This window comes from Pectinophora gossypiella, chromosome 7 (assembly GCF_024362695.1).
Source record: "Pectinophora gossypiella chromosome 7, ilPecGoss1.1, whole genome shotgun sequence".
Classification (NCBI taxonomy): Eukaryota; Metazoa; Arthropoda; class Insecta; order Lepidoptera; family Gelechiidae; genus Pectinophora; species Pectinophora gossypiella.
Window position 1 is genome coordinate 17,256,287 of NC_065410.1, and position 144,179 is coordinate 17,400,465.

A 144,179-nucleotide genomic window follows, 5' to 3' on the forward strand; every position below is an offset into this window, starting at 1 on the left:
TTATCAACAAGACTGTTATTACTGAAATGTCTCTACTTTGTACAATGCAAATCAAAAAGTGACCCTGACGTCGAGGTCAGAGCTCCGATTGCTCGGAACTATGTTAACAGCTCCTTTATTATCGGTATGGCTATGACTCGTAAAACATTAGTGAGAGGATACTGCAATCAACAATCAACAACAGAATAGTCACAATATATATATTGCCAAGATCCACTGTATGGAATTTTCGGCCGCGTATAACTCATTGTCCCGGTAGCTAATAAGGCCAGCTGAGGTACAAGTTATCAGACGGCAACTTGCAACCACTTTTGATATGAAATTTTGACACGTTATTTCATGTACTTACTTATCTATTTTAACTTACGGTTCTGTAGGTAACCGTGAATTACACAGACTTTGACCGCATCGACACTTAACCAGTATCAACCAACGGTTTTTTTTTTCTGGAGCCTAATTAATTTCCCACTGCTGGCCAAAGGCCTCCCCCTTCTCTTTCCAACCCTCCCTGTCCCGGGCATCGTTCCGCCAGGTGTGCCGGAAGGCGTCCAGCTCGTGCCTCCGTCGTCGTGGTCTGCCTCGACGTCGACGACCTTGTGGGGATCAATCAGATGTAATTTTGGCCCAATTTTCCGGATGCAAACCAACCAACGCAATATACTAATAATAAAACTCGACTAGGTCCAGGAATAGGACTAGGCTAGACTGACTAGGTCGCGGGAAGCCGCTGGATGCGGGCAGCGCAGGACCGATCGTCGTGGAGATCCTTGGCGGAGGCCTATGCCCAACAGTGGGCGTCGTTCGGCTGATGATGATGAGGTCCAGGTACGAGAATCGTCAACCGGACAGCAAACGGCGATACGGTGGTCGCAATGAAACCAATCGTATCAACATACCTCCGATATAAAATTGGTCGTAAACGCGCGGTATGTGTCTATCTCGAGGCGACTAATATCAATTACTTCAAGTCGTTAGTGACGCTACAAAAGTGTCTAAAAGTACACTTACAATTGATTACAAGTATTTTTATTGATTTAATGTTTTTGAAATATTTCTCGGTGATCAGGTACTTTATTTTTAAATGCGTCGTGTCATGGGTGAGATACGCCTCGACACGCTTTCAAACCTTCACTGAAATCATGTGCTTAGGTATTACCTAACTCTAATTAATAGACATTTACTAAGTAAGTGTGTACCACCTTAGACCACATCGTCACTTATACCATCAGATGAACTTGTGAAACGCACTTTATAATTACCTATCAAATTCAGATACCTATACTTATATTTGATTACACCAAAAAACAATGGAACAAAAACAAAAGGCACCATCCTGAGAGGTCGGTTACCTGTGGCATGATATTTTATGTATTATAAGTATACTGTATTCTCGGTGACCAATCTCACCAAAAGCTCTAGTATTATCTCAATATCAGTTTTGAACACACTTTTCAACAGATTCCAGTAAATAAACATAATAAATATTATTAAATATTTATTGTGTTTTTTTTTTTGTGTGCCATTCTGTCATAAATCCAATTTTTTAAAAGTGATTTCCTTATGTGCTTGCCCATTGAGTGACTATATTAGAACTTTGATTCTGAGATTTCTGAGTGCATCAGGCATTAATAAAAGTTCTCAATCGATGGTCAATCCATCTTATAAGTAAGTGATTAGTAAAAGTAGACACCCAAAAGTTAGAGTTAGTTTAAGGTGGTTCCTCAACCGAGCACTTTCAAAGATGACCACATTTATCGTGTTGGGCGTCCCATGTCGCCACCGTTACCACCTTAATTTCTATTTTATGACTTCATAAACTCTATAAAAATATAGTTACAGGTGTGTTTGTATTGATATGTTGCAACAGAGGTTAGCCAAGCGATTGAGGCGATCGATAAGCGTCGCCTGTACTTTTATTACGTTCAAAAACACAATAAAACGCGTCGAACAAAGCGGGCGCGTATATAAAACGCAGAGACAGTGGGAAAGCATAGACTTGTGTATCGCAGTTAAAAATGTTATGGCGCCATCAATTTTAAAATGTCACCGTCGTTTTAGGGCACAGCTTTAATTTTTGACGTTTACGGCCTTCGACCCCAAATGCTCTGGCCTTTATAACGAGACAGGAGAGTCCAAATTGTCACACTTGTCCACGTCTCTCCTCTGACCATTGACGTGGGAGCTCGTTTGATGCCCACTCTACATAATTAATTTTGGCTAATTAACTGCAAATAAAACTACTAGAACTTGAGATAAGTTGTTCATGAGAAATAGTTACCTAAACCTGTCAACATCAGTCAAGCTTTATTTTTTGCAAGTTGAATTAGTAGATACCTAACTCGATAAGCATAAAGCTTGTTTAGCAAATATTTGCTAACAATTTTAGTTTTATTTGTGGCTAGAAAGTATACTTCTCGCTACTGAACGTAAACTTCCTTCGACATCAAAACAATAGAAGTAAAGTTGCTAGTCTTATTTATTATGTATCTCAATTATTCGCATCGTATTTACTTTCTAACACACTTCAGTTGAATATCAGTAGACCAGTTGCTGTGTTACTGAGGTCTACTTTCCGACCAAGCAGTTACTGCCATATGCGACAAACTTACAATAAGCGACATCAACAGAAAATCTAAATCCCCTCACCGTTTACCTTAAAATACAGGACACATAGATAGATAAAATCGTTATTACAATTTAAACATATTTTAAATGTAAGATTTAAATTTAAAATTGTAGGTACTACTACCTCAACACTACATATATTCTTCAAAAGCCACAGTTGCCTACTCATCACCACCAAATAACGCGCCACCATCTACCACCACCGTTTCACCACGGTATATAGCCCATCAACCACCCACAGGCGGTGGTGTAATAGTTACATCCCCATCGCAGTTGTTCGGTGTCAACCGTAATTTAAGCTTGTTGATATGAATTTTATGTCGGCAGTTAATAGTTTTATGTTCGGGAGCGGCTGAGCGATATCTGGCTTCTTTTTGTTATAAAATTATGATATTTTGGTGATCTGCCTTACAAGTAGTGTCAGATATTCACACTCCCAAAAGCCTCTATTTTCCACTACGAATAACTTTAACTAGCATTCGCAAACGAGTTTAGATTAAAACTACGTTTTTCCTCTTCTACTTATATGGTTATGGGTTCTATGTATTTCGTAGTCAAGTTGGAAGAAGTAATTGTAAATTGAGGAGGTAATAAAAACTATTATAATGTTGCCAGTAACAAACAGCAGTAATATGCAACAATATAGTTTAAGTTAACGAGCACTAACCTACCCCCATGCGCCGCGCGCCGCTGTGTCGATAACTATCTGCGAGCTAACGACTGTATTTGTATTATAATAAACACGTCTTGTAACAGCTGTATGATACATCTACTACAGCCCTTATAACGCTAGAGATAGTGGCGACAATGTGACGGTTGGTGTGGTGCAGTATGTTGGCAGCAGTAACAACCTAACAGGCGCCCCGCAGAGTTGCTTGCGCTAGTAATTTTGACGGACTCACCCTTACGGAGGCGTACTGCAGATGATCATTACACATTGTGACTTCGTTTTCGGTCGCTTTTTTGTTAGGAATTAAGTATATAGGTACTTTCATGTGTTCAACAGAAAGTTAGAATACAAGTAATTTGATTTTAGTAGTGAATTGTTTGATCTAGAGTATCGAGAGAATTGGGGGTTAAAAAGGCCACATCTAAGGAATTGGGTCGTGTACTAGGTTTAAGATAAATTATGAATTTCTGATTAAGTATAGATAATTAATATAATAAAGATAGATCTAAAACTAACGAAAAACACTTTTATTTCTCTATTTAAGTAACTTGTTTATGATCATAATTAAAGCACATAATAACGGGTTCTTACCGCGTTTACCCGAGTCTCCTCATATCCCCATTTAAACGCGGTAAGAACCCGTTATTATGTGCTTTAACTTTTTTATGAATTTTAATCAAGAAAAACGTAATAATAAGTCCGACATTTTATTACGTTTTTCTATGACGTCACAGTGTGCTTTTTCATACAAATTCCATAGTAATTTTGTGTTTGGCAAGAAGTAACTGATTTGACTTGTTGGAAACTAGCCTACATAAACTGCCTATATACGTCCCACTGCTGGGCACAGGCCTCCCCTCAATCAACCGGAGGGGGTATGGAGCATACTCCACCACGCTGCTCCACTGCGGGTTGGTGGAGACTAGCCTATTCATCTAAAAAAGCAATAAGTTTGGCTATTTGACATTTGTTTGCATTGCGCACTTACTTTTACATGCGCAAATTTCAAATTGCAATATTGCTTTTTTAGATGAATTGCTCCGTTGTGGTCTTTTTAACCCCCCTGAATTTACGAGTTGAGTGGGAAAACAGATATTTCGCTTCATCTTTTCATCATTAAATGCCTTCATGACGTAAAGGTCAAGTTCTTATATTATAAATTAATTAATCTATATGGCTACTTACAACATGTAATATTTTGAAACACGAATTTAAAAAATAATGTTGACTTTATTTCTTTTGGTTTTAAGTTAGCGTCTAATATAGCCAATGTAAGACGTAACTAATAATTTAAAAAACAGTAAGTAATTTGATTACGTTATTCCGCCCCTAAAGAACGCGGCGTGAAAATGTAAACGTCTCGATACGGAAGTTAAATTATGATTCATAGAAACGTAACGGTTTCTAGATGATACGTTGATAGTAAATATTAATGTAATTAAGGAATCACCCGGCCCGCGACGCTCGGTCGCTACGAATATTGTTTCGGTTGTAATAAAGTTATAAACAATAGTTTTTTTGTGAAGCAGGTGATAGGGCTAGGATATTAGGATGTTATAATATTAATGTTTTATTTTGGCAAGCGGAGTCAGGGCCCGCAGCGAGGGCGGGGGACGTGTGGCCCAAGATGGAAGTGGCGAGCTGTATCAACAAACCAATACAGCATTTTTTTGCCGAATTTTGTAATAATCGTGAGGAAACCCAATGTGGGTTTCTCTCCCGCGAAGTGCATTTTCGGAGGTATGTGACCTAGCCTGTATTGGGCTGTAAAAAGCCGGATCTGTCAAATCATCAGGTTAGGTAAGCTGACCCTGTGAAAATCGGGATAATGCTAGGGGGATGAATAATCGATAGAGGGATTGTAATATAGTGGACCATTATTTACGCGATCAAAGACATTGACCACCTCAAACGTATATCCATATCCAAGTTCATCGAACTCAAGACTTCGTATCAAAAATAACCGCAAGCTATTTTCTGGTTTACTGTGGCTCTGCCCGCCCCGTTAGAGATAACAGCAAGTTTCATGTACGTGTATGTACATACACAGCGTTCTTCCGGCGCAGACGTGAATACTATCTGGGAGAAATTTACAAAAAAACACAATAGACGGAAGAATAAGATAAGATATTAATGCATTGCTGATGTTATTACAGAGATCTTAAAAGTAGAGGAAAGTACAATCAGGAACCTTGTAAGGGCACTACAACATAGTCAACACAACAAAGTAGGTTTACGTCGTAAGGCATTGCGGTCTGTGAATATTAATTGGTTAACAACGTTATTTCTTCTTTCACAACCAGCCGCCCTAACCCGCTGTCAGCCGATACCCTGGCCCCTCGTGCTACACCCCGCGGGAGCCCGATGATCAATTACCCTGGAGCCAACCTGATGCCGACCACGTCATGACGTCAACAGGTGCGTGACGAGATGCATCGCATTCTACCGCGCACTTTGATATGAGACGTATGACAATAGGATTGGATGAACGTCTTATATTAATTATTATTATTCATATCTACTGACATAACATAAAGAGACAAATGATAATAAATGGCAGATGTATATGAAATAGAGGAATGTGTTATATAAGTTCGTCAATGGCCGAATGAATTATTTTAATAAATAATAACATAACAGCTCGGTGGCGCAGCGGTAAACGCGCTCGGTCTGCGATTTTTGAAGTTAAGCAACTTTCGCAAAGGCCGGTCATAGGATGGGTGACCACCAAAAAAAATTTCATCTCGAGCTCCTCCGTGCTTCGGAAGGCACGTTAAGCCGTTGGTCCCGGCTGCATTAGCAGTCGTTAATAACCATCAATCCGCACTGGCCCCGCGTGATGGTTTAAGGCCCGATCTCCCTATCTATCCATAGGGAAGGCCCGTGCCCCAGCAGTGGGGAGGTTAATGGGCTGATGATGATGATGAACATAACAGCATCACGCCTGTATCCCCGAAGGGGTAGGCACGAGGTGTACATAATACACCTACTCCTCGCCAACCGCCAGCTACGTATAAGTTCCACGTAATGGGGGGCGAACCTATTGCTGTTAATCGGGCACAAATCCTGGAAACCACATTATTTATGATACAAACATGAATTCAAACTCATGATAGTTACTTAACATAAGACAGGATATTGAAAAAATGTATGTAAGTTATCTATAAAATGCACGAAAAAGTCAAAATGTATATAAGTAGATATTTTGCGTTCATCAACACTCATCAATCAATCCATCAATGTAGATAGAGCCACTGAACTATTTCGCAATAAAGTTAAATCCATAAAAAGCAATTCACTCATTAAAAAAAACATTACTTTCGAACACAATAATTATTGGTTACAAATTATTTTTTACGTGTGTGAGTCATTAGATTCGCATTGGAATGTGATTTATGTGCGCGGGCGCCGAGATCCGATCGAAGCCGACCGGCCGATCGGCGCAGGTCGTGATTAGCCCAGCGTGTGCGCACAACAAATTGAGATGTCGGTAATTATTTATCCCAACGTCATTAGAAGGTTAAAAAGATCATGTTAGTAATCTCAAGTAATAAATAATTGACGGATTCAAAACATAGGTACTTACTCTTTTTTTTTACCCTTCGATGATGGAACCACTTGGTTTTTGTTTCTTTACACATGCTTCTATCAATGATTTGGAGTTTACAAATGTGATCACTATCTCAAGGCACTAAATTAAATGTCTCCTTTTTTATATGATACAGTTGACTCTACCATGCTTTTCTACTCTACCTATTCATACACGTAGGTACAATAATGTCTCGTATAGTGTAACTTCAATGACTCCACCAAGCAGCGCAACATAATCCTTAAACAAACAATTAATACCCAGTTATTTTGGAAAGTAACCTTTCACCATAACTGTATTAAACAATCGACGTTCAACTCTTTTAGTTGACAGTTTAGTTTAGTCATAAATAAACTATTTGTGAGTCACCATAAATTTAGTTTTACAATGTTTTCGTTCCAATTTGTCTAACAAAGCAGTTATTGTCTCAAATACGGAGTTTTTCTCTTCGAGAGAATTTCGCTCGCCCAATGTAGACCACTGGCTGCTACCTTACAATGACGTGTCACGCTTAGCTAAAGTCCCGTTTTACTCTAGGGGTTCTCGATATTCAAATACGACATGTATTGTTTCGTTTAGAGAGATACTTATATTCAATATTCAGTACGACAGATTTAAGTAAAGTATTCTTTATTATTTTATTTTTATATTTCTAGTTTTCTGTTATAAGTATACACATGTGAATAAAAGCCCTTAATATCTTTATGTTTTCGAACTAAATATTGATGTGTGTATTTTTTTATGTTGTAAATGTGTATGTGTGTGGTTTTACCTTTTTGGATATTTAAAAAACTTAGGCACGTACTGGACACAACTATTATAACGCAAATATATAAGTCTTTGGCGCAATCAGTCATGAGCTACTGCATTCCAGTTTGGGGTGGGGCGAATAGAACCAACTTCTTAGACCTAGAAAGGGCCCAGAGATGTCTTTTGAAGGTAATTCATTTTAAACCATTTAGGTATCCTACAGCATCTCTTTACCTACAATCAGATGTCCTCACAGTTAGGAAGTTGTTTATTATGTGTTCCATTCTCAGAGTGCATAAAACTCTTCAGTTTGATTCAAATTTACTGCAGAGACGAAGACATTACCAGGTAGCCCTCGAACCTGAAGTTAAAACTGTTTATGCTCAAAAACAATTTGCTAAGTTGTCCACTCATCTTTACAACTATATAAACAAGGAAACAAACATATATCCTAAAACGACACGTGACTGCAAAACTACCCTATACGGCTGGATCAAGAGTAAAACCTACGACGAGATTGAGGCAATGCTAAAGATAGGCGAGTAAGCTCATGTTTGTTTTATTTTATTTATTTTATTTAGGTAGGAAGGTAGTTGCTTACTATAGATTGCATAAAATATTAAGCATGGTCACACTCAAACAGTTGTTACCTTACTGGAATAATGTAAATTCACATTTACACTTACACTCTCAACACACTAATACTCTCTCTCTCTCTCACACACACACACACACATACACACACACACACACACACACACACACACACACACACACACACACACACACACACACACACACACACACACACACACATACATACACACACTAACACCACTAATATAGATCTTATAAGTTTACACACATACCCACTTGTTTTTAATGTTCCTCTTTTTCTTTTTCTTTTTTTTTATTATTGTTTTTATTTTTATTATTATCTTATTTTTCTTTATTGTTCATTTATTTTGTACTTCTTTATGTTTACTTCATTACCAATACCAATGTATCACATAGAAGAGCGGGGCTACTAACACAAGTAAATATTTGCTTAAAAGTTGTCCCAAACACGAGTATTGTATTGATTTTTGGTAAATAAATAAATTTTTGATTTTTGATTTTGATTTTTTTTTTTTTATTTTTACCTAAATAAACTTTTTTAATATAAGTATATTATTATAATTTTAAAACATTAATTGCCTACGATAAAATAAGAAGTAGCAGAAAAATAAATGACGTGTTCTAAACACTATTTAATTAGAGTATAATAATATGCCAATAGTTTCTTGTAACCTGAAGAGACTATAAAAAAACCCGTTTATTTTTGACTTCGCAGAGCGGAACCCCAAAACTATTTAATAGTCCTTCTTTAGTTGAACTAACACTCACAATAAACATTTCACGCGTTGTGTCCAGAATTTACAACGGTCGTATATTCTGTTCCTGCAGGTTTATGGTGCCCCTGAATGGTCACAGTCCACCATCACCGTCTCACAATACACTCCTTAATTTGTTTTGGTTATACTCATTGTTACATTGTGCACAAATATATTGTTTTGATTCCAGTTTTTGTTTCCAAATCTACGGGGGATTGTACACCAAATGGTGGCGTACAATGCTTGCAAATGTCTGTTAAATATATTTGTTTTTCTTTTGAGTTCTATGGAGGAATTAGAATATTTTTGCTTATTGAGTGCAAGATATGGACGACAATTTTAAATAGAAGTACAGAGTGATTTCTTAACTTTATATCATTTTGTTTTACACAAAATACTGCATTCAGTAAAAAACAGTTGAAGTTAGGCTTCTATAGCGAACTTTATACTTAGGATGACAATTAATTAACATACGTTTTCATAATATACAAGAAAAGCTCTATTAAACCTATCGTGGTGCAGAAAACAGTGTTTTGATCAAATAAGAACATACTTGTCATGACTAAAAAATCTTTTGTAAAAAAACCATTAAAAACGTATTTTATTATTGCTTTCTTTGAAAAGTTTAATCAATCTCTCAAGAGTTTATTGAAAAGGAAGACGCGATTATAAAAGTTTTATGACTGTACTATATTTACGTAAAATGTTATAAAGTGGTCCATTGACTACGTGTTGACCTGCCGTCCACACCGGCTCGTAAACTGTTGATTTTGTGAATAAAATCATAAAACCCATCCGCGGTGAGGGTTTATGGCCCTCCCTACAAATATACTGATCGATCTTAACGCTATTTCACTTAAAGTTGTCGTAAATCAATAAAGTTTTTTAAACTATTCGAGTTGACTTCTGAGTGGGTGACATTTAGTTTCATATAGGAAGAAATTTTCTTATTGAGACACTGAAAAACAGACACGAAAGTGGCGACTTTGTGTGATTGTAAATTTTTATAAAATTAAATATGTATTTTTGGTTACGGTACCTATTATTTCTATGGATTTTGATACCTGATATGAATAAATAAACAAATTAAAAAAACACTGAAAATACGCAAAAGTTACACCTAAAGTAAAGTATATTAATAATTCTCGGATATTTAATACAGAAAATCATATAAGTTGTAGCACAGATTAAGAACAGCCTTAAGAAGGCATCATTTGGCCCCTAAATGATAAGGAACATAAGGCCACACTTCCCTGGCCAGCCTCAGTAGACCTCAGCCCTTAAACCAGTGGCCAACACATTTTGTCAAGGAGTTAAAATACCATTAGGAACATTAAATAACTAACAACCATTATCTATATTGCTTCGTAATTGAAATAGTTACGAACTGAAATATTCGTAGATAAAGAAAGGAACCAACTACTGACATTTGAAAAAGTCCATTTTATTTTACGGCTGTAGGAGACATTAAAAATTTAATGGTGATCTATAAAACAGTAGAAGGCAAGTTTTATCTTGTTTAATGTGTAGTTTGATTTATCTGCGCTCGCGACGTGGTTTTTATTTCCCAGAAAATGGTATTAATTGGCCTCCCGTACGAAAATTAACTGCTAATCTAAATTGTATACTAAGTATACTAAATTAATTTTAAGTGTTTTATTGAATAGTAATAATGCCTTATTAAAGAAAATATTTGTTTAAAGTAGGTTATGTAAAAACCTATTTTATAACTATAATTTGTATCAACTTGTTTATAAGCTCCATTATTCTTTGTATAAAAGTAAGTAGATGCAGTTATGAATCATAAATAAAGTTACTGTGATAAAGGTTTCATAAAATCTTTTTATAAAAACTTACTTGTGATTATTTTAAATAATAATATTAGATTTTTCGATTTCATATTAGACAAGGATTTTATTACAAAATCTTTTGTAAATATTTACCTTTGTTCCTTTTGTCGTTCATTTTTAAATCTGCATAATCAATCACAGGATTCTAAATTCAAGTTGAAAGTTGTTCTAGGAAGGCGTGGCAAAGGCACATCGTTCCATTCAGCCGGCGCCTGCTGCGCGTTGTTCTAGCGCACAATGGCGTGCAGCAACAATGATCAGTGCGCATTAACTCCGCGCATGCCACTGTGCGGGGGACGGAAACAATAGTTAACATTTTATGACTTCTCTTGTGGTAAAAAATATCCGTGTAAATACTAATAAAGACAGAGGTCCCAGAGTAGTGGGACCGATAAGGCCAGAAAAGTTACCTGTCGATATGTGTGGGTTGTAAAGGCAATGCTGCCTAACGTGCCCTCCGAAGCACCTTCGGACAATCGGGTGATTTGACCATCCTGCAATGCCAAACTAGCGATCACAAATATTTTTTTTACCTACCTATTTGGTACCTATTTGCCCACAGAAATTAGAATTCCTCCAGATAGTGAGCCTAACGCTCTACGAGTGCCATCTCGGAAGCCGTTAAGTTGGTGAAATATAAAGATCACTCATTGCTTTGCTACCTATATAAAAAGCTTACAGTCGCATTTTTTTGACAATTAAGCCGGCCTCTCTCTCACCTATAAACTTATAAAGTGAATAGATTATGAAAAAGTAATATTCCACCAACTGCTTTAAGAGCAAAATATTATTCCACAAAGCTGTCCCACTGTGGATTGTTGATCGGTAGAGCTTTTTTTTTTCATAAAGCAAAAATGGAGGATTTATTAAATGTGAATGTTATATTCGTGGCGAAGAAAAAAATAATAATCACAGGTTGGTTTAGTCATTTTAAAAGCCTACCTAGTATGTAGTATGTATGTATGTATAGTATACCTAATTTACAAGTTGTCAGTGAACACAAACATTGTATAATAAAGTAACGGCACCCGTCCCAAGGTCGACGGGGTATTAGCAAACCGCGCAGTAGCTCCCAGAGCGTGATGGATCACGCGCAGCCTCGACAACGGTAAACAAGGGGCTCCGTCCCTGCCAGCGGGCGCTCCGCCCCGGGCCCGGACACGCGGGGCTTAAGACAATACCCCCGCGACAATAGCCCCAACCCCCCGCGGCCTACACAATGCGCAAGATTCACGGAACACGACTCATTGTCACACTTGCCATAATACCCACCATAATTTACGTCACTCCTACGCAACTCCCGATCGCAACAAAAACTACACTTGTTAATATTTTCCATAGCAATTTGATTAACCTTCTCTTAATTATATTCCCGCCGTCTGTCTTACCAAATGTCTCAATCGAATTGGAAAATAATAATAAATTGTATTCAAATTATATTTAATGTAGAACTTGAATATAAACACTATGATTTATATACAAGATGTGCTTTATTAGGATCGTTGGATTTGCATAATCTGTCCATATAGAGGTGTAATATTTTTATAATGAAATATACTTATACGAGTAGCGAAAACAGGCGATTAGGCGACTTTAAAATAGTAAAAAATGATGTATTGTTTTATTAAGTTTTTATAGCAACAGATGTAGTCATCGCGACAAAACGAATTTGTGACAGGAAGAAAGATTACGGCACTCTATCAAGGGATCTGACAACGGCTGGCATTCCTGCGAGTGTCCCGTCACGGCCCCGGTCGGGCCGGCCGCGGCGGCGACCGTGTAATGCCACCATAAAACAATAAACCTCCCGCGAGTGAGAGCACGCCCATTGTCTCGTTTATGAACGTACCCTCGGCCAACATGGCGCGAAATTTCACAAAAGCTCGCCAATCCACGCGTTTCATCGCAATCACTGACCAGAAAATTCATCATTTGTGAGTTGTTTACGATGAACACGCAGATTAACTTCTCATTTGTTCCTATTTACCGGGCTTTTTGAAATCAGCCATATGAAATGGGAACGGGCGAACGTTGATGATTAAATAAACGTAATTGACACGTAGGTCAAGCGGCGTGCTTTTGAAAGTCGGTCGACTATCAGATTAACACAAGAATAACGATCTTGAGCCTAATTGTTAGAGCGTAATCTCAAAGGAATAAATCAACCCGAATATCGGTGTTCAGCCGTTTATCTCGCAGGATCGATATACCGCGGCCGGTGACTAATGAATCGATAATAATCGACAATCCCACTAAACAGTTACACAACACTAACACATAATAATTTTGATGTATGGATACAGATAAATCTATTAGGAGTTGACATCTCCATCGCGCGGCGGCGCGAGCGCAGCGGCGGATCACACGCGCATTATTATTATTTTAATGTTATTATTCAAATTATAATAATCTCAGCGGCCATATTTATAGCGATCCAGTAATCCTTTCTGATATGCCGCTTATGACCAGAGCTGTTAAGGTTGGCGTACACTCGCTGAGTAAGCAACTTGGGGCTCCAAATCCAATCAACCATCAAACAGTACTTACATCACAAAATCTTATAATAGATTATTTTATTGCTACACACAGGTGTACCTTCATATTAGTAACCTTCTTAGTCAACATCTTTTTATTAGGCAACATTGCAACCATTTAAACTATTTTTTCTGTTGTTCTCTACTTTCATATTCATAAGCTATTGTAAACTAATTATAACTTAACCTTCGTTTACACAGGTCCTATAATAACCGGAGGTGTACACCCCCCCTGCGGAGGTGTAAATGCGTTGTGAAATAAGGCGGGGATATATCGGCGACAATTTATTTGAGGCTCGCTGCGACACTCCCGCGCAGGTCAGTTTCCTCCGCGCATTATAACACGTCTTTATTAAGACTCGAGGAGTAGGGCAACCTGTTGTGTTTTACAATAAGGTTGTTTTTAGCGAGTGCTTGCGTTATAGAGCAAGAGCTAATGATCACAATCAATACAATACAATACACTTTATTGCACATAAACGACAATTATAAGATATCAACAAAAGTATAATTGGCGGCCTTATCTATATAGCAATTTCTACCAGACAACTTTAAGGTGAAAGAAATTAATAAACATACATACATATGAAAATAATAAGAAACAATCTTGTCTTAAGTAAGGTGAAGACATGGCAGCCTGACCGTTCGTCCGACCGACCGACAGCTCAGCATTTCCACAGCATTATGACTTCAAACGTCAAAACCAGCAGGTAGCAGAAGTTACCTATCTACTGATGACATGATTGGCATGTCAGTGAGTCGATGTCTGTGACTCGCCGGGATGGTACAGTACCATGGACAATTCTAAGATACTATTATCGTTCCTGAACGACCATGCATGAAATTATGTTTAATTATGAAGGGGTGAGTTGTTCTTAGCTCTGTGTATAAAGTGGCAGACTGCGGTGCGTACGCGCAGCGTGCTGGGCAGTTGATTGCGGCCGAATAAATAACGCCGAGGTGTGCAGCTAATTTACTTGTCACGGCGCCCGCGCAGGCAACAGCGTTTATTTTTAAACAGCCAAGTCACAAGCGGTTTATAAAGCCGTAAACTCGAACGAGAAATTAATGTGGATGCATGGAAGGCCGCATTAAATACGACACGGTTGCAAATTATATTATAACTTCAATGTTCGCGGGGAACAGGATTGTCTCGTCGGAGGCCATATTGGGGGCTCAAAAACACTAGAGTTCATACTTGCCTTTGAGAACAGGTTGTTAAATGGATTCTTCTTATCGTGTGGATTGTGAGGTGGAATACCAACCTCATCAACCCTGGTGTCAGTGTTCTGATTGAGCCGCTAAAGGCCCCTGACTTGGCTCATGTAACGAATGTGTTAAATAGATTTATACATCCATTTTTTGTAACTCGCTGACTTAATGAAATTTTAAAAGCTTGCTTGGTTTTTACTTCTGGTTGAGGAACAAGAAAGAAACAAGAATACCAATTAAGTATATTAAGTTTGTCTCAATCCAGTAAGTAATAAATAATAATGTTTCACCGATGGTAGGCTTCAGGCATAGCAATGGCTTAGCCTAATTTGGCATGGGTGGTAACCAGCCGGTTACACGACGAAACTCGTGTTCCGATATGGTGTCTAGAGATTAGAGAAGCTACTGCTTCCGTGGTCCAGTGATTGAGCGTTAGGCTCACGATCTGGAGGCCCCGGGTTCGAATCCCGGTGGGGACATGTCACAAAAATCACTTTGTGATCCCTAGTTTGGTTAGGACATTACAGGCTGATCACCTGACTGTCCGAAAGTAAGAAGATCCGTGCTTCGGAAGGCACGTTAAGCCGTTGGTCCCGGTTACTACTTACTGCATGATTAAGTATGTAGTCGTTACATGAGCCATGTCAGGAGCCTTTGGCGGCTAAGTAATAACCCTGACACCAGGGTTGATGCGGTTGGTATTCCACCTCACAACCCACACGATAGAAGAAGAGAAGCTACTAGGGGAGAGAGGACCAGGCAGTTGTATTATGCATTGGTGTCGATATGTGTCGATTACAATACCAGGTTATAACAATCAACTAAGTTAGGCGTTACACAACTTACAACTGCAGTAATAAGTATTACATAGTACTTATTATTATGATATGACATAATGTTATTGTTATTATTATCATCTTTCAGACATTCGAATCAATATTTAAAATATATTAACCGGCCACCTGGTTAAACAATGCTAGCGTAGACTATGAAATGAAATACCTAACTATAAATAAATAAGCTTGATGTTTTATTGGATGTCGGAGGTGTCTGGGTATGAAAGGAGGCAGTGAGAGCGGTCGATTGTGCGGAGGAAGCAACCCGCAACCCGACCGCCGGCTTCCGGCGGCCGCCGGCTTGTCAAAGCAGCCGCAGGCCGCCGCCCCGCCCACGGCCGCGACCCGCGCCTTACAGCCGCTCAGCGCATCTGACAGAGCCCTTGCTTCTATACCAACAAAAGGCGAGTACAACCCTGTCTCTTTTTACTGCGCATACTTTTCACAGGTTAAGTAGGTATTATTATAAAGTAGACTAGACAGTGGTAGTGTAGAAATATGTAACAATTCGTCTTTCACTATTAACTATTTACTAGAAGTTAGATAATTTTAAATAATAATTGTCTTTATTGTCTTTTTAACATAATAACATAACATAGCGTCACGACTGTATCTTCAAAGGAGTAAGCAGTAGACACCTCCACCTCGCTAGCCGCCTATCTTTAGATAAAAATAACTAAAAAGACCTAGTATTTATATACTTAAAAAATAAAATAAAATAAAATAAGCCTTTATTGCTGTAACTTGCAGTATAAAAATTAATACTTATTTTTAAATATTTATATGGGGAACCGGTTTTTCTTTTACAGCTTGTCCTTCGACAAAGGCCTCCTCTAAGGATTTCCATTTCGTTCTGTCCTTTGCAGTGCGTGTCCACCCTGAACCAGCTATCTTCTTTATGTCGTCTTCCCATCGCTTGCTTTGTCTACCTTTGCTTCTTTTACTATCTCGCGGGTACCATTCTGTTACTATTCTCGTCCACTTCTCTTTTTCTTCCCTTAGCATGTGTCCTGCCCACCTCCATTTCAGCCGCTTATAGGTGGTATGTATGTTTTTAAATTTAGTTTTGTTTTTTATATTTTGTAATTTCACTTTATCTTTTATTTTTACTCCGACTACGCTCCTTTCTATACTATTTTGACATACTTGAATTTTTTTAGCTTGTTGTTCTGTTAGGGCCCATGTTTGAATTTATATACTTACTTATTCTATAAATGCGATACGATCCCGACGACCCGATTACTCTAGCCATAGAGGCGGCCAATCAGCTCGCGACCCACCACGATCGATTAATTCTTTCAAATATTCTTCCTCTCTGACGACTCCCTGAGCCAAGGTTCGCGCCCAACAGGGCACCCTCAGGCCTGTTGTCTTAAATTTTGTACCGGGTGAGAGCCCTCAGCGCTCTCCATTTGTCCGGCCAAGCAGTTAATACCATCTGCGGCAAATCTACAATAAGTCAAAAAAAAAATATCTATAAATGCGTTCACCCTCCCCTTACGCTTAAACAACCCTGTCTCCCCCCCTACCCGCACCTAATAAGATTAGGTTAATAGAACACTCGGCTCAAAACAAAGAGACACGATTTATCATTCGGTCAACATGTTCCATTTCAAAATTATAGTTCTCGTGGCCGCGTCGTTTATCATTGCCCATCCCGCGGCCGTACACCTGTCATAACGTTGGTTCCCAATTGGCGATTTGATTAAGACATTTCTTATGCCTGGCGGCGGGGGACTTAAGGAAAAAGCTACCCCTCCCAGTCTACTCAGGTTACACTGAAGGGTTACCCGACACCGCTCATTGTGCTCGACACTAATTGTCCTAAGTTCGTCTTTTCGGTACTTTTTGTTTACAAATTGAAGTGTTGTGTTGTCATTGATAATGAATGCTGAATGAACGGCTGAATGTGCGCTCACGGGTCTGTCAGTATGCTGGGAGCCAATAAAATATTTGCCAATAAAAACACGGCTCTTAGCAGCCTACATATAAGTTATACTTACATTAATTTATACATATACTTACGACTCTACTATTCATTAATTGTTGCATGCGTGATGCGATGTACACATTACATTTCAGCCATACTGATCGCAACGAGTAAATATTCTCCGGCTTTAAATGTTTATATGGAAAAAGTACGGATTTTGAAACATATCGTACTTAATAACATATTGGTGCCTAAAACTACAGTCACTAAGTAACTAAGGTAAGGTAAATAGGTATAGACTCTACTACAGGTTAGTTAGAGTCACTAATAAATTTACGTATAATACCAGATTTTTAATAAATCTCTCTCTTTTTTCTCTCGCAACGGCCTCTGTGGTTCAATGGTTGGGCGTTGGGCTTACGATCCGGAGGTCCCGTGTTCGATTCCCGGTGGAGACATATCACTCTGTGTTCACGCCAACGTGAACGCACCATAATATTGAAAAACGGCAACCCCGATGACGTTCCGGTCCCGGTCCCGGTCTTCTTTCAATTCACTCTCTACCTATCTCCGCGTCACGCACGTAACGACCAACTAACTATAACAATGTAACAATCGCGTACACGCACAAAAATGTAAGGAAACAATCCAGTAATAAACAATCCCCCTCAAGACGAAGGTTTCATTGAAGCAATCCTATCTACTAAACATCTACAACAAACAATAACCCCACGCCGGAGCTACTGCAGCGCCGACACTCTGTGATCACAATAATCACTCTGTGATCCCTAATTTAGTTAGCAATATTGAAGGCTGATCAACCGGTTGTCTGAAAGTAAGATGATTCGTGCTTAGGAGGTGACGTTACACAAGCAATGTCAGGGGCCTTTGGCGGCTCAATAGCAACTCTGACACCAGTGTTGATGAGATTGGCCATCTTAAGACACACGAAAGAAGAATAAATCTATGATACCATCCTGTTTCATCCTCGTTTTTTAAAACTTTCTGACAAGTTATTTGAAAAACGTTTCATGTTTTGGCCAAAAAAGCTAATGAGTGGTATCGTTGTGAAACAGTTGTACAAATAAGAGATCATGTTCCAGTAGACGGTGCACTCGATGCGCGCGCGCATGCTGCGGAGTTGCGCATGGCAACCAGATGCACTGTCTTGACGAGGAGTCATCACCTTGTTTGATTAGGTGTACTGCTGGTTATTGTTTTGTTCTCAATTTCCAGTTCAAGTATATTTTAAGTTTTTGAATTTTATTTTAAATAGATATAAACAATTACAAATAACTTATTAGGAAAAAAACTAGTACTTAGGATTACCTAAGGTGCTGCTTATAATCATGATTACATGATTATTACAAAACTAGCTTTTGCACGCGGCTTCTTTCGCGTTAAATTCTTGATATGAAACAGGGTTCCACTTTCCCAATGGACCAAAATTTAGGATCCTACCTTGAAAACTTCGAAAAGTTCCAATTTCACCCCCTCTTTGAAGGGGTTGGGAGCAAATTTCCATAAAAAAATGATGCACGATTTTTTTTTAGTCACAAATAGTCGCATACCAATTTTTAGCTTTCTACCTTGAAAATTGCGGAATGCTCCATACAAACTTCCACCCCTCAACTAACTAACTATCTCCAGTCAAAAAATCACGTCAATTCGTCGTTCCGTTTTGCCGTGAAAGACGGAGAAACAAACAGACACACACTTTCCTTTTTATAATATTAGTATGGAATAGTAGGTAGGTATGTAAGTGCTAGGTACTTAGGTACTTATTTTTTATTTAAGATTAAAACTACCTATAGACGTAGGTATATTATATGTCTCTTTTTTTTATATTATATATCTTAGTGCAAGACGGCCGGGTACACTAAGTAACTAGTAGTTTATCTCCGTAAGACTTGTAGTTCTTTGTGAAGTCATTCATCCTCTACTAGCTAGGTCTCTGTGGTCCAGTGGTTGAGCGTTGGACTCACGATGTGTGGTGGGGACATATCATAAAAATCACTTTGTGATCCTTAGTTTGGTTAGGACATTACAGGCTGATCACCTGATTGTCCGAAAGTCAGATGATCCGTGCTTCGTAAGCACGTTAAGCTTTTGGTCCCGGTTATTTACTGATGTAGGTGAGTAATCGTTACGTGAGTCATGTCAGGGGTTGATGAGGCTGGTATTCCACCTCGCAACCTACACGACAAGAAAAAGACTAGCTAGGTAAATGGCTAGACTTGTCTACTTCAGCTACTTCCACAGCATAATGTCTTACGGTATTTTGCTGTGGGGTCGAGCCGCTGATGTAGAAACTATTTTCATCATTCAAAAAAGAGCAGTTCGCGCTATTTATAAGCTGCGTTGTCGGGACTCTTTGAGGGAGCTGTTTAAAGAAATAAATATACTGACGGTCGCAAGTCAATATATATATGAAAACATTATGTAGGTATGTACGTAAAAACTTATCTCTCCTTCCGAGAAACTGTGAAAGGCATACTTACAATACAAGAAATAAACATAAAATTGCTATTCAAAATTCTAGATTAAGTAAATTAAATTCATCTTTTTTGGGGTTATGTATACGTTTTTACAATAAAATACCAGATAATATTTTAAATTTGTCAGAAAATAAATTTAAAGCTCACGTGAAGCTTACTTTATGTAAAAAAGCTTATTATAAGATTAATGACTACCTAAATGATAAAAATGTCTGGTATTGAATGTGTTCCTCTAGTTATTAAATAACTTGTAATGTATATCCTCATTGGTTTTTAAAAGATGTGTTGCTGTTGCAGTTTCTTGTCATTTCTTCTCCTCAGCCATAACACCTTGCGAAATGACGTAAATTCAAAAATGTTACATTGACCTTCAACAAGTTTATCCATGATAATTACGTTGAATAAATGATTCTGATTTCTGATTTCTGATTACAATATTCAAGAGTAATATTTTAGTATAAACATGTGGAAGTTGACAGTGTTGGTGGTGTGCCAGTAAAGAAATAAAGAGAGAAACGTGTACTATAGGGACACCAGAGTTACAAATATAAAATAAACACGGAATAACACTCGGAGGAGCAGGCGCGATGTTTGTGTAGGACCACTGAAATGTGAGATGCAACACAAAACATGGCTCTGAAAACAGTAGCCACAGTATCGCGTTACCAAACCACCTCTAGTTGACACAATGTGTGCTGTATCAGTATTTACGTGGGGCTTTTACAAGATTTTTTAAAATACGCAAATTTTTTTAGTGTTTTTGGGGCACAGCTGAAAATCGGCGTTGTGGCACTCCCTCAATGTCGGAGTGTCACAACATATTGCTGAGCTGACGTCCCTTGTTAGAAATAAGTTTGTAATTACTATGTTCACTCCAGCTGTGTAAAAATACCTACTTATATCTAAAATAAATGACTTCTATTCTATTCTTAGAGATGACGATGATGACTTTCGCTTATTCCATGCATGCTCGCCGGGAGTACCTACTCTTGACCTAGCCTTTTTTAAAACATCCTGGATTTGCGCGGTATACACCTAAGTAATTAATCATAAAAGAATCCATTCGAAGGGCACCGTCGTTCGATGCTTTTAAAGGACAAGTCAAGCAGCACTTTCTCAACTCTCTCTCCTCTTCTTTATAACATTTTTCTTCTTCTACTCCATTCTCCTTACATCTTCTTCTTTATAAAGTAGGTATCAAGTGGAAAATTCCACTTGATACTAACTCAAAATCGGTTCAATTTGTACAATACTTTTGATGATTTAAGATATGTTGGAGGATGTAACATTGCTTTGGCAAACCCATTATCGAAAAAGGCCAAAGCACTTTATAAATTGGTCAATATAGGCGTAAACTTAAGATAAATAATGTAATTTATTTTTAGTACTCATTTTTGTTGCCTTATAGAGCGACATAGTTTCTGTTTGTGACTAAGCTCTTAAATAAAGTTTAAAAAAAAAATTAACTCAAAATCATGGCCTGAATCACCCCCTCAAAGTTTTCGTTACGATGTCACTAACATCCTGTATAGTGTCTAGATTTCCGAAAAGCCTTAATGATATTATAATACAATAGGTAGGTAGGTACTTATGTATTTAGATTCATGCTCAATGAGTCAGCTGGTATCCTTAAAAGTTTATAACTGAGCTATATCTCCTATCTTACATAAATATTACTTACCAAGACTGCTTCAGCCAATTTTTTACAAAGAATAAGTACCTAATAAATTCCAATAGAAAGTTCTCACCTATTACGGAGCAACAAAAAGTCTTCTAATAGAAAAATGTAGTAAAGGGATCACTCAAGCCACGGCAACATCTGAGCCTAACAATGGCAGTTACAATGGCAGATGTCAACAAGTCAATCAGATTACTCTGGCCGGCTGGTCCCAGGTCGGCCGTGGGAATCCGGGAAGAATGGACGAGGCAAGTGTCCTTGAAAGGTGTACAAATCTTCCGCTCCACTGGAGATACGCAAAGACCGTGTGGACTGCATTTACAAGTGGTATGAGAAATTATTGTAGGTAGCTATAAGTGATTAAGTATCAATATAGTTTAGGTAGATAATAAATAATAAGTAGGCACCTAGGTAGGTATATTTCATGCCATACTCACCTACATAGAAGTAATGCATAGGTAATATAAATTAAAAAAATATACTTTTTATACAAGTAAGAAAGCAAATAAGTAACTTTAAGTTGTTTAGTTAAGTTTTTATTAGCTGTAATTTTTTTTTCTCTCTTACACTGAATTACACTTGTCTAAATTTTAATGTACTTATATGGTCGTAAGGCCCAAAGTCCTTTTAAAATCCAAATCCCATTGTTTAAATTGTGTCTGGAAATCCAGGCCTTACGAGGACATAAAACGTAAAAATAAAAACCTAACTTATTCTTATAATCGAATTGACAAGTACTAGTAACGTCATCTTGTAGCTAGTAGCGTCAAGTATGAAAGCGCCATCTAGTACACAATAGCGGATGTACCTCGTGGTTAAGCAAGTTAAAATATTCTTTATTATAGTTATTCGAAAAATTCAATAGATGGCGTTATAAGTCTCGTCAGAAATTATTTTCCAATTACAATATAATTACTAACGATCTTATTAGATAAACAATCCTTTTGGAAAAAGATGCAGTGCCTATAAAACTCACTACTGCAACCAACCCTTCGTCGATTGTCATGAGAAGTAGCGTATCCAGCCAGTAAGAGACAGATATTTTTTTTATTGTAAGGAGTGTTTACGTATATTCCTCAGTATTCCTAGATACAATCATAGGCATTCGATGTCACCAAAGCTTAAATAAATCATATTTTAAAAGATATCTTTATTATAGCTGGCCTGGGACGAGGGCACCGGCGCCCATGAACCTGAGGCCGCCGTCGACGGGCACGGTGGCGCCCGTGACGGCGGCGGCGCCGGCGCCGGCCAGGTGCGCGATCATGGCCGCCACGTCGGCGCCGACGCACGCGCGCCCCAGCGGGATCCCGCGCTCCGCCTGCCGCAGCCACTCGCGGTACTCCTCCTCTGTTATCCCCGTCATACGTTGTACCAAATTGGTGTCCTGTTGGTTAGATTATCAAACGTTAAGCTCACTCAAATCTCACAGGGATAAAGGGAAAAAGTGAAAATGAGACGTTGGTACAACCCAAACGACATTTAAGTAAGTAGGTACGTATTATGATTTCGTTACATCTTCCCATCTCGTTTCGTTTCAGCTATGATGCATAAGGTCCGAGAAAGTGGTCGGTTGACAGAGATTGAGGTGCAAAAGTTTTTTCAGCTTTTTAAATAGGTACTTACCACAGTACTTAACTAAACTAATGGAGGTACCTTCACTCAGCTAGTATGTCGTAAAGTTTTCCAGTTCCAACAAGAGGCTGATATGGAAGATTGAAGATGTAGGTAGCTAATTATCAAAATTGAACAGACTCACCACGACCCCAGGGCACACAGCGTTAACCCTGACACCTTTCGGCGCGAGCTCCAGCGCGATGAGGCGCGTGAAGTGACTTACTGCAGCCTGCGCACGGAAACAGACAAGTCATCTAACAAGTAGGTAAGTACAGTACTGACTACGTTTTTAAAGCACTAGGGCCACTGGTTGCTAATGGGCACTCACCGTACCTTAGTCCGGCGACAATAAGGACAAAATTAAATAAGAGCCGACAGCTTATGGAAGATATGGAAAAATTAAAGCAACAAAACAACCACATAAAAGTAAACTTGAAACCTCTTCATAAACTCACTTTAGAGTTCTACTCTCGAGAGTGGTGTTCTGATTGATAGATACATGTCATAAATATTTAGGTAGGTAATTTGGTTTTATTTAACGGGCAATAGTGACCTTGGACATGGCGTAGGGTAGCAGGCCGACGCAGGCGACCTCCGCGGCGGTGCTGGACACGTTGACGACGTTCCCGCGCGCGCGCACCAGCGCCGGCGCCAGCAGCCGCGTCAGGTTGTACACGGCGCGCACGTTCAGGGCGAACACGCGGTCGAATGTGGCCATGTCGGTCTTCTCGAGCGTGGTGCAACCCCCGATCCCCGCGTTGTTTACCAGGATGTCCAATCTACGAGTTGCGTAAGTTGGTATATGCGTGTGGTAACAAGCTTCATATCGGTGGTTTAGACCAACAACACAAGAAGTAAAAAAAAAACATTCACGGTAGAAGCTCTCACCTCCCAAATTTTGCCAGGGTGTCTTTAGCAGTCCGCTCGCAGCCTTCATCCGTAGACAAGTCTACATGTATCAGCAGCGGCTCGTGCCCGTAGGCGCGGCACTGGAGCCCTACTGCCTGCAGGGCGGAGGCGTCGGCGTCCCACGCCACGAGGGACAGCCGCGCTCCACGCGACGCAAACAGAAGCGCAGTCGCCTTCCCTATGCCCGCACTCGCTCCTGTTACCAGCACCACTTTGTCCGCAAACTCCCTCGCTACATCGCCACAAGCCGCCTCCATTTTAACTACGTATTATGCGGTAACACCTTTCAAATTGCCGTTCAAACTGTTTATAGGCGATCGAGTGACTTAAAACATTGCAACGAGTAATATGACAATTAAAAAATATTTATTAGTTATAATGTACCTACCTTGGTGAAATGATAAAACGTTATCTTTATCCAGGGTTACACACGGAGATAGTTTAATATTTAAAAATGTTATTGTTGGGACGGTATATTGTTATCTTATCAGTGTACAGAGTTGATGTTTTGTTAATAAAGTTGCTATTTACTTAACGACACTACAATGCTTGATGCACACGGAAAATAATAATTTTCGTAACTTTCTCATTGATTGATGCGATCCAGCCGATATCGGCTACGGCGACTGCTTCAACTCCGACGTTCATGTGTTCGCATGTGGCTTATATCCTTAATCCAACTCTCGGTTATAGTACTTAGGTACTAGTCTTTACCTTGTTTTCAATCACTACACTCACACAGTAGGTAGGTACAAAAGTACCTATTCATGACTGTTGACTAACTCTATCTTCAACAAGTAGGTAGTGGGGAAGTATCTGTCTAAGCATGCTGATAGAGTGAATCCTACTTATACAGCTTGTTGATAGTTATTGCATTGTTATCTCATTATCGTAAGTGGGTGAAAGCTGAAAGCGCTCTTAATTTGTCCGGCCAAGCAGTTAATGCCATTATGCGGGAAACAAGTAAATAACAAAATCGGTTTTCATATGATCACTTATATTTGAACGATAATATAAAAAATAAAACTTATAACTTATAAGTAAACATTACCATAGTTCAACCTACGAATGGAATAATAAATCTTCATATCTCTTGGAGGCCTGAGTGTTGCTTCGCGGACATTATAGCGCATTAAACATAGTTTGTTTAACATGGCAGCAATACAGAAAGATAGTGTACGGTCACGAGCATTAATATGTATGCACTTTGGTACCGTGTTACATTAACATTTTTGAGAAATTCTGTAAGTCTCACTAAATGTCAAATATGTTAGTGCGACAGAGTCCTAAAGTGGGTACATTATAATGCTCATGACTGTACCTAGGTCACAGCCTAGCTAGCGCTAAAGAGACATAATAGTAGCGGATTACCTGACATTATTCTGATACCTCACATTCTAACCACGATATAGTTAACGAAGTACAAGAGAGGGAGGTACTTGCGGAGCTCACTTCACCTGCTTCTTAACGAGATCAGTGGCTACAACGTTGAAGCGCAGCCCGCCGTCGACGGGCACGTTAACGCCCGTGACGAGCGCGCTCGCGTCGCTCGCCAGGTGCGCCACCATGGCCGCTACGTCGTGTCCTGCGCACGCGCGCCCCAGTGGTATGCCACGCTCAGACTGCTGCAGCCACGCCGCGTACTCCTCGTCCGTATAGCCTGTCAGCCTTTGGACGAATGTGCTCGCCTGAACAAGAAATGTAAAGTAAATATTCGTACGGTCGCGGTAAACGCTGGATGCGGGCAGCAGAGGATCGGTCATTGTGGCTAGCCTTGGTTTTTCCGGCTGATGATGATGATTCGTACTATTTACTGATGGGCACTTTTCAGACGGCTCACCTCTTAATAAAGCTCGGTGATACGCGGGTACACCACACATTTTGCGTTGGTTGTTCAGATCGGCCTGAACAGCCCATATACGTCCCACTGCTGGGCACAGGCCTCCTCTCATTCAACTGGACGGGGTATGGCGTATGGTCTACTTACAGTTAATCCCGGGCTGACAGTATTCACTCGGACACCTTTAGGTGCCAGCTCCAATGCTGTTAAGTTGGTGAAGTGATCCAGCGCTGCCTGCAAATCAAATAGGTACTTAGGCAGTTCGTAATACCGAAAATTGAGAAGTGATTATCGCCTGTTTAAGCCGCTTACCAACAACAATCAACCAGTCGCTTGACAATCATTCAGGAGTGCTTAGCTACAAACAGAACAAAATTTGGAGCAGATTTGTAGAAATCACGTACACATAGCATCATGCCTGTATCCCTGAAGGGGTAGGCAGAAGTCTATAGTACACTCCTCGCCAGCATTGGCATGCGTTTTTATTTGCGGCATTTGTATAAACCAAAATCTAGCCTTATTTTAGTATTACTCACCTTTGACATGCTATACGGCAAGCAGCCGACGTAAGTGGTAGAGCCGGCGATACTAGAGATGTTGACGACGTTGCCCCGCGTTGCCACCAGCGCCGGGGCAAGCAGCCGCGTCAGATTGTACACGGCGCGCACGTTCAGTGCAAACACTTGGTCAAATATCTCCATGTCAGTCTTCTCGAGTGTGGTCCGAGCCCCCACGCCCGCGTTGTTTACAAGCACGTCCAATCTGTGAAGTTACATACTTCAAACCCAACGTATAAACTATGTGCTTGAAAACGTGGGGATGGACGAACGACCATATCAGGCGTTATAAAATCATGATTCGGAGCTCTTGACTAGGTCGCCTAAGTTTCTTTTTTAATCCTCAGGCGTGCCACTGAATATCCAGTGGAAAACGAAAGCACTATTTGACCGGATTGCCTCAGAAAGCTGGCCAGAGGAAGCACTGAAGAAAGAGCCATGGATGAAATGTAGCCATGGATAAATGCTTTTGCCCAGCAGCGGGAGACTCCAGGCTAGACAGGACAAGCCTTAGAAGGTCACTATAATTACTATACTAGGTAATTAGGAAATCAGAATGAAGAAACAAACCTTCCGAAATGCTCAAGGGTGAGTTTCGCGACGTTCTCACAGCCAGCGTCGGTGGCCAGGTCCGCCACCAGGGGCAGCGCGTCCCGCCCGCTCGCCCGGCAGCGCTCCGCCACGGCCCGCAGCGCAGACTCATTGCGCCCCACCAGCGCCAACTTCGCGCCCCGTCGAGCAAACAACAAGGCGATCGCTTCCCCGATACCTGCGCTTGCGCCCGTCACTAATACCACTTTGCCTTCGAAGTCCATCGTAGCTGGTTTACTGGCCATATCGCTTATTAGTTAAATAAATAAAAAAAATCGCTTGTCAACAGAGGAACGCGAGTTGTCCGTTATCTCGCGCGATGTGGTGTGGGAACTTAACTACGATCGCCAAACGGTCTGTAGAACTCATATTCCGTTATCTGCAGCATACGTAGATACGTCTGGCATGCATGTAGGTATTGTGTTCAAACTACTTCAGTCATATAATAAGGTATCTTTGTTAAGTACCGATGGTCTATGTTCGAGTGCTAGTCTCGACGACACCTAACGGTAAGTGTTAGCTGTGCGAAGGTAAGCTTATCTTGGTGTCATAATAATTGGTGTAATTATATATTTTTTAAGAACTTCTAGGGCCCTGTGCAGTAGTTTCATGCGGATGAGACATTCGTTATGTAAAAATTTGACGATTCAAAGTGTAACTATGTTACCTATTGAATAAGGATATTTTTGAATTTAAATTGCCTCCGAAAAAGAGTCAAGAATAAATCTGTTACTTCGTATATAGTTACGTACGACGTTATACAGGCGATAAAAAAGTAAACCAATAATACAATTACATTTCGGGTAATATATTTGTAGTAAAAAAACTCACAAGGCAAATACATTATTACCATGTAATTTTAAATTAAATTCGTAACACTAGGGTACAGATATATTACAGGATAATTTTATAAACGGGCATGTTGGAGCCATGGACATTATTACGTAATTTACTTGATGTTTATCGTAACGCCACAGGCTGTTCTAGTTACCTAAATGTCACGTGACTTGCTATCGCCATACATTTTCATTTTATTTTTGTTCGGCTAACGTCTCGTGTGGCGCTACACAAATAATACAGGATGCTGCGTATCTCCGCGACATTACTAACGGTCATATCACATGAGATATCAATGAAAATAAGCGTCGACTAAATAAGTGTCACAAATTCTTCGCAACTTTTGTGTCAAATAGCAAATAGAGGAGCTGTATCACAAATAAAAAGTAAAATTCTGGATATCCGACACTCGACGATTACGTTCCGAAATAACTTGTGTCATGGCCAATAGCAAACTCTGCGACGACCGCGACGCCTCGTTCGAACAACTCAAGTTACAACAGCTATACCTCCTGACATTCGACTCAACCACCGGTTTTTAGCAGTCGTGTGATTCAAGAGCAGTGACTGAGTTTTGCAGAAGGTACAAGGCTAGGCTATGACATGAGGCGTGCGCAGAGCCGACGTAATTAATTTAATTATTCATCACTCATACTTACACATGAGATATTTAAAACATTGGAAAATTTTGTATCACATACACAGTTAATGAAGCAATTAGACTGACAAGTAATAATAAAATAGTGCTTCAATGGACTGAGAACATTTTATTCCAACTATTAATATAATAATTACTGATAAAGAAATTTTCCAATATTTTACATTGCCTGTGTAATGAATGGCACTCTATATGTATGATTAATTTTGCGAACAAATTGTATTTGCTTCGCTATTCTATTAGTGCTTAGTTTTTGACAATGATGTGACCTTACGCATATACAAAAATTTCATATAATCACTAATACTAAGTTTATAGCTATGTATTGAATTCAATAGTTACATTCAATATGATAGGCATATCAGGATACAAGTACAGGCACGGAGCAGTGTAGAGAATATACTCAAATTATGAGTTACTTGGTGCCTACATTTGCTAATATACATATTTGAATCAATTCCACTATGTAGTCTACATATAACAGTAATACAGACACCTTATACAATGTCATAGCGTATCAAAAACTAAAGAAACATAATATGCAACAGCTTTCTAGGCAAGAACATTAGAGTACACACATCTCAACTCAGGTTGCTTGTCACTTACAATGTACAGAATTCAAAATTACATATGAACACCAATGCAACCCAGAATCCATTAAAATACGATGTATAACTGGCTGCACTACTACTTTTGATATTAGTGTCTTCATTTATAGAGGCTTGGGTAGTACAAGTCCAAGATGTCATCTATCAATTCCCTTGCACAGCATGCTCAGAGTGACCAATGGAACAATTTACTCATAGTAAAATAAGATAATTGGAAACTAGTAGGACATTACACTTCCATACTATAGCTGTAATGTAAGTTACAGCACCTATTTTATCAGGTTCTGAGTTTTTATATTCTAGGCATTATTTTTCAACTGTAGTCTAAGAAAATTATCCACTTAATTGAATATTAGACCAAATAATTTGTGCAGTTTTTTTTAAAGAAACTATGTGAAATAATTATTTATTTATTTATTTATTATGGACAACTTATTCATTGAAGTGTAGTGATAAACATTCTAAAAGTCCTCGGGTGTAGGGGTGAGCCAGTAGTGGGGCCCCTCCCCCAAAAACTGAATGCCTTTAGACAGTTTTTTTTAAAATATTGAAATTGAAAACCTTGGGAATATCTTTTTTCCTAAAACTACGCGAACTGTTTGATCTGATTTTCTTAATTTTCCTAGTCTACTAATAAATTAACAGAAGAATTTCCTTTGTTTGAGTGCTTCACTACCTTCATCACTATCTGAGAAACATGCAGCAAACCCACTTTTTTCCCTTATGGATCTTTCCCTCTGTAAAGACATCCCACTTTGATCCATAGTCTTCTTTGCAAAGGACCTATAGTTATGTGACAAACGCGTATTCTTCTGCCTACTCTTGTCGCCCCGCAAGCTGGCCACATTAACAGTGTTCAGAGAGCTCACCTGTTCTGTGGAGTTACTGTAAACCATAACGGCATTGTCTGCTTGTCGCGGCGTGAGGGCTACGTTTCTACCACTTCTTGTTTTGGAAAGAAAAGAGTCCTTTGGATTCTCTTTTCGATCAGAATTGTTGAACTCAATAGTGATATTTGTCTTTCTTCTCTTGTTCACATTAGGTTTGCTTAACACCTTACAAGGACTGATCATGATGTCCTTCTCTGTGGAGTGGTTCTTGTGTCGCTTTGGATATCTCGAGTTACTCGTACTCCGTGATGGAAAGGAAATATCTGGGTCAGTTTTGCTAGTCTGTTTAGTGCTGTCCAAATTTACATTACTATCACTCTCCTTGGTTTTGGTACATTTTAAATCTACAAATTTAAGTAAAGATGTACTTTTATTCACTTTCACACACTTGTCATTCGATTTTGTTGTTATCAAATTAATAACATTTTGTGAGGAGTCTGTGCTACAATTAAGGACAGAATTGTTAGGAAGCTCAGCTGTGGCATTCACTGACTTATTTACACAAACCAACATTTTAGTGTCATTTTTCTGCAAGTCTTGTCGAGACTCCTTCACAAGATTCCTGCTGCTTTTACTCCTCAAGTTTCTATTAGATTTTATATTGGAGTGCAATTTGGTGGATCTAATGTAGTTAGCAGTGAAACCAGATACATCACTTAAATCTTCAAACTGACCATTTTGTGGGGTATTGATTTTTGATTTGTTGGCTAAATCTACATTATTTTTAACATTAATACTCCCATTTAGATCATGTATTCTAGTTGTAGACTTTTTTGATTTTTGCACTGTTTTCTGATTACTGTTTGTATGTGTGTGCACATTGCTATCATTCAAAGTGGTGAAATCGTAAGAAACATTTAATTGATCGTTTTTGCTACTGCTATGCTGTGCCCTTCTCAGGCTCCGTCTTAAAGGAGTTGATGTGACTACTTTATTTTTCTTGTGTAATGTTCGACCACTTTTATTTGCTTTTAACCTTTTAGGTTTATTCTGGATTGAAGAGTTTTTAATGTTAAAATCAATATCAGACTCAAGAGTCTCAGATTTGCAACTGCTCAGCACAGTGCGTTGTTTATTTTGAGAAGGTTCAAAATATAAATTCTGCTGCTTGTCCACAGAAGTACAATCTTCTTCTAATAGAGACAGCTTTCGCCGCTTCTTCTTGGGGGAAGGCACTTCTTCAGCAATACTCCTTTCACTGTTCAAAGTTTTCAAGTCCTGAATTGTTTCACTCTGTTTTTTAATGAGATTGTCATAATTCATAAGGCAAGGTGCCCTTTTCGTGTGCACCCAATAATTTATTTCATCCATGTTATTCATAAAGGGATCGGGAGGCGCACAGAGCGGGATGAAAGCACTGGGTGGGTGGTGAACAGCGAGTAGACGGTGGCAGCCTGGGAGCGCAGCAACCGCGCCACGCACTGTAGCGGCGACGTCCAGCCGCAAGTGGCCCACATCACCACCTCCGAGCTTGCGCTTGACGCCACTCCGCCGCGCCGCGCTTGCCTGCCATTCCTCAACGCCCTTATATCCATGCTCTGTTTGCTCACATTCCATACACCTGAAATGCCAAATGGAAGTCTCATCATCATCTGCTTAAGCTTTAACCAATTCAAATTACAGAAGATAGGCGAGATACTTACTATATGTGTTGTTGGAGAACACAATATTTACTGGCAGCAAAAAGACGTATGAAATATTATAGACACTTTTATTAGATACGGTGCAAGGGTGCAATAATATTAGGTGATCGTCGTTACTGTTTCTGCTGCCGAAATCTTATACGGTGTAAATACGAACGAACGTACCAAAGAGGAATATTTCGCTCGTTGGTACATGTAATTTTTTTCTAGTATCCGTAACAAATGTCACACACGTTCTTTTTATTCTGAACACATAACACAAAACATAAATAATTACGCATCTACAGTGTTAAAGTAACAAACTGTAAAGAGAAAATTGATATTAGAAATATAAAAAAACTAAACTATACATAGGTACAAGGGAATATGGCGGCTTATTCGCGTTTATTTTGTAGAATTAAAGATTTCTTAGAGAACATAGAATCGCATAGAGCGCTTTAGAGATAAAAAGAAAATATTATAGTCCTATTCTTACGATTCTACCAAAAACTCTAAAATCGAGAACAATAAACGATTTTGAAAAAAAATAAAAAAATTGCGTTTTGTTTTCATTCGTCTATCTACACGGCTTTTCGGCGGGAAACGGGAACGGGACAGTTGCTTTCTTCATTGAGTAATCTAAATAATTAATACGAAGTGGTGTTTTGTGGTTAATGATCGCATCAAGTTAGTCGGAAGACATTCGCGAGTGTTATTATATTGGAGTATTCAATAAACAAAGTGTATCTGCCTATTTTCGCTTCGTGCCGGGAAGCCGCTTCATAACTCAAAAGTTTATGCGGACTTTTGAGTTAATTCGTTTGGGGTTCGGAGTAGGAGTCTACTCCGAGGGTGGGGGCTTAGGTTTCATCATCATCACCTTTCATCATTTCATTAATCATCAAGAAAAAAAATACGTAAGACATGGCTGTATGGGCATAGTTCCCTTTGCCTTACCCTTCGGGGAAAAACAAAACAAAAAAAAAAAACGTCTATCTACTAGGGATGCAAAACTTTTAAAAATATCGATATATCGATATCGATATTTATCGAATTAAGTCGATATTGATATATCGATATATCGGACTGGTGGGACGATATATCGATATTTATTTATTTTATTTATTTATTTATTTGTACACAATGACACAGACACAAGAAACATACAAAGAAAACAGATAGTACAGGCAAGCTTATCTCTAAACAAAGAGATTTCTTCCAGCTGACCTAAGTGACAAGAGAGACTTTCAACGTATAATATTATATAGATAGACATACATACGCGTACAAATGATTTAGAAATTACTCAATTACCTATACTAATATAAGACACAATGGTGCTAATTCCTGTAAATACCATCTAATTTTATTTTAGGTTATATCTGTCATTTTCTTATCCGCCGAAAAGGAAAGGGACGGGTAATCGACAAGCATAAAATTTATGGAACACACGTCAATTTTAAGCACAAATCTAAAACAACCGTCTAAAAATTCGCCCGGGTTATTCATTTATTTACTCATTCTTCCTAAAATTAAGAGCTGTCAATCATCCGTCCCTTTCCTTTTCGGCGGATAAGAAAATGACAGGTATAACTTAAAGTAAAATTAAGAGATGTCTGCAGGAATCGGGGCCAATATTAACCTAAACCTACAAACCACATTTAAATAAATTATAATATAATATATATTTCATAGATATAGAAACATATTATATACTTTCTATATTGGTTTATAAAAATACACACTATATACAATATATATACCTAAATAAATAAGTAAATAAAATGCATACAAATACGACTAATGCAACTCAAGCAAGACTCAAATAATAATCCTTCAAGTTCCTTTTAAAACTACCCACCGTGTCACATTCCCGAGTGACCCTGGGTAGCGCGTTCCACAGTTTGACGGCCTGCACGGTAAAAAAGTCACCGTACATTTGCGTAGAATAGGGGGGGAGTTTTCAGGTGCAAGTTGTAAAGGGGACGGTGAGTGCGACCAGATGAGGCGAAATACGTCTTTTTCTGGATGTTTGTGTTTCATATGTGATGCTAGATTGCTTGTATTTCCAGATGTTTTAATTCGTTTATTACAAAGTGTGCAAACGGCATCACTGTCTTCTTTTTTGAAATACGACCACAGTTTACTTCTCTTCATATTAACGGTAAATCAACAAAGTCAACAAACAAGTACAACAACCAACCGCCGTTACGACCAGAGACAACTTTTTTTTGTTATTTTCGTCCACTCTGAAGAAGAGGCAAAGGCACATAACCCATACAGCCTAAGACAGACTACAACACAACAAAATCGGTTTTAGATAGTCAGTGTTGTGTCTTTTAAATTGGGTGGGGTTTTCGATATTTTTTTTTCGATATATTGATTTTTTCGATATTGATATATATCGATATCGGCGTTCGTCGATATCGATAAATATCGATATTTTTAGGCGTCGATATATCGATATTTATCGGTTTTCCGATATATCGTTGCAACCCTACTATCTACACTACAGTTTTTTAAAATGCATATATCAATTTAATTTTGGGTATAATCACATTATTCAATTTTAATTATACCTTAGACCTATTTAAAATTTGTACTGTGTTAATAATATTGATTTATATATTGTCAATTAGTCTGTATTATATAAAATTAATCACATTATAGCAAATATCGACAACGTAAAACAAAACGTAATATTGACAAGTACGATGTTTTCGCGCCTTCCTTCATTTTCATCATTGTTATCGTCATATCGCATTCTGTTCTGTTGACTGCGAGCGAAAGTATTATTGTGTAGAAAGATCTAGACAAAGTTCTATGCTAGGACTTTGAGTTGGTGTATGTTGTCGGTGTATTCTGTGTAAAAAATGATAAAGGCAAAATCATGAACGATATTCAGCGCTTGATTGACCGTCAGCTCGGCATTTGTGAGTATAATTTCTTAGACATTTGTTGAAGATATTTATCTGCTGGGTTAGCGCAGTTTAAATAAGGTGATTTATATGTTTTCAGTCTGCCGACCTGGGTACGACAATGTCTTGAAAAGGCTGGTAGTGCGCGAAGCGGACTCATTCCACGGTCTGGCGGCGCCGGGGGCGGATGATCCCCCAATATTCGCGTGCCGGTTCGCGGAGGCCCGCGGGCTCGAGCACATCCTCGCCCTCGCCAACGAAGACGGTCGCGTCGCGATACAGGTATGTTATGATCCACCAGAACATTGGTACTGTTAGACTAAAATTCGATAACAAATTCATGAAATACTCACATATGCAAATCGTAACCCCTGTACTAATGAAACTAACCTGACTTTAGCTAGTAATAGCTGTCTAGAAACATATATTTCCATCTAAAGTTGGTCATGTAGTTTGAAAACAATGATTGTGATCCACCGTCATAGTTCTACTGGAAAATAATAATTTATTAATATTGACTACCAATAAGTGTTCTCTGATACATTTTTGTTTTTAATTTATTGAGTAATTTACAGTGCATTCTATTGTGTTTTGCAGAATATTTCTAAATCAGGCAGTGAGAGTACATTGGAAGGGTTCCAGTGTCATAATAATGCTGTGTTTGACCTGGCGTGGATGCCGGGACACATGAACTTTGTCACTGTTTCTGGTAAGTCTATTGTTACAAGGGCTCATTATCATACAGCCATCTTTTCATCTCAATACTCCTAAGCTGGGCCATAACCTCCGGCTTTGATTCACATTTATTCATAGTGGTATATTGATTCAATAAAATCATCATAATAATCTCTTATTAGTGTGTGATGCTTCATAAATTCGTTCAGGTTATACAAATCTGTTGCCTGCCTGCTGCCTTATAAGTTGTCAATAGTAGTTCACTGTGATGAATATAAATTATACAAAAAATTTAAAGGTTATTATTGTTAATTTAAATGGTAGTTATACTTAGAAGAAGGAAAGAACAAGGGTACAGAATGTCAAATTCTAGAAATATAATCTAAAAAATTAAGTGAAATAAATACAAGAACATCTTACAAGTATATGAATATCCCATTAGAACCAAGACATAATCAATGTAGTTGGTACTTATTACAATTATATTTATTATGTAATTATTGGGTTTTTACCTTTAATAAAAACATTTTTATTATTATTTTTTTATTATTATTATTTATTTTAAGATATAAGGTTGTTTTAAGTTTATGGGATCTCTGGGAGAGCCAAAAAGTCTTAGTTTTATTTTAGTTTATTTGCTAACATCAAGTCTGTATGCTCTATAACAATGTATGATGCACTCATAACTTTGGGGTTGTGTGATCGTTATTAGAAGCTACTTTATCCTGATATGGGCTCCTTATCACTTTCGGTCATCACAGGAGACCACACGGCGTGCCTATGGGACGTGGCTGAGGGCGCCCCGAAGCGCGTGCTGGTGTTCTCCAACCACACGCGGTCCGTGAAGTGCGCGGTGTTCCGTCCTTACGAGCCGTGCGTGTTCGCCACGGGCGCGCGCGACGGGCACGTGCTGGTGTGGGACGTGCGGGCCGCGGCCGCGCCCGCGCTGGTGCTGCGGCCCGACAGCCAGCAGGGCCCGGGCCCCGCCGCGCTGGTGCTGCGGCCCGACAACCAGCTGAGCCGCTGCCACGCCGCGCCGCGGACGCCCTCGCGGCGCCGCCTCGACACACAGCGGGCCGTCAGCATCACGGGGCTCGTGTTCCAGGACGACCGCACGCTCGTCTCCTGCGGCGAGTGCGACGGCAACATCAAGGCGTGGGATATGCGCAAGAACTACAGCGCGTACACGCGGGAGCCCCTCCCGAAGCACTCGATCCCGTACTGCGGGAGCTCCACCAAGAACGGCTACACGAACCTGATCGTGGACGAAGCGCGCGTGCGGCTGTATGCGAGCTGCATGGACAACGTCATCTACTGCTTCAACCTCTCGACGTACTCCGCGGTGCCCGAGCGGCGCTACGTCGGCCACGAGAACGGCACCTTCTACATCAAGACGGGGCTGAGCCCGTGCTGCCGCTACCTCGTGAGCGGCAGCAGCGACAAGCACGCGTACATCTGGAGCGTGCGCGCGGCGCGGCCGCTCGTGCGGCTGGCGGGCCACCGCGCCGAGGTGACGTGCGCCGCCTGGGCGCCCGCCCCCTGCGAGCCGCTGCTGGTCACCTGCAGCGACGACGCCAGGCACATGGTGTGGCGCGTGGGCGCCGAGCCCGAGCTGGCGGCGCCGGCCGCGCTGCAGGGCCGCGCCGCCAGCCCGCCGCGCGCCGCCAGCCCGCCGGCGCCGCAGTGGCGGCCCGCCGACGCCACGCCCACCTCGCTCAAGCGGCGCCGCGCCGCCGCGCCCGCCGAGCGCGCGCCGCGCGGCCGCCGCTGCCTGGCCGCGCTCATGGCCGACGAGCCGGCCGGCCCGGCCGCCAAGCGCGCGCGGCCCGCCGCCGGCAGCCCGCCCAAGCGGCGCCGCCTGCAGCCCGCGGGCGGCGCCGACGCAGAGCCGTGGCAGCGCGCGGCCCGCGACCTCCGCACGCCGCCCCGGGACGCGGCGCCGCGCGCCGTGCTGGCGCCGCTGAGCCCCAACAGGGCGCCGCCGAGCCCCGCGACGCCGCCGAGGCCCGCGACGCCGCCGAGGCCCGCGACGCCGCCCGAGTCCCCGCGCAGCCGCGTGCGGCAGTTCACGGCGGCGCTGCCGGACTACGTGCGCGACGGGTCGGCGCCGCACCTGCGGCTCATGTCGCCGGGCAAGCGCAAGGCGGAGGCGCCGGACTGGCTGACGCTCATGTCGCGGGAGAAGCGCGGTCGGCACGCGGACGCCGCGCCCCCCCTCGTCGGCGCCGCTCAGCCCCAAGGAGAATGCGCCCGCCCGCCGTTCCTCTGTGTCGGAGAGGACTCCCAAGTCGAATAAGAGATCTGGCACTTTACTTAAGTATTTTACTATTAAGGAAAAAGTTTAGATTTAAGTGTCCCTGGACCGATTGTTTCCTATAATAATGTATTTATTGTTATTCATAGATGACGCTATGGATCTAGATTTATTGTGTCCAAATATTTGAAGGATTTGAAACTTTCACTGAATATTTATGAAATTAATTATCATTTTAGTTCAACACAAATTTCGAAGGTCTTGTGGTGACATTGATAATGCGTATGTGCGTCGATCGTGTGGGAGTATTTCAGTTTGCATGTAGATTTTAAGTTAAGTTGACACTTTGGAACTTTTATTCGATATGAAATTCATGTGTTATGTGACCGAATAGAGGCATTTATGTAGTCTTAAGCTATCGAGAAGCGGGCCGAATCACAAGGAATTCTTCGGATGCCAATAAAACATTAGGAGCGCTAATGTCGTATTTTTTATTTTACATCGATATTACCCGGGATATATAAATATTACGTCGAGATAACCGAAGATTCCAGCGGCAGGGCAAGAGAAGTCTAGCAAGACCGAGGGCATGACGCTCGGGACCATCTCAAACGAAGGTATCTGGCGAGATTCGTTGGGACTATGCGCTGCGCAGGTGAGCCAGCGCGGGCAATTACTGTGAGATCAAATATTCAAATGAGACGAAAGAACATCGGGGTCCAATTTCAAAATTCGAACTATAAACTGATAATAAATAAAAACATCCGCGCGCAGCCTTTACGATTCAAGTCTAAACTGTTCGAGGGGGTGAGTTAAACCTAGCTCAGCCGCTGGTGGGGAGCGGAGAGTTGCCGTTCTATATGTAGTAGTATTCCTTATTCTATGCTAGAACAGAACCGCCTCCATTCTGAAGCGTATTCGTCCTGAAATTAATATCTTATTCCATATTTTATTTATTGTTCCTATTATTATTGTTGGTTAGAGCTTCGGGTGGTCGAGTGTTAGCCAAAGATTAAATAATTTGGTATAAGCTGACAAGAAGTGTCATTTGAAACCATATACTTACCATAAATCTTTTTGTGATCCATAGACTTGTGGTAGACAACCTATCCGTGACATTAGTCCGTGACTCACCGTTGCAAACCCCCAGTATGATAGAAAGTACTCTGTGCTCCCAGTCCGCCGGAAGGCCGTGTTGCTTATGTTGCAAGGTAATACGTGATTATACATGTGATTACGCTATTACAAAGATGAAACTTGAACGTGTTGAAGCGGATAAATCAATTTAAAGCAATGCACCGTCTTCTCGCTGCTGTTCACCACCCACCCAGTGCTTTCGTCCCGCTCTGTGCATCCTCCCAATCCCTTTATGAATAACGTGGACGAATTAAATTATTGGGTGGACACCAAAAGGGTACCTCAATTTGGCATATTGCCATAAACGGCTATGAACCAATATATCAGTTAATGATCATTTTCATTTAAGTATTTTCCTGAAGGAAAATTTATCTATGGAAAGGATGTATCCTTTCCATACCTGGCCATATTATTATTGGCCTTCTACAGAAGGAAATCTATGGCCAGGATTATGTCGTAGGGCAACACGGGCCTCACGTGACCGGGATCATATGCATTTAATATATGTGATAAAATTACACAATTTTATGAAAGACTCATTTTGGCAATGTAAAAACCTTACTAAGAGACAAGTATTTAAAAACTCGATGTGTGCGGGAAAAGAGAAGAAGGAGAGCGAGAAGGAGGAGCATATACAATGAAACAGCGGTGTAAGATGTGCCATTGCTCACTCTTTATTACGTTTGTTAATTCAGTATATAAAACATAATATAAATTATTTTAAAATATCACCACTGATTGTTGCAAACGTACTGCGAGCCCTGAAAATCGATTCTGGATAAACTACAGTACTGGTGCCGCACTCATTCGCGCAGACAACATTCACTAACAGGAGAAACATTGTAACGTCAAGACATTACAAGAGCAGCAAATGTTTGTGTTTAATTTAGAATTGTAAGTCTTGTCTGTAAGTCAGCCCACTGCTGTCCCACGCGAGCTCGCAGCCGCGGCGACTGGCGTCACTGGCGGTGACTGGCGTCACTGGCGGTGACTGGCGTCACTGGCGGTGACTGGCGTCACTGGTGGTGACTGGCGTCACTGGCGGTGACTGGCGTCACTGACGGTGACTGGCAGCGACTGACGTCACTAAAGAGACGTCGGCGGCGCGCGCCTCCTACAATTTGTTATACCTACTACATCTAAGTCTGCACTTACTACTAACTTAACGCTATGTACATACGATCTTTATCCAAGCGATTTAAAAAAGTCTTAGTACTTTTATCATATTAATTTGAAAATTTGTTAAATGTCTTTATCGTTAAATTCACTGAATCCACTCGCACCACATTTTATTATGTTGTTTTATAACTCGTTTCGTTCCGTGTAACACAATAAGAATAACAGAATTTAACCCTGCTAAAACTACTAACATAATTATATAACTAGGGTACAACCGACACTTGTACAAATGGCGAGCGGCTGTCCGCTGCGGCCGCGCGGGCGGGGTGACCCGCCGCTCGTCATCATATCAATTGACATTTTAAATGATAAAATATATCTACGAAGGAATCACGTGTAGCGGGAGTGTGTGCGCCAGGCAGGCCGCGGGCGGCCCGCCCGCACAGGCACTCGTATCAGTCGCAATTCGAGATCAAGGTGGCGGGCGCGGGGCTGCGCCCTCGCCGGGATATAACGTACCATTTATCACATTCGACGATTAAAGTAATAATGTAACTAACGATGGCATCGTTCGTAATACAAGCACGGCATAGCGGCAATATACATCGACACTCTGTACTTTGTTTATAGAATCGTCATAGATTCTAGAATAAGAACGGGATGAAATGTTCTTTGCGTCGGTGCCGATGTATACCGTACAATGTTGCTCCACGCGACAGACGAACATCACTTGCTTTTACAATTTAGGTAGAACGTGCAGTCCTTCGGACCAAATTATAACAGTGAAAACAGTATTCAAAAATAGTAAATATTTCGAAAATGTTGACAAATCAGTTGTTAGAAACACGTCACTAAATGCCACGTCACGCACGCGATGAAAAGTATCACAATGTTTGCATTGATTGTGTTGGCAGTAGTCGCTTACGAAGCTGCCTGAACATCTTTTTAAAATAGCATAAAAAAGAACATGGTAAGCGTTTTGTTCATGTTCAGAGATGCCCTGAATACTTGCTAATGCGGAGAGTATCGAACCGTGGCGTTTAGTAGCCGCGTGAGCGTGGTCGCGGACAGTCGTCAACTACACACCACATCACACGGGGCCCGTGCACAGGTCGCGGTGTGTGCGATGTTTCATTACAATGTCACTTTGTACTTGATCATTATTTGCGTGTAACGAAACAATGCCTGTACCGCACCGAAGCCGCATTCACACGGGACGCAGAATCTCTCGTTTTAGATAATTTGCACTTGGATAAATGGGTTATATCCCTTTTCAAATATGCTCACCCAATCTTCTTATACGTCTCTTTAGTAGCTTTACGATATTTCGCAGATCTATTTTAGGTAAACAAAAGTCGTCCGTAATATATATTTATCCTTATTCAAGTAAGAGTTGAGCAGTGAGATCATTAAAAAATATTTAAAAAATGTGTCATCAAAATTTGGTGTCATGTTTTAAGCTGGATGACCACCATCCGTGACCATCTCTGGTCCGCCGGAGGCCCGTGTTGCTCTATGGTGGCCATGGCCTACAACTCATAAAAATTAAGATTATAAAGAAGATTGAACGAGCTCATTCTTTACAAGATGGTGCTTCCAATGCGGCCTCGGTGGCTTAATTGTTACAGTGACGTATATTATTCGAAACGTGCTAGAATAGTATGACAGAAAAGAGTGGCTTCCGTCTAGCGCTCCGTAGTCTCGGCCTTGAAGCTTAGCATCGTAAGAGCCGAGCGACGCCGGCGCCGCTAAACCGCGGCCGGGCGGCGTCCCCCAGCGGCCCCAGGGCGGCGTCCCCAGCGCCGCCCGTGCAGCAGCTCACGTCGCGCAGCCGACCCGAGCTGCGGCGCGCCTCTCATCTGCAACATGAATATCATCATTTGAAATTATCTTACTATCAAATAATTTACGAAGGAAAATCCCTGGAAAATTGTTAGGTCTGAGATTTCAAGAATTCTAGTTGTAATCGTACTCAAGCAATTGGTACAAAAAGGTTGTGCCTGAATACTTTTGAATAGAAGCGTAGAGCAGTCAGTTTCTTCCTGTACACTGAAGCTGATATAAGCGAGTGTAAATATTTTATTTAATCGTTTATTTCTAACTTTACAGCTTATAATAATGTATGTATATGAGTGCACACGTTACCGTGCGTGGTGTAGCGGAGTGGTGGGTGCTGGCGCCATCACCAGCAGAAGACGGACAGCTCGCCGCCGTGGCTGCCGCCCACGGCTCGCCACGAGCGCACGCCCGCGCCTGCCCCGCCCACTTTTAGCTGCAACACAAAACACGTAAAGTTAAATTATGTCCATATAAGCCTAATCCATCATTTCCAGATGAGAATATCCAGGAGACACTTTTTCTCGTGGCTACATAAGCTAATCCGAGAAAAGGCATGTGTATCACAGGCTCTGCAGATCTATGCTGTGAGCACGGGACGGCACTTGCATGTCGCCTGGGCCCTTTTTCGGTCAAGAGTTTTAACCACGCGTCAATTTCTATAACGGAAGTAGTGGACGAACTTAACAAAAAATCTGAATTATTTTTAAACGCAGAGGAGCTCGGTGGCGCAGCGGTAAACGCGCTCGGTCTGCGATTGTTGAAGTTAAGCAACTTTCGCAAAGGCCGGTCATAGGATGGGTGACCACAAAAAAGTTTTCATCTCGAGCTCCTTCGTGCTTCGGAAAGCACGTGAAGCCGTTGGTCCCGGCTGCATTAGCAGTCGTTAATAACCATCAATCCGCACTGGGCCCGCGTGATGGTTTAAGGCCCGATCTCCCTATCCATCCATAGGGAAGGCCCGTGCCCCATCAGTGGGGACGTTAATGGGCTAATCATGATCATGATCATTTTTAAACGTAATTATTAGTTTGCTAGGTAGGTACGCAAAATTCTATAAAGTATTTTAAAATATGGGTGTTAGAGGTAAGCGCGAGTATCTTATTATGAATGTTGACGCTTTGTGAAACGAACGAGGTGTACGCGTCGACCGCGCGAAATCTGTCAAATCAATTGACAGATCCGTCACTAGTTTTGTTTTTCAAGAAAACTTAACGCTCTCTCTTTCTCTTTTATGTGTCAAAAACCACAGGTTACAAAATTGTTAAAAGAAGTTTACAACGTTATATTAAACCACCAAAATCGAGCATCTTTCATCGAAGTCAACCCATGGTGCAGATGGCAGTATTCGACAATATAGTAGATAGTCTACATTTCTGGTGAGTAGGACGCATATTTCGAGTAGGTATATCGTGAAATCATAGCTGTGACTGTAAAGCTGACAGCTATCTCACTCCAGGAAATATCTACTTACATGTCCCATGCCCGATTTAAAGGCAACAATATTTAGTTACGGGAAATACCTAATGATGGAATGTGAAATATCACTTTAAATAGGCCCAATAGGGCAAATCCGTAGAAAATAAATACAGTTTTCACCTCTCCAGTACAAAAAGGATGCTTTTCCCGCGTAAAAACAGCGACTGTATTTGTTCACTTAGCTACTTTTTTATATACTCGGTTTTACCCGTAAGACAAGGGAACATAGCTATTCAGCCTCATTTGCAATGTAGACTCTGCTTAACTGGCGAGAGTTCGTTCAGGCCTTATTGATTTTTTTGTAAATAAATATTTTCCCACAGTGATTAAACTCCACAGTTAAGACTAATAACTATTATTAAACTAATAACAACTAATAAACTAATATTTATTATTTTTAATTTTTTTTTAACTAATATTTAAGTGAAGTTAAAACTTCTTGGACATTGGTGACCATGTGCTGTGAGCAAAAAACGCAATGTCTTGTAAGGTACGGCGGACATTCCGCCGCCGCCGTTCAGACCAGAGCTCCGTGCGACTACGCTTGTCGGATTACATTTTAAAAACGCACATTTATAACTAAAAGAAAAGCATGTTATAAAATTGTAGCCGTCCGACAACCTTACTCAATAATAATAATAATAATCATTTATTTCGGACTCATCCACATTGATTACATCCATATTTGTTAGTAAAATTGCAAGCTTACAAAACTAGTGTTAGTAACATACAAATATATTAAAAATGGCAAGTCCGGATGGACTCCCCGACGCTGGCGGCCAATCATACGACTGCGTGCAGCCGAATCCAGCGAGCCAGCATCGGAGAGTCCCACCGGTCAACTAGCGCGCGCAGGATGGTGTTGGGACTGTCGCGCGTGCGGCGCAGGATGGAAGCGCACCGCTTTCGCATGATGGCTGCAAATCCGTCCGTGTTAGCCGCAGCGAACATCGCGGAGGCACTGCAGTAGCGCGGCAGTCCCATCAGCACCCGGAACGCGTTATTATACTGCACGCGCAGGTCGCTGTATGTCCGCTGCGTATAGTAAAGCCAATATAAGCTACCAAATAATATGGCCTAGTGTTTGTGTTTACAGCGTACCTATATCAGCGGGTGCGCCCGCACATTCGTCGAGGTTAACGAACGCTCTGTGTTCGATAACAAGCATCATTATGATAGCAGTCTTAACATGCCAAGGTGAGTCGATAGCCCAAGTCTAACATCAACACAGATACGGTATTGTACAAAGATATTGGTAACTTAGTTAAAATTCTAAGAAGATTTAAATCTTCTGAACCTATAGGTACTCAACTCGGCGCTCATATACATAATAATATCTTAATCGACTTATGCGATATGCATGGTGTCATCCCGTGATCATGGCACTTGCAACAGTGTCGAAATATCGGGAGTCTCATATCCCCATTTAAATGTGGTAAGAACCCGTTATTATGTGTTTTAATTAGAATTGTGTTGCTAAGTAGTGCTTCTCTTTATTTTGATCAGAATAATAATGGGTGGAAGATGTAATGTGTATGGGTGTTATAAAAAATGTCATCATTTATACCCAAAAACAAAGATAAAAGAAGCATAATGTCTGTTATCCATGAAATTAGAAGGTTAAACTAAGGAACATGTGTACAGGGCCATCTATATTGTTTGTGAGGACCGTAGACTGGGAAGTCCCTCATTTCTTACTGGTAATATTTTACTGGTAGTAGCTAGCTATATCTATTGTACATGTTAGAACATGCGGGTGCTATGATACCGTTGACGGAGCGTGGGAGCGAGCACACGTGGCCGTCCCGGTGCATATGTTCGCATTAAAACATTAACGTCGCGCGTTTTGTAACGACTAGTGACATTTAAATTTTCTCGTAAACTTTATTTCAGTTGTCGAACAAGTCGGAGGACATAAAATTGTCGTTACGGATTTTAAGTATTTTTTTCGGAATTTGGGTTAGGTTCCGCGTTTATAGTATATTCGTTCTCGTTAAAGGTTCTTAGTTTTTTTAAAAGAATTCTTCCCGTTTAAATACCTATACCCTTCGCAGTTTTAGAAAGCGGAGGCGGGAACAAAGTGATCCTGACCTGTTGCATCTTGTCGAAGTCGAGCGCAGGCCGGTGCCTCCTCGGCGGCAGCGCCACGCGGCGGCGCCGCGCCTCGGCCCGCGCGTCGGCCGCGCGGCAGCCGCAGCCCGCGGGCCCCGCGCCCGCCGCCCCCGCGCCCCCCCCGCCGCCCGCCCGCCGCGGCTTCAGCGCCTCCAGCGGCGGGGACGTGCGGAACCGCACCGGCGTCTCCACCTGCAACCACGTACACCAGGAACGTCAAACCCGTTCACTATGCGACAAGGGGCGCTGAAAAATCTGACTAAAAGTTTTGGAAATTTGGCCTCTCGTCGTCGCCAAATCCCCGCGTCGTTACGTTACGTTGTCGTCTCCGTTGCGTCGATAGCCCCGACGGAAGACGAAGGCGCTGCATCGTCGGATACTGGGCGTGCGGACTAGATGCATGGCCGTTAGTGCACACATGGGCGTGAGGGGCTAGCGAGGGTTAGCGGGCGGCGGGCCGTACCTTGGTGTCGTCGTCGTCGGACTCGAGCGGGCGCGTGGCGGGCTGCGGCCACTTGCGCTTCTCGGGCGCGGCGGGCGGCGGCGACGACGCGGCGCGGCGCCGCGACTCCAGCCGCGCCGCGCCCGCCGGCGCCGCGGCGCGGGCCGCGTTGATCACCTGCCGCATGCATGCACTCGTGTCATGACTACTATTACAGGGCGGCAAGCATTTTGTGGCACATGGTGACTTTGACAGGAGGACGCTGCTGGTCAAAAATGACGTTTTCATGGGATGCGGCGCTAATTCCTTGCCGATCTATATGTCTACTCTAAACCGTCTTAATGATTGACGAGTATCGTGGACTATGTATGGGTTCCTTGGACTAAACTGCAGACCCTCGATGTGGAAGTACTCTCGCATATTTATCACGCACCCAACTTGCTGCTGCATGTGTTAATGTCTAATGGCGATGAGAAAATAAACCTCCTAGCGTGACGACTACTCAGCTTATATCGTATGTATGAAACGCAGTCGTGTCGTCGAGTGAAAAACAAAAGGGAAACGGGGGGCGCGGCTTCTTCGATGAATATTTCAGCATGTAATTGCAGAACTCGCAATTCTCGTCCGTCAAAGCTGTGCGTCATTACACGCCGGAATTAATGGCCGCCTCCCCCCGCAAAAGAAAGAACGGCCGGGAATAGCCGGCCAACGGGTAATGCTGTGGCGGCCGCTCCTTCATTACGGATGCGAGTCCAGCAGAGGCGACGCCGCCGTCACTTGCAGCGACGCCACAGCTACTAGTACCTCTATGTACCCCACATACAACATGCCACTACGTACCTACCTACACAAATAATGTCTGCTATTCGCAGTAACGACTAAGTACATCTTTTCTTACTCTCTGGAGGTTATAATTATTAACGGTTACAGAATAATTTTCTTATGATTAGAGCTTTAAATCCTGTGTTTAACATGTGTGAAATAGACGCCGGTAGAACTATGTAATATAATAGTGTACGGTAGGATGGTGACAAGCGCTTCACGCCTCACCGCACTACAAAGAGGTCACCCAACTATACTAATATTGTCACCTAAAAAATATACCAGACACGAATACGGCTTCATAGAAATACAAATGGGCTATAGTTAAAAAGTAAACTATTGAATTTTCTCGTTTCGCTTTGCCGCACTTTAATCACGTTACTTAAAAATATCACACAACATTTTTCTCCCGCTAAAAGCTTCTGTCTGCTTCTTTTTGCAATTAAAAAATAGCGGAGACAAAAGAATTTCTAATTTCGGGCGAGCGCAAGATAAACAAATGTTATGCAGGCGGCAGACGCGAAAATGAATAAAACGTTTTGGCTTGCTCGTAAAAAATGACAACACCGACTGCAGAAGAACGCATGGAGGAGATACGAGTAATTGTTGTATACATATAAGTATAAGTTACACGTACAGAGTCGAGAATCAACCAAAACCTCTAACGACTAAAATTGTATTGGACAAGTGTGCATGCAAGAAACATTACGGGAAGTTAAAGACAGTAGTAGTAGGCAGCATTTTGAGTTTTTATAAGAAAGTTGCTCACACGGTCGAACCCAAACTGAATGCATTGGTACGCAATGAATGTCGAGGTGGAGTTTCAATCGCGTTGCTTTTTGATCTGGTTTGGTTAGAAGGTGACATGGTATAAATTGTGAGTTAGTTAGTGGTGTTAGATCAAACACATAGCGCAGCTTGCGAGCTAACTAGCAGAGCTCCGCCGCCGACCAAGCCGTCTTCGTGGCTCTGCGACTAATTTTTGCCGCTCGCTGCAGCGAGGGCGTTCACCCGCTCTCGTGACTTTTTCATCTCTCGCGTAATGTGCGCTTCGCGTCACCGATGTCACGTTGCATAACTTTTAAGCATCGCTTTTGTAATTAAACCTACGTCACGAAGAATATTTCACTAAGCGATAAAATGATCTCAATACTGTCAACGATTTGAATTTAGAAGTTTTTATAAATTGATAAAATCCACAATCTTTTCCCAAAATAATTTGTCAAGTTAAGGCAACAGTTAGTCAGAATTTATAAACTCTTAAGAAGTGCCATATGCTCAACCGAAGTTACTGCCGGCAAGAGGCCAATCCATCGACGTGTCTAGAGACCGAACAGGACATAAAATAGCGAGGGATATGTCAAGTGTCAGCGTGTAACTGGGCGAGTGTTCCGAGTCGGAGTAATTTAGTTGCGGCGTGTCGCTGCGAATTAATGTGCCGTGCGGACTGCGGGCGCCCGCCGCCTCCCAAAGATATTGCCGAGTTAGCCCCCGAGCTGACCTCGCACTAATGTGGACATCTCTATGTCCGACAACGTGAATATAAACGTGGTCTTTGCTAAAGGCAACTACTAGGTGTCTTTTGGTACGTTGTCGTTGAAGCAATTTCAACTGAAACTATGCGTATTGACAATCGTAGTTTCAAGAATTTCTAGAAGAAACACCATATTTTACTTGAATTTTAGATCGCGAATAATAAGCCCAGCCAATTTTTTTTATGAAGAGACATGTTCAATGGAACCTATAATTTTGTATCGCCACGTCCGCGTCGCATAACATGTGCATCAGAGTGGTATAATTTTAAATGCGAAACGACAAATGAGAACGAAATTATTGAGGGCTGGGAACGACAAGGGTCGGCCGTCGCGTAGGATGTCGGCCAATTACCGCATCAGCTATTCTCGATGGCTGCAATTGTCCCTTCCTTCGTCCTCCTCACTTACCCCGGTGAATGCTGTTCTCTTAACGAACTCATTGCGTACAGTTTTCGCTACATTTACTTACGGACGACGCCAAACAACCCAAGCGCTGAATGTTAGTACTTACGCCTGTTAGGTCAACTTTGTCAAGGCAGTCTCTTATTAAAAACAACTAACAGTTACGAAAATGGTATTCATTCATTCGTGGATATGTGGTTATTATTATTTAAGTAAAAACACAAGCTCATTACGAAAATTCGTTAATTGGTCCTGATAAGCTGGATCGATAGACAATTATTATCTCGAGTATAAATTTAATAAACGTCGAAAACGAGTGGCACGTGAATGGTATTATAACAACTTGAACGCAGCAAGGTGGGTGCGAGCGACACGGAACTGGATAAAATTGACATATTTTTATTTACGCATGGACCCCACCAATGCGAAGTTGAGCTGAGCGGATAGATGCGCTTTTAATAACATTGGTTACAACCTACTAATAGAATGGTTGGTTACAAGTTCTATTGGGAACTTGGTCATTGACACGTGACTATACATCTCCGTATTCGTGGAGTCCGGCCCGGCCTTGGGATCGTCGAAGGAAAATTCGCGATGGTGCTTCGCTATCGACAACATTGATCAAAATATGAACCGATTAATTTCACACAGTATGACACTGAGAACGTGATAATGTTATCAAGAGAGGAGGGATAGAAGTAAGGTGTTGTAACGTGGTAGCAGGAGTGTAGGTGTACCTCGAGCTCCTCTTCCGAGGAGTGGTGGTCGTAGAGCAGGTCGGGCTCGGGCGGCGCCAGCGGCCGCGCCGCGGGCGCCGTCGCCGCGCATGCGCACGCCGCGCCCGCGCCCGCGCTCCACGCGTCTGCAACAACACACAGCACACGTGGGACGATGCACTGCATACATGATATCACATTCATCGATATACAATACTTACAACATTGTACGTCTATTGTCGCCTTTTAGTTACGAAGTATTATTTCTTATTTTATGGTTACAAGTAAGTACAAGAAAGAGCCATATTTACCTAGGTAGCCACTTTTAGAACTGTACCAAAATCAAGTTCGATATCTACCAAAAACGGCGCTGTTGTGCCGTTTCGACTCGCTTTTAACAAAACGTTGTGTAACTTTAAATAGGTACCTACCTATGTAACTTAAACCTACGTTACATTTCGCCGAAGTACTCATATTTATTAATTGTTATATTCATAAATAAACACGAAGGCTATTTATTGCGGAAGCGTAAGCGCATATAACAACCTACAGACCTACTTGGGACGTCTACGACCTAAAAACGCATAGCAACGGGCGATGAATAAAACGAGTGTTGCAGCTCACAACCCCGCGTGGGGTGGCGTGTCCGCGTGGGGTGGGGTGGCGCATGGCGGAGGGGTGGCGCAGGGGGTGGGTGGACTTGAACTTGATGCGCGCGCCGCGCCGCGTGTGCCGGCGTCGGCCGCGTCTCAGTTCCCTCTCACGTCCCCGCGTCCCTGCGTGTTTACACTCCCGGCATCAGCCTCTACAGGTCGAGCTACCTCTTTATTTACATTGCCGCTGCACTATCTTTCTTTCACTAACTTCTATTACACTCGCCCCACAGTTTAAACATTAGCTCAATTCTAAATTAAATAACGTCCGAGATCCTACCGACAACTTTGCAAAATGAACGTAAATAAATAAACTAGATATAGATGGACTACCCTTTCCGCATGGCAGCACAGTGGGGTGGACGTTTTAAAATAACGATAAAAATCGTTACCAAGATGTTATTTTTATCGTTAGAGACGCCAAATTAAAGTAGACTGGGGACAATAAGTATTTCTCGTTTAGAACATAATTGAAATCGGTCATCTGAAATGGTCAATCGTTGTATGTTGAAAACCCCAACAACAAACAAATAGAAAAGAGATTAGTAGATATAACCTAAATCTACATGGACAACTACCGCATCCCTGAAGCGATCATGTCCCGAGGTTGAACAGGTAAAAGAAAGTATTTCATGAAAAAAGCATTTGGCTAATGAACTGTTCAAACTAGGTTCAAACACTTGTATTTGATAAGTCGTTCTGTACCTTTACTTTCAAAGTTCAATTTCAAAATACATACATAAAGTATCTGCCGGAAAATGACTACGGTGTAGCACAATAATATTGTGTTCAAGTTCCCTCAAATTCTCGTCAAACGCTACATGTGAACCAGCGATGTAGGTACCGCATTCACAGACCAATATCAAGATTCAATGCGCCAGTTGACGCAAGCAAGTCACGAAACCTCAAAGTGCTGCATAGTGCCCATGTGTTGGGGCTTCCAAAGACAGTTTACAAAGTTTTCATTGTCTATTAAGTTGAACTTAAAGTTACACTACTTTCTTCAGCAAACAACAATATTACTTAAATTTGAATTTAAAAAAGCAAAGTTAATAAATGAGCTTTGCCTAACATTTGCCAGATTCCGCCCTGACCTAGCCCAATCATTGTTATGTGGTTGACCTTGTACTCCGCAGTCGATTTACTCGCTCGGTAAATATACATTTTTTGAAAAAAATCTGTTGTATGGTGTGTGTCCAGGCTAAATACTGGTCACCGCAATGCAAATGCGGATTGTGCGCTTCTCAGCGTCGCAGATGCGCGTGGGCCGCTCCCGCCGCCGCGCCTCGCACATAAACAAGTTCTAATACACTACGTTCATGGTCGTGCATCGTCGAGTTGGGACTAGAATTATAAATGCTTCTTTTAACTTTGTTTCATAAGACTTTCAAATTCTTCTAGGTTTAGGTCTACGGTCTACCTATTCATTTTCACTAACTCTTCCTGTTTATTTTATATCTATTTCACAATGATTAGTGTTTATGTTAGAGGTACATATGTCCTGTAGTTGTGTTTATTAGCCTTCATGAAACGGTCTTTATAAAAATTGGCAACGTTAACTGGCAAAGATTCAATCAAAGATAGGTACTAGATTAATATTAGGCACCTATATAAAACTACACTACTAAGAGTAGGTACCTATACTCTGAAACGGATTCTCTTTGGTCTTTGCATTTTATTATAAATAATTTTGAGCTCAATAGGTATGTTGTTGTTTTAAAAAAGTGCTTATAGAAATGCGACGCGAGCGGTGCAAGCGTACGTGACGAGCTCAGAGGACACGTCCACAGCGATACATAAACTAAACTCACTATAGGTACCCGAATACGATAACGCGCCCACAAACAAACACCGATGACATTATCATTGTTATTGTCCGCCTTCAATCAACACCGCGCGAATCAGATCATACCCTAAATGTATTAAAAGCAAGATTCAATATTAAACATCAAATGTTTATTATGAGTAATGGTAATCGATTTCACGATGGAGAGGCATTTTGTTTTCGACTTAATAACCGAAGTAGTATTGTGATTCAAGCAAACACGTTCAAGGTTGGATCGAAGCCAATTCGCCACGACAGCACAGCACCGACAGAACCCCCCTCCGCCATTACTATGTGCATCACTCACCCACCAATCTAATGTTGATAACTTCATTATACCTAGCTATTGCTGATCTAAATACACTTCTCATCAAAAAAATCGAAACACTTCCGTTTTCATTGTTTCTGTCCGAATTTAACACAAAAAAGAATTCATACGATGAAAAAAAATACATAAATAGTATAGCTGGCAGTTTGGCCATTACAGTAATAAGCGAAAATTCTAAATTCAAAATTAGAATTTCATTTGTTTATCTTATAAACGAAATGAATCACTGTTTTGAGACAAATGTGTGTTTAGGGTTGGAGTACATTTAGCGTTTAAAAACTAAAAATTGGCGCCTATCCTTAAACTTTTTGTTTTTTATTTCAATACTGTGACTTTGGGACGTCTGAAAAAAGGTTTTTTTTCTAAAACGTATGGATACTTCGCCCACAGAAGCCGCCCAAGTTGTGGCATTGCTGGATTCTGGCCTTAGTCAGCGTGTTGTGGCTGCAAGACTGCATCTAAGCCTGTCATCTGTTCATAGAGTCTATAAACGTTATCGGGAGACTGGTTTGTTCACGCGCCGTTCAGGATCTGGCAGGAATCGGGTCACTTCTGAGCGAGATGATCGATTTATTGTAACAACTTCTTTAAGAAATCGACGCCTTAACGCTTTTCAACTGCAGCAGCGGCTTCGTGTTGTACGAAGGGTGGCTGTAAGTGACTCTACAATTAGAAGAAGGTTGAAGGATCGTGGACTGGTACCGCATAAGCCAGCAAATGGGCCGAAATTAACTGCAGACCATCGAAGAGCGCGCCTTAACTTTGCACGTGAGCACCTAAATTGGTCATACCTACAGTGGAGCAAAGTTCTCTTTTCTGATGAGTGTAAAATTATGCTGTATGGTAACGACGGAAGGAACAAGGTCTACAGAAGAGACGGAGAACGCTATGCACAATGCTGCATTGAAGAAAAGGTCAGCTATGGTGGCGGTTCGTGGACGGTTTGGGGAGGAATCAGCGCCGACGATAAGACAGAGCTTGCTTTCGTGTCTGGGCCACGTCTGCCTGCACTAAACTGTCATCGGTACGTCGAAGAGTGTCTCGAGCCTCATGTGATGCCCTATGCACATTTTATTGGCAACGGCTTCATATTCATGCACGACAATGCTAGGGCTCACACCGCGGGCGTCGTACGAGATTATCTTAACGAAGTCGATATCTCTATTATGGAATGGCCAGCAAGAAGCCCGGACATGAATCCCATTGAACATCTGTGGGATGAATTAAAGAGACGAATTCGAGCAAGAGATCCTGCCCCAGAAACACTTAGCCAGCTGCAAGATGCAATCCAAGAGGAATGGGACAATATACCACAGCATGTGATCGTGACTCTCATCCGATCGATGAAGAACCGTATGGAAGCAGTAATTAGAGCTCGGGGAGGGAATACAAGTTATTAAATAAACGTTTTTTAGCTTTTTTTTTCATTTACGTGTGTTGTTTTATCCATTTCCTTTATACTCCATACGGAATAAAAATGACTCATTTAACAAAATACGAAACCTATGAAAAATTCATTTAAATTTAGAACATTAACATTAAGATTTGATAAGCTCATATTACTCACTATTAAACGACATTTAACATTTATTCCTAAATGTACACATTTTTCTAATAATCCTGACAAAACGTAAACTTGCAAGGTGTTTCGATTTTTTTGATGAGAAGTGTATTATGGCTCTTAATAGCATAACAATTTACTTTTAATTTCGAATCTTCTATTCCGGAAATATTTGTTATAAAACAGCATGACATGCTCCTACTTCCCGTCTCTTCTGGTTTGTAAACGAAGCTTTCAAAAGTCAAACTCTTGCAAGGGGAACAGGTTAATCATCAACACCGGTTTCTAAGACATCATTGTACAAACATTCTAAAGGTGTAAAAAACGCATGCGTTTGCGTTGGCACTTGCCCCTTGTGCGTGAATAAACTCCCAGAGCTGGCGTGAGTGGCCGACTCTGGACTAGCCCTGTTTATTAGTACTTTGAGTAGCTTCTGACGTGTCACTTTGTATATAAATAATAATAAATGTGTGCCGGTAGACCGGTGGGCGCGCATGTATAATTGCGGCATGAGCGCTCACCTTGGCCGCGGCGCGAGCAAGGCCAAGGTCGTAAAGCGAGCTCCCCCCTCCGCCGATCTACCCCGCGCACGCGATTTTTTGCGCCGTGATGTAATCTGCAATTCGGCGCGCGCGCAACATGGCCGCCGTCACGCTCGGATAAACAACTTACAACAAACTCTTTAACAGTGCCTAATTCTCCTTGCTAAACATTATTGTCTGCCTTTCTTTTTCTGCCATTTAGATTTAGCTAAATATTCCAATCCATTCTTGGTTAACAAAACTAAGTCCAAAGTTCTTCGTTTAAATTGTTGGCAAATTCGAAAGCTTCTAGCTTTGAATATATATTTATAACGGGTTCTAGCTTACATCAGGAATATATCAACATTTAACAGAACAGACTTCGTTTTTACAAATGTCGGTGATTATCGTTGCTCGGCCTATCAAGACTTATCGTCACTATGTCAAATGTGATAGTCAAGAGCGTTCTATGAATTTGGAACTTTCGAAAGTACTTAGTGCCTGGATACTTTGGATAAGTATCCTGGAGTTGGTCTCAGAAATGTTAATGTTCAACAGTAGTAAGTGATACATTGATGTTCACATCGGCGCAGGCGCATCGCCGGATGTTCCCGTCGGTTGGCCGCCGCTGCTGCGCCCGCCGTACTATTTCCGTATGAATGGCCCTACAACACTACACGCCACACACTACACTACACACACTCGCCCGTCTTCCTGGACCCTTTGCCAACTAATTCCCTATATAATTGGGGTTAGTGCACAATGCCACAGCGACTATACCCGTATCGCAATCCTCACAAACGTCAGAGTTGTAATTGCAAATTCGAATGTGACTGTGACTAGGTATCCAGGGCGTGAATATCGGAATCTCGGACACCAAGACCCGTTTTTCCAAATTCGATTCTAAGTGAACCAATATCGTAAAGTGGATTAGTCTATTCGGAATTACCCCGGGTACTTGATCTTTCACTTTAGTATCGGAATCATTCCGAATATTAAATGCCTTATTAGTATGTGAAAGAACTCGGTATCGTCCCTCGACTGTCGGTCCTACTTATAGAACTGTACAAGTAATTTCACTCATTCATCAATACGATTCAATTGTCAATTTTTTGGTTCTACGGAACGAGTGCGAGTCACATACATACGAATTGTTTTGCTATTACGTTGTACACACACAAATAACGTCGATTGGAGTGCCAACAAAGACATCTCTCGTTATTCCGATAATACTCCGGTTGTAACGTCGCCAAAATCCAAACGGGATTTATTGGCTTAGGTATCATGTCCCAATGTCGCGTCTGTGTCAGCGGAAAGAACAAAAGTAAATTACGATCGTACTAATCTAACTTGGCTCGAAACAATGTTTACTAAACCTAACTAAGTACTTCTGGTGTTGAATGTAGATACTTATTGCAATTTTAACAATATTGCTATACGAGTTGAAGGTGCAACTTACTTATATCTGTGACGTCGTTCCACTTCATGATGACGTCAGTACAAAAATCACCTGAAAGCAAAAAATTACAGTTAATTCTCTTAGAGACACATTCTCATTCATTCATTGGTTTCTTAGAGATACATTTGTGGTTTAAAGCTGAAAAATAAAAGCAACTATTTTTTTTAAAAATACACCAACAGACACCGGATATCAAAGCATCATCATCATCACCAGCCCATTAACGTCCCCACTGCTGGGGCACGGGCCTTCCCTATGGATGGATAGGGAGATCGGGCCTTAAACCACCACGCGGGCCCATTGCGGATTGGTGGTTATTAACGACTGCTAATGCAGCCGGGACCAACGGCTTAACGTGCCTTCCGAAGCACGGAGGAGCTCGAGATGAAAACTTTTTTTTTTGTGGTCACCCATCCTATGACCGGCCTTTGCGAAAGTTGCTTAACTTCAACAATCGCAGACCGAGCGCGTTTACCGCTGCGCCACCGAGCTCCTCAAAGCATTAATACTTAATTATAGAAGAAAGTGTAAAACGAAGAAGAATCTACGAAGTATCACACACAGCTGTCCCGACCCATTATTGGCAATGAGTGGTACATGCATCTAAAGGCTCAATGAAAATGGAAAAATATGATCACCGACTGCAAGTTCCGTTAAATTATTTCGCGTTTGACTAATTGAATCCAGCATTGCAGAAATTAACACATAATGTTATTTTTTGTCGGCCGCTGTGAGAGTGGGAATTTTCACAATGGCTGCTCCTTTAATTAGAATGAAGCATAATAGAAAGAATTGGCATTAAAAAAGTGTTATACTGCATACAATGAGCTGTGTAGTGAGTGGTCGTCGTTTAGCTAACCGCCTGCGCGCACGCAACACTCCGCGCCACTTGCTCCGCGGACGGCTTCAGGCCATCTTTGATGCTTTCTGTTGTTAATCCGTGCAAAATTACACAAAAATTGCAAAACGATTTATAAGAAATCAACTAACTATGTGCTAATTACCGCAACGCGCCAAATATTAAAACTGTTTGAGATGAGGATAAAGCCCCACAAATCTACTATTTTTTTTTACTTATACATATTTGATTATTGAAAAAACAAATGTGTTGCCTTCTAACATAGATTAATAGAAAATAACTCGTCAGAAGATGCTTTTCCGAAAGAATGTGAGTGGTCTGCCGGCAGCTGGTGGCGGCGCGGCCCAGATCCGACCAGCCTGCTCCCGAGGGGCGACGGCCTCGGGATTTTATTGAACCTCCGCTCATTCATTTGTTGTACCCTGAGTCGATGCAAATTCAGATACTCCGCTAACCCCACTTATTTAATGGTCTATTCTCCCGGTTCGGCTAATTGTTAATCTGCAACTTTAATAACGTAATCTTGTAGGACGAGGCTGCGTCGTGAAAGGTTAAATTTAAAATCTAGGCATCGGGTCACCGACCGCGCTCGCAAGATTCGCAGCTCATTAGCGGCCTAGCGTTTAGGTTTTGTTAGTTTCCCAGTAAATGCTATATTGTAGACGATCCCCGGGTCCGGGTACTGAGAGTACTATTTTCGCAATTCTAAACATGGGCTCCTCCCGCTGGCGAGAATTTTCCGGTCGTTTTCTTAAGTACCTGTTTAGCTGGATATTGCGAGTGGTAGTACAAAGTATGAGTGAATTTCTCGGCTAGTGAGTGTTTGCGGTGCGGCGGCGGCTGGGGCGGGCGTGTGTGGCGGTAACCTCCTCGACCTGGTTTCGGTTCAGAGGTGAACGTCCGCCGTCGCCGCCACACTGCCACTCCGCGACATAGCACTACCGCGGTGCCGCTCCACGCCGCGCACCACACTCGACAGTATTCCAGCATCGAGCGCTAGCCGAACCATTCAAACACACAGGCAATTTTCTAAACTTAAGCAACTTTTGCAGTGAGCAATAATAATCTTCGAGTATTCGAGATTTTAAATGCATCACGCCTGTATTCCCTAAGGTCATCCAGTCCTCGCCAACTATTCAAAGTTGAATTTACTAACGATACAAGCTTATAGAATTTTGCAAAAGTCACTTAAATAGGAAGGTGTGAAGAACAACAAAAAACGAACAATTATGATGGCCGATAATGCTATGTGGCATGCACACACATCGACGATATTTATCGAGGCAAGTGAATAAGTGATTCATAATAAAATGCCTACTCGAGAGCCCACTTCGCTCGTTTTAATATTAAATCGCTTCAAATCAGGTTTCATTACAGTAGCCACTTTTTACTTGCTCTACCCGATAAATAGGAGTGCTAAGTGAGTATATTGGCCCGAGCTGTTAATTTTAAAATGTATGAGGGAATGAATGAATGACCCGGGTAAAGCAAATAGACATCAGAAGAATAAGAATAAGAATAAAATAAATTCACGCTGATATACAACCCGTTTGACCTGTGCTGTCAACTTAATTCTGTCGGGTTGTTGGCGAATGTATAATGTTTAGATGATTGTTTTAGATTTTTGCCTAAAATTTACGTGTGTCCCATTTTTATGCCTGTCGATTACCTGTCCATTTCCTTTTCGGCGGATAAAAAAAAAAATGGATGGCGTCTACAGGAATTAGCACCGTTTTCTATCTAATAAGTATGTACCTATCTTTACTTATCAGAATCTGCCAATGTAATAAACTCTCTAGTAAAAGTTGTAGATATAAGCAAATTACATTTTATAAGTGACAGTGAAGAGATTTGATATCTAAGCAGTGAATTTACTAAACCGGTATTAATTGAGTATATTTCGACGACCAATCTAACACACAGTTTCACTGTGCTATCAATTTCGAAACAGTTTATTTACGTTGTTCGCGTGGCACAATTTTTCAGTCACGTTATCTAGCGAACTGTGTAGGTACAGACAGATAAGGTTTAGTAATGTGGGCTGCCGACCCGTGATCCCGACGTATCGAGCGCGATAAACAGCTGATAGCTCGTACGACCCGCCAGGAAACTTTACTACACCTTGCCAGAAATATGCGTTAGCATCCCTAGTGTGTGATAGAAATGAACCACCAATTACCTACTCTCGCGCGAATGTCCTATTGCACTGGGTACAAGTTGGCAGTTGACAACTTTTTTTCTAATCCTTCCATCTGCAATCAGTCCCAAGACTAATCAGATTTGACGCACTCACTATAAGGCTACGATATAGTATCTAGTTCCCAAGACTATCCATCCATTCTCTTGAGCCTCTTCACCCTGTGAAGAGAACTAGCAGGCACACTTTGTATCGGAGTTCCGAGATAGAGAAACTATGAAGAGTTGACAGTTTGGCATTGACAGGAGACGGAAAAGGTTCGCGCCACGAGAACGGACCCTTTAACGTTACGGTTGAGAAAGCTTGGTCCACATACCATTAGTTGGATACGATTCAACAAACGTGTACACTCAGATTTTGAAGCGTTGCTGTTTTTCGTGCAAAATGTAGAATTAGGACTTATATGAACGTGATAGCCTGTTTTAGTCCACCGTGTTGGACAGGAGGCTGTGGATACACTAGTCTACTACTATACGACATTTAGAACTTGTTCCCCATATACCTAAGGAACGTTTAACTAAAGTTAAGACCCACAAGCATCGATCGAACATTACGTTAGTCTTTCCAATCTGATCACGATTCGTAATTATCGACGTGTAAGTCCGTGTGCGGATGTAGGATAGCGCTCTCCCGGCCGCCGTGGTCTCGTAAAAACGATAATCGAGCAAAAAGTCGCCCAAACCGGCTCCGACCGGTATCCTGACATAACTTATACTAATAACGCCGCAAGAAACGTTCAAGGAAGTCGTTCCTTGCGATATCAGTAAACGACAGTTCTTACCGACTGACATACACAGCTAGCTGCTTTTGAAAAGTATTCGACGTCGCTCGTATGTGGGCTGACGATAGCCAGTGCTGACGTCGCTGGCATATCTTGTACTATTCTTTCACGTCAGCAATCATTTCATAGCGTACAAACACTTTCCACATTTGGAAATCTCAATATATTTGCATCTTTCCCCGTCAAGTATATCCTGAGTGATGTTATAACTTATTATGACACTATAGGTGTCTAGTTAGGTACATAATCCATCGTATACATTCAAATTAGACGTCTAATTGAAATAGGACCTACCTATTTATTATTCGACAACTCACACGTTCAATGTGAGAGTCGATACCCTAAAGTACCAAATAAAAAGCAAAAAATGTTACTGCTCAAGAAAACCTAGACATCTTATTACGTAAAGTATCTGTGGGTGACGAAATAGAGGAAGTTAGATAAGCATTCAAACTGATTGAAAAATAATCAGCGGTAGAGGAGACCGGCCATTAGGGACCAATCACTTGGAAAAACGTTGAGAGAGGGATTCAAAGACAACGCGAAAAATGAAGACGAAACATGAAGCACAATAGCTTGTTATGAATTCATAAAAGGCGTGGAAGGAGCCGCCGCGTGCGCCGGTGCGGTTATCAGCGGACACGAGCGACAGCTGATCGACTCGCCTGTGATTGGCTCGCGTACTAATCTAGCATCAACTCGCATGCGCTTGCGTCGCCCCTTTTGATTTCATCACCCAGTCAGGATTTTATAAAGTTGCACGGTTTTTTCTGTCGGTTGTTATTTAGGTAGGTATTTGTAAGGGTTCTCCCTTAAGCACCTACTTCAATAAATAGAATGCAAGCAGGCAGCGCAGCAGCTTGGCAGCTAGGTATCACGCCCCGGCGCCGGGAAGCCGTGATCGGATTACACCGTTTTCCAACCAAACCGAACGCCTAAACAACTAAACAACCCTGTATAAATATTTTGTAATACACGAGCGGGTTACAATGGCGCAAAACATCAACTCTACCATTGGGTCACCGCATTGTTTGCTAGATTAGTCGCCATTGTGTCGACCCCGATCATAGACATGCTAATGGTACAACCTGTCCGATTATAAGTACGATCCAAAGAGGAAACGATGTAATGCAGATATTAATTAACATTAAGGCTCATTGCGAAACTAATACGAGTCTGGTGCGCTTGTATGCCTGCTGCATCGCATCTGTCGACACTGCACTGGTTCAGTACATAATGTGGCCAGTTTTTCATTCGCCGCGCCCATTCGCCTCAAAGCATGTTCGGGTCGAGTACTACTCGCAGCAAAACCAGTTCCAGGAACGACGGAGCGTACAATGATGCCGGCAATTTTTCCAGGAGATGTTCTCTCACTCGCTCGACAATCGCTTGGCATTTATAGTGGGGTACCTCACATGAACCATGTGACAATTCTGCTCAGCGTAGGTAAACTTAAAATCGTGACGCTCTATTATAAACCATACAAATCGGAACGGTAGTGAGAATATTTCAGCTCACTTTAGAAAAATCGTAAAAGAACAGAGAAGTTGTTGAATACACGTTTTGTCCAATGCAGCGAGTTGTGTGTAAGTGGTGTATGGGCAGTCCCGTGTGCAGTCGGGCGACGGGCGTAGTTTTTGCTCGGCTCGTCGCCGGCCACGCCGCGGCTCCCATTCACTCTGCAATTGCCAATTGATGGCGCACACTGCGATTCACCAACAATAGGGCTGCCAGACTACTCATCGATACTTTAAGCCTAGTCAACATTGAACTAGTCACCATAAGCGAATAAAAGAATCTGCACTGGTGTAAGGAGTAGATGTTTAAACACTGCAAAAAACTACTATAAGATTTGAAATTTCGAATGTCGTAATTAGATAAACACAGGTTTTATACAAATAACTCTCCTTTATCTTCCAATAAGTGTGGAAACATCTGCTGTATTTACACAGCTATGAATCAGGAAAAACATAAAATTGAATTTAGAAAGTTATTGAAAAGGCAACCCTGCTCGAAGACATCCACTTGGGTACGTTCCTTCAATGCGAGGGGTTCGGAGAAATGGCCTCCAATTAATTTATCCACTTTTGGAGACATGTTGTTTAATTCATGTTGTAACCAGTAGCGGCGACTGTCGGGACGTGGAGGGAACTTCCAATGGGATTTATCACTCGACTGAGGGCAGTCAGAGAAATATTCGATGAGGCATTATCGACGTTGCGTCTGATTCCAAGAGGCTTAAGAGTTTATCCTTGTGTATCATCTTTGTTAGATAAGTCTACTTCGACAAATTGCAAACGTATGTGAGTGAATTGAATGATTTGTATGAGTATGGCGGTAGTGCGGTAGTGTAGGCGGCAGGCAGATGTTAGCAAACATTTGCTGGCAGGGAGTGCCGGCGGGCGCCGGGCGCCGAACACCTGAGCAAACAGCGACCGCTGCCCGACTCACCGGCCACGTCAAGGACTCACGCACTACTAACTCAAATATGGATAAACAAGGCAAAACTGAAGCTTTGTCATTAATATAACCATGGCATTAGGTTCTTAAACACTGAGGTGATGATTGTGTACAATTGTTTATTAAGAGAGTTTCTCGAAAAATGTAAATGTTCACTCTCTCTTGATATAACGAGTACGGTGGCAAGAGGTTATCATCGACCGACCTGCAGAACGCAAATCTGGTGACGCTTGTTTGTCACGTACATTAGATAACAGCCAGCACAGGACGGTTCCTCGACCAGGCGCCAAATCATTCTCCGACATCAACAGATCAAGATTACAAACGATATGTCAATCTATAAACTATTTGTAGTATTGATTTTATTACATCATGAACAAAAATAAAGTCGAGGATAACATTGATCGCAAACTAGAAGAGGTAGAGTTCGGGAGCTCTCCGGGCTCCAACCAACGGCGGCGGTGCAAGAGACGAGCGGGGAAGACTACCTAACTCGATATATTTACAACGTGCCAAACTGATTCGATGCAGCTCAAAAACACATTGCATAATCAAAGGAAGGTCACGGCAGCATTTATCAATCGCGAGGTTTTAATCTGCTGTATCACTTTTGTGGTGGAAAGTTTGTACGGAGTTGCGATAAGGGCCGGTCCTGTGTAATTACGTTATTAGGTGGTGTGGTGATGTGGCGGCGGCGATAACGAGCGCCGCAGACTGCGCGACGCGGCCGCATCGCCGCTGCCGGCAGCCGCGCGTTCGCTGCCGTAGGCTTCGCGATTGTAATCCCAATGGAAGAGTCAGAGGTACATTCATCTCATGATGAATTAAGTAAGTAGGTACCCACGCTTCACCATAGCTGCGTTACAGTAGCTCAGTGTACGTGACACTCCACTCTTGTCCCAATGAGACGAAGTCTATGATACAGTTCAGAAATAAACAGTTGTCCCAGTATGAACTTATTGAATCCAAAAACAATTTGGAAGTTTACTCTCTTATAATAATGAGCAGAATAAGGCAAGGTACCTATAATGATCTAGAGAATTCCAACTGAGAAGGCTGTCGTAGGTATCACCGGCCCGTCATAGGTACAAGCCGAACATAACAGGTAAATGCAAAATTATGTAAAGCAGCTCCGTAATTATAAGCAATCCGCTCATTATCGGTTTGATGGATTTGTTTACAATAACACTCGCCCCACTACTGGGCTGCGTCACACTGCATATAGGTACTCAATATATCTACGTAAAATATACTGATAATGATATACTTTTGTAAACCAAAATACCTATACCTATTTTTATTTATCTCACTTTATCACCGGATTACATCAAGAGTTCCTTTAGAACGATAACGTGATAGTGGTATTATCTTAGATTTGTTTGCGAACTGATGAATGGGAAATTATACCTACCGGTCACAAAAATAGGTTATAGGAATGGGAAGATGTTGTCTTAAATGAAATGAATTTGATATGTGGTGTTGTAAGCTCGGTAAAGTCGGTTTATCAGTCAGTGGCGGTGGCCCGTAACTAGGTAGGTACCTACTCAGGGACCGCGCAGGGCGGTGTCTGGACTAGGTCTATATTCCCACTGACTCAAATATCTAAAGGTTGTAAATTCTATGTAGGCATTTTCTTTAAGAGTCAAGAATGTTCCGATCACTAGGTAGGGCAGGGAGCCAAATCAATTTTTGACCTCGATGCCCTCTTATCACCTCCTCGCTAGGTTCCTGGTCGCAGGTAATGACAGCCGGCTGCCATCCACCACCAATATCGATAAAAAGTTCAAGGTCACGCTCCAAGGTCGCATACTACCGAACAAAGGCCCGCAGGAGCTGCCGGGCCGGCACGTGTAACCCGGCAGACGGCGTTACACCCCCGGTTCCGTAATATTCCGTATAGGTACAACGTGCCGTTCGCCGTTCGCCCGAACGTCAACTCCACAGCCGGTATGCTAATAAGATTCTAATAATACGGCAGGATCACCACTAGTATGCCGAGTGCGAGTCGTATTTGCAGCTTTTACGAGCCGGCAGGCCGGCTAACGCACGGGGTCGTGTATGCGTATCGTATAGGTGTGTCGGTTATAGTCGAGAGAGTAGGAACGAGAGAATCAGCCGGGGGTGTGTGGGCCGGCGCGGGCAGTGGTGTGTGGGGTGTGTGGCTGCACTCACCGGCGTCGGCACGCTCGGCCTCGTCGTCGGACTCGGTGCCGGAGTCGCGCTCCTCCACCTGCAACACACGGCAGTGAGCTGTAGTGTCCGTAGCGGGCGCTCCTTTGTTCTCGCGGCGGCCATTTTCTGGCGCCGTGACCTTCGGCTCGCCGGGCCGCGCTGCAGCGGCCGCGAGCCGGCGAGTCCGTAGCGCACCCACCTTTTCGGAGACGCTCTCCTCATTCAACGAATGCGTCCGCAGCTTGTGGGTCAGGAACTTGAGCATCCTCGCGCCTGCGGCGGCAGCCGCCGGCGCGGCCGTCGTGGGCCCCGGGGCAGCTAGTGGGGGCTCGCCGCGGGCTCGGCCCGGTGCAGCCTGCGACACATTCCGCGTGCGCCTCGCCCGCGCGCCCGGTTACTACTGCGATAGCGAGTAGCGAGTAGCCTTGCGTACGACGCAGTCAGCTGAAGTGGCCGCCGCTCATTAATGCCGAAAGGGCCTAACCGCGATCGCGCCGGGTCCTTCCTTGTCGGCTCGCTCGCTGCGATCACCGCGACACCCTCGAGCGATTGATCGAGAAGCGTTTCATGACGAGGAAGCTGGCTCAGATATCGCGGAAAACGTTTTTGAGTGGCACTCGAAATGGACTCGCCCGGCGACCCATTGATGACAAAGAACCGGAACACGCAGAGATCGGCCGCGATTGGACGGCGCGTTACAGAACAGGATCGAAATTTAATGCAACGTCGTCCGTCTCCCTCGCACGGACGAGCGCGGCGCCGCGCCCTCGGGTGCGAGAGGGACGACGACACATACACAGGTTCAGGTTATATAACAGCGCGCTGATAATAAATCGCTGATAAAATGTTGTGGATGTACGTGAGGAAACATGGACATGCCCTTCCCATGGCGCAAATTTTCCTTTGCCTTATATTTATTGTTACCTTCGCTTAGCAAAAAATGTCATACAATAGGGTAGTTTCCAACTATTCAAATCAGATAACTTTTTACTAAACGCCAAAAAACGAATTAATATGGAAATTGTAATGAATATGCAACCCGTGACGTCATATAAAAACGTGAGAAAATTCATAAATAAGATAAAAATAAAACGTTTTTTGTCATCTTTAGGTCTGTCTTTATTTAGTAATTAGAATTTCATAATTTATCTTTGACCTAGGAAACTACCCAATTGAAGGTAATTTTTCAATGCTCTTGGCATTTTCGTTCTAATATAAAATATTGCAGCTGTGTTGACATATGGTATCTACGTAATACGAAACGGACAGTAATATAGTAAACTAATTCACTTCACATATTAGAAATTCATGCGCAACAGGAAGTATGTATCGTTACTAGAAATTAATATTTTAATAAAAAATATCATATTTGTATCTTCGGAGCCTTTTCGTGTAAAATAGTTATTTTATTTTTACACCTTGACGGGTACATGTCTGCAGCTGTTCATAGTTTAACAATGAAGTGGAAACCAGTGTAGCACAGGTGTTGTGTCCGCGGCCGGTGCGTGCGATCAATACCCGGCAGGCGCATCCACGCTATGCTGCCGGCTGTAATTTACATCGCCGCGTAATGAATAGCGACGCCATGCCTGCTACCTGTCTCCCTCCCCCCCGCGCCGCGCGCATGCGCCGTCCCGCTCGCACGCCGGCGCGCCAAATTCAAACCACGAAGGAAGGAAACAGAAATATTGCGCGGTGCGAGAGGGCGAATTTCTAGAAAACCAGAGAATGTTTACATACGTGCTGCACCTACAAATGTTTTGCGTTACAGATTGAATACAGTCGGCGCTAGTAACGTGGCCTGATAACTTACTAAATCTCTACTAGGTAGGTAGGTACTTTGATTATTGATAGCGAACGTTACGCTAATGCAATTTTATATTGCCGTATACTAATGGTAATAGGGATTGCCGGCTTTAAGCCAAAAAGTTACGAACACAGCACGTAAACAGTTTCACTTGTATTTGATCAACATCATTGTACGATTATAACAAAATAGAGCTTACATTACAAAATCCTTTACGCTTACTGTCTCTACTACCGACACAGCTCATAAAATGTATAAAAGACTGATCCTACGAGTGAGTTTCCAACCAGAGACGAGAGAATTCTCTGTAACAGTAAGAATATAAAGACTCACTCGTAAAATAAACATTTATTTTTACGTTGGCACAATAATCGTTCATATGTCAGTCGTATAGAAAGACCGCGTAAAACCTAACGTTACCCGAAAACCACTAAATTACAATATTTATAAACTATTTATATAAAAATATTTACAATCAATATTCATCAAAATCTGTATCGTACATAACAACGCATAAGGCACCTGCGGCTGATCTATATTACGAATGTTTAGACGGATTCTTGTGTAATAAGTAAATAATTTCATAACAATTTTCGTCCATCTGCCAAGTGTCATAACACGTCGGTGCACTACAGGTATATGACGCACTAATGAAAGACAATCCCGACTAGTAGTTAACTTGTAGTTTATAATCTAAAACCAAACCGAGTAAATAATCTATTGACCAATTTATTTGCGAGATTAGTCTTCAAGTCGCGCATTGCATAACAATTTTATTTGTAAAATAATTTGGTACATTTTCCCGCAAAGTATGTGAATAAATAAACTATTTTGCGTTTGATTATTTACCTCACTTACAGTTTCAAGATATTGACGGTTTGGTTTTAGAACAGTAAAATTTTGAAATATTACATTTCGGCATCCTCGTGGAAAACGACTTGTAAAGAATTGTTCACTATCGAACGTTATGAATGTTCTACTAATTGTTAATGTGAACTCGAATGAAACGCTTACATTGATGGTGATAAATATATATGTTGGTTATAATTATAATCTAAACGTACGACTTAGTTCACACGTCGGTCTGTCGTCATCGGGACACTCAGCGCGCACAGCATCCGATACAAAGGCACCACTTCGATTCCCAGCCTCCAACTTCCGCTATTCGCTAATTAAATATACAAACATCACAAATTTCGACTTAAGAGACAGCGATATTGAGTCCTCGTTACATTGTAAAATAATTGCTTGCTTTAAATTTGTAACGCATTTTATTTAAATTAAAGCAGATCAGCCTGTGAAGGCTGTTTGTGGAAACATTCTTATGTGGTAATTTTCTTTCGGTTTCTGCATACGATACGAGAATCAAGTTTTTAATGATCAATTTTTATTCGGCCGGATAGCTCCGTTAAGATGAAGTAAGGACTCTAAATCTCCAATCTCCACTCTTGAACCAAAACAACGTCCGCGCGTGCCTTCCTCTACTTACTCACGTACATATTCCAACATGTTCTACAACCCTGTCCTAGCTTTCTACAAAGTGCAGTGCAAATTACATTCGTTTTTTCCGCGACAATCAAATAAAGATCATAAAATTTACTTATTATCTAACGTGCCTTACAAAATAAACAAACAACAACAATAAGATTACAGATAGGCGTTAGTAAGGTCAGTTTTGTACTCGCATACAGGCTTAAATAAAGTAAGGTACTCATGCATCTTTTTCAGATGATATATAGTTTATACGGTGTCTAGGAGGTACTTTTTCTTATGGCTATATACAGGGTGTTAGTGACATCGTCACGAATATTGAGGGGGATGATTCAGCTCATGATTCTGAGTTAATATAAAGTCGAATGTTCCGTCGCAAAATTCTTGAAAATTTGAGTTTTTAATTATATTCAGTTCCATTTTTTTGCCATGGATAATTTCACTTGATATTAACTCAGGATCATGGTATGAATCATCCCTCAAAGTTTTCGTTACACTAACACCCTGTATGCCAATGCGTGAGCGGCGAGAGGTCCGAGAGGTCTGCCGCACGCCCTGCAGAGTAGACTCATCAGAGATACACTATGACGATCCGATACGTAACCAAGAGTTCATAAATATTTACAAATTATAAGGTTTAGTTTGTTATAGGTTTACATATATTTCGGAGTATTGTTCGGAACAGACTAGCTATAAAGGCGTGAGGTCTTCTCACAAATCAAGACATACAATTATTATTACATCTTTGACAATTGTCTGATCGCTGGGACTACTTAGCTTCAAATCGGACGATCATACTTTTATTGTCCCTTACATAGACATCTAATTTACTGAGATTTGTGTTTTTTTTATATAAAAAATATATTATCAATAACTTACGCTGTCTATGTGTGCGTTTTGTTCTTACGTTTCATTTGTCGCAATATTCTTACAACATTACGCATTTGTTGACATGTTTCCAAGTGAGGTATGACCATTGATCCACTAGTAGATCAATGGGTGCGACGAGTAACATTGGGCCGCGCACCCTCGTAATGGTAACGTAAGGTTATATCCAGTACTTGTTATATATGTCACGTGAACTAAGTTTATTACTGAAGACGATGATATTATAAATACACTTCTCATTACAAAAATCGAAACACCTCACAAGTTGATGTTTTGTAACGATTATCAAAAAAATTAAAATTCGAGTATAAAAAATAAAATGAAATGTAGTTATAGTGGGGGTTTAATACCCCCTGTAACATAATTAAATGAGGCATTTAATTAACTTATTATTAATGTTCCAAATTCAAATTAAAAATTTAGTCAAACTCGTGTTTTGTTGAATAAAAATTCGGCGTTCGATTTTTTGATGACAAGTATATTTTACCTTAAAATACGCGAGAGCGTTTTGTCCTGTCGCGTATTGTCTTTTTCACACACTCTTGTGCGTAATCCACGCTCATTTGATAAAATATTTGAGCAGGTGTTTCAACCGTTTCAGATTGGCGTTACATACTGTAGGGCGCTACATGACTCACATACTCCACTCAAACACTGGTACTAGACTTCAACACGTAAAGCGCACCAATAGTAAACAACCTTATTCATTTGAAATGGCACTGGTATCATTTCTACATTGCAATAACATTTTTAACTTCCGATTATTTTCCGTGTAGCACTTCGTGTATAATAATGTCACTATCCTAAACTACTTTGTTTACTAACCTCCTTTGTTGAAATCGGAAATAAAAACAAGTACGTAAACGGATATCACATAAGTCAATTTTATCACTTCCTCTAAGCATATGTTACACCATTCGTACACAGCTGCAATATCGCGGTCCATAGTTCTGCCTCCTTAAATTGATGGAAAAAAGTCAATTCTCAGTTTATGGCAAGAGAGAAATCACAAAAGATACACCACACTCACAACTTCATTTTACAACACTAACGACGCCCACTATGGATCACCTTAAGAGTCTAAATACGAAATAAACACTTTCATATTTGCAGTTTTAATTTTCTCTCCGACCATAAACTAAACATCTCAACTTTTTTCATCAATTTAGGCGACACGTTAAAAACTGTGGATGGTACCTCCTAGCTGTCTCCTGTGGGCGGGAGGAACACAAGTTCGTCGGCGAGGTAGTTGGGGTGGTCCCGCACGTACTGCACGAACTCCGCAGCCGCTTGGTTAACTTCCGCGAGGGCGGAGTCCTGGGGGGCGGAGCCCGGGAACAGGGCCTGGACTAGAGCCTGCGCCGCTTCGGGGAGCAAGAACCGGGTGTACGGCACCAGGCACGGGAACACGTCCACTGGCAGCTCCGATAGCCTGCAACGGAGTTACAGGAGGAAGTTTAATAATTGTTGTATTAAGGGCAAAACAGGGTTTGGTAAACGAGTCTATTAAGATTGGATTGTGGTTTTGCTGGACCGACGATGTATTTTTTTGAGACACGATTAAAAAAGTCAGCCATGATATATGATTGGAATGATCCGTTTAGCGCCACGTGAGTCGCATCACTAACGCACCTCCATACCGTACTTCAGGCGCAGTACTTTCAATATTTCTTTTGGCCCTGATTATACAAACATAAATAAATTCACGTCTATATCTCACCGGGGCTATCGGATTGGAGGTTCATTTGCTTCAATCCTGACACACTTCTCTTGATTCCTCCATATTAGCGTGTATGAAACGATTGATGAATATCGCCGTTTAAGAGGAGATTATATTAAACCTTTTCTAGGGGCATTTTGTGTTTCTTATATTAGGGAAAAATACGAAGGTGTTGGTGAATACTGACGTGGCGAGGTAGTACTTGTGGTAGGGCTGCGCGGCCCCGCCGGCGGTCTCGGCCAGCAGCGTGAGCGCGTACTGCAGCAGCGTGTCGCCGAAGGCCGGCCGGGACGCGCGTACGCGCGGCAGCAGCGGGGAGTGCGCTGCGGGTGTTACGACATTAATGACTACCTAAATGATAAAAATGTCTGGTATTAAATGTGTTCCTCTAGTTATTAAATAACTTGTAATGTTTACCCTCCTGATTTAAAAGATGTGTTGCTGTTGCAGTTTCTTGTCATTTCTTCTCCTCAGCCATAACACCTTGCGAAATGACGTAGATTCAAGAATGTTACATTGACCTTCAACAAGTTTACCCATGATAATTATGTTGAATACATTATTCTGATTTCTTGTAAGACGGTGTAGCGGACCCAACTAGTTGGCCACCTAGTTCCGCTCACTTGCAACAGATGGCGCCACATTCAATAATGCAGTCTTCAAGCAGTCCTGAAACGCGGTATCGAAGTTTTCACGGCAAGACGTATATATACAACTTCCAACACAATACTGTTGGATCGTCGATCCCTAGTCACACTACCAACTTGTGGCTAGCGGGGTACTATGCTCAGTTCGGTACCCCGAAAACATCCTTTGGCGGCAGCACACCCTCGCCGCCAAAACGGTAATGTAGCACTCGATGACAATATACCGTGTGTGCAAGAACAACAACGTTAACGTTACGCAAGGACGAAATTTTATTAAAGGTTGTTTTGGTGTTTCCGCGGTTAAAATCATTTTCAAAGATCAGACTCCATGGAATAAGGTGGTATACGGTAAAAATGATGGGACGGAGGGTAGGGTGTGGTTCTTTATACGTACACACATAGAGCTCACGTCTATTACCTTCGGGGTAAGCGGATACTGGAATTTGTTTCGACCATGACATAATAACATAAGATAAGCTCGCGCGTATATCCCAACCGGCTCCACATCCACAGCCAAGTTGTTACTCACGCTTGTCGGGTCCGGCGCGGTGGTGCAGCAGCGCGTGCAGCGCGGGCGTCTGCAGCAGCAGCACGCGCGTGCAGCGGGCGGCCAGCGCCGCGCGCACCCAGCCGGCGGGGCCGCGCGCCGCCAGCGCCGTCACCTCGGGGCTGTGCACGTCGTACACCTGCGGCCTCGGGGACATTAGCACGCGGCACACAAAGCGCTGTCACGGCGGGGGTACTCGTCTCATGTTTGAGAAGTAGACCCCTGGCGCCGGAGAGAACAAAACAGACGCAATGTATCTCAACGGAAAGCTACGGTTCGCGTTTGGACCATAATCTCACCTGATGGTGGAGAAGATGTGGCCTAGTAGACTCCTATTCACTGTGTTGCTTAAAACTATGATCAGAATTATGAGCTGAATCATCCCCCGCAGTATTAGGTACGGCGACCCTATCACCCTGTGTCTACCCCTTCCAGAGTACAGTCGTGATGCTACGTTACGTGTAATGTTGTAAAATTCTACTAATAGAATTCGCCAAACTGTAAGCGTGTGGTGCCGTAGCAGATTGTCAAGTTCTCGTTGATCAAAAATGGCACGAAGCATATCGGCTATTACTGCTCAATTACACAATATGATCAGTAATATCTACTCAAATGATCGCGAGCCACTTTCCTCGTATGTTTTTAAATTCTTTAATTTTATAACTGATTTGGGTTCGAGAGGAAAATAAAACACACCGACAAACAGGAAAGGAAAAAATGTAAAAGTTGAGGAATTACAATAATATCTTAGAAAATAAATTATTAGGGAAAGTGTGAAGGAAAATTGGACGTTTTTTCTCTTCAGAGTATTAGACAGATACACTGAGAAAACCTAATGAGGCAGAAGGATAAAATGCAAATGGAAATAATGAAACAGTCACAGACCACAACATTCTTTAACGGAGTCAATCAACCGCATCTAGGGAAAAAGTTGCACGTGTTGAGACTATCTACCGCGAGAATTGTACAATACTGAGAAAACAAATTATGCGGAAAATTTGGGAAAAATAAATTCGCCCCATCGTTGACCGACTGAGACAAACGTAGACAGATTAAGCTGAAGAAGAAACCCATTCTCTTGAAGTATCTATTTAAACTGTTTCTTGATAGATTTTTCGGTATACGATGATTCATTTGAGTACAAGAAATATAGAGTAAACGTTAGTGCAATAGAGACATATTAAGAAAATGCAAACTGTTTACTTAAGGACGTCGCTGGGTTACTAACTTAATTAGCAAGCAATTAGGTTGTAAAAACCAGGTGTTCATAATTTGAATGAAGTGATGGGAGTTCAATCTGTCAAGATAGAAACTGTCGTAAAATGTTTGAAACGGCCTAATGTGGTGACAAAACGTGAGGACACAGTGAGTGCGGTTCGTCGTAGTGAGTTTGGTGCGAGTTCAGATGGTTCCGAACATTCCGATACCAAAAACATAAACAAGCGGCAAAGAAAGAGGGTAGACAGATATGTCTGCCCGTAGAAAATTATGGATGTACATACTCCACTCCAATCTCATCATTCATCCCGTGATCGTGGCACTTGCAACAGTGTCGAAATATCGGGAGTCTCATATCCCAATTTTAAACGCGGTAAGAACCCGTTATTATGTGTTTGAATTAAGATAGGAACTGTGACCTGCAGCCGCGCCCCCCGCAGCAGCCGCGCCAGCGCCCGCGCCAGGCGGCCCGCCGCCGCGCCCTCGCGCGCGTACAGCAGCAGCACGCGCCCGCCGCCCTCGCCGCCCTCGCCGCCGCCCGCCGGCTTCTCGTCAGCCTCCGCTTGTCTGCAATTACAATATTCACATTACCGTACTTGATTCCTCTTCCCGGCCCAGACTCTCCCCATCCCCACGTGTCACGGTCCTGTTAATTCTACCGAATGTCTTCGAAAACATTAAAATACAAAATTAATACATTTGTGATCTTTAACTCCGGCCCTACTAAAATAGGCGCTATTTAACACAACATAAACGCACGACTATATCCCACCTGGGGTAGTCAGAGGTACATCCATCGCAAGATGAACTAAGTCCACACAACATGTTGTCAATTGTAGATAAGAAAAAATAAATCGTATTTTTTTACTTAACGCGTAGAATACCCTACGCAGTTAAACGGTAATTAAAAATATATAAAACATCGTAATTCATATTCGTATTTCAGAAATAGCGCTTAGACAACGGGTTCAGTCCCCTACTCCACATAATTTCGTCTCATCTTTAATACAATACCTATCAAATAAAAATACATACCTAATAACATCGTACAAAGTGAAAATTTCCTTTTATTTTATATGTACTTAAAACAAATTAGAAGAAAACAAAAATCAATTGAGCTATCGAAAGCTAATTTCCTTATTAATAATACAGGAAAAGAACAGACCTATCTTATTTTCTTCGAAAATCTGAATCACTATTTGAAAAAGCTGTTAGTGGTATCTAAATTTTAAATAGTGTAGATTTATCTATGTTTATTGAAAAGACCTCCAAACACGCGTAGTCATTGACTGGATGTTTGCTCGCACGATTGAGATAGGCGGGGGACATGCGCGTCTCACGCGCACACACCACATTCAATTTTGCAATTCATATCTGCGATCACGGGTCAGCGGTCGCCACGCGAGGAACGATTACAATTAACTATCTATCGCATCATGTCACCCACAATCAATATGTTATTGGAACTAGGCCTACTATAGGAGGCATTCTCGATCTTATTATTTTCCTCCTATTCGCCTCCTTCTCTAATGTAGATATAGATTTTCCTTAAAACTTGTTATTCTGAATTCGGTTTGAAAACTGTGAGGCTATATTCAAATTATCATTTAAAGTTGCGTTTTCATAACACTATAAATTGTATTCAAGGCATCTTATTTGAATATTATCATTAATCTACCTATACTTAACGAGTGGATCGTTAAATATCGGAGTAATTGTAGCAGCGTTAAGTAATGGTCATTAAAGTAACATCATATGGATGATGTCGTTTGAATCTATTAGCGAGCGGCTCTTAATGGATTTCCATGATTCTAAAAATAGTCTCAACGATAAATCAATACAGGTTGAACAATACGTAACTGCAGATGTTTATTATTATTAAACAGAAGGTTATTGGTAGGGCTGGCTCGAAGAGAAAGAAGAATGTGTGTATGAAGCGATGGTTGAATGTGGAAGAAGCAAGAGAAGTGTGTGAGAATCGAGCCCGATGGAACACCACAGGCTCTGATACCTCGGTGGGAAATAGGGGAAGTTGATATAATGAATGTATGTATGTGGCAGGCAAGCTAATATAATAGACAGGTGTTCTTCCCCACTGCCAGTTATAATTAACCAATTAATAGTTGACCAAGTAATCACTTGACAGTTGTAACAATAAATACGTCGGATATGGCAGTTTACCATTTATCAACAATTATCCAATAGTATTTCTTATTAAGATAACTTTTACAAAATAAGAATGCGGTTTTTCATCTGTGCATTACAGGACCCGAAACGCGGGCGGCCATGATGGTGTGTAACGTCACATTTCATTTAAATAAACAAACTATCTGTCAGGTTTCAAGGTATACAGTTGGACAGTTTCATTGCTATTGAAATGTGACGTCGCTGAGCAAAATGTCACGTGACCAACCGTTCTCGTGCGAAGTTATTTTTATATTTATTATATAAAAATAACACATTTTTCTTCAATTATTTTAAACTTTCCAGAAAATAAAATGTGTAAAGAGATTATTAAGCGTCTGTATTATTTAAAATACTTATCCAAAAATGGTCAAGCAGCCAATTTGCGTTTGTTTGTTTATGTGATTGTCCAATTTGTTTTATTTTTTTTAGCATTTGCACATAATATTTGCACTATTGCGATTGCGATATCTTGTAAGGTTCTTGTTTGGGAATATCGGATTCCAAGAACAATAAAATTATCTAAAATAAGTCAAAGGGCATTAATATTGTCACCATATTATCAACAAACATGTAATCTTCCGTCGATGACGTGCGTGTTTTCATCATTCATAAACAGACAGAGAGCTGTTTGTGTACTATATTATGCAGAGTTCTGGCTGGACTATTACTAATGCTCATGAATATGAATAACCATTCCTATACATAATTAGTTTTCAAGAAACTGCACTATTGAAAATACCTACTAAAATGTTATTATTATTACTGCGACCTCTGGGATCCGATCAAGGCTAATACATTATATTGCGTAGTTATAGGTTTTTACATTTACAAACAGTAGATAGAAATTGAAGTAAAAAATACTGTCGGCGAGTCTGGAATGGAGATCGATCTTCCCCCTTATTACAATCCCCAGGCAATACCTGTCGATCCACCGCTGCCAGATGTAGATGCGCGCCTTGGCGTCGTGCCGCAGGCGCCGCGCCAGCAGCGCCGCCAGCAGCACGGCCAGCAGCGCGCCCACGCCGCAGCCCCACCACAGCGCGGCGCCGCCCGCCCGCCGCAGCCGCGGCGGCGACGAGCCCGAGTGGCCTGCGACCACACGCCACGTCATTACGCCTCGATTGAGGTCGCCATAAACCAATTTCTATGACTTGTCTGAGCTACCTCTGGGGGGATTCGCAAATCTAGTGGACACATAGCTCCACGGTCTCTTCTCCGCATGTCACCCCGGATATACTGTCTTGACTAAAACTCGACTATACAAGGAAGCAGTAATAAGCGTGGTAGTGAGTTGCCTCCTGACAACATGTAAGTCCGCTTAACGTCTCGTCTAAATACTTTGAGGTCCGCAACTAGTCCGTTTCGGTCCGCGAGTGGCTCAGTTTAGTATAGGTAACGCTGCGTCGCTTCAGTCGAAGTTTATTTTGAAGTGTTACGATGATTTACTGTTAATTTCAATGGGAGTACACGTGTTACATACTAATGCCTTAACAGATTACCAGTCAGTCAGAAATTACTTAAGAAACAGCCAATTATATACACAATTATTTCCATTAGTCTTCTAAACGCAAAAAACGCATTACGTATTTGAAAGATAAACTTGTAAGCAAAATGCAAATTAATATGAACAAGCGTGTTTATGGTTAATTACAGTTATTTGACTGATAGCAGGCTAGAGCCTAGAAAATATTGTTTGAACAACAGATTATCGATAATGCCGACCAACTCGTTGTAACGCAATACGCCACATTGCGTTACAATGAGTTTTCGCAACGCGTGGAGGAAAACATACTTGAAAACAGTATTAGGAAAATCAAGGCAATTATTGTAATTAATCCAAATCGTGTTCAGTGGCGCCTGACAGCCAAACATGAGTTCTTGTATGAACTTAGTAGTCAGGCTAAGTAGGAAATAACATCGAAAGAAAATCTATATAATCTTGTCAAAATAAAAGTGGCATTTCCTGAATAATTATCTACTAGCTTTCCGCCCGCCACTTCGTCCGCGTGTATGATAATTCGCGCGCGAAACGTCCTTTTCTGGTCTAAGGGAAAAAATATCTTGCGTTCTTCACTATCTCCATATGACATTTAAATTCAACTAACTGTTAACTCTTTATGGATATGGATTTAATGTAATATAGATTTAATAATCCAGCATTTTTCAAATGTATAAACTAAAAATGCAATTAAAACTGTAGAGGACATCCCAACTCACAGAAGGTGGCCTCAGCGAAGGCGAGCTGGTGGTAGCCCTTGGTCCAGGGCGCGATGTGCTTGAGCTGCAGCGTGTAGCAGCCGAGCGGCAGCCGCAGCTCGCAGCGCAGCCCCGCGCCGCCCGCCGCCGTGCGGCTGCAGTTGCGCGTCACCACCGTCTCCTCCTGCGGGCGCACGTGATCCTGCATTATGCACTCTTTGTGAAGGTTTCTTGATGCTGTCAATGTTGGCAGCCTTGAAGCCATAAGGACACCTACTGCTAATCCAATCATTTTAACACATTATTTTGAGTGACTGCAAGTATTTGGCATGTGGCTTTACCCAACCCAATAGTTGACATGCATTTCAGTTATATTTTAATTATCAAGATCATTTTAGGTATGTAAATAATAATTTATATTCAATGTTAAGTTATCAGAGACCATGTAATGAAAGATAGAATTGTATTGTAGTTTACCACACCTCATAACATGATCTTGTTGTTTGGGTGACACACAGATCAATTCCTACATTAAACAATTAATTACAATGATTTATACAAATAATTACAATGACAGTGTTACTTGTATGTTCAATTAATTTAAACTGAAAGTTACATATTAGGCATTGGACAACTTTTCATTTGTTTATCTTTGCTCAAATAATACCTACTTGTTACACGTTACATTATCATCAGTGAAGCCATAACTATTAACCTTTCAAATGCCGGAAAGCAGATCTCGACCAGACACAATGTAAAATATATTGTGTCTGGTATCTTAGCTGATGAGAGGTTAATGAGACATTTCCATAATGAAGAACATGCATTATCTATTCAAATTCATTTTAGATAGGTAGGCACCTTTATGATTATTTTATAGTTTATAATATGAACTAATAAATTCAAATTAAATCATATTAACAGTGACATTAAAGAAACAATAAAACTATTTTGTATGCATGTTGAGTTGTTAGGATACTCACTCCATTATGCGATGCATTTGGCCACACTGTGATCTCGTACTCCGTAATAGGTATGTGACCCTCCAACCAATGAAACGATACTGTTGTACTGAAAAATAAATAGTTTGTGAAATATTGCTCATTGCATATAATTTATCAAAATGGTCTAGTAATAAATTACACTTTTGCGGAAATAACAAGTTGGCACAATTTTTCTAGCTACCTACATGATTAGATCAAATATAATTAGAAATACAGGTAGTTTTCAGTCTGGATTACATAGTAAAATATTGCATGTAATAAGAACTCATACTTTACCACTTGACATAAAGCTGTGAAGTTAAAGAATTTATGAAAAGAAGGGATAGGCTCAGAGGTAACAAGAGGTGAGGTTAGTTATTGACCTCACAATCTCTATGAGGGAACAAGAACTGCTATTTACTTACTTATTTACTTTTACTCAATAACTTACTCATAATCTATATCAGTAGTGAACTGAGTGAGAGTGTCCGGTGAAAATTCCGTAATATTGTTGTCAGCGAAGAAGTAACTGTTGTATGGTTCCGTGGTCACCTCTCCACGGATCAATTTGTTCTGCAGACGGTAGCATGAACGGAACATCAGGTCCATGGGGCGCGAGTAACATACCTGGCAGAAGATACAATTATTATATAAGTATAAATAATATAATAATGTATTACACTTAAACAGAAATTAAATGCTATACTCACATATGGGCAGGTTTCTTTGAGTGGAGAAATATACTCCAAATTGTGGGAATGGCTGGTGCCTGAATATTTTTCTTGCAGTTTCTGGTAACTGCAGTTTTCTTTCGGTTGTGTGAGAGTGTTCATCACGAGCTCCCACTGGGTGATTTGCTCGTCCACCAGCGCGCAGTACTCCACAACGTATCGGCCGCGGACGCCATCGGGGGACGCCGTCACCGTCACCGAGGACTGCGCCTCCTTACTGCAACGTGCACTGTATTCCGCACTACCACCACAAACGCCCGCCAACAACACCATCGTCATCCATAACATCGCACCCTTATTTGTTACGCGTACAAGCATCGCGAAACCTTGAAATACAGGTTTAAGAAGTCATTAACCTAACACAACACTATGAATTCTATTGTTAGTCCAGACATAGTAAGAACGATACAAAATGTATAAAAATAGAGTAATTTACATTATTTACGCCATATTTGTATAAAAATGAAAATAAAATGCACTGTACGATATTCTGTAGCACTTCACTTTTTTTTCGTTGTTTGACTTTTACTTTTTTATTTTAGTGTTGTAGGCTTGTAGTTGGTACGCTATTAAAAAATCGATTTAATTTTAATCGTTAAAATAAATGACTCGTTCCCAAGACTTGGTCTTTGCTTATTTCAGTCACTTCCATGTGCTCGTATTGCTATTCTGCGTAGAGATTTATATTCATGGAGAGCTAGACGGAGAGCTTATCCTTGTATTTTTTGAAAGATAACCAAACTAGACTAAGAAAATCCGGAAAATACAAGGAAAGGCGAGAACTTTTTTTTTTAATTTTGATGGAAGATCGTTAGGATAGTATTTGTATACAGCCTAGTCGTTCATTCAAGCAATATTAATGATGCCGTCTTCTTAACGTATACGTAACGCAATGTACCTAGGTTATTTAATATAAATAGTCACGTAGGTAAGAGGATTTATTAAAAAATATATTAAATAAAATATAAAAATCAATAATAATAATTTAATGCTTATTTCATTTAACTTAAACTGAAACAAAAGTACCTATAATTTGTGAAAATTAAATATCCAGAGTAATTTAATATATTGTAAATCATATCCCTATCTGCTGCACCAACACGGCATACATCCCAAGAGCGGTGAGGCCGACGACGGCGGCGTGGACAGCACGCAGAGCGAGTAGAGCCCAGGCGCTCAGTGCCAGCAGGCTACCCACGGCGTCCTCGAGAAGCGCGCGGTAGGGGCTCAGCACTAGCAGCGCCAGCACGAGTGGCGCGTGCGCACGCGGCAGGTCGGAACGCTGCGCTAGCCACACGAGCGCCGCAGCTGCTGCGTGCGCCAGCAGCGCCACATTGGACTCAGCACACGACCGCACGTAGCGCCAGTCGAACTCGGACCCGCGCGCGCCTACCCACAGCGGCACGCTGCGCGTCACTAACACCTGCGCATATAATATACAACATTTTAACACTACAACATAAAATCAAATGGAAATGTTCAATCCTACTGTGGCTGGCTGTCATTGGTGACCAGCTCATTGCCAATATACTGGCCCAATATGTTATAAACGACACATTTCTCTGCAATCTAATGGCTACACAATAGTAGCTGCGAAGAAGAATCGTAACTTTATATTTAGAATGTTAAAAGTGTAGGAGACTGTCTTCTGATAGATCAATAATTACAAGCTTAAGTTGAACATATATATCCTACTTAAGTACCTAGATGAGAATAGACAAGCTCAGGGATGCGCTATTAGATAGTCTATGCAGTGTTGCCGATCTGTGGGGAATTCCCCAAACTGCGGGGAAAGCAAAGCTGATTGGGGAATGTGTGGGGAGAGCTTCAATTCGGGGAAAATGCGGGGATTTTAAGTATGAACACAAATACGCGATATTTAACATCAAATTTCTGCTAGTCTTGATTGATTTCCCTGATAGCCTTTTATTCCGTAAGTTGACGTCAGAATAATGGTCAAGTTGCCGTCCAACTACTGCCGTATTTTGACGTCAAGTTTACAGCAGAATCTGGAGAGTAAAATTTGACGGAAACTTGCGGTGAATTTAACGTTAAGTATTATCTATTATCGCCGCCTAGTGGCAGAAATAAAAATCACATGGAATATGTCGCGACCTACCGGCAGAATTTAGCTTTCAAGTAGCTCTACCTAGCGGGAAAAAACACATTTTTTAATTTCTGTAAAAAATAAAAAAATAATGGTATTTGCTCTTCAACTTAACGAAAAATATAATTAGAAAATATAGATATTAAAAAGAACTTTACAGTGAATGTGACACTAGTGATATCTGACATACGTCAGAAATGCATTCTCACAGAGACCGAACTTTACCTACATTTTTGGTTGTTTTATTCATAGGTTTTATTTCTGTGGGGAATATGTGGGGAATTATCATTTTTCTTTCCCCAAACGTGGGGAATTTCGAGAATGCGTTTGGAGATTTTAGCAAATTACTGTCGGCAACACTGAGTCTATGTCCAGTAGTATGATGATGATCATGGGACGACTGATGAAATTCGAGTGGAGTAGGTAGATCATGGCACTTGCAACAGTTGTTGAAAATCTAAAGTCTCATATTCATATATATTTCCATGCTTTGTGTTTGTCTTATAGTAGTACTACAACTGAGTCTATGGTTCATTGGTTGAGTGTTGAGCTCGTGATCCTGGGATCCCAGGTTCTAATCCAGGTAGGGGCATATCACAAAAATCACTTTGTGATCCCTAGTTTGGTCAGGGCATTACAGGCTGATCGAAAGTAAGATGAAGCTGATCAAAACTATTGTCTCATCAACTGCTTCCTATTGTTGTTATTACTATTATTGGTGAATTTATTAAAAACCTTACATGATGCTTCCATTTTGAAATTGAATTCATTTTAGTGTCAATATATAAAAAAACACCACTAAATCTCGCATCATACCCAAACAGAACAAATATATTTACTATATTTTGTTACAATGTGGCTTGGCCCAGCAGTGGGACAATATAGGCTAACTAAGAACTAAATGTAACAAACCTCAGCACTGGCCCATCCAATGGCAGCAGTGAGAATCTTCGCATGACCCTTGCCTGGCACTGCATTCATAGCAAAGTATAGACCTAGTAAGTCTGCAAAATCCACTGTTGCTTTCAGGATTTCCTGTAATTTAAATAGTATGGTTTGCACTGTATTAGCCTCCCAAAGAGAAAAGAACTGTCAATCTCTCAGCTCATTGCAATTTGTACTTGTGAAGTTCTGACTTTGCTAAGACCCTTTGACATATTCCTTTATCCAATAGGTATCTTATTTTATCTTATCTCCACAGGCCATATTGTTTCAATATAGATTATATTATTAAATAAAAAATCACTTAAGTATGTCAGGATCGCAGCAAATGGAATTCCATAGTATTTGCTCACCCCGGAGGGAAATAGGTGTTAGTTTATATGAGTGTATGTATAATTTCCTTAAGGAAAGATATTCCTACCCTTTTTTAATATGGTCTTTCTCATTCATGCTTGTTTTGTAAGTAGGTAAGAAACTTATCCTCAAACAGACATGTCGAGGTAATATTGTGATACTAACCAAGAACACATTATATTCGCCCTCCACCTGGCTGCCGTCAGAGTCGGGGAAGAAGGTGGCGAGCAGCAGCATCTTGCAAAGCTGCGTGAAAATGTACAATCCACCCGCGTACACACATTTTGAAAAAGTTGAGTATTCAGATCTGGGAACAAAAATAACAAAAATACCATTGACACTTCTACAGGTATTGTCGATTTTCTCCAAAAGAAAGTTTTATACCTTTGGTATTGGTATTTGCGGGCCGTTTTCCGCAACTCGACGTCTGAGCGCCTATTTTGCGTGGTACAGGTTTTAAACCTTATTTTGTAATTATGCTTGTTTATTGTTTAAAAGAGCGAAGAAGAAAATTTAATGTTTCAGGAGATAGTGAGCAAAAAGATAACCTAATTGTACTACTTACATGCCAGAAAACTTATATGCCATATGATATGGCGCGTACACTAATGCTAGGCAATTGCCGAAATGGTAAAGGGTCATCTTAATTTATAATTTGTTTTTAAATAGTACAAAAATCTGTGATAATTCAATTATTGTAATCCCATTGATAATACAGTACAATAAAATAGATCATTTGCTTGCTGCATGACAGTTGTTCACTGACTGGCTTGGCCAACTGTCAAACCCAAATTCAAACGTCAATGACAATCGATATCAACAATTTAGCCAATATTCACGATAATTTATTTTTTTATAAGTTTAATTATTAAGTTTAATTTTTTTATCATAATAATATTTTCTTAGATTTCCTTGTGAGTGATTTATTCGTAGATAGTTTTATAATCGATTAAGTTGTGCAATCAAACAGCACAACACTTAAATGCGTCCCATTTCATTAAACGCAGAAAATTAAGGAAATGATGTTAAAAGCACAGGCACGCGCTAATAGCTGAACCTACCAAAGACCAAACCGTACTATGACAATAGGAAACATACTTAGAGAAAGGATAAAATATAATATTTGCTTTTGTTTGTGTAAAACTCGATCTTAAAGTCTAACTGTGGTACTGTTTCGAACCGTAAAAAGGAACATACGCACAAATTGAGATCCGTTACACGTGATGTAATACGTTTAATAACAAGTATTAAATGTATTTTTATTTCATAATCTTTTTAGTAAATATTTTTAAAAGATAGCACTAAGGTTAAATTACAAGTTTTATTTTGTTTCACAAAGAAGTCATTTTGTTCTAGTAATTTTACTTGATTATAGATTTGACTTTTAGATGACATAAGTAAAATATGATTATACGTGAAACAGAACGTTTAAAGTTTAAAGCGGGAGATGGTTATTTATTTATTTTTCTTGTTTTATTTCTAACAATGCAATGTTGCATTATTTGTAATAAAAGTGCATATATTATGATTTGAGTTAAAGCTTCTTTAAATAATTTGCTATGATGTTTTAACTAAATGGCTTTGCTTTGCATATAATAAGTTGCTGTTATACTACTAATTGGTAACTACTATACATTTTTAAATAAAACAATATACCTACATAAAATAAAACAACTTTAACTAAAAGCGTAGTTGACAGGCATACATCTATTGTATGTGTCTAATCAAAAGATTTTTTAAAGAAAAGTCAGTACAATACAGGAAAGAGATGCAAAATAAGGGGTCCTGTTAAAAAAGGGGTTACTTGTTCAACCCTTTCATTTTTTAGCACACGCGCAAAAGGGTAAGGGGTTTGTTATCCAATGGCAGGGCAGCATTTGTCAAATTTTGAATGTATTTGTCCGGAGAGTGGCTCGGGTACGGAGCGGTGGTTGCTTGCTCTCCGGCCAAAAGCAGTTCCCCATAGGACCTGCTCCTGTCTACCTGTCTCACCCTATTTAAATATTATCCTGTTATGTCATCTGCATACTTAAACTTTTAACAAGTGTAACAACCATATTTATAAATGTAAAAATATTAACCAATATTGAAATTCCAAATAATTTTTGTTTTATCAGTAAATTTGTGATTGCAGAATTTGGAAGGTGTTGTGTGTTATGTTGGAGTATCTTTCATCATGAAGGTGAGTTTTATAATGTCAATACATGCTGTATCTATCTTTATGATAAAGTTATGACATGTGCGAAACTTTACATTATCAATACCTGTGTAAATATTACATCAGTACCTAATTCAGTAATGAGTTAACGACACAAAATAAAAAGTGTTTGATAAGACTCCAATTGAAAACCCATCCTATTTGAAAAACAAATTCCAATTAACTATACCAATTGTTCTAGTAAGAACTTTCAATGTAATATTAAATATAATAAAAATATAATTCTACAACATAAGTTACCCATTCCTCCATGTAAAAAATAGTTTAATGTGCACACCTGAATAATAAGTTTTATTCAGATGTGTTGCACCCCTGCTGTACTTAAACTACTAAATTATTTAAAATTATATTAAGTTAAAATTAAATTAATTAATTATTAAAAAAAAATAAAAAAAAAATTGTATTAAGTATTTAAAATTATATTTTTACATCTACAAAAGTTTCATTAGTCGTGTTTTAGTAACGCGTAATAGCTGTACCTTTTTATTTAAACATTCTAATTTTTCGATAAGTCAAATTAACATAAGTACATAAGTTTACGCTTATCTCCCTTGAGGTTAGGGGTGACTACAGAATACCACTTATTACAATCCTGACCCTGACACATCACTTTCGCTTCTTCTATAGTGAAATTAAGAAAATTGAAATGTATCATAGAACTAATAATTTACTTCATCAACAACCGAAGCATATCATTACTTATTTGCTTATAAGTTTTTAAACTTACCAATCCTTCCTGATGTAACTTTTATTTTATTTAATGTTTTATTATATAAGCTGTTGGTGTACCTTTTTTATAAATAAATAAATAAATAATCAATACCTAGCAAGTATGTCGAAATTGGTTAGAAGTCTTGGAAGACATCTCATAGAAATAAAGTTAAACCTAAAATATGAGGCTGGGTATTATTTCCCAATGTTTTTGTGTATTTTCCTTTATTCATACTCGTGCATGTTTTTGTGTACAATAAAGAATATAAAATTCGTCAGATCCCTCCATGCCATTAGTCCACCAAGCAACCATCCGAGTCGATAATCTCTCGCGGCCCCTACTTAATTATCACACATTCGCGGGTAAATCCGAGCGTTTCAAACATAAAAAGAATAAAATAATAGTGGTGGCGAAGTGCGCGGAGGCACTCACGTCATCCCTCCATTACAGCATTGTCCCGCGACAATGGTGATGGAGAATAAAGAATCGTGGCCATTAGGTAAATTTCCTTATTCATTTTTTTGCGTGACACCCCCCCGGCCGGCGGCGGCGGGCAGAGCGGTAAAAAGCGGCGAGCGGGAAGGAGCTATTTGTCATGCGGAGTGGACGCTCGGACGCGGATGCTGCTCAAGATCTCAATCTTGCGATGCGTCAAGACGCTTTTTGCGCCCTAATCGATTGGGGGTGGTGCAGGTGTTTGTTTTGGTTCCGTCAAGAATTGGTTTTGTCCGTAATAAGTATGTTCTCAGAAAAAAAACAATATTGGTACCTACCTAAGTTATCTACGTATTATAGAATCCTAATTGCGAGCTAAATATTTACACGTATTTAACTTTAAATAATTCAAGTATTCGAAAGCTGACTAGATTATCAATACAATACAATAGGTTGGTAGGTGCTGAAGTTCTACGATCAATGATGAACCTTAAAGTGACATTTTATAAACCTATAGCTCTTGAAACTAGTATAGTTGATAGTTACGTGGACTGAAATGTTGGGGAAGACGCAATTCTTCTAAATTGACTTTCGGGACATACCCAGATAAACATTCTACAATTCAGCATTGATGTAATAAATAAGTGAAAACAACACATTAAGTCTTTGTTTTGTAGCGTGGGTTTTTTTCATCTCGCGATGGATTGCTGACTAGACCAATTGGGAATATAGTCGTGAGTTTACGTTAACTCTTTACATTATCGAACATAAAACATACGAAATAGTAAATTAAAAAAAAATAGAACCTTGTTTACCTGTAATATCTAAATGTAACGGATGCAGCGCTCACGGATCTCATTCACGACATATTGAAGAATAGCACATATAGTATAACTCCTGAGAAAGTATCTGCGGCTGTCATCAATAATGTATTATAGAAAAATGATTTCAATTTGGGGAGTGAGCGGTGGAGAGTGGATGCATTATTCAGCTCACGGTGCAGGCGAGTGTGGCACGCAGATAGCGTGGACGGGGCCGCATGCCGACAGTCCGCCGATCGCCAGGGGGCCTTATCGGAAACGGCTTACGGTGACCCCATGCAAACTCCCTAATGCGACATTGCTCACCGGCCCTCACTACCCTCCTCCGATCGATCTCGATGCAAACTCGCCACCCGGGATAAGGGATCCCGGTTTTGTTTCTTGCTCGTAATTTTTTTATTGCTGCAACATTATTATTGTTATGGCGTATTTTGTAACAGAATTTGTTTGTGATTGAATGGATTTTTTATGAAATGTACTTACATAACAGTATTTGGTCATTCTTATAGATAGATAGCTGGGTAGCAAAATAATCTATTTTTATAGTATTCTAATTTTAAACGAATAAGTTTCACGAAAATCCTGGGACCTTCTTTCATGATATTCAAGAAAAAAATAACTCCAATTTATTTTCTCATGAAAAAATTAAGTTGCCTTATATTTGAGCGGGTCGAATATTTGGTGGCTGATCAAAAAGTCCAATTCGGTTTTATATGCCACTGAATACTGAATATTGAGCGGCGAGCGGTCGTATAATACATATTTTGCAACGAGATACTGTGGGAGGTGGGCGAAGGCGCGGGGCGGGGGCCGCCCGGTGGCCTACGGAGCTTTGAATACACTTATATCACTACACTGGTACTATGACACAATTTGTATTCTGCTCTATAAAGGCAACTATGTCTTAATATAACCAGAAGATGGTCTACAGAATATGAACATGTGAATGAACAATTACCTGTAAACAGTACGTCACCAGCGCTCTGTTGACCCTGGATCATCAGAGTTGTATGCTGAGGCGACAACCCTTTTACCTGTAATTTATGTTTAATTTGTTTGGTAATATGTTGTTATAGTCGTTGATGATAATACGAGTACGTATATTATGAATATAATTAGTTATAGGTAAATCAATAGGTACTTTATATATCTATCTAGGTTACAAGAGGTAAAGTTTTTTTTTTATATTCCGTAATATTTATTTGGTTATGCAAAAAAATAGCCACATTATTATATACCCAATTGTGCAATAAATCATCGATATACGTAATTATTGCTGGTGAGAAGTGAGTGTATATAGTACTACTATACAAGTCTTCGTATTCTTTCAGGGACACAGGCGTGGTGCTAAGTTATGTGTTGTTTATGTTAGTTCGGCAGCGTCCCTGTTAAGTAGGTTTATTTATTTGGATCAAGTTTATTGCTTCCAGTCACTCCTGTTCTACCCTCAATACTTCCCTATATTTATTCATAGAGCAGCGCGTGTTTTTTACTCGGTCATAAATATTAAAGGCGCCCCGTGCCACTAGGATTTTCAATTCGACAGCGGCGCGGATCCCCTTAGATTTTAGGCTTTCTCTCTTTCCGCGGATTAGAGTGGTTTGATGTATGGCCGTGGGCGGCGGTAAATCAAATTTTGATTGCTATTTTCTTTGTGAAAGTCGGGTCGTCCGGCGGGACGCGCTGTAACGCGGGTTAACCGATCCCCAGGCGCGCGCCGTCTTATGTGGATTCCACTACATTTTGTATTTCTTATTCTTGGATTGACATACTATCTACCTCAGTTTCTTCAATATGTATTGAAATGAAATAATACATTGTTACGTAATTGATAGAAAAATGAAAAATATTTTGTATCATTCAAAAATGTTAAAACTTGTATTCCTTTCGGGGAACTTTATAAAAGTAATTCGCCCTCGACGACACAGCTGGAGGCTACTCATAAGATTCCCTCTCAGGGAGCTTTATTGATACAAATTTAAGTTTACTTAGGGCTATCGGAATCGAATTTGCTTGGATAAGTAGATTTTAGTGGAATAGCTCGGAGCTAGGCCGCGATGTAACCGCTTGTGTGATCCAATTGCGGGGCACTCGGAGCCGCTTCAAACTGATGGAATCAAATTCAGCCTCCCTTTAAATATTTGAACTGCTGACCCGCGGGGTGGCGGGCGCGGGGGTCGGGGCTCACACAAATTACGGCTGTATGTGTTGTTGTTGAGGGGACTGTTTGCAGAAATGGTTGCTCGACTAGAAAGCTATTGGTAGAGTATAGTACAGTTACCTACATTTAGTTAATATTTCTGCAATATTTACCATTCGCTCTTAATTCTCGTTTGTAATATTAAATCATGTTTATCTTACAATATAATTAGTTATAGAAAAGATACTGCAAGCATTGGGTCTCATTGGTGGCACCCACATACGTTATGGCGGGCGCCACGTCAAGAGGCAGAGTGGGGGATGGGGCTCCCACCTCCGGATAAAAAAGGGATCTGGAGAAATTCTCGACCCTTTTTATACTAAATAGATAGCTAACACGGCCTGAGTGGAGTTTCAATAGATGCTTTCTCGGCGGAAGAAGCGACCTGTAAAGAATCGAGTCGAGGGGCCAGTGAAAAACCGTGTTATATACCGGGCTCCTTCCTCACATGTAGTGCGTGTCACACAGTTTTTCCTTTTATTTTTTACGCGCGCCCTCCTCAGAGGGATAAGAGGTGGAATTCTTTTTAAATTGGAAATGTTTTCTAAGAGGATTACGATTTGCGGAGGTGTAGGTATTGGGAATAGGGATCGTGTTGCTTAGATATTTTATGTTTAACGCACTTAATTTTCTTTTGAGATTTACCGGATTTCGTTTATATTGCCTACAGAAACGCGTTTCCAATTTGTGTTCTATTTACTTGACGACGTCTCAAGTGGAATCAAACTCCCACGAGGCATTACTACTTCCGTGAATTTTTTGTTCAATATTATTAAGTAGCCGACAATAGCGTGAATATCTCGAATGACCATTACGGGCGCGTGTGGAGTCGGAGTAATGCGAGCTCTGCAAAATGGCCGGAAAACGAATAATTGGCAAAATGTAAAGTTGCTCCAGCTCAAGCTTATTGCAATAGTAGCTTTTGTATGTTGGTAAGAACGTGCATATTTCCGTGGTAGCAGTAAAGGCCGGGGCGATGCAAAGTGCAGCGCTTGCACGCGACCATCCCTCACCGCAGCCGCCGGGGCTTATAAGTTTAAATTTTCACGACGCCCCCGCCTCGCTTTCAGACGTAATAGGGTGTTTGCGCAATTTGAACGGCTTTGTTGCTGTGTTACTTGAGTGCAAGTAAATCTTCCTATAATGCTTTTTTATTTTTTACTATTAAGTATTTTAAAACTTAAGTATTGATGGACTTAGACTGGGTAAGATTTCAATAGCTTTTTGAGAAGTCTTGGATATTGTGAATCTATTACTCACGACTTAATTCCCAATTGGGCTAGTCAGAGGTACATTCATAGCAAGATGAACTAAGTACCTACGCTCCACTAAGCATCCTGTTAGGTCGTGGTCGAGCCAACTGTGTTAGTAAAATTTGCACTTAAGATAAATATAATGGATTCGTATAACCTAAGTACGTTAATTATACTCAGAGATGCTAAAAATAATTACATTTTACTTTGTACACCCGAATGGTGGCGGCGAGCTGTCACAGATGTCCGTCACCCCGGGGCCGGCACAATGACTATTATATCGCTGTCGCGCGTGACAGGTGGCCATTTGTAAATAAAATACGCACAGGAGACTCTCCACCCCGCGGCGAAGAAATAGGCGGAAATGTCAGTTTAGCTGCGGCAATTTCTAAGGAATTAATAATGTCATTATAAAATTAGCGTTTATCGACTACGTCATAATATGAAGCAATAAAAACTACGCATTAGTAAGGCTGTGGCTAATAGGTAATGTTGACACTTAAAAGGTTCTCTGCTATAGTGCAATATGATGTCGAGTTCTTATTGTCATCAGGTGTCACCGTCGAAAATAAAGTTAGGTTTATAATGCCATTCTCCCATTACGACTACATCCTGGCGGCACATAAAGCGGCTGCCGAAGACATCGGTCATTTCGCCGAATGTGAGCACCATTAGGAAGCGGGCGCGGGGCGGGGCCACCGTGCCTCCAGGGCTGAGTTACAATTCTGATTTTGACATCTATTATTCAGACTATTATAGTAGGGCCAAAACAAAAATAAGTAAGTAAATTTTGTAAGCTGTGCTTGGGATGTCTTTATTTAGGAGAATTTTGTAGTAAAAGTAATTGGGTTTAGTATGTAAAATGTACATAAAATAATATTTCCTAGAAAATATTTTACGATGGGCTGTTTGAGCCACGTAAGTTAACTCCTTCGGGATATTTTCATTCGTTTTTTTACGGCAAAGTATAAAATATATTCGCGTTGCATTATGGAGACGCATCGCTTGGCATCACAGCCGGCCCTATGGTAATAAAAGAAGGTATTATAAATCGTAAGGGATATATTGTCCACGGCTATTATAGTCAGAATGTCCGCGAGGCGTGTCGTAGTTAAATCTTTTATTGTTTTTTCATGACACATATACATCTTGGCGTTATAATTTTCGTTTATGTTCTATGGGTAATAACGGGGTAATAACTTCGAAAATGAGTTTCATTTAACTAATACTTATTGCAGAGAATAACATTTTAATTACTTTACGCAATGGAAATAAACAATTTGTTAATTTAATTTATGCACTAATTATACAATAGGTAACACCGAGGCCGAGGGTAGAATACTGCGTACACCAACACGAGCGACGCGATTATAAGACGGCTATAATTTAATAAAAAAATATTATAATTATTGAGAGCATGTTATGTGCGATATTAATGGGGCTAACGTAATTGCATTGAATGACATAAAAACCATAAGTATAGTTACTAATTTATATCTTTTGTAATTTTATACACACTATATTGAACAGAAAGGTTAATTAATGATATTTGTATATTTTATAATATCAACTCATTACAATAGGGCAGTAACATGTTTACTTAATTTTATTAGGTTTTAAAAACTATAAGATTAAATCAAATAGGTACCTAGATGTTAGCTTAAAGTAGGTACCCACAGCGTAGTAACTAGTAAGTAATCTGAAAATAAATCTATGCTTCAGCAGCGTATCCAAATTGCAACAATATGGACAGAATAATGTTTTTGGCACAACAAGTGTGATCATCGAGAATCTTTGTTTATAAATATGACACGGAAATAAAGATAAATGTTCGGACTAATTGTAAAGAAAACAGGATATAGTTTAAAAAAATGACTATCTATATATTTCGGAAAATTTTAATTTGCATGATACTTGAGTCCCTATCTGCCCAATAAAGTGTAGTTAATTCGTTCAAGAATAAAATAATACATAGTAAGTGACGATATGAGTTCGTTAAAATAAAATCGTGCGTGCAACATTTCAGAAATTAAATTGCGTTCTGCGTCTTTGTAAAGAATAATTCAGAATCTTTCCATGCGCTTCTCGTATGACAATAGGGTTCTATGTAAGTGAGATCGACATGCTTATAACCTGAGAAAAATATTCTTTGTGTGCTCATTTTTTTTTAATTTAACAAAAAAGAATAAACATATACTTGTAGGTACATAATATGAATAAATAATATTTGGTTTTCATTCGTATACTTACAAAAGTAATAACTCTTAATACTTAATACTATAGAAAATGAGAAGATTATGCTATGACTATACATAGCCAGAATATTGGCGAATGATTAATCAAAATTGTCTGAGTGCTTATATAGAGATAGCAGCAAAGACAGAGCGGTGGTAAACGAAAGGGTTGTAGTGTGTCGCGCACGCATTACCCGTAAATGATGGATGGCGACCCGTCTCCCGGTGACTTGATACCGCCATTACCGTCTTTCCCGTCTTTGTAAGTATATTAGTTCTTCCGATGACAATCTCACTAACTTTTTGAACATTCTCTAGTCTTCCATCACTTATCTATCACCATCTATTACCGCGCTAAAGGGGAATTTTGCTAATACACTCTTTTTACTGGCTTTAGTACGTTACAGAATATCGTGGATCATTGATATTATGTTATTGGCGGTATATTGTGAATGGTTGAAAGGCACAATAGCAGTGACCCGCGAGCGGGCCGCGGCGGCCGAGTCAGCGTGACTGGCGCTCGCTCCATCAATCAGTTATATTATCATAAAGTTGGTTTATGAAATTGGCTGAAGCGCCGGCGTGATTAATATTTCAGCCATGACTGACGGCCGGGCTTGCTTGTGTATCTAATTGTCCCATTTACGTGTTGTTCAGGGGTTTCAAATGTTACTCAATTCAATATCAAGAATAAGTTTCCATATGTACCTAAATTAACGGTGGTCGCACAGAACCGCGACTTGTGGAAGAACATTAGGGAGGCCTTTGCCCAGCAGTGGGATCAAATGAGCTAGTATCATTAATAATAAAATAATAATTTAATTGCGTATGTTAACTTAATTAAGTGCAGTGACGCCCTCGTCTTTTCTACCTTCCTAAGGTATCTCTATAATTTTAGCATCAATCTTAATCCCTTGTAGAGTAAGATAATGTTTAGATTCTAAACGTTAGTGGTTGCTGATAGTTGAAAATTAACTTGAAATAACAATTGACTACAGTCACGACCGTGGTAGCATGGATTGGTTTTCTCATGGTGTCAATCTTAAACATCAGTCGTCAATATTCAGGTACACGTCGTCATTACTACATGTCTGTTTTGGGTATTTACGGATACTGTTGTTTATAATACGTACGCCAGTAAATATGTATGTGTTTAAATATATTCCAAAGTATATTTGAGTAAGCTTATATGAGTTACTCCAAGTCACCATTTTTTATCGGGTCCAGTGCCAGGGGTGGACGCAGCAAACAATCCATTAAAGCTGAAAAAACACTTGAAATTCAGCGACTCATACAATAAACATCGCGGGAGCGCGGTGTTTTTGCGTCGCGCGAGAGCCTCGCCTTTTTACCAAAGCCCGCTCTAGCCGTTTTTGTCTTCGCCCAGATAAGCCGGGGACTGGAAGAGCTTTTTATTACACTGTCGAATCTTAAACGTGTTTTGATAATCTGGAAGATGGCAAAAGATTGTTCGAAACGAAATCGTCATTTCCATGCACTCGTTACTTTAAAAATGATTCTGTGTGTAATAATTTTGCTTTTTATTAATAACTGTTGGTCGTAGTTTTTGTGGTAAGCTCCAGGCTTACGGAGCTTGTCATTTTGCGCATAAACTGGCGAATATTTTACCCGTGAGTCGTCGTTGTCAGGGGATTTTGAGCGGCGGCCGAAAAAATGGCCGCGACTTATCTCGCTCGCGCGTGTTTTAACCCACGCTAAGCGTATGAGATGTTTTATGGATGTGCGCGGGACGTAAGCTGGAGTGAGGAGCACCGTGTGAGCCTCCACTGTCACGAACACGATGCTTAGCAAAATGTGATTAATCACAATACAAATATGTGGGATGTTATTCTTTCTTTCAAAACTGTACGTAATAAGCTCGAAATTTTAATCAAGTTTAAATAACGATTTTTGAATGTGACATTTGTAGATTTGACTCGTATAGCATTCACTAGGTACTTGGCCAGACCTCTAAATGTGAACCTGTGGTGTTTAAAAGTACCTCATCTTTGTACGAATGTATCATGTTTGTGAATTCAAATATGCATTACATTGCGCGTCCCTACGGACACATAGTTTCATTTCTTAAGCTCTGGGAAAATTCGCATGTTCGCCCCCACGCGGCTTGACCCCCGAATAGAGCAGGGGGAACTTAACATTCACTACATACCCTGCTTATCACGCATTCAATGAGAAATTCTCCACGTTTCTGGGGGAGACTTTTGAACAATTGTGTTGGTAACATTCAGCTTAGTAGTACTCAGGGGTTTTCGCTGGCAAATACATCTCCTTATTTATTTTCATAAGGTGTTTACCTTAGTAGTTGCAAAAGTATTAGCAATAATTACAGACATATTCTTGTATGTGGAACAGAACTAGGTAAAAGTTTGAAAGTTACCAAAATTAATAATAAAAGTAGTGTAATTTAGCGGCAACACCGCGGCGGTGCGGCGGTGCGGCGGCGGCGCAGTGCGAGCGGGCACGGCTTAACGACGTCCGACATCGTTTACGTATAATGAATGGCGCTTTTATGTCCTTCCTGCAGTTTTATGTGCACCGCGCTCGCTGGCCCTGAATAACGGATGGCGACCACAATCTTTGCGCATTACTTTTAGGTTACCTAGATGCACCGTGCCAGACAAAACTTTCATGTAGAATTATGGTTTTATTGTCGGTTATGTCGTCCTATTGCTAGCAAAACGTGGTAAGATAATATTGTTTATCATCAGATAAACAAACATTGAGATAGTTCATATGGAGTGAAATACGGAGATGCAATTATTAGCATATTGCGGAGGGCCGAGCGCGGCGGGGGTCCGACGCGGGGTGGTCGCGGAGCCCTGCTGCTAGATAAACACATCCCGGTTCCGCTATACAAACGAGCTCCATTATTTTTATCAATAAAAATTAACCATGCGGAATGGACGCTGAAAATTGGCAGGATTTGTAAGATAAAGAAGTAGTTGAAAATTATAATAATATTAATTACGCTAAACAGACAGTAATGCTTAGAAAAGATAAATAGCTGAAAAAGAAGAATGATAACGTTTATGGAGCGAGCTCGTCGGCGAGCGTCGTGCGTGCGCGCAGCCCGCGCCGCTGCCCGAGCGCCCCGCCGCGGGCATAAACTACGACTTTAATTAGCGCTAAACGCAATTAAACGCGCATGCCCACTCCGCGCCTGAACGTAACCGATACGTCTCGCTCACAAAATTTCATTGATTTTATGTAAATAAATGGTATTAGATACACTCTGTTATCTAATAATTTGTAATCGATTAAACGTTGAGCTCACGATCCGAAGGCCCCGGGTTCGAATCCCGGTGGGAACATATCACAAAAATCACTTTTAGATACCTAATTTGGTTAGGACATTACAGGCTGATCACCTGATTGTCCAAAAGTAAGATGATCCGTGGTTCGGAAGGCACAAGCCATGTCAGGGGCCTTTGGCGGCTCAGTAATAACCCTGACGCCAGGGTTGATGAAGTTGGTATTCCACCTCACAACCCTCACGATAAGAAGAAGATCGATTTAACACGCACAACTAAAGTATTTGTTATATACTAACATATTTAAAAAAAATCGTATGCTGTCATACTTTTGCGTATTAACTGAGCTTTCTTTAAAATTAGCACTATACTGATACTTGATACTTCGATAACCCCCTTCTCGTTATTGTACTTAGGTACATTTGAATCTGTGATTTTAAATAATTTATTCAACGTGAGATTTTGAAATCCGTTTCAATCTTTGTAAGTTTTTTCAAGTTCATATTACTCATTCTGTTCAATTTCAGAAAATGTCCGTACTAAAATAACTGCTGTTGAACAATTTCAATACGGCCTTGAATGCTGTATTGAGTATTCAACGGAGCGAGACCTCTGAAGCTTGAGAGGTCCTTGTTACTTATTCACACTAACTAGAATGAAAATTACAACGAGGACACTAAGGGGATATAAATCTACATTTATGCCTCTTGACTATTTTAAATTTTCACATTTGAGTCTGGTGTCAAGCTTGGCATGACCAGAATAAAATATGAAATTGATACTGGTTTAAAACAATGTACGCAAATTACATATTTCGTGATGTAAGTACTGATACAGATTTCATCGGTAGTAACCTATAGTAATACCGCCGATAATAGGAATGAGTTTTGACACCGGCGGTTCGATTAGGGTAATGCAGCGGCGGTCTGCGGCGCGGCTTTGTGCGGGCCGCCACCGCAGCCCCGCGCCCGCGCAGCCCGCTGCCCGCGCGCATGCCTGACGAGCCGCGTCAGGGCTTCCACACTATAACCTACATTCTTAATACCTAGGTCGTGAAATAATTTTGCATTTAGAAAGGTTGCCCTTTTGTCATAGTTCTGTTTTGATTTGGAATGTATGAGCAATTGTTCTTAATTGCAGTTTTCATTAACACGTCGGCGATACTGCTCACCACTTAATTATCACGTTGGTCTAACAGTAAGCTCGGTGAGGTGTGGGTACTTAGTTCATCTTGCGATGGATCTGCCTCTGACTGCGCCAATTATAATTGTTTTTCAGTTTGAGAAATGTTAGTCATAGTTGTCCTTAGATTGAAATGAAAAAGACTTGTGTACCGTAGTATATCTGGTACATTACTGTAATGTCCTTGTTATTTTCTTTAAACCCCTCTCTCTATTTAATCATAGCTGGCGAGGAGTAGGTGTATTCAATTCTGCTTAACCCTTCGGGAAAGCAAGCGAGATGCTATGTATGTATGTTATTTTATTTCTACTTTTCTGTTAGAATGCTTGTACGTAAACCTGTAGATTTCCAGGGTGTGTATGTAATCGTGGTGTTCCGTCTTGCAGTAACTCAGCAGCAGCAGACGATGCGCATTAATCGTGAACGTGAATACTTTCAGATCAGTCATTAACCGTCGCAGGGCTCTTTGAAGTGGCGCTAATTAAGGCCAATGTAACATTCCGCGGTTAGTTTCTAGATTATATTTATTCGGTGCGCAGGAATGGCGCGCGGATTGCTGCGCCCCTGGCTCTTTACGGCGCCGACGTCAGCTGTCATCCATCAGTCTGCGACAACGCGCATGCGCATACCGTGCACACTGCGGCGCTCGCGCACACAGCCACCTCTATACTCGTATGGTAAACAAATTCAAATTTAACGGTACAATGCTGACGGAATGCAACAAAACAGTAGCGGTTTGCATTCCCGCTCGGACTGGGTCAGACCAGCCCCGGTGACGGCGGTGACAAAAAAGGAGCGCGCTACTTAGAATGGCATGCGCCTAATAATGATCGGCTTTTACAGAGGGGAGATAGTAGTCGGCGAAATTGTTGAATAATTTTTATAAAGGCCTTGATCTTCGTTTGACTTTCAAACTCCATAAGAAAATGTTTTTGATTTTGGTTATGTCTGCTGCAAATAGATACTCGTACAGGATAATAATATAAGCCAAATGCTTATCTGTGACAGCATCATGCTGCTACTAAGGTGGGTTGTAGCCGTTGTAGGTATACCTATAGGGGCCGATGAGGCAGTGTTCTTTAACGGTAGGTAGGTACTACTCTACATTGACAATAATCGACACGAAGACAGTTCTTAATTTTCATCTTATGATGTAAAACATAATGTTGAAGTTGTTGCTTTTCGATCTACGTCTCTTCCTCCTGTAAGAATTAAACAATTAGACTTGAGTTAACGTTTGTTTGACGTTTGTTCGTCTTGAGATATCCTGTGTGAAACTGAAACTACTGTATTAGTATATTTAATATTCCGTATCTTCTCTCAGCAGTCTGTAGTGTGCTTCATATATCTTCCTTTCGTTGAGTTTGCGACTTTAACTCATTTATTATTACTGTACCGGTTCATGAGCTCAGACAAAGGAACTGTGTTACCTACCTATTATTGAACATTTTATAAATTTATTTAGTTCTTCACTTAGATATTCGTTGAACACTATTAATAATCCAACGAATTTTATTAAAAATGGACATGATTGTTGTTCGTGATAATTGTTTTGGCGAAGACAGAACAATTTAGAGCGCGTGTGACCGCGGCCGCGGCGGCGGGCGCGTCGCACGTCTTATCCTCTAACATCAGTATGCCGCCGCCGCCGCGCCGCTCGGCCCAATTGCCTGAATTAGCATACTTTACCAGGCGCCGCCAAATTCGCCTTGTATCTCTGTCATCAAAGAGAAACCGCTCACAAGCAAGATCCAAAACTAACCTCTTCCACATAGAGTTCACAATCCTCGTCACAAGATCCGCCATCCTCATCGCATCAAGACAATAAAAATAATCCGAATTCAGTCTTGTTAGTGATCAAGAAGGTCGGTATTAGCTCGTGGGCGCTGGTCAAAGATTGTAGACATGAGGATCGTCAGGCACCGAACTCTGACCCGCGTGTAATGGGCGCAAATTGATCGTGGAGGCAAATTTTTCAACTCATTATGCGGGAAGAGCGATGAAAATGATCTTGAAGTGGTAGCTCTTATGGGATTATGCATTTGAATGTAATGGTGTTCGTGTGAAAAATTCTAATTAAGTACTTTATAATTCAGATAAAAATATCTTTGTGGTTGGAAGCGACTCTTACAAAACCAATGGTTACAATGACACGTGTCAGCTACTCCATAGTTAGGCGAGCACTTACATAACAGTGGTTATTAGAAACAAATTACTTACGTACAAATAATAACTTACCTACGTTCGATCATTGTGGTCTCAATTACAACACGTGCCACCTGTCTGGAGGCAGATTACGACCCAAATTGGAAAATGCCGTTAATACGAGGAATGCTGCTAATTAAGATTTGCTTTGATGACAAAGATATTCGAAATATTCCTTTGAACAAAAACATCCGTTGCTTAATTAGTATGTCAGTTGTCATTGATGCGATCGCTTCGGGAAAATCTCCAATCGCGTAATTAAGCGGCGATTGTGAGACGTTTGTGATTAATAGCTGATGCTAATGGCGGCGAGAGACGACGCAGCGCGGGCCCGCAGCCTTGGCACAGATGGTATTACTTATAATGCCATTAATAATATTTTAATACTATGGTAATCCGATAACCACTTTCATTAGCAACAATCCGTGTCACTTGACGATTAATGAATAATAAATAAATAAATAAATAAATAATGAGGACGGTTGCAAGGCTATACAGTTCACTTATACGGATTAAAACACAAGACTAAGTACGTGCTTATTTGAATTCGTTAGCTGTAAATGGCAACGCACTAATTTACTTTCGTCTTTATTACTTATGTTAATAATGCACTGTAAGTACTGTAACAAACAATAAATGCAGTGAATACCGCGGTGCAACGTAATAACTTCCTCCTGTTTCTTTTTCCTTTTAACAAACTACTTAGTGAAATTTGGCATTCATAAAAACAATTTTACGAGTCACGAATGTCAAGGATATTGAAGTGTCAGGGATGTGTTTATTGCTATTTTATGCGACACTCCTGCCCTTTACGTGCAGACATATTACAATGGATAATTTTACATGGAACGGTTTTTTGCGCGACTAAACACTCCATTGCGCTCTGCTTTCTCCTAATTAATGATAATGCGCGCTACCGTGCACCGTGCGAATGTGGACCCTGTGGCGAGGCACTAGCGAGCAGCCTGCCAACTGCCCCAGGACAAGGTGGCAACCTGTAATTTTGAATCCAACCTTTAATAAGGTCAAAGAAAGTATGAAGGTTAGGCTTAATGTCTGCACTCATCAGTTTTGCAGTACAAAATTTTGTAGAACCATTCAATTAAAGCTTGTTGTAGAAATATAAAAGTTCATTACTTTGTCCAAACCATGACATTAAAGGAACGGTAAATAAAAAAATACTGGAGGTGGTTTTAATTGCAGCGAAAGTTTGATTGGTGAATATAGTAGTAAAATGTATCTAGTAAGCAGTATAACGTAAGTTGTACAGTAATTGTTCCACGTTTGTAAGGTGTATGTGAGCGCGGGACGCGGGTAATGGAGAGCTGTACGAGTAGACGTGCACACACGCCGCGGCTCGTTTAAATTGTAGGTACTTTTAATAGTATTAAGTACTTATGTCGATACTAACGATGTCGTACTGACTACTTTATGAATTGAGTGTGGCGAATTAATCCCCATGTATTGAGAAGTAACTGCATTCTCTTCAGTAGGTAAAATGTATTTGATTTGTTAGTTTCGCATCGATTGGCGATAGCTCGGCGCTGCGCTGGGGTCCGTGGCCCTCGCATTGTGTCTCCCCTCGTCTCCGCTCGTGCCACCGCGCCGCCGCCGCTCACGTCGCCCGCTCTGCAACTTGTGCGAGCACACCCCGACAAATATTCCACTCCAATCTTGAATTTATAACGTTCCTCCTGAATTGATGCGGAACCAAGTTAGAAGCGCTATTTAGACTAACATTTATTCCGAATTGATGTGATTTTCAAAGTGTCATGTCACATTTCAAGTTTATTAGACACGAAATTATTTTTAGTAGAGTCAGAAACTTTATTTTAGAACGCAAAATCGTATCAATAGAATAGGTAGACAGTCAATCAGAGATTAGATCAAAGTTTGTCGAAGAGGGTCGCAACTAGCCAATTTTATCGACATCTAATTTAGAAAAGTACCAGAATTTAGTTGCCCGCTGGCAGCTATGTTTGCTCTTTAAGTTTGCAGTTACCCCGCGCCCGCGCCGCTCCCCGCCTCAGGCCACAATTTAATTATCAAATGGAGCGTTTTTTGCGAGTCGCGGAGCGTGTAAACACGCCGGTGCGATGCGCAGCGTGCGGAGTGACATGCTACCAGCCACCGCACGCCACCCACCAGTCCATGTCTGCTTATTTAGTATTTCTTACATTTTGATACTATTTTAACTTAGAAGTGCAACAAGTAAATGAATTCATTACAACGCGACGTCGCCGCGTCGATCACAGGCGTATCTAGCTTAAATAAATTGACTGAATACTTGCTTACCCACTAATTGTCAATAAAAGGTTGTTGAAAGTCCTTCATTACATAGTAGAGAACAGCGAACAGTATGTTTAGTTGTCGGAGATCGCTAACTAGCGACACAAACGCTAGTCCCTCGTTATTTTAAACAATTCGATAATGAGGCCGGGAGCCGCCGGCGGCGTCCACCGCTCCACTGATTGTACTACAAAGGGACGACTTTCCCCCTAATGAGGTTTCCTCTACAATCTCGGCTGAAATAAAAGAACTTTTGAAGCGATGTTTGCCGAAGGCACTACGTTTTGGCCCTTACGAAATAGTTAAACTATACATCACATGATTCACTAACTAGAATACTTATCGTGATTTTGCCGCTACGTTAGAGTAGTAATACTGTTATTTTTTTTATTTGAAGTTTTCTTTTTAATATATTTATTATTGCCGTTATTTAATATATTACGAAAAATTCGTATGTTTGATCAATAGAATTAATTATCAAGAATGACAACAGTGTCTCAAGCCAAATTATATACGTCCCCACTACTGAAACATATCTAAATAATGTATGTCAATGTACAAGAAGGTACGCACGTGACTTATCATATTCGCGTACCACGACCCTGCTGTAGGTATAGAATACCAGTCCACATCGTGTCAGCGAATCAAACGTCCCTGTTGTAAAGTGACACTTTAAAAAACCTGCGCCAGCCGCACTGCGCAACTTCGTACGCAAATCACCGGCCAATGGCGGCTCTCCGCGCGCTGTATGTAAATGTTCTATATTCAAATCAGTTTAAAATCAAAACGCGCATGCACGGGCCGCCGTTTTTTATTGGCAGTTGTTATGCAAAGGGTTCTTTAGGAAGTCGCTATTTGAGAAGCGCATGGCGCACTGAGAGTAGGGACCGGGTCTACCGCGAAGGGTGTACAACCCTTCCGCAACCCTTTTTTAGGTGCAGATGTTTTTTAACATCATGTTTAGTTGTAGACACGCGACGTGTAGTTTTTGACGCGTTTTTTGCTGCGACGCAAGTCAGAAGTGCTACAAAATAAATTTTGAAATAACAATTTGTTTTTATAATAATAGTCAGATTGAACACCTGGCGCTTGTACCGTGCTTTGTTGTAACTCTTTTGTGACTTGTAAGTTGTGATATTTAGTGGTATTGTTGTGTATAAAACGTGGAGCAATATTGATGTGTATGCGGAATGCGGGTAATTTCCTGCGTGTGACAAGATCAACAGCGTGGGCGGCAGCGGCGCGTGCGGGCGCGGCGGCAAACACTGCGCGACACCAATCAGCTAATGCGCGATATAGCGGTGTCATATACCACGCCGACGACGACACCGGAACTGCTGTGTAGACGCTGTAATGTACCCCGTCGTGCCTGTTTACAGGGTTTGTCATAGGTACTTAAATATACATGACTCTATTGAATAAAAAAACATGTCGAGTCGCATTGCCATTATCTTCTTCTCTCGTGTTGTTTGAGAGCTCATTAAACCTGGTGTCAACGTTTCTATTGCAAAAGTATTGCAATATTACAAACTATGGATACTTAATAACCTCCATCACCTATGCCTACCCCTTCGGGGTACAGGCATAATGCTATGTTATACGTAATGTTTGATAGGTACTTTGTAAACAAAATATATATTAGGAAAAACTTTTGTGGTTGTTGGTTAAAAAAAAAAATAAGTTCACGGTTTAGTAAGTACAAAACCATTTGTCTTTGTTATGTAATTATTTAGCTTCTTTTAGCAACACATGCTGTTAAGGGAAATAAATATGTTCATGTTCATTTAGTTTAGGTGACTTTCAGAAATACAGGATGTTAGTGACATCGTAACGAAACTTTGAGGGATGATTCAGACAATGATTCTGGGTCGATATGGCTCAGTATTCGTTACGATGTTACTAACACCCTGTATGTAAGTTTGAATAGGCAAATTTCGTTCGGCAAACGTAGAACATCTTTAATCTTTAAAAGGTACTTAACAAAAATAATATATAAATTATTTATGAACAGAACAAAATTGTGAATAACGTTTTTTTAGGGCTTTGTATGTGGGTAGGTACACCGTAACAGCCGTTCTAGTATTATTTGCCTGTGTTATAACAGACTAACTTAATAATTTGTACATTAAGTAATGGTTGAAGTTACATAAAGACTTGTGTAAAATTTAGTCCTACCCTAAATATCTCTGTAAATTGTTGGTACAGGGCACTGAGTAGATCAGGCAATACATTATCTCCCTAGCATTGTCCCGTATTTCACAGGGTCCGCTTACCTAACCTAAAGATTTGACAGGTCCAGTTTTTTTACAGAAGCGACTGCCTGTCTGACCTTTCAATTCGCGAAAGGATAACCAGCCCAATACTGGTTAGGTCACATACCTCTAAAAACCATTTCTCGGGAATGTATGCGAATATATCTGTTAGCAATTTTGTGAGTGCGATCGATTCTGTTAAATAACCGCGATACCATCCTAGTGTTGGTGCTTTTCGTTGCTTAAACGAATATTGCCCTATTTTCTTTCTGATTTTCACAGTTTGTCCAGCCAATGTTGCCTATAGTGGGGGGACAAATATAGAACATAAGTAATCGAGATCGTATAGGCTCGAGGTTGAAAAAATACTGATTGCAGTAATAATCCTATTCTTTTATCGCGTGCGTTGTGAGATGGAGTACCAACCTCATCAACCCTGGAGTCAGGGTTACTATTGAGCCGCCAAAGTCCCCTGACATGGCTCATGTAAGGACTAGGTACTTACTTAGATCAGTAAGTAGTAACCGGAACCAACGGCTTAACGTGCCTTCCGAAGCTCGGATCATCTTACTTTCGGACAATCAGGTGATCAGCCTGTAATGCTCTAACCAATCCACCAATAACCCACCGGGAGTCGAACCCAGGACCTCCGGATCGTGAGCCCAACGCTCAGCCACTGGACCTGTAGAGGTTGTTCTACTGTAGTTCATAATACTAAAGTCCTATTACACACATCATTATTGTTTTTACTTATTCAAAGAGTACAAAATCGTCGTATTATTTCTTACTTAAAATAAAAACAATCATCATCTAGCGCATCGGAGCAAGTTAAAAGGTTGTTCTGTAGTTACATCAGTATTGTGTTGTGTGAGCAAACAGCGGAAACATCAGTCGGAGACGTTTTTCGCGAACAAACATGGAAGCACGCGACACCACGCAAATATGTTTTTTGCTTATTTGCTTTCACTCACACTGTTTGCCAGGAATATTTTTTCAGCGAAGTCTTATATTACGAAGCCGGTGCATGAGAGCACCGTTACGGCTGTGCCGACGGTGGCATTGTCTAGCTGTTCATTTATACTCAACTATTAAAAAATGCATATTGAAAATGATAATATCAAGGCAGATTTGATGTTGATCGGATTACAAGTATTTTCTGTCTATGTATTTACAGGGAATGTAGAATCTTAAATCCATTGTTTGGTCGTTTATTATGAGGGTGTGGGGGCTGGAGGTGGGGGCAACCCTTTCCCCGCGCGCCATCCATCACGCGCGACGAGCGAAATGTATTTTAATCCAGTGCCCCGCGCCCGGCCGCTTCATGAAACGTGAAAAATGATCCCCAAGCGAACGCACACACACACACACACACACACACCCTGATACCCACACAAATACATATATGAAACATTATCTAAGGAGATGGAGTTAACTGCTATACTTGTGTTGGGAATTGGGAAGTTTTTAGTTTTCCTTATTCGGTTATCGTGAAGGAATGAAAGTACTTTTAGTACTTATCTCACTAAATATAATGATTTTACACTTGTTATGTCTTTTGACATTAAAAACATAAGTAACACGAGAAATAAAAATCATAATGCTAAAACAATATCCGTTCATAACTACATCAAGGTAACCTGTGTGCGTCAAGCTAGCGGCCTCAAAAAAAAAATGGGCACGAAAAAATAATTTGACCATACCAAAAAATAGTACTCTTATTGAAAAAAATAGTACCTGTTGTAAAAAAATTAGTACCATCACGGTTCTGGATTTATAGCCATGTTTTATTGCACTTGCTAGCTTGACGGTGAGCGAAATTTGGCGAGAGTTAACGACAAGGTCTTTCGCTTTGATTTAAACGCCAAAAAATATAATAGTACTCACCCCCTGCAAAATACCGAAAGTAGTACTTCAACGGTTCCAAAGTTATAAAGGCAGTTCTTTGATCCCGCTAGCTTGACGTTTTGAAAATACCTATTATCTGGGGAACGCTTGCATACTTCAGTATGTAACTAATGTCAATAAACTCGTATGAAATAGTACTCCCTACCATCATAATTTTGATCCGATTCTCTTTGTAGAAATGTTAAAAAATCATCATAACCTATGCCATACATTTGTTGTTGATACAGTCACGTAGACAATTACATAACCTCACAATTTATTCGTAAGTATTGCCATTTTGGAGGTCTGCCCTACCATTTCTTTGCACTTCAGAGTGCTGCTATTACAAAAAATTCCTATTGCATACACCCATATGCAGTAATTTTAATAGAAAATGGCTGCCTGGGTCTAGTTCTTATCGAAAACAATCTGTGATTTTAATACATCATAATACATTTTTAATCTGCTGTTTTATTTTATAATTTATACCTTCATGTTGAATTTGTTACGGATCGAAGTGTTAATAAACAATTTGCAGTATTTGTAGAATAACTCAAAGAGTTTCAACAATGATATTACTTTCATCTGACAACCCTGGCACTTCACCAATTTTTACCCAAAAATGGGGAAAAATACTGAAATCTGACAACATTCTTGACCATGTGTAATAATTTTGTTCGCGACTGTACTTGTCTTGATAAATGTATGACATAGGTTATAATGACTTTTTGACATATTTCTACAAAGAGAATCAGGTCCAAATTATGATGGTGGGGAGTACTATTTCATACGAGTTTATTGACATTAGTTACAAACTGAAGTATGCAAGCATTCCCCAGATAATAGGTATTTTCAAAACGTCAAGCTAGCGGGATCAAAGAACTGCCTTTATAACTTTGGAACCGTTGAAGTACTACTTTCGGTATTTTGCAGGGGGTGAGTACTATTTCGGTACCATTTTTTGGCGTTTAAATCAAAGCGAAAGACCTTGTCGTTAACTCTCGCCAAATTTCGCTCACCGTCAAGCTAGCAAGTGCAATAAAACATGGCTATAAATCCAGAACCGTGATGGTACTAATTTTTTTACAACAGGTACTATTTTTTTCAATAAGAGTACTATTTTTTGGTATGGTCAAATTATTTTTCCGTGCCCATTTTTTTTTGAGGCCGCTAGCTTGACGCACACGGTAACCTTACGTTTCTACTCAGTCAATTTAGATTTAGCAGTGCGCATAGCGAGCTCGTGGGAGGTAGGTATGAAACGAAGTTTTATAGTTTGGAGCGGTCCCGCGGGGCGCAGATTTCCCGGCGTTTCCATTAATCATACAAAAATTGTGCGCTGGGGCTGGTGAAGATACGCGAGCTCAGTGGAGCCAGTCACGCCGCACTCGCAACAAATTCCGCGGAAAACGCACCATTCACGCGCATCGGGCCGGAGCGAGTCAATGCATGAGTGATGGACGCCGGCAACGATGATAAACTGTCCCATCTTTACAACAATTTTGTATTAACTCCAATGTAGGCATGATTTACTGAACAACGGCGGCGTGACGCAGCAACGTAAAGAAGCCAAATCTTTTGTTAACGCCCGTGCAAAGATCAAGTATTGCCGTATCGATCGATCTATTAGAATTCATGACATCGGAATAGTGAATGTCTAGGCAGTAAAATATATGCAGGTGCTCTACATTTTATGGCTCAATAGAAGCGGGCACGGTTATGGCCCATCCTGTCGTCACGGCATAATAATATCATCGAACAGTCCGTATCTCCCGAATTACTAAAACATCTGTCCCGGAAAATTCACTCTCGAGCCGCGATAAACGGCCGGGGGTAGATAGAGAAAAAACTGCAATAACGCGGTGTCATAACAAAGACGCGGCAGCGGCCGATAATACTATGATTAATACCCGGCGTTATCTCGAGAGTGCAGGCCGCGCCCGCCTCCGCCGAGCTGCTGCCGACGCCGCGACCTGCGACCCTCGTCCACCCACACACGGGTGAGACTTGCCTGCCACCAGCACCGCCCGCCGCGCAAGACGCGGCGGAGCCCGCACCAGAGTTACGGATTTCGCATAATGCATATTATATCGCGGGGCGCGGTGCGGCGGCGGCGCGGGGGGAGCGCGTGACCGCACGTCTTTTGCACGCGACAAGCTCTCGACATTTTTTTATTATTATTGCGCTTCGATGGAATTTATTCCGGGAGGGTCGGTAATAGAATAGCGGGCACGCTCGTTTGGTGCCTCACGGTTTGAATATGATTTTTAAATCTGGTAATGGAGTGTGCGAGCCTTTTTAGAGTTATTTTAAGGGGCGAGCGCGAGGGTCGCGCTCTTATGTCGTGTCGGGGAAATATAATGAAGGGGCAATAATTAGTTTCCCGGGCCATTGCGCCGGGATTAAACAGGCGATTAATAGCACGGCGATAAACAATGTTAATCTTAGCCTTCAGGCGCAGGTGCGGTGGCGGCGCATTATCAATTAATTGCGGCGAGATGAGGGATACCCGCCCCCTCTCCCCCTTCCTTACGCCCCTCTTTCCTCCGGCCGCTGTCACGTGCACTCATGTCTTATGTAAATAATATTTCCCAGATGTTTTATGTGTGATGTTATTATGTTTGTATTGCATTTCCTACAGCATTTATAGGGAAACTAAATTATTTTCCTTCACTCTCCTACCAATGCTTTTTGTCATAAAAACGTTTAATTATCATTTGTATTTCTTTTCTTTGAAGGTATCGTCGTCACTTCAACTTCCAGACTCTCGATCCAGACTGCTCTACAAATCCACATTAACATGTCTCTTATATTGGATCTTATAACGAGGGTAATCATTTGTTCGACTCTTTAATTACTTCATTTTAAAAGTTTTTGTAAAGCATTGTTATTTTTTTAATTTCAGAAGAATTTAAGAAAAAAGAAGAAAAAGTATCACGCATCAATTTTACCACGCGATTGGTAAGTGTAGCCTTCTAAACGGTTTAGTACCGTCGTAGCACGGCGTAGCGGTGTGCTACGCCGTTCTACTTTATAATTAAGTATGTTTATGTGTGTGTTATAATGTCGTTTTCAGAGCGCTTGAGTTGTATGAAGAGCTAACAGTACCTACTATGGCGAAGTGACCCCCGGCGTAGCAACTGCTACGTTGCTACGAATTGCGTAGTCGAAATAAGGTGCAAATTGTTTAATTTTAGACATATTAAAATTTTATGATTGTGCCTTTGAATGCATATCTTGTGGATGTTTTAGTGTTTTTTAATGTATATTTATATGTATTTGTAATTAAAAGTAGTTCTGAGCATGCCTGGTTTTAATTACTTTAAGTAATAATAAGTCAATTACAGTTACATAGGTAATAACTCATATAATTTTATTAAAACTGACTCAGCGCTGCACAAAGCCAATAATTGGACAATAAAGTGTCGCAGAAATGAAATTTAACTGCGAATAAACTTGTTACCCAGCGCGCGTCGATAGTTGAGCGTCTATACATCTTTTCTTCGCGTCCGAGTGTGTGTAATGTCGCCCAGCGCTCTCTCCTATAACTCAGCCAGCTCAGTGAGACCCCTCGCGACGCATTCTCCTTCCTCCGGAGTCCTAGGGTCAAGACAGGCGGCGGCGGCGCGGCTGGTCAGTTTATACTGGTGATGTCTCGTACATATTTCTGCAATTGATTAGGCGGGGGCGGTTGCCATGGCGACGCGCTGCAGCAGCCCCCACCCCCGCTCCCACCCCGCGGCGCGGTGCCGTGTGTTCAATCTAATATAAATGTTCTTTTGTTCATAATATCAATTGCTCCTTATCAAAACGCGATTTATACATTGTAAATACAATTGCTTACAGAATTATCTATGACTAATAATAGCTGCAATGATCTATAATTCAGTTTTACTCTCCATTGTAGTCGGCATGATGGTTACTTAGAGCATCGTAAAGAAACGTCTGCCAATAGAATTGATGGTTGGCTTCGCGTGTGAATGGTGAAATTACTGGATGGCATTGTGGTGGTGCGCGGGCGTCGTCGGCGGTGGCGGCCGCGGCAATATGTCAGGCGGGAGGGGGCGGCGCTACCTGCTCTCATTAATTGAAATTGGCTGCGGCCTTAATTACACCGACGATTGTCCTCTAAAATAGGAGCGAGCGGAGCCATCCAGTTTCAAGTTAATTTCCTCGGCGGAGGCTAATCCAGCGCCTAATTACTGCACCTCCCCCACCCGCGCCGCCCCCCTCGCCGGGAATTGATTCCTCGTAACGAGGTTTGGCTACGTGATTGCTTATTATAATGAGCGGTTTAAAGGTCATATCGGCAAGTTGGTCGTGCTGTTTGATTGTTCTCAGCGACATTTCGTGTTACTGTTGGGGTTCATTTTGGGATATTTGATAAATGAATGTAATTACCACAAAAAGTTATTACGTTTTAACATTTGGAAACTAAATATCGGGTGTTGAATTAATGAACCTTACTGTGCTATTCGCTTTTTCTATGTTGAGACGGGAAGGTCATTTTTGTAGAATACAATCATTGATCGTAGTCACCGCGGCCTTTAACAATTTAATCGATCTGATTTTATTAGTTATTAAACAGAAGATTAGTTAGTTATTTACTTGTAATATACTAATACGTAATGCACGTAGTTCTATATACTAGTCACGTACCTATTTAAATATTCTTAACATTGAATACAATCACGGATCAGTTGACAAACCCTGCTGTAGAACACCTTATATACAATGTTCTATAGTTATCAGACAACGTATCATTATAAGTGTAATATTAGACCCATTTCTATGAGATACGTGATGAAATGAATATCAGATATGGTCGCATCGTATTGAATGACAGGAAGCCGGACCTACCGTAACGAGGAGGCAAGTGTCGTGCGGGTTAATTACGGGAGAGAGGACAGTGAGGGGAGATGGGGGAGGCTCCAGTGAGGCCATCTTGTTCGAGAAGATTAAGGTTACATATGTAGATACTTGTTAACTGTTCCTTATGGCTAATAAATAAAGATCACTTAACTAAAATTGGAGGATGAATATTGACATCATATCATAAGAATTTGCGTTCTCTGACCCGTTTAATTCAGATTCATAAATGTGTCTCCTCTATGGAAATAGGAACGTCTGATTATACAATGGATGTATCTAGCTACTTTATAAGGGGCGCACGTACCGGCGCGCTGACGGCCGCCGGACCCGCCGACGACCATACGTATACACGTCCTCGAGGAATCCTTGACGACGTCTGTTTGAGAATAATAATAATACTGTCAACGTGGGGGTGTGGGGTCGACCCCTCGCACGCGTAATGAGACGGTCTCATCAGCTTATGCAAATAGCGGGCGGGCGCGGGGCAGGGCGGGAGCGGGGAACTATCGACCGGGATGCGCTGCATAATCAGACTGCACCCTCGTCACGGATGCTGTTTGTTTATTCTACGTGTCGCAGAATGTCGTCCATTTTGTAACTTGAGTAATTAAAAATATTTAGTTTGCATGAGCGATATAGGTACTATTGTGACCACGGTAGAGCCACGAGGTATTATAAAATAACCTCCGATTATGTTAGAGTTTGATACACTGTTGAGACACCTGTTCATATTTACCTGGCAGTCACCTACAAACTACAAGTAGTCTTCTACAAGTAGACGTCCGGCCAAGTAGTTAATGCCATATGCAGCAAATCTACAAAAAGTCACGTCAAAAAAAAATACAAGTAGTCTATCAAATCACTTGGAACGCGTTACATAATTAAAATAGTAGATGGAATTGGACATCAGTAACACCAATAGTTACAACAATTAGATGTAATTTTTTCTTTACCTTTATTGTCTAGCGTTAAATTCGATAATACTTTACTTATCCATCGCCAAGACGAGCAAAGTAAAGCGCAAGGGTATAATACTACCTACCTTTTCTCGAAACGTTTCTTCGATTTTGTGAACCCTCATAACTCAGGTTTTGATTATACCAGATAAACAAAATTCTCGGGATGTTTTGTCAGCAGTAGACTTATTAAACATAATAAAGTTTCAAATGCATGGCCGTTTCGCTTCCGTCACAATGTAAGGTAACAAATGTATTGTAATATAATGTATTGACTGTTCATTGCCATTTTGTTATATAGTTCTTGTAGCAAAGAAGCGGACTATATTTTACCCAACGTATAATAAGGTTTGTGAACTTAGTGTTTGTATAGTTAGGGCGTGTAGCTAGAAGCTTGGCTTTACATCAAGTCTAGCTTTTTGACATTATAATCGATTTGATCTCGTGTTGGCAAAATTTTACATGAAAATGGTTTTGGTGGGATGCAATTTAACATCATTACTTACCGGAAAAGTTACACCACGTTAAAAGTCTTTCCAATGTTTTTACTCGACTAGGCATTACTTTATTTTATATTATTATTTTTAAGTTTGGGGGCGAATTGGGATTACCCACTAACGACATTTTTTTATAAACACTCCTTCGTTCAAAAACCTTAACAACATTTAATTTATATTTTCGGAGTGTAATCAAAAAGAAACAAAGGCAGCAATCAAGTGCCGGCAAGCGGAGAGAGTGGAAAAATTAAAACATAAAAAACTTATTTACTTTTACGAGCGTGAGGTGATAAAGATGATTATGAAACTTTTTAGTTTTATTGGAATGTAATCCGCGTGGTTTTACGGCCGCCGGCGGGACGGCCGGTAGAGATGTGGAGTTACAACCGTAAACATCATACACTACGTTTTAGTGTGAAATATCAACTAAAAGGATGACTTGAATTACGTGACTGTGATCAATTATGGGCCTTATTCATTGTTACTTTGAATAACTTACGTTGGACCTATCTCGAAATGTAGCTTCAAGTGAAAAGGTTGTTGCAAAAATCTTGATACGGTTACGGTCATTATATTAAATATCAGCTATATGTACACGTAGATAATTGTTTGATCAGATAATGGTCTTTTCCGTATAGTTCATCAACGAATGTTGGGTTTTGAAGGTTTGCAACACAATCCATCTGAATAATGCATACAGATTTATATAAGCATATTATTATGTAGTATAAATCAAAACTAATAAAAAAATCTGACGGTGAAGAATCCTGCAGCAAGTGTGTATCTGGCCATCCCTAGTGGCGTCACCTCCTGGTCGCGTGAAGCGGCGATTATGAACGCCGACGACGTCGGTTATTAACTGTTAACGCCAATCCGATGGCGAGCCTTTATGTGGCTTTAGCTCCTCTGGTCATATCGGGAATTAAATTTTTATTTTATTATCTATGCAATTGTCCACTACCTGTCCGAAAACTAGCAGGAACTAATCTTAAACAATAAAGGTACCTACCTACCTGCAGCGTAATTCCTCATCACACTTACCTACTTTCGATTTACTTATTATACTTACTCATATAACAAAATTATATAAAATGTTATCAAATTCTTGATATTGCCACTAACAATCATATTTGTGGTCTAACTCGGTGATTCGAAGAAAGGCTTATCAAATCATGTTCAATGTGCGATATTCAAGTTTAACAGATTAAATATAGATGAGGTATTAGATTATACTGCCCATATTTTGAACGCTAGTGTTCTTTTTACCGCCTCTATGTGAGTACTCAACTTGTTAGTTATTGCTAGTTTCTGTAGATTTCTACGACTTTTCGTTAAAAGAACTGATGGATGTGGAATGTGTCGCGGAGGCGCGTCTTATTGACGACGTGAAGTCACCCGTCGTCGTCCGGCGACGTGTGCCTGTCTTTGTCCCAAGGAACAAAGCTTGGAATCCAATTTAAAAGTAGTGTTTACTTCGCCGTGTAATCGCAGCTAAGGGGACGGACACAAATGATCTTTGATATGTCCACGTGAGGGTTCTTCTCGAGACCCTTCATAAGTAACGAGGATTTGTTAATTGCTGACGATCTAATGCTGTTCTGTTGGGTGCGCGGACCCCGGAATAAAGAAAATGCAAGGCCATACACATTTATACACATTTTGATGGCCTCGTATCCCCTGAGAAGACTAAAACTTCAATTTTCAGCTGACTTTCTTTGGAGTCAAATGAGAATCACCGTGGTGCGGTGAGCTCGACGATGTTTCAGAGCGTGTAACATTAGTGAGAAGCAGCGGCGCGAGAAACTTCAATCCTCACGTTAAAAAACTTAACATTCATGACTAAACATGAAGTCATGAACATTACAATGTACGTTTTGATGTGCAGTTAAGTCGTTTTTGAGGAAATCTTTGTTATAAGAAAAAAAAAAATAAGGCGGACGTGAAATCGTGCATTGTGGCGTCCAGTTCCACCACAACACGCGTTACAACATGTTGAAACCAGCCTTTATAAAATATCCCTAATCAGGCTAAATACAATAATATATTATTGCATATAATATATTATTGTTCTACTTTGTCCTCTTTCAGAAGGCTTGATAAAACAAGTACGTATGTACTTATTTTTCACGAAGAGCCAGTTTAGGCAATAAAATTTCAAATCCTTCAAGTTTAGACTGGAACATTATTATGATAGGTGGGAGTGTATAATGATCCTTAGAGCAGCGCGACACTGCTACGTCCCGGGCCCGCGGGGGCGGGAGCGGCGCGGGGCGGGGGAGGCAGCCAATATTATACGGCCGTAGTTAGCGCGCACTGATATTAAGAATTCCTCAGCGCACAGAGCAGTGACGGGGGTCTCTCATCCTGCATGATGTGATGGATTCGTAAGCAGGACAGCCGAATTTTAAAACTAGTTGTCTTAGTTATCTAAAGGATAAATTAAACATTAAGAACTACTATACTTGCCTACTTTTAGCGTCTCGTTCGATCTAATCAAATCAATTATTTTAACTTTTATTTTTTTCAGTAGGATGGTCGCCTATTGTTTGCGCTATCCGCAAATGATTGTCTTTTTGAATGTTTCTTGGGAAAGGGCGTAGGTAGAGGATAGTTAACCGATGGGAGAGATCAGAATAACAATCATGAAGAAAGTAAGAAGCGACTCTATGATAAATTATAATAATAATTGCAACAGTCTCTCGGCCGCCATTACTCTGTGTTTCCGAGATTGGAGCGCGCGGCACAAAGTTGGTAATTGAAAAATCTTTCCGGTCGCCCCCTCCCCTCCCGCGCCTGCTGCCCCCGCCCGCGGCGAAATTAAACTTTAACTATAATTACACATGTCGTCCGAACCAGACAAAAACCTTTCATTACAGCCGTCGTCGGCCAACACCACTCGAAAACTGCTGAAACTTTCACGAGCTGACATATTAATTGGAATTCAGTTTAAAGATATTTAGAATTGAAAGAAATAAAATATTTTAAAATTACACTATGTATCGAATCAAGATGAATAATGTAGTTATATCACATCATCATCTCCGGAGCATTGTCCCGGTGCGCTAACCTAAGCTAACCTAACCTTGACCGAAGATTTGACAGGTCCAGTTTTTACTACATAATTGAAACAATTTAACTAAATAATAAATACTACGTTTCTTAAAAATAAAAAGTAAGTACCTACTTCAAGTCGATAAGCGAAATTCAGATATGCCAAATCATGAGACTACATTTTTCTCTATCTGATCAAGTTGTTAGGAGGTCCAGGGCCCGTGTGTGTCAGAGCTTCAATGGCTTCACCAGTCAGAGTACAACTTATGTCTTCTAAGTTGAGGGTGGCCGGGAGGGTGGGTGCCACCTGCCTTTGTCACAGCCAAGCTTATTATGATTACTATTATTCTTGAGTTCGTTGATTTACCCAGGAGATATTTTAAATAATCACAGTAATCCTTCATTTTATGTAATTATAGCACAAGGAAATCTCACAAGCATCACACTAACTAGCGATAGGTTCAGGCTACCAACGTAACAACTAAAGGTAATTATTTAAGACGTCAGTAATATTTAATTATATATACCTACTACTTATATTGTCATTTTTGAGATATTCTAGTCAGTCACTAGATTTATTCAGTAAATTGATCTGATTTTTTCATAAAATTGTCCTCATATTATTACGCCTATAGTAAGAAGGTGGGCGAGCGGTGTCCCCCCCGCCCCGGCTCAGTGGGGGGCGTGGGGGCGGCAGCCATTCGTCAGCTCCGCAGAAATGTTTTCATTTTTATTTCATAAATAAAGAGTGGAATTCGCCCTCCGCGTAATGAGGGGTCCACACAGCCGCAGCGACCTTCTTTGTAGACAGTTTTCTCACACTGCTTCTCTCGTGTTACGTGAATTTGTGAATTTCAGGAGAAATCGAACTAACTTTATTCTCCTCGATTTGAGCGATCTATAGGTATGACTGTAACTGAATGGAGACGATGTTAATTTTATTGCTAAATGTTAAAAATGTGGAGTATTCTTCACTATTGTGGACGAAACGGAGCACAAGAATTGTGGGCTGAATACTTTCTTTATAAATATCGATTTCGATAATACATAACATATATAAAACATAAATATCTATATACGTCCCGCTGCTGGGCACAGGCCTCCCCTCAATCAACCGAGCATACTCCACCACGCTGCTCCACTGCGGGTTGGTGGAGGTGTTTTTACGGCTTATATCCGGGACTGACGGTTTAAAGTCCTCTCGGAAGCACGGAATCATCTAACTTTTTGAGACAATCAGGCGATTCAAGCCTGGAAGTCCTTGCCAAACAAAGGATAGTCACACAAAGTGATTTCGAAAATAGCCCCATCGGGAATCGACCTCGGACCTCCAGATCGTGAGCCTAACGCTTTAACCATTAGAACACGGAGGCAAGGAACTCTGAATTTATATTTATTTATTTTTCTGATAATTACAACTATAAGTTACCGTACAGGCACATGCCCAAGGCGGTAACTTAGACACATAAATACAAGCTTAAATTATGATAAATATTTACAGTAGGTACTAAACTTATCAAATATCCTTCAATATCATTATACTAAGGTTAGTATTATCTCATAATATTTTAATTATAGCCTCTGCGAACCTCGCCAATGAACGTGAGGTCTATTCCCTTGACAACCTCATCTAAATATTACAATGAAATGGTCACGCTCAAAGCTTCCGTTTTGTTTGTTGAATAAATGGGTATATTAGTAAGTAGATATCTTAAATATTTAAATACCTGTCAGCTCAGTGTTGGTTGCCCTGTCTGTGAATGAACATATTTGCGTACTTAAATCTCGTGAACAGCCTGGGTCGGTGGAATAGCGCAAGCATCTGTCGCGTGCGGCGGGCGGGGTTACTATACTGGTGTCATACATTTTAGTATTATTATAATGTTATAAGCGAATTATATTCATAATTTTTTTTTTCAATATTTTAAATAGAAAAACATAACCGTATTTCACAAATTAAAGATAAGAGTGCTTGTGGTCGTGAAGGAATCGTGTTCATTCTTTTTATAATCAATAGTGTTTATCTTAGCATAACAATATCAAAGTCACAAAAATAAATGTCAGCTCGGGTTCCCTTTCAAAGCAATAATTCCTCCCTCGAGCACGGCCATTGTGTTGTGTAACGGTACACGAAACAAAGTTAAAATGTTATTTGAGCGCTATTCAAAGATCTCCGCGGAAAATTCAAAATGTCGCCGCCCCCCCTGTGATATTTTTCTATTACGTTGTAAACAACTTACGACATTCCACAGCAAGTGTTTAAAATTGGGTTCTTAAAGCGGCGAGGGTGCCGCGGGGGGTAAAGGCCAAAGCGATCTGTGCGGGGGACGCCCGCCAGGAACATATTGCTAACATATTCCCCGCTTGAAATTTATTGTAAAGCAGCCCGGGCGGGATTTGAATCCGGCCACCCTCGCGCTCATGTCAATAAACCGAATGGACTTTGGAAATTCGCTACATTCGCCCAATGTTTGTGTTTGCTGCCTCCGCTTTTTCTGTTCCAGGGAAAAAGCCGCCCCCTCCCCGCCGCCCCGGGCGCTTCCGATTTTATTTATCTAAGGTTTTCCATTCCGCCGTAATTGTGTGAGTTGCGAGCTCGATTGTTGCTAAAGCGAATATTTATTTGTGTAGTCCGCCGGTGCAGGCGGCGGCGCGGGCGCGGGTCGCTCGGCCGCGGCATTGTGCCGCAAATTGAATTTGCGGGACTCAAATCAAATGTTGTCGCAAGAAATGACTTGTCGCCGCCGACTGACACTATCAAAAAATTGATCGTCCTTCCACTTATATATATCCAATCACGCAGCGCCTCTAGTTAATACAATCTCTTCTTCCGATATAACTGATTGTCCCACTGACACTTAGATTAATCATATAACGATCGATTTAATGTACATAAAGATCAGGCATAATACGGCCGTGGATCGCGCACTCAGCAATAACATTAGGCCAATGAAACGCGGGCAGCAATCGGCATTAGCCGGAATATATTTCGCGTAAATCTTTCACGGCAGCTTTTATGTATATCGTAAAAAACGGAGTGTCCGGCGAGTGAGCCATAAATATAGCTCGTAAACCGCGGTCCGGTCCGGTCCGGCCGCCGCCAGTTGGCAGCGCAAGTGGGGGCGGCGACTATATCATATCATAATTCAAACTCAGTTGACGGACGGTCTATTTTCATACCTAGCCTCTACAATTGTACCCGAGGCTCTGCTCTACAGGCATACAGACCAAACTTGGTACAAATCAAACAATGAAGATGGACTTCTACATACTTTACAACATAACAGTAAAGTAGGTACAGACACGGGGTATTTGTACGCCTGCATGCAGGCCGAACACATCACAACATTGTTATTTGAATAATTTTACCACCTATTCGTATTTTATGTGTTCTCGCAAATAAATTGATTTGATTTGATGAGATGAAAACAAACAACAAACTAGTCTGATTTTTGTAGGTAGCTTCATATAAACCTGAAACTAATACCAAGTTTGAAAGTAAAATCTAATGTCTACAACTGTAAGGTTTATGGGGATTGCATCACTTCCACCCTCGCCTTTTTATTCATTCAAAACATGGAATTTTATGGTATTCACAAATGTTAGTCAATAAGTAATCAGGAGTTACGGCCGTGGGGCGCGGGCAGGACCGGCGGGCCAGCGGGCCGCGATGGATGAGGGTCGCGTTTTGCATGATCAGCTCACACCTCGCTTGAGTATGAATAGTTGTTCCTACGAGGGTCCACTGAGGGTGCATGTTATTCTTCCCGCGCCCTCCCGCGGACTATGATTTGTAATACCCAGCGCTTTGTTTTGCTAACGCATTTGTTTAGTTTTGAATTTGTAGTTGGAGTAGCACGTAATAAAATGATATTGTGTTTTCAATTTACAGGAGCTGACCGGCGCCGGCGAAGCAGAGGAGATCGACAATTATGCAGGAGTTTTTAATGGGTGATGTTACTTAGGTAAATATTTATACAAAATATGTTTTATGCTATGATAAAAATATACAAACTTGGGATGTGTAGAATCAAGCAAATACAGTTAAGTAATTTACTATTTTTATGTCACTCACTCACATTTCAGTTGTCGACAGCGTAGGTTATCGCCGTGATAAGTATCGTACATACATGCATGACACTTATACCGACTTTTCTCAGCATACATAGATAAGAATCACGGATGTTCTCTTACGATCCTAACACACTTGAGGCCAAATATATCCTTATCCACCGCGAGAGTACAATATAATTGCTAATAAAATGTACATTTTAGTGATTCTAAGTTTAATAATATGATTTTATTAGCTCAGGAATAATGATGTTTGGATGCCATGTACCTGTAAACAGTTTCGGCAGGATATTAATTTAATTTTTCCCATAATATTGAGGTCAACTTTATCGGTACTAATGTAAAGTTTGGCCGTAAACCGGCACTGACATAAAATCAGATATCTTATATCGTTGGTGAGAATGTAACAGATCAGATACAATGTGATCGGCCTGATATCCTGGTAGTGTGTGGCTATCAAAGTAAACAGGATGGATGGTGGCCGTGCCGCGGCGCCGCGCGACCTGGCGACGCGCGGTAATCGCCGGCGATTGTAGCAGATCCCAGTTTAGCCGGCAATATCGTAACCACAAGACATCGCTGAAACTACCACCGATGTAGGCGGGGCGGTGCGCGCTTGGATGTGGCACCTATCAATATTTGGTTCACCTACTAGATGTCCTATATAAGATTTATTCCGTATATTTGGTACATTAGATATTTTTGTTTCATGCATGACAGAGACAAATAAAATATCCTGCATTGCATATCGTCTTGGGTTTGTTGTAGATGTCGACCGAGGCTAATTATTTCCTGTGATGAATTTATTTATGGAAATTTACTTAAGAGCAAAATAAACTACCTGGCTCTATATGGATTATGGGCGAGTTTCTTTTTTAAGTACATTTTATTTTATTCCTAGAAGTGTTAATAAATCATACTTAATATAATATTCCTGAAGTAGTGAATGCAATCAGAGGCAACTGTACAATGTTTTACGACAAAGAAAAACAAATCATAGAGCTATATACAAAGAGTAGAGTATGCCCTATCGTGCTATTGCATGAAAACAGTTTTCCCACCACAAACCCAACTCAGCCAATGAGAAGTTGAAAGAGATTAGAATTGTTGAAGGCATTATATTGATGAGCGTGACGCTGAACGTAAGCTGAAGGTTTTACCGTTTAAGCTTGATTCACGTCACGATCACGACAGTAATGACTGCAACTGAAGAAGTAGTGCTGTTAATTACATGAAGGGTTATCTAAGTTTAATAAAGAGGTTGATAGTTGGTTACAAATTTATATTACTTTTATTATTCTGATAATTATCTAAAAATGTCTTATAAAGAAGTTAAAAAATTGGTCTTGGATAGATAAGAATGGAGAATGCGCGGCTCTTAAGTTAATGATGATGACGATGACCATCCCCTGTGAGATACAGAGCTTAACGACGTTACCAAACGAAATAAACGTGTAGCATCTGTGCTGCTGTTAACAATTCATCAAAATCGTACGCAGGTTCAGTTAATTAATTTTGACAATATAAGTAATATTGCCAGCTTTTGCCCGGTTCTTTTATGCATGGTGTCTCGATTGAGCGCGATTCCCTAAGACAAAGTGTGTTATATCTCGCGGGACGCGGCGCGGGCGGTGCGGGGCGGGCAGAGGGTGGCTGTAATATTTTTACGAGCGCGTTTTATTGTAGCTAGATAAATTTGTCATCGCGCGGCGCGGGTCACGGCACGCCACACAGACGTACAGGCGATACGTCATGTATTAACCCCAGTTCAAATTCTGTTTGTCTATCACACTTATTACAACTACAAAGGGGACAATAGAAACTGGGAATACATCTTGAGCAGGTTTACCTACTGCAGGGTTATTATTTCTGTGAGCCACTCATATCCTCACGTATAGCGTGACGATTAGGGAAGATAAGATTCTTTCAATTAATACGATACGATCTTAATCTACAATAGTATGGCAAGCTTGAAGGATCGCTTGTGTTCAGCAGTAGACATTGTCGCTGTGATCACAGGCCGGTTGCTGTTTGCATGTGGTATTGTTGTACAATCATTACTTGATAGTCAGACTGTGGTTGGTTGGCATATGTATGGAGAACTGGTAGAACCACGGGCATCAAAAGAAAACCCAAGAGTCATAGCAACGACACATTATATAACATAGCATCACGCGTGTTTCCCTGAAGGGGTAGGCTGAGGCGTGATACACCCACTCGCCAGCTATGTTTAAGCTCCATGTAATAGAGGGGCGAGGCTATTGCCATTAACCAGCCACAAATCGTGGAAACCGCGTGCTATATGTACCTATATACGTATATATATGATCCAAAGAAAAAAAATAGTTATAAAAAAAGTAAGTAGACGTTACACGATCGTACTAAATAACCTATCCCAGCGGCATTGCTTCTATGACGTTCTGGGAACGAATAAAAACATAGAACACCTCGCCGGCGCGGTCGACGATTTCCCTTATTCAGCGCTTGTCGCTGTCGACCCACTTGTTGTTTAATTATTTCACCCAGGCGACGTCCTGAATTGAGGTTCGCACCCTCAGGCCTGATGTCTTAAATTTTGTACCAACTGAGAGCTCTCAGTGCTCCCCATTTGTCCGACTATCCGACAAATCTACAATAAGTCACGTAAAAAAAGAATTAAATAAACAATAATAAAATTCTAAGGCATATCGAAAAATTCACACTTTGTCAATTGTAAAATTGACAATTGTAATGGGCGATGACACGCTCATCCCTTGTCACCAGAAGCTACATCAAATCCATCGTTTCAACAGTGGTTGCTAATTGTTTTTGATTACTTGTGTCTCTGCCTACCTTATTACGGATTACTGGCGTGAGTTTATGTATGTATCTTCCCAGCGGCACTCAAATACCTGTTGTATGCATCGTTCATTCGGCAGAACATTAGCCACGATGTTTTAACTACCTATTACTCAAAAAACAATGCTTTTTGAGTAGTCACGTCGACCGTGTGAGAGTTGGGAGCGTTTTTGTTTGACTCAAATGGCCGCAGCATGATTACAGCTAAGAAAGAGGAGAGCTACTATAAAGTAGATGGTTTACTAAACCTTACTTATGAGAAAAGTGGCGGCGACGTCACGACACGACACCCATGCTCCCATATTCCCACGCGTGGGCGTCAATCGGCGTACCGGTAGATAGCACACGTTCGAATTTCGAAGTAATACTCGTATCTCTTAGTCACCATACATTGCCACCTCGATAACAATCTTATATTATGCGAGTAAATATACATGTTCAATTCAGTGATTGTATCGTCGTATTTTCTACAAAATATGCGGTCTGCTATTTAAACATGTCACAAGTACGTTCAGTGATAACATCAATAAGGTGGTGATTGCATTAACATTACTCACATAGATATTTTTGTATCGTCTCTAGAAAACCCTTGACTAAAATATAAATACTAATGTACCATTTTGTTAGGAACTTATGAGAATAGATCAAGGTATTTTTCGTTATGATTTCGATTTAAGTGTCAATTCGTTTCGAGAGGATAGAGAATACGTCCCCTGGTTAGTGAGGAGCTATTTAGCGCGAGTTTGGGTGCGCTTGCGCACCGTGACGCAGCGGTTCACACACACATTCCTCTTCGGTTACAGAGCCTGCGGGGATCGGCGGAAATCGCGCTATCCGGCGCAACAGGGCAGGCAGAGCAGATGCGGAGCCTCCAGGGTTTTCTGAAATACCACGTGGTATCGGAAAGCATGCAGTCAGCAGAAGGTGTGCCAATTATGAAACTTTATCTAGAAGCAGTAGAAGAGGGATGTATTCTGTCGTGGTATAACAATAAGGTATATTTATGATAGAAATTAATAAATTGTTTTTTTATGTTACTTACTTCAAATTTTCATTGCAGTTTATAGAAGCCCAAACTACTGTAGTTATTTAAAATAAATATACATGTATCAACTAAGGTCACACTTCGTACTAAGCGCTTACATAGAGCAACGACATGTCAGATAAAAGTTTGGGTTCACCATTATAAAGTCGAATTAGAGGTACTTAACCAAAAACATATATTCCTCATCTCTCTAGAGAGTTATCTCGTTTCTCACAGGGTCCACTTTGCTAACCTGAAGATTTGACAGGTTTGGATTTTTACAGAAGCAAATGTCTGACTATCCGCCCCGAAGGGAAAACCATCCTAATAGAGGTTAGGTCACTTACCTCCGAAACGTATTTTTTGGGAATGTGGGTTGAGCACGTGATAATCATTTATCTTCCAAACATGAATTCGAAAACAAAATCGAATATGATTGGCTTAGGCCAAGCTTTCTTCCAATTGAGCTACCACGGCTCTATCCCTAAATATATATATCCCTGAATGGATATAATTTAGTATAATTCCAATTATATTGATGTAATGCGATAAGTGTCGCAGTATGTGTGTCGCGGTGTCGTGTCGGGCAATAACAGCAATTGGTCAATATTTGCCCGAGCTATCGGCTGATGATCCTGCTTATTCATTGTCCACTCCAACCTTGTATGGAGTCAATTAATTAGTATTTGAGTATTTGTATGAACGATGCTTATTATTGCGCATGTGTGGGTTGGGTTGAGAGCGTCAGCCGCCAGATCACGATCGTTTCGTGCTTCAGCAGTTGATTCTGTGCCATCCTAATACGTCCTCAATCTTGCAAGATTTCTCTGCAATTTCCAACTTTATCGTTACTAATGCTATATTCGTTGGTCTTCTCCTCTACATAGCACCACGCCTACACGCCTTAATTACTTACTTACTTAATATTTTATTTATTTCTGTATGTTGTACGTCCATAAAAATATATAAGAATAATAAAAACTACCTATTGGAAGTTATACAAATAAAAATAATCAAAATAATTTTTAAGGATGGGCTGATTGAAGTATTTATAGATAGCAATTGTGTGTAATCGTTACTTCCTGTTGTCACTCATTATTATTACTTATTCCTTATAAAAATACATTCATGGTATGTGCATTCATTTTGAATCGTGCGTGTTTTCAGTACTACGTAGGTACGGGTCATCTCTCAATTATATTACTTATCATGACAAAGACAATAAATATGATAGACGTACTTGGTAGGACAACACATGGGTCTAATTTTATTTGAGTGATTTGTCATCGACTCGAAAGAAAAAGATGTCGCCATTTCATCTTATCAACCTCCATACCTTTTGCCGTATCTTATTGTAGGTTTGCCTCAGGTGGTATTAACTATTTTGCAGGAAAACCGTGAATGGAATGTTGCTTGAATGTTTGTGTAAAGTAGCTATTATGTGTTTATGTGTTTGCCCTCGGGGGAATTCTCTCCACTGTGGACATACTGTTGATGTTACGATATGATAATTGGCACAGCGTGAGTGGACTTTCAAGCTATTTGTTTTCGATAACTTTCTCGATATCGCGAGTTATCGCGCGCAAACACCGGCTATCACTGCGCCGGAGTTCGCAGCGTCGTCGCCGTCTCCGCCGTCAAATAACTTAGTCTAATTAATATGTTATAAAAAATCATGAACTGGATTTTGTAGGGTCTGGATATTTTTATAGGTTTGGTTTCGACCATATAGGTACATTTTGTATCTTCTTTTCTTTAAAGACAGTCTTATGTTTTTGTTAGAGTTTGATTCGCACGTGTTATCGCGTCGTGGACTCGTCTTCATTTATGTACGAACCTTTCACGTGAGTGTCAGTTGTCGTGTAATTCAGCAGGATAGTTGCGTGCTTTAGTTACATGCGCGGTGAAGTGCGCGGGCGCAGCGCCCGGTGACGATCATCCGCGTCTGTGGATTATTCATTTTATGGACTCTCTCCTGAAAATTTAGGACTTATAGTGGTTTCTGTGATAGTGTGTATCTGTGACTGGTAGACGCGCGAGATGGATTTGAGTCAGGTATGTGATTTTTTTATTTGAGAAAATACTTATTCTTGTTAGGTATTACAGATGTTTGTTACTGAGCAGTCAATTTGTATATAGTTGCAGCGGCTACAATCTGCCGCATGCTGAACCCAATAGAGGAAAATAAATAAGTAGGTAAATAAAACATGGTTTTATGACCCTTATATTAACGTCTTCAAGATCGTTGTTTCTATCTACATAGGTACAACAATGAGGGCGTGTGTGTGTGTGGTATACGGCAAAAAGTATGCTTGTTAGTAACTTTATAAAGTTTTTATATTACGAATGAAGCCGATGGCAAAATTTCCTTTATATGATTGCACTTGTGTAATATTATCAGCCTGAACTGACCCTGTGTTTTAGGCGTTTTCCACTACTGAAGACGTCGACAGGATGTTTATATTTTAAACATTATTCTATACTAATGTTATTGCATGTCGATCTCAATAGCGTGGGGATTAGAGTCGCTCACGTCCGTAGATGAACCCTCGGGGTGGTGCTAATCGAATGAAATGACCGGTGGTAGATTTTGGTAAATTGTACTGTTGATCACAGTACCTTGGTGTACGCACTGCTGGGCCGAATGCCCCATTGCTTTCTTCCTGTCTATGAATTCTTCCTCAAAACTAAAGTGAAAAGGCATGTAAAGGTAAGCGTGTACCTTATTGCCAACATAATATATCATGTAGATCGACCTGCAACGCAGTAGTCAAGACTTATTCCAACAGCTGTAGTTTTAACACCTACCTCCGTGCTCCGCACATCGCTATTTTTTGCATTTGCTAATTAAAATAGAATGAAATATCTATTCATTTCTTGGACGAGTTGAACTATAAATTAAATGATTGCCATCCCCTTATCAAAAGTAATCCCTGACATATTTTTCAGAAGATACCACTTGATTTTTACAACATGATAAATAATTAATTAAATTTCCGATTAAATAAATTATGCATCGATTAATAAACAGTTGATGGAGTGAGCTCATGCAGCGTTAGTCATGTCTTATTCTGGGGAATTACTGATACTGATGATGATGTGAATATTAATGTTCGATGATTCATCTACGAGATAAGAAGCTGTTATCGATGATATTTGTGCGCCTCCGCGAGATCTGTTAGTTTATATCTAATGCTAATATGGCGCTTATAATTTTATAAGTATAACATCAGTGGAATATTTGTCAAGTCAAATAAATAGTATTTATTATGAAGGAAAGAAGTTACGGAGATATAGCTAATTATTTGCACAATTGTTGGGCTAGTCTGCTTGCAGTACATCCTTAAGGGTAAGCCATTCCACCTGATGAACGTATTAGAATGAGGCGATATCAATCTGTTCAGAGTTAACGTTACCAGAACTATCAGCAGGCGTCCTTCATCTATCTAGGTGTTGAAGTTAACTGGCAATGTTTTTGCATAAAATACCTATTACATGCACATTACATAATATAAGTCTCTTGAATGACTTATGTCATTCATAATCAAGATGGAATCGTCAACTATCATTACATTACGCAGTCAATTAAATCGCGAACATGCGTGCGCCCGCGCAACCCGGTGGCGGCAGGTGCGGCTGACCCACATACTTTATTTTCACAAACACTCCTCGCTATCATGTTTGTGTACAATCGATAACCGCTGAATATTGATGTCGATCCGAGCTTCTCAGAATGACTATAGGCACTTGCCATATTTGCACAAGATACGGCATCAGGTGACGACTCTATGGATATAGGTCACGCTGATATATTTTACTGACAGGAAATATAATTTTAAAGAGGGCAAGTTAAGTAACAATTGTGTACAGTGCTAGTATATATTTTCCATTTTCGAATTCAAACCAACGTCAATTGTCATGTTCATAATAATAACCTAATTACTTAATTCTGAATTCAAATTATGATACACAATAAATCTAATAAAATTAAAACGAAAATGACAATTGACATTCGTTAAAATAGAACCTTATAATCCTTTTAAAAACTCTAGTCGTACTTCATATCACATCATAGATTCAGCCTAACCTAACCTAACCTAACTCTTCTTGTTATCTGCATTCCAACCCCTAAGAAAAACTAAAGAAAGAAGAAAAATCCGCAATGATTCTTCTAACTATGCTTTTATCCTGAACGATGGTGCTAAAAGATATATATTATAGACGGCCACGATGACCCGCGGGTTTGGACTAGCATGATCATGCCTTTTATCAAGGAGACCGGTTGAAGTACACTCAACACTACGAGAGGTCGAGAAACAGTGCTTTTGCTTTTTGCCCACGTTACACACGTGGACGTGTCAAATAATATAAGAGTCATATTAACATATTATCTTGTTATTTGAAGATTATTCGGTCAACGCCGTTGTTCGTTGTTGACTGTGCGGTGGGCTGGTTTTCCCTTCGGGGGGAAGGCAGTCGCTTCTGTAAAAAACTGGACCTATCGAGTCTTCAGGTTAGGTTAGCGGACCCCGTGAAAAACCGGATATCGTTAGGGGGATGATGATGATAATATAATTATGTCAATGCCAAAAATGTCTTGCTAACTTGTTATGTTTGGAGACTCATGCATCTGTCCCAGCAATTCATTCACACCGGTCAAAATTGACTCAATCAATTATATATGTACTTGTCATATAGATAGCGTTTATCTGATGGTGTTCGCATATTTTTTGTACATTGAATGATCCTCCCCGCGGTAGTGGCCCACCAGATATGACGAGTGATATACAAATTGAATGAACTCGTGCGAGCAACCGATGCTAATTATCAGCACGCGTCAGATCAAATCGTGAATAAATTCCGTCGTTTTGCATACATTACGCTAACTACATTGCAGGGGGCGCAGGTGGAAACGAGGCGCTTCCGACAGCCGGACAATTATACTGGCGGTAATCGCGGCGATCGCGCAATTAGGTCAAATATGCTGATTATTGTAATGAGGGATTGTGTTCGAAGGCGATTTCGCGCGGCCGCGGCCTCGCCGGCGGGCGGCAGGTGGCGGCCCGCGGCCTCTCGCGGCCCGCCGGATGCTGCGCCGGCGGCGGCGAGGTGCGCGCGCGCAGGGGGCGTGGCTCGCGGGGCGGCGCCGCCCCGCGCAGCACTCGCTATTTGCTCGCTTGTATTTTCTATTTCAAACGCCATTGGTTATTTCCACGGCCGCAGCTCGCTAATTCACCGAGTATTGAGATTTCATGCTGCAAATAATGATTTATTGAATGTAAATGAGGCTGGCTGTCGGCCGGCGCGGCCCGCGACGGATAATGAGCGGTTGCTGTAAACGATGCAACTTTGTTGTCATAACTCCATTGCGACGTGCATAATTATTGTAATTGCCGCGATGTTATCGCGAGAAATCGGTTCGACGTTGCTTCATCGTTCAGTATTCTGGTTTATGCCTTGATTTTATGATGTTTACTTTGTTTTTGTAATGCTATCTGATGGGAGGATGATCGTAAGACGGTAATTTACTCGTGTTTAATAGGCTTCCTCGGTGCAGGTGCCGCGTACGGCAACGAGGGGCCGATTGGTGTTAATCGCGTTAGTGTTAGCGCTGACATTAGCCGGTATCTTGATCCGCGATCTGGCCGCGCGGTCACCCGTCCCCGCTGGTGTCACTCGCATGGTTATTCTGACACTCATGATGTATTGTAATTAACACGCATTGAAATTCTCTAATTTAGCTATATCAATAATTCAATATCAATTATGAACTCAAACTTAACAGAAAATATGTATGATTATTGCTTATAAATATGAATATGTTATAATTCATAAATAGATTTAACGATAAGTAGGCAGGTCTACTTACCTAGTATTTACTTTACGATTTTCTTGATGTACAACCAATTGTACGTGTAAATTAATTCTGTACTTACCTAGTTGTGTAATAAAATTGTTTAAACATTTTGATGAACCTTAATGCCTGTGACCTAAACTCAGAAACCAAAGAAACTTGAATTCATAAATAAACTTATCATTAGCCGCGTGCTTACATAAACTTAACGCAAAAGTAATCCAATAACTTGTTATTCTACAGTTATATTGGAGCTGATTGAGCAGCAGATACTAGACACCCAATTGACCAGGAATCAAGGGGCCGGTCGGTGTCAAGCAATCACTACCATGTTTGGAAACTGGGAACCTATTAATTTCTACAGGACTTGTATATATCTGAAAAAGCAAATAGAAAAACAACGACGACGTCGTTAAGATAGGTAGATAGATAAAATACTTTATTGAGCTTTTTTTTGACGTGACTTATTATAGATTTGCCGCAGATGGCATTAACTACTTGGCCGGACAAATGGGGAGCGCTGAGGGCTCCCACTCGGTACAAGATTACTTTATTGAGCACAATGGACACAAGGTACAGAAATAAGGAAAACAGATACAGAAACGCACAACTAAAGGTTATCAAACCCATCACGTTGGTCCAACATGCAACTCGGTGAGGCGTGGGTAACTACTTAGCAAATCTTGCAATGAATGCCTATTGTGTATATAATTTTGTTTTAAAATTGTGGTTTAAAATTTAGGCACTATTTTATTGTTTTCCGCAAATAAAATGATGATTAATTGATTGATGTACCTCTGACTGTAAGACATTGTATCAAAGATTAGGTGGCGCAGCAACCCAAAATAAATCGTGTCCTCCGACACAAAAATATGCATTTCTTATGTGATGGCAACGAACTAAGTATATTTTAGAGTGGAAAGGTCGAATAGCAGAACTCAAACCCGGTTTTCGTGTTTTTTTCGAATATTAGGTACTTAACCCTATAATTTTAAAAAAGTTTCATTATTATGGTCAAAGTTGTACACACTTTGTCCTATTATAAATGAAAACAATACCTGCCCTTAACATTATTATTATCTAAACAATTCACTGACGGGATGTGGGAGAGTTCAATGTGAGTTCACTCTTGTAGGATTCATGTGTTGATTCCATGTTTATCATGTATTTTTTGTTTAATCGTCGGTCGTTGTATCCGACGGCATCAATAGCCGGCGCCGGCGCCGCGCCGTGTCCCACGCCGACTGATTGGTAAATTGTCCGCCAATTGATATGGATGCCCCGCATGACGTGGACACAACAACCCCCGCGCCCCGCATGTTGACAAGCTGCTGGTTATTTGCCTCAATCGGCCACCTGATCGCCGCTTAACGGGACATTATGGGTTTTTAATTCCATCAACATCCCCCGGCCGGCACCGCGGTGAAACCATCCACTTAACGATTTGTTTGCCCGTAACGACGTTCATTTAATTAAACTCAGTTGAGTCACTAAGCCTCTCGTATTGTGACACCAACAAGTCAATGACTCTATTAAACTACTGTATAGCATTTACTGCACTAATTCCTTTGTTTGGTCAAAACCTAATGAGTAATTAAGTAGTGCTTTAATACGGTTAGTTGCAAGTATTATTTTGATCTTTAATGTATAATGTCATGCGCTGAGTAGCTGGATGTCGGGTGAGGCGGCGCGGCGCCCGCGCCCGGCGGCACGCTCTTATATTATATTATTACCTATTATATTATGTCCGTCTTGCATTTAGTATAAAAGAGCAATTGCAAATGTCATGGAAATTATACTTCTTTACAAATATTTTTATTGTTAGGTTGTCAATCTAAAATTATTTTAATATATCTTAGCATGTTTTGATAGCTCAAAATTATTATTTTACAAATCAAAATTCTTAAATATCTTTATTCAGGACGTAACATAATTACACTTTAAATCGTCATTTTTTATATTACGAACGTCTCATCCGCCTAAAACCACTGCAGCTTCCCACAGCCTGTATAGCCGGGGAAAAGAAGCTGCAATAGTAACCTCGCCACAGGGCCCTAGACGTTCTTTTAAAAATAAAGATAAAATATTGTAATACAATTTAGTAATTTGGCTGCCTAATATCAGTTCCCAGACAGCTAATCCTATGCATTCATATCTTCTAGATAATCACTAATTACTAATCTTATAATATCCTATTTTATAAAGTTTCTGTTTAATTACTATCTTAAAACTGTTCAAAGGTAAATTCTGAATGTCGTATACATTGCACCTTAATTTTATGCAGTTGACTGACATGTAATATAGTTAATATCATCGAAATGGAAATAAATCTACCTTATTAGTAAAAATACTAAAACATCTATACAAATCATAATTAATCAATGTAATATCTATTATGTAAGTTTTAGCTGCTCAGTCTTAGCAGTTGCGAAAAATACACTTTACACCTGAGTTTGTCATTGAGTGTATTTTATAGCTTACTAAAGCCTACTTTATAATTATGTGGCCGTTTTGTAAACACGTGAACATCACTTCATCTGTTGATGGAGCATGCGCTCTGCACCGAGCTGGTCCTCTGCAGTATCAGCCTGAATATCACTCATAGAGCACACAGAGCTTCCATTCAATTGAATGGCATTACATCCACGAAGTACCATGAGACACAGTACGAAGTACAACTGGCAGTTTTAAACTTTCACACACACATATCACCAAAAAAAAAACTTGCTCAACTTTAATTGATCGGCTCAACTTCAAGTCAGCAGCGCAATTAAGCCACACTGTTTCCAGAAAGGCTTTAATCCTTTGAAATTGTATCGGCGACTGTTCTTAGACGGAGATAAAGAAGTTAGCGAGCTGTGTGGCACTCAATTAGAAGAGGGCTGTATATGGAATCGTTCGGTATTCGCGAATAAATCGATTTCGCGAACCGCGCCCGCTCCTCGGCGGGTTTTTGCGGCGCTTCCCGGAGCGCGCGGGCGGCCGCGGCCCACCGTCGTTTGCATAAGTACTGGATTAAAATAATCACATAACACGTAACATAAGCTCACGGCTATATACCAATGGGGTAGTCAGACATACATCCATCGCAAGATGAGTAAAGAACCCACACCTCACAGAGCTTTCTGTTAGACCAACGTGATAGGTTACCTGTGCTACCTGTGTTAGTGAAAACTACACTTAAGATAAATAGATTCACTATAATCATTATTCGATTATAAGAACGATATTTGCTGGTGCCTCAGCTGAGCTTTCAGGCATGGATTAATAAAAAGTTCTCCGTGTGGTTTAGATTAAACAATAAAAGTCCTCTGTATTCGACACGAAGTGTGCCAAATACAAATTTACTTTCATATAAACCATCGTACTCAGCAGCTAGTGAGCCAACAGAATGAAGACGATAGTATTCTAGATTTTTCAGCTACTGCCGGAGAAGCTAGAATGAAGGGAGCCCCAAACCCTGGGTACAAATAATTTTCACTACGTTTGCATGCACTGTAGACATCACATTCCGTAGCTCCATATGAACAAGACGGTGTTAAACGCTATGTGAGAAGTTACTAAGAAGAAGTGGCGAAATTTATTTATCAATACGCGCGTAGACAAAGAGAATGCAAAGACATTAACACACAATACATATTGTATGTTTGAACAAATGATTGAAAATTGATGATTGAAATGGTTTGAACAGTGGTTTGCTGGCCCCTGTCGTGTGGGGGCGAAGATTGGATCCCCGTGTATTAACTGGGGATGATCTAAACAGCGTGACCTAAACTCAAGTATTACACATTTTTGAAAATAAATCTTTTGTATTTTTATCTGTCTGGACCTTTGCTGTTTTAAGACGTGCATACAAAATATATAAATAATTGGTCTTTATTTAAAGAATCAATATTTTATGCAGATGTTTGTAGTCGTCTGAGATTACAATAAAGAACGTCAGCGGCGGGAAGTGGCGTATAATTGTGGTGCGCGGGCGCAGACCACAGTGCACGCCGCGCTGGCGTCGCGGGGAGCGGGGGGAGGGGGGGGGGGAGGTCACTTAATTGATGTTTTTATTGCTATTCGATTTTAGGTTCACTCAGGACTGAACAGAAGTGGAACCACGAAAAAAGATTAATGATTAAATATTGTTGAGTCCTTGAGATTATTATCCTGTAAGCTCTTACAGGTACACCAAGACAAATACAATGCGGTCAATTTGACATTTTTACAAAGTTTCAGGAACAAAACGTGATATTATTTCATGTCTAGTAAACATAATACAATTTACTTGGCTAATGAAGTAGTAATGATTACGGTAGGTAAACAACTCTGAAATATTTTTTATTCGCAGTTGTCATGTCTAAACTTTCGTTCAGTCGGTGGGTGTTCGCAGCGCAGTGACAGCTCGTCCCGGCTAACGAGCGGGTGCGCGCGCGCAGCCCACCCGCACGCGTGGCGCACCCCCGGCAGCCTCGTACGGGGAACCTCCGGCCATCCGCCATACCGGGCCGTCCGCCGCATGGCTGGCAAGTTTCCGCCAACCACGGCAATGTATGTGGTCGATCTGTTTTTCTACTCGAACAACTACGGAGCTATCACATGTCACGGAATCCGAGAAAAAACCAGCTTAGACGCTTTATTCCGTTTCTGGAAAACTGCAACGTGGGGATCCAAATGTCGAGCCCGCTCTCACGCGCATGCGCACATTTAGTATGTCTGCTTGTAGGTGAGATTATAATGTAGGTTAATACATTTATAATACCTAAAACTTGTTCTCTAGCAAAAAAAAAAAAACACATTTTATAATAAGATTATTCCACCGTCTTATGAAATATTCTTACCTATATCTACTTATGTATCCGTGGAGTTAATTACACCTGGTTTAGATATCGAAAAACTACATATGCTGTAATGTGATAATTCTAGTCACGTATTACTAGGGTAAATGATATCTAGTATTAATAACAGTCACATTTTAAACAAAAAATATCTAGCGCAGGCGTAATTGGAGAGAGATACGAGCGAAGCGGCGGCGGCGCAATCCGGTATGAGTTGTGTGTGATAGACGAGGCGAGCCTCTGACGTCACACACACTTGTCACCATCATCCCTGAGATAATCTATTCATGAATATATTCGTACGCACGGCCGGCATGCAACCGCCAGGTGGAACGGTTATAAAATTATTTAAAATATATTTTATCATGAGCAATTATTTCAGGCCATAAACGTGCCTTCATTTGTAAGCTGGGCCGGAGGAGTTATTGCCCTAATTTGGCGAGCATTATAATAAAATAATATTACATTGTCCGTGCAATGCAAATCCCGCGTGGCTGTGTGCGCGGCAGCGGTGCGGCGCGGACGCAGGAGGTGGCGGCACATCCGGGCTCGCGTGCTGCGGCGATTAAACAATCAAATCATCATATTAATCACGCAGCGCGCGCCGCCGCAGTGACACGGACGCGACCGAGCCTGCCCCGCCGCCTGCGCCTCTCGCCCCACGCCGGCAGGGAGCGCGCGAAAGTACTTTCCTCAGATCGCCAGCGTCCGTCCGCGGAACGAAGGGAAGGTGATCTCTAACACAAACAACTGCTGCGGTACAGGTAAGTACTCATTATCTGCAGCGAGACAGATTGTCCTTATCACAATGATTATTAGTTGCGCGGAGTCTCATAATCAGTATCGGTAATTGGTATAACGCAAGCAATAGTTCGACGATAAAGTTATAGAGGCAGAGTGGCGAGGAGATACGCGGGCATTAACTTAGCGTACTTATCTAGACCCTAGCATTTAGTAAATCGGACCGTTTCCGGCGCTGCTCTCGCCCGGCGCGGGCGCACCGAAATAGACGCATAACCGCAGGTCGGCCGCATTACCGGCTATAACGCGCGCAATTTCCATGCGCGTCGCAGCACGCGGCGCGCGCGGCGGCGGGTGCTTTATGGTTATTAAACTAAATCCAATCAGCCGCTAGTGCTGCGCGGGCGCCGCGCCATGCGTGCTGGTACTTTTGCATGAGACCTTAAAAGGCCGTGTGTAACTTTTTCCTGAGATAATACGTTAGAAAGTGGTACCTTATAAAGAAATAATTGTAGAAATAGTAGATTAATCAGTTTTCAACACTTCTAGAATGTGTGATTCTATCTACGTATCTATCTATCTTATTCCTAACTGCAACAGACGTTCACAATTTAATTGTAAAAGTTTACCAATGACATTTCGGCGGCTCTACTTCATTCACTAAGATGATAAATGTAATAAGTACTACATCCTACAAGAGCTTACCTTAACGTAGAGATATCTAAAGCAAATACTTTGGCTCAGAGACTACACATTTATGGTTGAAGCATTTTTGATATGATACTGGGTAGTATAATACTCAAAACTTCCCAAAAGCTCTAAAGAATACAAATACAGTTTAGTGGTCAGATTCACATGGTACCTACATTAAATACATCCCTTTGATTTTGTAATGAAAACTTTGTTAATATATGAAAGTTTGTCAAATGATTAGTTTACCAAACGTTGTTTGAAAAATGATTTTTTGTCATACGTTTTTTGTTAAACAATAGTAAACCATACAGTGGTCATCATAGCTCTAGTAGAGCTGTGCGCATCCCTACGGCGCAGGCGGCGGCGGCGATGCGCGCGCACAGGTCGGTCGTTTTAATAGTCCGCGACCCGCTGCCGATGATTACGTAATGACTGACTGCGCCCGCGGACAAATTTCATATATCATTCCCACCGGCCGACGCGGACGCTCTCTGTTTGTTTTGTTTGCAGCGCTCTAGCCGCGTTTATTGTGCGCCGCCTCCGCTGTGTTGTATGCACCTACCCGTTATAGTTACTATCATTCTTTGAATTCTATAATATTACTGCTATTAACCTTTTCAATGTTGGATACAACAAAGTTCATCGGCTGGGCACCTGCTTATATTGCGCTCGCATCTTATTAACAATGCAGCAATTTGGAGGACAGCGGCGGCGCAGGCGCAGCGTGTTATTATCGCGGCGCGGGCGCGGTGCGCTACGAGGCTATAACGCGCGGACGTACGCAAATCACCACCCTCCCCCCGCCCCGCCCGCGCAGCCGACGGATAAAAATAATTGCACCCGCGACCACCGCCATTATCCCAAACTATACACAATTACTGACCATGCACCCTACCGCGGTACGCTACAAGACCTCCGCTCCTGCGACACCGTTACACACCTCCACCTTCACCGCGCGTCTGGTTCCCACCCCACTGCGGAGGACACACGTGTAGCACGCGATGGATTGTGACCACGCGCCCGCCTCGCACCGTGGTTCCGAGGACGTTATTCGTCGTGCTCATTACAATATTAATCAATGCTTTCACATGCACGACCGAGCCGGGATAAATAAAACCAATGCAGAATGAGGTTTAATATCGCTTGCGCAATACTAATGCGGGGCCCCGGCTCCGCTCGACAAATGATAGTGCGCGACAATAAAGCAGTGATTACAATGGTGCGCGGTCACGGCGGCAGCGGGAGTAATTACCGGGGAGCAAGCTAGTCTCACCCACCAGCATACTATCGTGTAGTACAAACCCATTGCTGTGCGGTACTGGTACGACAGAACCCATGTGTTCTGACAAACAAAACCATGTTTGCCAGTTCAGTCGTATGATCTATTTAAAAAAGTTCGGACATCTAAATCGCATCATCAAGCTCATCATAATAATGATCGTGACTCATCCAAAATTAATCGAAATATTTTATGCAAAATGCGCGTTTATCGTAATTGTGAGAGATAACGAGGGTGCGGGCGGTGCGGCGTCGCGGCGCGGGCGGCGGTCAATATAATGACATTATTGTAATTCTAGTCAAATTTCCAGAGTGCAGGTGAGTTGGAACAAAGGGTTATAAACGAGATGAGGCGATTTGCATAATGCGGCGGCTGATTGCCCCGCGCCGCCCCCGCCCCGCCCCCGCCCCGCGCCGCGCCACACTCGGTTTATGAGGCTCGCGCCATTATTTAATTTAACCGCGGGATTAACCTTTGATGTGGCGGGTTCAGTCCGCGGAGAGATTAATGACCTCGCTCTCACGTTTTGAATATTCAACCGCCGCGCCGCGGCCGCCGGCGGACGATAATCGATAAATACAATAAGTAAAGTATGCTGAGTCGCGATAACATCGGCGGTGGTATAACTATTGAGTAATTATTATTAAGTAATGTGTGGCGATGGTAATTTTCCTTTAATCGGCACTCCCGCTCGTTCAGGGAACTGATAGGTGCGCGTGCGCAGGTGCGGCGGCCGCGGGCCGCGCTGTTATCGCGGCTGTCAACACTCACATGCGAACACTGATGCGTGAATCACCAAAAGCACCCAAACTTATCTACATTGTAATCACAATAGTGCGAAATCTTTTTGATATATCGCTTTATTTTGAACTTAAAATTGTCTAACAATATCTACCTAATTCGATGGTTTTTTTAAGTGATAGATTTTAAGGAAATTGAAACGTTAAAGTCAATTATGGTTTATATGTAACATCATTCCTGAACTATAAAACGCCTTTCGGCACATGTGATTTGTGGTCCCACAATATTCACCTCATATCCTGGACTATAATGTTCAATCATTTCTAAACTATTAATTAAGGCATCTACGTAGACTGTGCCGGGGATTACAAAGTTTATTTATTCTACATATCTATTACTCTACGCTGGTAATATATTTGCTAATGCACAGTCCATAAAAACGTTAGAGCGATTTTTCTTTAATATAATGTGTAGTTTATAACTCTATTGAACACATTATCGCAATCGCCGAGCATGCAAAGTGCGCGCGTGTCACCATTGCGCATGCGCATCGCCGCAGTAATAATGACCAGTGATGTTAGGGGCATGGAGTATCGGTTTCGGATATAGTGTTGTTATTACCGATTTAGAATTATGTAATAATTATCCAGATTATTAGGGAATTGTGAAAGTAAAATACAAATAGGTAAATTATTTGACTTTATTATTTATTTGAGTCATAAAATATGAAATGGTACTATAAGTTATCCACAAAGACTAACTAGTTGCAAAACAATGAAAAAAAAAGCAACGTAGAGGACGAATCATTTTTTGCATGCTACTTTAAGCGAAATGTGTGAAACTATAATTTTTATTACTTTACTACCATACTCGTATATACATTTTTTTGCAATAAACGAATTTGAATTTGAATTTGACGTGGTGTCGGCGCGGCCGGCCGGACGGAAACATACGAGTACATTCTTGTATAATATAAACTCACGGCCGTATCCGCAATTAATTTGAATTTGATGTAATGAAACTTAATGCCCATAACATTAATCCATCATGTTAGAACAAACTTGTCGAAACATATCGGTTTCAGTTACGGATATTTTTTTAATTTCCAGTATACAATAGTTTCGGTTCCGGAGCTCCGTAACATCCCTGAATACGACGTACTGCGCTAGCTGGACTTGGACCCTGATAGGGTAATGGTGACAAACGCGAGCCTCTTCCAATAAATATCGCAATAACATAAACTTAAAGGGCGAAGGCTATAGCTTCTTGTCAAGTAATTATATGAGTATAATTAGTGCTAATAATACTGGATGAGTTTATTGGAAGACATTTCTCGAAGTGACATTCTATTCCAGGAAAAATGGGACTAGATAAAAAAGAAAATATATTGCAATACATCGTGCCGATTATACTAAGAGTTTTATACATGTCAGTTTAAGCAGACTCTGTTATGGTTTCAGCAAAACGAAATTCTTCCGCAGCGCGTACAATGCGGAAGAATTAACATCATCCCCCTAGCGTTATCCCGCACTCCGATCTGTACTGGTCGACAATAGGCCCGACCAGTACACCATAAGATGATAGGTCACCATACCAGTATTCGAACACAGATACCTATTAGTTCACTGGGGAGACTGGTATGATTGTCAGTTTGTGCGGTAGTTGCAAGTTTTTGTTAAATAAATAAAAGTTGTTTGTAGTTTTTGAACGTCAATATTCAATTTAATTTTTATTCTTATTTTTTTATTTATTTCGTAGATGTGTCATGCACGCTATGAGCGATACACGGGACACAATTCACTAGCGTGTTCTAATGTTTCTATTCTTGAACGGCTTCGGAGGAAGGTATAAGGAGTTGTAAATTACATTAGTTTCATTTACTTATTAGTTTCTGCGACGCTTAGTTGACTAAGCGTAATTCATTAACGGTTACATAAAGATATTTCAACATTGAATTAGCATAATAAGTAAGTGCTTGTTTTAGAAATATGTTATTTCTTTATAAGACGTACAGACTAACAAGACCAAACGTTCATTGAAGTACATTCATTTATAATTACCATTAATACCAAAAATATAGCATAATAATTGAAACTTTAAATTAATTAAATAAACAATTATATGTAGAGTCATTAATACGCCTGAATAGGTACTCATTTTTTTAATTACCTACAATTGGTACAAAATAGAGCTGGGAATTATATCATGTATGCAGCCTGCCCACAACTACTTAGTACGTAAAAGTAATGATTCCAAGGTGAATAAATGATTTACCTTATGTAGTAGGTACAGAACAAAGCTGACATTGTGCTGTTCGCGGATGACACGTCTTTTATATTTAAAATCGACAGAAAGTTACGAGGAACTTGACGAGGTTCTAAGTTGGTTTACAGTAAATAACCTAGTTATACATTATATAGAGATACATTTTTACGTCATGTACGTAAAAATGTATCTCCTTTCGAGAAACTGTGAAAGGCATACTTAGAATACAAGAAATAAAAAAAAGATTAAGTAAATTAAATTCATCTTTTTTGGGGTTATGTATACCTACGTATTTACAATAAAATACCAGATAATATTTTAAATTTGTCAGAAAATAAATTTAAATCTCATGTGAAGCTTACTTTATGTGTAAAAAAGCTTATTATAAGATGAATGAGTACCTAAATGATAAAAATGTCTGGTATTGGATGTGTTCCTCTAGTCATAGGTTTTTAAAAGATGTGTTGCTGTTGCAGTTTCTTCTCCTCAGCCATAACTCCTTGCGAAATGACGTAAATTCAAAAATGTTACATTGACCTTCAACAAGTTTATCCATAATAATTACGTTGAATAAATGATTCTGATTTGAGAAATTAAATAGTCAGTCAAAATGCAAGATAACAAAAATAATCTTGTTAAAATCAACAGAGACTCAGAAACATCATCTCGCTAAAGTTATCCCGTTTTCACGCGCTAATCTAAATATACACAAAAGCGACTGCCTGTCTGACTGCAAAACAAACAAAGGAAAAAAATAAAAAAGTCAGCAGAGAAAAATGATAATATTCATTAACTTTAATACCGTCATATCGCAAAGCATTTGCCACACTGAATAAAAAACTGTGGATGTTGATGTATTCTTACAATAATCACCATTTCAGACTGATTCGTAGTTATTAATTGATATCAGTACAGTGAGTATAGCAATAAAGATTTTGATTTGATTTGTCATATTTCATACATAATGATACATACCTATGTGACAAATAGTTTCATTCGTATTATACCCGTACTTAGTTTATTTACAAATCCGTGACAGCCCTGTTTGGAGAACGTGTCACTACATCGCTGGGTCACAGGTTCGAACCCCGGCCCGAACTCTAAACCACTGAATTCCACTTTATGAGTTTGATTTCAAGATTCAAGTGGTTTCCAGAATTTGTGCCCGATTAATGGGCAAGAGGCTCGCTTCCCATGGAACTTAGACATAGCTGGCGTGTAGTAGGTGTACACCCACTTTAAACCTATGCCTACCCCTTCGAGGCTGCAGGCGTGATGCTAGGTTAGATTGTTTTTACAGAGCTTAGAGAAAACTGAACAGTGCATAATGGATCAGCACAAGTTGCTAAGTATAATAGGAAGTTGTGATTTAGTATAGCGCTCGGGATCGAGCGGCGAGCGCGACGTAAATCATCGCGCGCGCATCAGATAGCGGCGCCGGAGCAGCGGCCGCGGCCGGCGAGCTGCTGCCTGACCCACACCCAGCGGCGAGGACGCGCTCGCGCACCCGCCACGCAACAATAACATTGTCTTGACAACATCCACCAACTTGCTTATTTGACATTTTCAGTATATTTGACTCTTATACCTGGGCTGTGGTTACTTGCATCTGGCTTAACTGCTTATTTCTTAAAGATGTTTGAACATCTTAATTTGTCATAAAGTAAAACTTCCATTTGGTTATGTAGGAATCTGTCAGTGAACCCATTTTAATAAATCAAAAGTTCCGCCTCTGGACTATAAAATGAGCGAGTCGATGGTGCAGGCTAGACAAGCATTTATTTTAGGCTATATTTCGCGTCTACCGCGCGCGCGCATGCGGTCGGCGCGGGCGCGGCAATAAATAAATTTAACTAGATTATCAGCGCCCGCGCCGCCGCTGCTTCGCGCAGCGCGCTCGGGTCTCGGGTATACATCTAATATTACCTCCACAGTCATACTTCATTGTCGCAGTTCAAACACTCCGTTTTTAAGAACAATAAGTAGTATTCATTGCGTGCTGAAACTTATTGTATAATGTTTTATGTTTTTATATTCACTGCTATAATTTCTACTAATGGGTTACATTTTTAAACGTATACATTAACGTAGCGTGTGTTAATTGATATACTTAGATGTTGAATAGTAATGAGTAAGCAATGTTATCGGTGCTTCCTTCTCTTTGCTTTATTATGCGTGATCAGGGTGGCAGCGCATCTAAGAAGACGGGTACCGGTGTTGTGGATACATCGTCCGAGAGCACGGAGCACGTCGGCGGCGCGGCGCGGCCGTATTTATTGTAATCACAATGCAGCGGCGCAGTCACCAAATTTACATTGATAAAGGCGTGTGCCTCTGAAATTCATATCAATTTTATTGCCTTAAGTAGAGGGTATTGTTAGCGTCTAATTGTAGGGAGCGCGTCGAGTTGGTCCGAGGCGCGCCCGCGCAGCGCGGCGATGCCCGTGCGGCAAAAAGCTGCCGTCACGTCGCGTCGATGTTAAATCAGTTGGAGGCAAATGACAGCGCGATTGTGGCAATTAAACCGCTGCGGGCGGGGCGCGGCGGGCGCGGGGAAGCAAAAACTGCGCATCGCTCTCATGCATATGCGCGCAGCCATTGTTCCCGCGCCCGCGCATGCGCTCAACATGGCTGCTGCTCATCTTTCATCTAAACCGACTCGTAATTAGATGGGTGCACTGCCAGATATTTGTTATACAAATCACAATCGGATCTTTTGCGAGCATTTTTGGAAGTGCTGTGTGTCCAGTACGCAAGCGCGACGTACAGTCCGGTTACGTGTGTCGCGACACCGTGGACACCGATATTTCTCACGCGTCGTTTCAGCGACAATGCCCCGACCCGCGCTGCGCTATGGAGTGAACTCGTATTTAATTGCCTCATAATTATTCGTATAATTAATTGCGGACAAATGAAACCGCCGTGTTATCATCGATCGCGCGATGGGATCTGCCGGGGGACGAACGCTCGCTTTGGTCCGGAAGTGGTTTATTATCGTATTAGCTGCGAGCTGCGTGGCGTAGCGGGGTGAGCTGTGGTATGGGCGGCGGAGGTGTGGAGGCACTTGTCGCGGGCAGTGTACGGCGGCGCGGCATTACCATGCGCTTAGTTTTTACGCCGACAATTACGCGGCATCAGTATGCGCGCTCGCCCGCGCGTTTTTGCGTGGCGACGTGCGCGCCCGCCGCCCGCGCCCGCGCCTGCGCCGTGGGACTCGCAGTCATCTCCTCCCTCTCGTACATATACACGTGCTTTATGTTTTTCCTGTGAATGTCGTTAGACGGTCACCGCGCACCGCACACCTGCGCCGGCACTCAACAGGTGATGCAGATTTTCGTCTCTTCTTTATTTACACGTGTAACGTAGGTAAGTGTATTACCATCTTGGGAACGTTTGTTTCCATAAAAAGAAACTCATGTTTACCACGCCTTTGAGATAAAGATGTTCTTAAATAAAGTTTAGATATCTTCATCTTCATCATATTTAAAATACAAGTCCTTCATCAATCATAACACACTTCTGCGATGATAACCAAGTCATAAAGACATTCTAAGTTTCCCTCGCCATGTATCCCGGACCACACGTGAAACTAACAAATGCATTAAGTCTGTTTAATTGATCGCTATCGCTATTTATGCAAAGAAGCCACTTTTTCTGATATCATGAATATGCAGTGTGTCCTACGTCGTTATATCTGCATGTGATATCTGGTAAGTATGTGCCGATGAATATTGCATGCGGTTGGGGAAAAACTGCGCCCGCGCAACGTGTTCGCATCCCGCGCCGCGCATGCGCAAAAACCGCGCGCAGCGACCAGCGGAGGATGCTGCCAGATCACGGGTTGCAGAACTATACAACGAATCGACGCACGGTTTGAGTAATATTAGTTGTAGATAGAAAATAGTATTGTTCTTTGCGACGATTGGATTTGACGAGCTAATAATACCTGGTAGTAAAACGATTATACATAATAAACGCCTAAAACTGGTTTACGACGTTAGGAAAGAGGACTCTTCTAGCCATTCGTACATAGCATACCTACTCCACTGAATAAGCTGTCCGTCCTACCAACAACACTTTTACATTTGAAAACATCAGAATAAGTTTTAATAACAACATTAGCAACATTTCTAATGCCGTGGTAGTCCAGGTGATAGAACGCTTGCCTTTTACTTTGAGGTCGCAGGTTCACATCCAGCACAGGCCTAAACCAATGAATGTTGAATTTGTTTTCGAATCCATGATTGGATCATAAGTGATTATTACGTGCCACAGCGGCGAAGGAAAACATTGTGAGGAAACCCACATTCCCGAGAAATGCATTTTCGGAGGTATGTGACCTAACCTGTATTGGGCTGGTTTCCCCTTCGCGGGTAGGAAGGTCAGACAGGCAGTCGCTTCTGTAAAAGACCGGATCTGTCAAATCTTCAGCTTAGGTTAGCTGCCCCTGTGGAAAAACTGATATTGTGATAGTAACACTGTGAAAATAATGTCACACGTAAAAAAACAAAATAATTATAAAATAAAATAAAAAATATAATAATTGTTTCGTTGACGTCTTTTGTACATTTAATTTTCTAACTGATACGATCTCCCATACAAAAGACATCAACGAGAGCACCTGTTGTTATTTAATTGTATGTAAATGTAACAATGAAACATTAATTTGTTTATGTTCTTGGTTATCAGGGTGTGTTACGGTACCTATGTACTTAAATATAGGCGAATGTAACAATTAATATACTTACAGGGTAAGCAGGAAGGATGGAGTGGGGGTAAACTCATAAACTATGAAAATAATAACCATTAGACATTACAAGTATTATTTTTTTGACGCGACTTATTGTAGATTTGCCGCAATTATGGCATTAACCTCTTGACCGGACAAATGGGGAGCGCTGAGGGTTCTCACCCGGTAAAATGTAGTACTGTCTGATAGAGCTTAGTAATGAAAAGAAGCAAGTTGATAACAATCGCAAATGTAGTGAGCTTGATGTTTGTCACAGCCCCTAATATATACAGAGTGGTCAGAGAGTCGGTGTGATGGCGGCGCGGCGCGGGCGCAGGTTGCACGGAATGTGTCGGTGAGTCAAAGCTAGCGCGCGGCCGCCATTTAAATATCATCGCGGCTCATATTTGAGATGCCCCTGCTTCTCCACCCCCGCCCCCCGCTGCCCCCGCGACGCCCGCGACTCCCGCGCTGGATTAAGCGACAAAAATTGCTTAATTTTTTGCCGCGCAACCTCTAAGCCTGACCTTGCAGGAGGCAAATTTCTTTGTAGAATGTCTTTCCTTGGATTGACGTATGTGACGGTTTACAGTTTAGATTTGTTTTTAACTTTTATTTTTTCTCTCATGAGGGACCGCCTTTATGTGTGAGGATCGTGGTCAGCATCAGGGCTGCGCCTGGAGGGGACGACCTGCCTCCGTGGGTTCCTGTCCAGCGCGTCTCTTACGACCGAATAGAGTTTAGAGGACGGCGAATCAGTCACTTGAACTTTTGATTCAGGATCATCATTATCATCTTAAGTAGATTTATATTGGTAGATATTTTTTGACGTGACTTTTTCGGTTTGCCGCAGATGGCATTAACTACATGCCCGGACAAATTTTCAATATCCCACGATACTATACATGGTGTCTGAAATTGGGATGTTATAGGCGCCGACGGTGAGTCGTCTAGCTCTATACAGGTTGATACTAGAGGTGGTTGCAGGTTTGTCTTCTGACTACTTTTGGCTCTACTCCACGTCCACGTGACA

The 144,179-nt window shown here is 41.0% G+C and overlaps 7 protein-coding genes and 1 long non-coding RNA gene across 8 annotated transcripts; 2 read left to right on the top strand and 6 right to left on the bottom strand.

Moving 5' to 3' along the window:
* Positions 1–22,065: 22,065 nt before the first annotated feature.
* On the bottom strand, positions 22,066–24,452 carry LOC126368481 (3-oxoacyl-[acyl-carrier-protein] reductase FabG-like). The gene is made up of 4 exons (XM_050012503.1): positions 24,051–24,452; positions 23,716–23,941; positions 23,305–23,391; positions 22,066–22,932 (listed from the first exon to the last, which is right to left on the bottom strand). The coding sequence occupies exons 1-4, from the start codon at positions 24,326–24,328 to the stop codon at positions 22,699–22,701; spliced, it is 825 nt and encodes a 274-aa protein (XP_049868460.1). The 5' UTR covers positions 24,329–24,452; the 3' UTR covers positions 22,066–22,698.
* A 590-nt stretch (positions 24,453–25,042) lies between these two features.
* LOC126368482 (3-oxoacyl-[acyl-carrier-protein] reductase FabG-like) lies at positions 25,043–27,470 on the bottom strand. The gene is made up of 4 exons (XM_050012504.1): positions 27,039–27,470; positions 26,448–26,673; positions 26,059–26,145; positions 25,043–25,759 (listed from the first exon to the last, which is right to left on the bottom strand). Exons 1-4 carry the CDS (start codon positions 27,302–27,304, stop codon positions 25,520–25,522), a joined length of 819 nt encoding a protein of 272 aa, XP_049868461.1. The 5' UTR covers positions 27,305–27,470; the 3' UTR covers positions 25,043–25,519.
* A 2,124-nt stretch (positions 27,471–29,594) lies between these two features.
* On the bottom strand, positions 29,595–32,072 carry LOC126368404 (uncharacterized). Its single transcript, XM_050012377.1, has 2 exons — positions 31,696–32,072; positions 29,595–31,613 (listed from the first exon to the last, which is right to left on the bottom strand). Exon 2 carries the CDS (start codon positions 31,607–31,609, stop codon positions 29,801–29,803), a length of 1,809 nt encoding a protein of 602 aa, XP_049868334.1. The 5' UTR covers positions 31,610–31,613; positions 31,696–32,072; the 3' UTR covers positions 29,595–29,800.
* A 2,281-nt stretch (positions 32,073–34,353) lies between these two features.
* On the top strand, positions 34,354–38,001 carry LOC126368333 (protein lethal(2)denticleless). The gene is given in 5 exon segments (XM_050012244.1): positions 34,354–34,607; positions 34,693–34,874; positions 35,190–35,301; positions 36,029–37,469; positions 37,471–38,001. Coding segments are annotated over 5 exon segments (1,920 nt in total). The 5' UTR covers positions 34,354–34,564; the 3' UTR covers positions 37,613–38,001.
* Positions 38,002–39,309: 1,308 nt separating this feature from the next.
* Positions 39,310–64,652, bottom strand: LOC126368485 (translation initiation factor IF-2). The gene is made up of 8 exons (XM_050012508.1): positions 64,137–64,652; positions 63,938–63,995; positions 55,469–55,519; positions 49,143–49,267; positions 45,668–45,823; positions 45,184–45,396; positions 41,923–42,049; positions 39,310–41,636 (listed from the first exon to the last, which is right to left on the bottom strand). The coding sequence occupies exons 1-7, from the start codon at positions 64,200–64,202 to the stop codon at positions 41,960–41,962; spliced, it is 759 nt and encodes a 252-aa protein (XP_049868465.1). The 5' UTR covers positions 64,203–64,652; the 3' UTR covers positions 39,310–41,636; positions 41,923–41,959.
* A 1,230-nt stretch (positions 64,653–65,882) lies between these two features.
* Positions 65,883–79,016, bottom strand: LOC126368334 (uncharacterized). Its single transcript, XM_050012245.1, has 9 exons — positions 78,332–79,016; positions 78,073–78,248; positions 77,622–77,709; positions 76,660–76,822; positions 75,363–75,531; positions 72,675–72,822; positions 71,020–71,176; positions 70,031–70,166; positions 65,883–69,555 (listed from the first exon to the last, which is right to left on the bottom strand). The coding sequence occupies exons 1-9, from the start codon at positions 78,668–78,670 to the stop codon at positions 69,324–69,326; spliced, it is 1,608 nt and encodes a 535-aa protein (XP_049868202.1). The 5' UTR covers positions 78,671–79,016; the 3' UTR covers positions 65,883–69,323.
* A 307-nt stretch (positions 79,017–79,323) lies between these two features.
* Positions 79,324–82,528, bottom strand: LOC126368492 (transmembrane protein 147). Its single transcript, XM_050012516.1, has 4 exons — positions 82,321–82,528; positions 81,921–82,062; positions 81,372–81,494; positions 79,324–79,775 (listed from the first exon to the last, which is right to left on the bottom strand). The coding sequence occupies exons 1-4, from the start codon at positions 82,395–82,397 to the stop codon at positions 79,428–79,430; spliced, it is 690 nt and encodes a 229-aa protein (XP_049868473.1). The 5' UTR covers positions 82,398–82,528; the 3' UTR covers positions 79,324–79,427.
* A 712-nt stretch (positions 82,529–83,240) lies between these two features.
* LOC126368531 (uncharacterized) lies at positions 83,241–107,994 on the top strand. Its single transcript, XR_007566595.1, has 5 exons — positions 83,241–83,376; positions 83,890–83,937; positions 107,451–107,542; positions 107,618–107,673; positions 107,789–107,994. It is a non-coding gene; the product is annotated as an uncharacterized LOC126368531 (long non-coding RNA).
* The last annotated feature ends 36,185 nt before the right edge of the window (positions 107,995–144,179 follow it).

Excerpts from the sequence above, each read along its gene's own strand:
- LOC126368481 (XM_050012503.1), bottom strand. The coding sequence starts at position 24,328 with ATGGAGGCGGCTTGTGGCGATGTAGCGAGGGAGTTTGCGGACAAAGTG. Across the intron at positions 23,942-24,050 it reads ACCCTGGCAAAATTTGGGAG|ATTGGACATCCTGGTAAACA; the intron begins GTGAGAGCTTCT and ends CGCAACTCGTAG. Across the intron at positions 22,933-23,304 it reads CTGTGTGCCCTGGGGTCGTG|GACACCAATTTGGTACAACG; the intron begins GTGAGTCTGTTC and ends TCTAACCAACAG.
- LOC126368334 (XM_050012245.1), bottom strand. The coding sequence starts at position 78,670 with ATGCTTGTACGCGTAACAAATAAGGGTGCGATGTTATGGATGACGATG. Across the intron at positions 76,823-77,621 it reads CAAATGCATCGCATAATGGA|GAGGAGACGGTGGTGACGCG; the intron begins GTGAGTATCCTA and ends GTGCGCCCGCAG. Across the intron at positions 69,556-70,030 it reads CACAAGTACTACCTCGCCAC|GCTATCGGAGCTGCCAGTGG; the intron begins GTCAGTATTCAC and ends ACTCCGTTGCAG.
- LOC126368485 (XM_050012508.1), bottom strand. The coding sequence starts at position 64,202 with ATGCTCAAGTTCCTGACCCACAAGCTGCGGACGCATTCGTTGAATGAG. Across the intron at positions 49,268-55,468 it reads GAACGACGTCACAGATATAA|ACGCGTGGAGCGCGGGCGCG; the intron begins GTAAGTTGCACC and ends GTGTTGTTGCAG. Across the intron at positions 45,397-45,667 it reads CCGACGACGACGACACCAAG|GTGGAGACGCCGGTGCGGTT; the intron begins GTACGGCCCGCC and ends ACGTGGTTGCAG.
- LOC126368404 (XM_050012377.1), bottom strand. The coding sequence starts at position 31,609 with ATGGAATGTGAGCAAACAGAGCATGGATATAAGGGCGTTGAGGAATGG.
- LOC126368492 (XM_050012516.1), bottom strand. The coding sequence starts at position 82,397 with ATGACCCTTTACCATTTCGGCAATTGCCTAGCATTAGTGTACGCGCCA. Across the intron at positions 82,063-82,320 it reads GCATATAAGTTTTCTGGCAT|ATCTGAATACTCAACTTTTT; the intron begins GTAAGTAGTACA and ends TTTTGTTCCCAG. Across the intron at positions 79,776-81,371 it reads TTGGATGGGCCAGTGCTGAG|GTGTTAGTGACGCGCAGCGT; the intron begins GTTTGTTACATT and ends TTATATGCGCAG.
- LOC126368482 (XM_050012504.1), bottom strand. The coding sequence starts at position 27,304 with ATGGCCAGTAAACCAGCTACGATGGACTTCGAAGGCAAAGTGGTATTA. Across the intron at positions 26,674-27,038 it reads ACCCTTGAGCATTTCGGAAG|ATTGGACGTGCTTGTAAACA; the intron begins GTTTGTTTCTTC and ends GTAACTTCACAG. Across the intron at positions 26,146-26,447 it reads TGCCGTATAGCATGTCAAAG|GCAGCGCTGGATCACTTCAC; the intron begins GTGAGTAATACT and ends TTTGATTTGCAG.